This window comes from Argentina silus (genome assembly GCF_951799395.1).
Source record: "Argentina silus genome assembly, chromosome: X".
Lineage (NCBI taxonomy): Eukaryota > Metazoa > Chordata > Actinopteri > Argentiniformes > Argentinidae > Argentina > Argentina silus.
The window spans coordinates 12,027,169-12,171,347 of record NC_139653.1 but is presented as its reverse complement, the minus strand read 5'-3'; the positions used below and the strand labels follow the sequence as shown (position 1 = coordinate 12,171,347).

The 144,179-nt window shown below is 42.5% G+C and overlaps 6 protein-coding genes across 10 annotated transcripts; 4 read left to right on the top strand and 2 right to left on the bottom strand.

Moving 5' to 3' along the window:
- Positions 1-356: 356 nt before the first annotated feature.
- col9a1b (collagen, type IX, alpha 1b) lies at positions 357-18,479 on the bottom strand (the record flags this gene model as incomplete). The annotated part of the gene is made up of 36 exons (XM_083694573.1): positions 357-562; positions 721-798; positions 976-1,164; positions 2,082-2,136; positions 2,276-2,422; positions 2,587-2,619; positions 2,761-2,805; positions 2,935-2,970; positions 3,632-3,703; positions 4,962-5,015; positions 5,108-5,161; positions 5,251-5,304; positions 5,430-5,474; positions 5,817-5,870; positions 6,115-6,168; positions 6,295-6,348; positions 6,541-6,594; positions 6,685-6,738; positions 6,902-6,955; positions 7,091-7,144; positions 8,180-8,233; positions 8,340-8,396; positions 8,503-8,538; positions 8,751-8,804; positions 9,405-9,458; positions 9,571-9,594; positions 10,228-10,263; positions 10,845-10,898; positions 12,933-12,995; positions 13,097-13,132; positions 13,305-13,367; positions 13,908-13,973; positions 14,431-14,514; positions 15,632-16,028; positions 16,456-16,588; positions 18,467-18,479. The coding sequence occupies 36 exons, from the start codon at positions 18,477-18,479 to the stop codon at positions 357-359; spliced, it is 2,670 nt and encodes an 889-aa protein (XP_083550699.1).
- A 1,273-nt stretch (positions 18,480-19,752) lies between these two features.
- fam135a (family with sequence similarity 135 member A) lies at positions 19,753-42,886 on the top strand. Its single transcript, XM_083695371.1, has 21 exons — positions 19,753-19,911; positions 23,253-23,374; positions 30,223-30,302; positions 32,210-32,349; positions 32,486-32,556; positions 32,745-32,918; positions 33,115-33,241; positions 34,360-34,513; positions 35,321-35,398; positions 35,828-35,877; positions 37,011-37,166; positions 37,356-37,429; positions 37,531-37,685; positions 37,811-39,818; positions 39,975-40,135; positions 40,291-40,382; positions 40,534-40,631; positions 40,727-40,878; positions 40,991-41,101; positions 41,188-41,301; positions 41,565-42,886. Exons 2-21 carry the CDS (start codon positions 23,298-23,300, stop codon positions 41,768-41,770), a joined length of 4,278 nt encoding a protein of 1,425 aa, XP_083551497.1. The 5' UTR covers positions 19,753-19,911; positions 23,253-23,297; the 3' UTR covers positions 41,771-42,886.
- Positions 42,887-45,002: 2,116 nt separating this feature from the next.
- Positions 45,003-56,317, top strand: LOC310822843 (FERM domain-containing protein 6). 5 transcript variants are annotated; one of them, XM_083695374.1, is made up of 15 exons: positions 47,198-47,309; positions 48,052-48,103; positions 48,372-48,606; positions 48,842-48,932; positions 50,421-50,500; positions 50,730-50,806; positions 51,019-51,214; positions 51,418-51,573; positions 52,120-52,185; positions 52,809-52,877; positions 52,986-53,160; positions 53,376-53,660; positions 54,375-54,506; positions 54,793-54,863; positions 54,968-56,317. In XM_083695374.1, the coding sequence occupies exons 3-15, from the start codon at positions 48,529-48,531 to the stop codon at positions 55,256-55,258; spliced, it is 1,767 nt and encodes a 588-aa protein (XP_083551500.1). In that variant the 5' UTR covers positions 47,198-47,309; positions 48,052-48,103; positions 48,372-48,528; the 3' UTR covers positions 55,259-56,317. The 5 variants fall into 5 exon arrangements, with proteins under 5 accessions (XP_083551502.1, XP_083551499.1, XP_083551501.1 ...); XM_083695376.1 differs by lacking the exons at positions 47,198-47,309; positions 48,052-48,103 and adding an exon at positions 45,003-45,146; XM_083695373.1 differs by lacking the exons at positions 47,198-47,309; positions 48,052-48,103 and adding an exon at positions 45,003-45,150.
- Positions 56,318-57,034: 717 nt separating this feature from the next.
- On the top strand, positions 57,035-67,945 carry tarbp1 (TAR (HIV-1) RNA binding protein 1; the record flags this gene model as incomplete). The annotated part of the gene is made up of 29 exons (XM_083694572.1): positions 57,035-58,019; positions 58,234-58,334; positions 58,479-58,548; positions 58,669-58,817; positions 59,023-59,075; positions 59,235-59,326; positions 59,420-59,555; positions 59,664-59,760; positions 59,994-60,083; positions 60,164-60,335; positions 60,507-60,773; positions 60,878-60,975; positions 61,053-61,211; positions 61,325-61,569; positions 61,814-62,060; positions 62,191-62,379; positions 62,585-62,784; positions 62,870-62,941; positions 63,084-63,204; positions 63,342-63,452; positions 63,589-63,738; positions 63,881-63,967; positions 64,056-64,276; positions 64,365-64,446; positions 64,551-64,722; positions 64,845-65,030; positions 65,630-65,754; positions 65,973-66,109; positions 67,198-67,945. 29 exons carry the CDS (start codon positions 57,035-57,037, stop codon positions 67,388-67,390), a joined length of 5,007 nt encoding a protein of 1,668 aa, XP_083550698.1. The 3' UTR covers positions 67,391-67,945.
- A 684-nt stretch (positions 67,946-68,629) lies between these two features.
- On the top strand, positions 68,630-70,864 carry LOC310822222 (5-hydroxytryptamine receptor 1D; the record flags this gene model as incomplete). Its single annotated transcript, XM_083694571.1, has 3 exons — positions 68,630-68,720; positions 69,247-69,407; positions 69,521-70,864. The coding sequence occupies 3 exons, from the start codon at positions 68,630-68,632 to the stop codon at positions 70,862-70,864; spliced, it is 1,596 nt and encodes a 531-aa protein (XP_083550697.1).
- Positions 70,865-73,154: 2,290 nt separating this feature from the next.
- On the bottom strand, positions 73,155-137,582 carry slc35f3b (solute carrier family 35 member F3b; the record flags this gene model as incomplete). The annotated part of the gene is made up of 8 exons (XM_083695378.1): positions 73,155-73,396; positions 73,627-73,716; positions 73,999-74,191; positions 74,939-75,064; positions 82,118-82,337; positions 92,315-92,657; positions 136,013-136,227; positions 137,485-137,582. The coding sequence occupies 8 exons, from the start codon at positions 137,580-137,582 to the stop codon at positions 73,155-73,157; spliced, it is 1,527 nt and encodes a 508-aa protein (XP_083551504.1).
- Between the last annotated feature and the right edge of the window lie 6,597 nt (positions 137,583-144,179).

The window sequence follows — 144,179 nt, the reverse complement described above, 5'->3', positions numbered from 1 at the left end:
AGCATAGGTGGGAAAGGAGAATGGGAAATACAGCCAGGTTTACTAGGAAAATAGTGGAATAAACTAACATATCATGTCTTAAAAAAGAGCACCCATTTATGAAACAACAAAAACATATGTCGGGTAAAAAACTGTTACACATCAGAACAAGGTGGAATTTGCAACAAAATACAGTTATTTGTTTTGCAATTTGAAGTGGAAGACTCCTTCAGATTGAGATCTGGCTAGCACAGAACATTCTTACAAAGCTGCAGTTACAGCCTTGGTGTAGAGGCTGTGAGAATGTGTGTGCTCCTGGGGGAGGGAGCTGTCCATTAGTCTCTCTGTTTCTGTCTCTACCCCTCTCTGAGTGGGTCTCAGTTCCCAGAGGGCCCCTTCAGGCTGGAGTCCTTCAGGGACTGGTGGGCAGCCCCTGCCTGGAGGTTACAGGCTGAGGGGTCGCAGTAGCCGTTAGGGCCAGCATTACCAGGAGGCCCAGGAACGCCAGGCTGTCCAGAAACACCAGGAGGTCCTCTCTCGCCGTCCCGTCCCTCCTGACCATAACCAGGCTTCCCTGGCTCACCTATGAACAGAGATATCTTATCAGACACCTCAAAGAACATGACTAAAAGACCCCCAAAATATATGGGAATTGGCATACTGTAGCACTGTATGTTTTGTAAGAAACAGGTAACTAAAAATTGACTTCTCCTGGGAAAAGTCAAGGCCACTAACACTTACCTGGCAGACCAGGAGGTCCTGGGATGCCTTTAGGCCCTCGCACCATGGGACCTCTGTCTCCTTTGTCACCCAGTTCACCTGCGCCAAACACACACACCTTATAACATACCATCATTTACATATTCACCCTCTTCTGAAGAGAATCTGAATGTTTATTACAACAGGCATCACCAAATCCCCCAAATGTGTGAACTGAAATATACTTTTGAAATACATTTAAACAACTGTATGTCACTTTTCAACACAAATTCCTACCTTTGGGTCCTTTGAGTCCCAGAAGTCCTGGTGGCCCTTTGAGGCCTGGTAGTCCTCTTGCGCCAGCCTGTCCAGGGAAGCCACTGTCTCCGGGGGGGCCAGCGGGACCAGGAGGTCCAGGCCTACCAGGCAGACCAGCTACTCCTGACTCCGGCCTCCTTAGACTGGCAGCCAACTGGGCCAACTGCTCTGTTGAGGCAAAGAGAAAGGTGATAAATATGTATAATGCCACACCAAGGCCATGCTATCTCTGTGTGTATGTGAACTGGACAATAAAACACAAGGCAACAAATCATATCTACTGCCATCCAAAATTGATAACTTTAACAAGCATATCACATATTACAGTATATCACATAATTATTAGTCAAATAAATCGTATCTTATTCATCCAATTCAGAGTGTGTCAGAGAGTGGTGAATTGCGTCTGTTCCTGATTCCCTCTTTAGCTATTATGATTCATTCTCACATTTTCAATTCTGCCAGTAAATTGAGTAGAGAGCAAATAACACACTGCTTATTTCAGATTTTCAATTGCAGAAAAATATATTCATGGTTTAAAGAGTTCAATACCGAACTCTAAGGGCTTTTCAATGCACATGGCTATGGTATTTTGCATTTTGCACTTCAAATTCGAGTTCTGAGCCCCCTGGTGAAAATTAATGTATTGGTTGCTTGACTGATTTTTTTCTTTCCCAGGTACAGAATATTTTGCTCTTAGCAAAAAGTACAGGTCTGCTGGAGGTGAAATTAATTTTTCAGCACACTGGGTATAAAAAAGTAATGAGTATAGGAAAAGAGTGGTAGAGGAGTAAGACGTGAGTACAGAGGCAACATAGAGTTAGCAAAGCATTTCTACGGTTCAAGGAGGACAACAGGAGTCTTTCATCCATCAAATAAACAAAGGTTGAAGCATATTTCAAGTTATGGTTATGATCGCCTCTCTTTAAATGTACTGCTTATCTTCAAACCGGCAAGCGAGACGTGACAATGGAGGGGTATTAAAAGTGAGAGTGTGCTTAAAGGCATATTAGGATCCATCAAAGCTTCAAATTAAGGAAATAGGGCAGTTTAATGATGTGAAACCACCAATCGAATACCCTTACCTTGCATAACTCGCATGCAGACTTGTCTGATGTGTTGATCACTTGGTTCTTTACCCTGGGAACAAGGACAATAATGAGAGAGCTTTAATTTAATGGCTTCTCCTGATTATATAAGGTTGTGTTATAATCATGTTGTCAAGCTCAGGTGTCCTGATACATAATCTCCAAAGATGTGGGGAATTAGTGGCGCCTACCGCTGGTCCCTGTGACCCTCGAACTCCAGGTGCACCCCTGTTTCCTTGCATACCACGTGGTCCAGGAGTGCCAGATGGGCCCTCAATGCCAGGCTGACCTCGACTTCCCTCAGGGCCTCTGTTACCAGGCTCACCAGGGTTGCCAACCTACAACCAGAGAAGAAAAGATCACTGGATCAGAACAACATGACCGTATATGGTTGGTTGTGAGTGTCCTCAGTAAAGATTTTAGAGTTTCTGCAGAGCTTTATAATACAGCTAAGTCCGAGTGGCTACCTATACATGCTTATTGTAAAGCTGTCAGAACTCACCGCTCCTTTAGGTCCAGCCTGTCCTTGATCACCCTATGGTACAAATGACAAAAACAGAACAGAAATCAGAAAGTCAATACAGTTATCAGGGGAGGTGTTACAAAATGGTGACATGACTGCACACAGAAATGCACGCAGTACATTCAATGAATACTTGTTTGAATAATAACTTACACCATCTCCTTTGTCTCCAGGGGTTCCCTCAGCACCTTGTACACCCTATGCAAACAAATAAATACAAAACATTTGGGCAAAATAAGGAAGGGCAAATTCATGTTCTTTGCTGCTGGATTATCCAATTGGTCAACAGCCAAGTATTGCTGTGAGAGAATGGATATTTTAACATACCGGCTCGCCTTTAGGTCCAGCCTCACCAACTTCTCCCTGGAATAGTAAAAAACTATGGTCAGATTTCTCATGTATAACAAGATTGTCCTTCAAAGGTGAATGATGCAATTAAAGGTTTTAATTTCATGGCCTAATCTATTTTTTTCTATATAATAAAGTAGCCTTGTCAACAGATCTATAAATAATAAAGTTAATTACTCAAAATGGAAAATCACTAAGACATGGACAATACTCAATACTGCACACATTGTGTCATAGCACAGCACAAGCTGTACTTGTCAAGGCATTTTCTAATTTACAGCACTAGAGGGAGCCAAGTAGCTGTATTAGTGCAAAGTCTTTTTCCTTGTCAGGTGCATGTGAAATGTCTCCCCTCTATTAACGCAAACGTGCTGATCTCACGATATATATGATTATTGAGGCCCCTAAAAAGTAATATCATGGTTTTATGAAAAGTACCATAAGACATTTTTGGAACATGAAATTACGGTACACAAGCCACAATATTTTTCAGTCAAGCTTTCTCTTTACTTTTTCTTCAAATTTCAGGCTTGCAGTAGGTAAATCCATGGTTCAGGGAGCATAAGTCCAGTAAGCAGAAGTATATATTCTGTATAACAGCAGTACTTGATTTTCCATCAACGCAATGACAGGTCTCGACACAGGAAATGGGAGTGAGACTACATTGTCCTCTTACCCTCTCTCCCTTCACTCCGGGGAGGCCAGAGGGGCCTGGAAGACCAGGAAGACCAAGATCACCTTTAGGTCCCTACAAAAGGGGGATAGAGAACAGTGACATCAGAGCAGACACAACACAACAACCAATATTCTTTTCAACAAGAAAGCATGTCCTCTTGCTCCTCATAAACAAGTTATAGTACAATATACAATATGACAAACTGTTCATGAGACAGCATTTTCAAATGCATGATAATGGCGGAAAAAAAAGATGTGCAGAATGGCAGTTATAAAACTGGGCTCCAATTTATCTTTTGTGTGTTTGTGTGTGTCTGTTCCCCTATTCACACCTTTGATCCCTGACCGTCTGTCTGAGGAATGCCAGAGGAACAGAGGGCTCTTTCAGCCTGCTGGCCCTGCTCTAGAGTCTCCCCTTACTGTGAAAATAGCCTGTGTGTGAGATCCTAGTCAGGCCTATTCTCTAGGGAATTCCAGTGTAACCACAGCTAGGTACAGCCACCTTGGGTCCTACACACATTGCTTCCATCTTTATTATTTTTCTCATTCTTTCTCTCTCTCTTTGTTTCAGTCTCTCCATCTGAACCATCTTGCTCTTCATGCTAACATTGTTTTATCAACATTGGTGCCAGTATTATTTTTTGAGGGCCAAACTTTACAATTAAGTTAATGAAAAACCTATAACACATTTACCCATAGTGTGTAGTGTTTTCATTTGTAATAATCTATCATTATTCATGATTCATTTGTTATGGTATTCCATTTGGTAAGATCTTACATGGCCATGCCTACACTGCATTCCCCTTTTCAATTGAACTGTCAAAACTTGGGGCAGTATAATTTTAAATTTGGCCAATAGTGTGACAGATCCTAAGACATCGATAGACCATGGAACAAGGACACACATCTCTGGAACACGCATCTCTGGAACAAGGACACGAATATCATCCCATTGATGTCCCATTTATAACTTGGCAGTTGGGACTGGAGAAAAATATTCAATATGAATTGACCACTCATAGCTTTTAGATACACACAACAAAAAGGAGGTGTGTGTGTGTGTGTGTGTGTGTGTGTGTGTGTGTGTGTGTGTGTGTGTGTGTGTGTGTGTGTGTTATGACTTCATTTTGCTTACTTCTTACATCATAATGAATTACTAAAATATTTATTTTCTTTGCATTCTTAGTCAAGATTCTATCATGATGTTATTGTTACAAAGTTGTCATACCATATGTTTACATGTTTAATGTCATTATCCCCGATATCAGGCCATACATCTGTACATTTAATTTTGCTTCTGTCAATTACACTGTAAACAGCCAATAACTTACCCTGGCACCTGGTTTGCCTGATGGTCCATGTGGACCTTGTTCTCCTCTGTCTCCCTAGATTGTACCAGGAAAGAGAAAAAAAACAGTTTGGTTGCAATCAACAAAGGACATCAAAAGTTAAACAAACTGAATGAAAGAATACTCACAGGCCCACCAATTGGTCCAATAGATCCTAGTGGTCCCTGATCTCCACGCTCTCCCTGTGAGATGACAAGTACAATGAGATGACACAGCTGACCATTACATTTTAACTTTTGTGTGTTTACGTGTTAGTTTGTCATGGACTTACTGTTTTACCAGCAGACCCCATTGTCCCAAGCAAGCCAGCCTCACCAGTGCCTCCCTGGAATGAAACAACAGAAACTGAGTTTAGTTTGATGGACAGTCAGTAACCCATGGTGCAATCCAAGGACAGGAAATTACAGTGAAAATGACTGTACCCTTAACTATTAATATCAAGATACCTACCTTCTCTCCTCCAAGACCTTTTGGCCCAGGAGCACCAGTTAATCCCTACGGGAAAGATACAATGGCCAAAAAAAATTAAATAATAATCAACAAGAACTACAGTAGGATGATCCCAACTTGAATTAACATTCTGTTTAATTTGTGTATTGGAAAATGGAAGGGAATGTATTCTGTAGGAGATCCCACTTATGGCTCACAAATGTGAAATGTGAATGTGATGACACAATGTGATGAAAAAGCACAGGTGACAATCCAAAAAAACTCTACTCTACTCTACTCACAATTCTACTACTTTATTTCAAGATATAATACTAAATATTGGGTGAGGGGTTTTCACAGGTGCAACCAATCAGAGTGTTAGATGTTTTGAGTCGAGGTCATACTTACAGGAAGTCCCTGAAGCCCCACCTCCCCAGCGGTTCCTGCCTTCCCAGTGGAACCCTGCAGGGAGACAGAATTTAGTGAATTAAGATCATTAGCTAATCCTAACATTACTTGAAAACTACTGCTGATACCTTTGCTCAATCAATGTAAATCTCAAGCATTCTATAATGATGAAGGTTATATCCTTGTCAATGCAAAATTGCTACAAAACAATCACTGCGTGAGAACAACATTGAAATTATACATCTGTCAATACAACATTTATAAACAAACATGGATACAAATAAATGTGCTGTCGTACCTTTCCCCCTGGCATCCCAGGAATACCCTCACGGCCATCCACACCTGGCAAACCCTAGTCATGAAAAGGTAAGTAGGATACATGATTATTTCCCATAAAGTCAACAGAGAATACTGTATGTTCCCCATGTGCCCAACATTTAGTCAAATTTTTGTGATTTGATGAGACAGTGGTACTTACAGCCCCTCCTTTGGGCCCTGGAAGACCTGTGATTCCTCTTGGTCCTTGAGATCCCTTGATGATATGATAATTAAGCAATTAATATATCATTGTTATCATAACACCAAGACAGAGAGCAAAACCAAACATCAGTTTTACCACCTGAAACAGGTTTTGTATGTGTTTACTCTACTAATTTTACTGTTTACTGTTTACTTTACTAATGTGTGTTAACTGTATTTGATATGTGTTTGCACTAAAACTCACCAAATCACCTTTGGGACCAAATTCGCCCATCACACCCCTCTGGCCTTGATCACCCTGAAATTCAGTAACACATTATGAATTGGTTGACACATGTCACATATAGTATTGTGAGACAAAACCTTTTCAAGTATGGGACAAACTTACAGTAGCCCCTCCAATACCCTGAGGACCTGGGTCTCCATCATGGCCTCGCACCCCCTGTCAGAAGACAAAAGGTATAGAATCATCATACTGCTTGAAATGATGTAAACATGTTGCCAATACCAATTTCTACAAAGCATACAGTTCAAATATAATATATCATGAATGATAAAAAACAAAACAATGGATATCAAAACACAGGATATTGAGTGACTCTTACTATTTCTCCCTTGGGGCCCATCATTCCAGTGGATCCTCGAATTCCCTGAGGACCCTGGAATCACATAACAGAAGAAAGGCATGTTGTTTCAGGGGCTGCACAACATGACAAGCGTTCATAGTCCAAACTGTCACTAGCCAATCATTGATATTAACTGAAAATAAAGGGTAGTCAATGAGAATTTCAAACCGATGGGCCTTGGGATCCGACTTCCCCTAGGCTTCCCTGGTCTCCCTCTTCACCCTAGAGAGAGATAATAAGAGACATGACAACATTAGCGACTGAATAACATATTTTACAGCGACTTATTACAGAGCACTTACAAAATGCAATTCAGTAAATTGTTTAAATTCAGTACATTGATTAAAGAAGCTGCAAGCTGAATTCCATGTGTAGATAACCTGCTTCAATACAAGTTATCAATTAAACATACACTATTGACAATTTGTCTTACATACATAAATGCAACCATATTAAAAAATTAAATGATATTATATAAATACAACCAAAGGCATATTGATTTCCCTGTTACCTGTGCTAACTTGTTACTATGCTAACTCATTTCCAATGTTATGAGTGCAATTTCATGTGTCAAAGATCATACCCTTAGACCTTAGATTTGTGAATGAAAAACATGCATGTGTACAGCAGAACAAGATGGCCCTCCATGAGAAACAAATCATAGCTGAATTACACTGAGGAAGAACGTAATTTCCGGAATCTTTGGACAGGCGACAGACTGATAGTACTATATATCACAGAAGGGCAGGAGGTGATGACGGAGACCTAAACCATTTGCATTTATATGGTGCATGGGGCCATTACTGGGTGAGAGTAGTTGTGTTCACATGTCACTTCAAATAAATCATATTCATATTCCCTGCATCACTAACACTCAAAGGCATACAGTATATCACATCCTTTCTAAATGTAATGAGGGGAAAGACTGCAAAATAGACATTTTACGTATTGCCAAGAACCTAAAGTACGCATACCTCTTATATCCATATTTATTCAATCATTTTTAAGCTATACATTTTGTTTCTCTGACTATTACGTCTTATGAAGAGTTGTGAAGTAGTGTGACTATTTCATGTACTGATCTATCTGAATTCATAGGATGTATACGTAGATGATCTCGTTAACATCAATGTAATGTCTATTTCACATGAACGTGAAGATGCACTTCTACAACTGGAACTACTGTTCCAAATGCTTTCAAATAAAATAAAAGGAAGTATTTTTTTGTCTAAATATGGACAAAATCTAAAGTCATACCTTGTGCCCTTGCTTCCCAGGTTCCCCTGCTTCACCTTTTACACCTTTGTGGCCCTGGAGAACAGAGGGACATGACGTTTTAACATCCTCAAACAGAAAAATGAGACCACATAATCAGAGTTTTGTTGAAACTACGATTGTCCTTGGTCCTTCCACTCACTTTCATGCCAGGAAGGCCAGGGTGACCAGGTGTCCCGGGTGGGCAGGAATTGGGGCACTAAACAGCAAGACAAAACTCACAGTCAGCATTTCTCATGCTGAAAATACAACATGAATATAATACAAAGAACTAATTTTAAGGAACTTGAATTAACAAGTCTTACCAGCTCAGCACTCAAATCTTGCATCCCTGCTGCACCCTGAAAAACATTCCCAAAGCAGAAGCAGGTTGTTGAGGAAAGAACATCATGCACTGCTCACAGCTAACAGCATCACTGTGTGTCTCAATCAGTCACAACCATCTCTGGGAGATGGTCTACTTATCTTCAGTCTGGGAGACACAATGTACACTAGAGACAATGGTCCACAGCTCTCTGTCTAAGAATGTTGCAGGGGAAGCTTTGGTACTCACTCTAGGCCCTGTTGATCCACGAGGTCCCTGTGGTCCACTCACACCCATGGCGCCCTGTAGTAATGGACATATTAAGCATATCTTAGATAGTATATCGCAAAGTAGAGGGCATTTTATTCTCATCTTGATTGGTGTTGTTAAGATGTTGAATTTAGGATTAGCTCTCCATAATATCAATTAAATGAGGTTAATTGATAATTTGTTCTATTTCAGAATTAAATACAAATACACAGTTATTACATTGTAATTACATTATGTAATGTGAGTTAGGGTTGGGTGATATCCACAATTTCTTATTCACGATGACTGAACTGCAGCACATAGAGTGTATGGCTAGTATTGTAAATAGTCTGGTGAAATAAAAAGTCATGTTTTCAACGCTAGATGTGCTATATTGCAGAAAGAGGGACACTGCACTTGTGGTTATGCACATATCAGGAGTTTTAATCTTTCTATAAAATAACAATATCACAATATGCTCCAAATATCACAATATTCAATAATATCTAATATCTGCCTAACCCTAATGTGAGTGGGAGTCAGGGCCAAAAGAGTAAAGTGATGAGGTAGCCTAACAGCCATACTTAGGGTCCAAAGCCCTGCTCCAACACTATCAGGGTCAATGTCATTAGAGTCAGTCACACTGGTACTCACAGGGGGTCCAACTTTGCCCAATTCACCGGGAAGTCCTCCTGGCCCAGGTGGTCCCTGTTCAAAGAGATATTGATTATCGGCACAGATCTTCAACAATATTTCTGATTCCAGTGAATATTGACAAACATTGGACTACATTTTACATACTGTATATGTTGTTACTTACAGGGGGTCCATCTGATCCAACGCCCTATAGAGAAAACCAGAAATACCCAATGATACAGTAGCAGAAATAAAACATGAAACAAACTGTAGAAAACATTTCCATATTCTACATCCATACATGCATGATGTGTAAGAAGTAGGTTAAGCCTCAGTATCACATAATTGTGATATAGATGTGTGCTCTGCCTCTTCTTGCAAATTAAAGTATAGTATGTCCAATGCTACTGTGGGTGAGGTTACATACAGTATGGGGTCAATTTTCAGGTTAATTCAATCTATGCAGAGGGTGACATTTTAGTATTGTTTTCTATGATGATTTTTCCATCAATTAAATATCAATTAACTTCTTCCCCGAAGTAAATTCAAATTCAAAAGCCCCCAAAGATGGCTGGCAATGTATTTACAGTAATTCATTCATGCACCTCATAAAAGGTCTCATGTACTGGAAGACAATCATAGACAATCATAATCATCATCCCTTCCCTAACCATGTTGTATAATCACTTTTGCAGTCGGGAAATATTGGTGGAGTATATAAGTGAAAATATACTGTAATGTGACTGGGAGCTCCAAGCTTTACTTATGGGATGCTTTCACTGATGAGTCTAATTGACTATGCTGTATATTTCAAGGGTCTAGAGAGAATAATTAGACTCACAGCTAATCCACGAGGTCCAGATTTTCCAGGTTCACCCTGAAGAAAAGTACAAACAACAGTTTGACAATTACACTGTGTACTGTTAATAGGCTAATCTGTCTGCAGCCAAAACATTAGCAATATGACAACTACCACTATACATGTAGAAGACATCATCATCAAGCGTAAAAAGACAGTTTTATCCAACACACAAACACACACACACGCACACACACACACACACACACACACACACACACACACACACACACAACATATATACACAATTCCAGTATTTCTTTGATTCCGACATATTTGAGACAAAGTCCTTACACATTACAAATGAAGCTATCTGAGAATTCAGACAGACTGAGTTAACATTCCTCCAGCTTATCCCGTGACTGAGCCAGGGTGCACTTGACCCAGTAATGTTTGAAGACTTAATGAGGACTGATGCTTGGGCCTTGTTCCCCACGGAGATTACACAGAACACTGCCGGGATTAAGTCTCATTTGTCACGAGGAATTGCTTTACACATTGTAATTCCCGCTGTCATGCCAACATAGTGGACAGCAGCTTGGCTCAATCTCATGGAAAGTCTCTGAATCAGAGAAATGAAGGCCTCATTAGTCACTCACTTTCTGTCCGAAAGGACCGTCAGGCCCAGCGTCTCCAACAGGGCCAGTCAAACCCTGCAGAGGGAGAGAGATCAGACTTATTAACTGATACATAAAAACAAGTCAAAGGTCATTCAATGTCAGTGAGTGCTCAGCTGTGCTCTTTAAATACTTTGTTTTCTCCTTGTCTGTGATGGAAGACTTTTAAAATACAAATGAGATTCACTTGCTTTCTCTCCATCATACGCTAAAATACATTTTATATTCTATTGAATTTATATCACATTTCATAACTTCAAAGTGTTCTTTAAGATGTCTCATAATTATGTCAACTGTGTATCATTACAAAATGGTGTGTACATCACCCAGCCATACCAGGGTGGGAGGAGCTGCGCATGATGACGTGTGGGCAGGCTTAACTATCCTCTTCCAATATTGTGATTCAAATACTGTGCATCAGTAACAGGAATTAGGTTCAGGCAGTGGGAGGATGAAGTCCAGCTTAGCATTTAGTAACCTTTTCCCCAGGCTATTGCGCACAGCACAACAACTCAAACCTGGCCTTAGTGGGAGTGAATTCACTGAGTAAAGTATTTGTCATTATTTGATTTCAGCGACGAAACATGACATCACATGACTGCGTGGCATAGCTCCGAATCAGAAGCATGTGGTGCGCAAGCACTGGGTGGAGGTATTGTGGGAGATCATTAGCTGGTAGATTAAAGGGGCAATCTGGGATTCAAACAATAACAAAGCGGTCTCCCCACCACTTTTTTGGATGAACAGCTGATGGGGCTGGAAATTCATTGGCATGAGACCAAAATTACAGTTTTAACCATGTTTTGAAGCTATAAAGTGTTGGTTTACAATTGCATTGTTTACGAACAATGAAGTAAAACAAGTTTATATTTTGGGTATTTCTGAGGGAATAAGACAGTTGAACTAAGCTCATGAGGCTATGTTAGAATATATAAGTTATTATATAAACAATGTATGTACCAATCACAAATTGCCTCTTTAAACCAATGTATATGCCATTGGCAGATTCTCCCAATCCTTGTATTGTAAACTAAGGCCAAGTTTGATGCATTAGTCCACCAGACCTATGGATCAATTGGGCGGAAGTGTCTGGGAACGAGATTAATATTTAGCAATATACTTAATATAACCGATTTCAAGTTACAGCTCTTAACATTTGGCTTTTAAATCATGGTTCAAAACTTCATTTTGAATAGATGGCAGCATCCACATTGTATGTCAGCTCCACAGACACACACCAGGATCAAGGCACAAATCAAATGAAACATCTCAGACAGCAAACCCATGGGAAACCAACATTCCACTGGCCCTTCTCAAACAAGCCCCATTGACAGACATCATTCCACACCAGTCTGAGGATTCTCAACAAGAGATACCAACTAGACCAACACTGCTGTTTCTATTTCAGTGATGCTTTATGGAGACCTCCTCATTCATTATAGTCTACTGAAAAATCTAAATGGTTTTATATGATATTCAGGATGAATTGGTAAATAGAGTCAAATTAATTGAAATAAAATGATTAATGATATCCTGAGAGGAGCTGGGAATATGAAAAAGAACAAAAAGAGCTACGATATCCACATTGAGAAATGAGCTCAACATAATATCCTTAATTATCCTCATTATCCTTAATCCGTATTCATAGTCTATAGAGACCTATACTTGACATTATGGACCTCTGTATCTAGGCTATCATCATTCAGCATCATTGTGAAGGACTGTTTTCCTAACCCTCCTTCCAATTTTGATAGTAACTAAAGTTAATTAAATTCAGGCCTTGGGTCTACTGCTAGGACAAAAAGACTGTTGTCTTACAAGGTAAACTCTTAGGTAGATTCTTTGCCTTTTACCCAGCTTGAAAAATTCTTGACATATTTGAGCAATTGGCCCCTGTGCTCGGTAAACTAGACATTTTGTAAGTTGATAACCAAGAACACATTTTTAGGTGGGAGGTGTAAATACTAAGAAGCTCCACCCCCTTCTTCATCTACAGTATAGCCTGATTAAGACACCAGTTCCACAATTCCACAATAAAGCCCAAAAAAGTTGAAGCTAAAGGATACTCACATCTGCTCCAGGCTCTCCTGGCAATCCAGCTGAACCAGGTTTACCTGAATCTCCATCAGGACCCTAATACCAAACAAACAAAAAACTAAACCACAATCGGCAAAAACAGACAATACAAAACAAATAATAATTTCAAAGGCGATAACGTTTAGATGTATAATTACAGCAGGGCCACCCTCGCCATCTTCTCCCCTCTCGCCCTGAAATAAAACAGAGAGGCCTAAATGTAAAAAAGAGTTTATTTACAACTTCCTGGCAGGAAGCCCAGTGACTGTTAAAGGGGTTAGCCCATCATACAAATAGTATGTATATACTGTATATGATTATGTTTGATCATATGAAGTATCATACAAGAATGAGGAGAGAACTTACAGCAATGCCATCAATTCCTGGGACACCTGCAGGTCCAGGTGGGCCAGCAGGTCCTTGACCCCTCTGAGTAAAGAGGGACAAAACAATTGTGTCAGCTGGTTCTATTGGTGTTAGGGGATACACCTAAACATGTGAAATCTAAAATATCTAAAAATCACAGAAATTTCAAAATAATATTTATTATTTATGGAAAGCGGACGCACAATTTTAGCCAAAAGTTGATAGCAACAGGAAAAACACAAAATGTGGTGACATGTGCATAGCTTCCATAGCACACATAGAACGTCACTAACAATATAGACATTTGGTGTGATAGATTTCGTAGAATCCATGTTACCACCACTTGTCTCTCAACATGCCGTAGACAAGCAGTCATTAGCACTTATGTAAGACAATAAAATGTAGCCTACTCTGGATTTAATAGTGTTTATTGTAATCATCATGGTGTTTAGCCTCATACTGTGAAGGGCAACATCATTTGGGGCGAAAAGACCAATTATTATCGTAACATATATTTTCCAGTTCATTACGATAAGGGTGTTTCACTCACCTGCAGTCGCGCCTCATCAATCTGCAAGGAAAGGTACACAGAGAAGGACTTACTTGTGCGGAGCAAATGAGGACTATCTGCAGCAAAAGTACCAAAAACAGCCCGCGAGAACCCGTGGCCTGAGCCATGGTCATCCCGAATGCAGAAAAGCAAAAATTACTCCTTTACTGGGATTAGTTGGGTTGATGGACCCCCAGACAAAGCAACCCAACTCAATACGTTTCAACTAACTGAACAGCCAGAAGTACCATAGCCATCAAAGACTCATGCATATTCATGTCATGTTTGGTTTTAGGATGTGATTGGAGGGATTCAGGACGGTGCAGACGGGGAGGGGTTATTGAGAAGACGAGGCAAATGAAAAGGAATAGCGGGCTATTTAAATTGAGTGGAATTTAACCCACCTGATCATCAGATATGCTGTTTATTTATTATGACATTGCCGGATAGCAATATTGATACATATATTAATAAACACACATTACAATGTAACAGTAGCTTAAACATCAACTATAAATTGATTTTCCCTGGGCATTTTGTCGGTGACAATTTGACCATTATTTTCTCAGCTCTTACCGACATCCTGGCTGGCTGGTCATTGCAGCCGTCTCCCAGAGGTAGGCTCACATCACAATGGATCTGCATCGATTGTAGCTCAAACTGAAACAGAAAAAATAATGATACCGACACTGACACATCCCGTACGTATTAGGCTTGATTTTGGCATAAATCTTTGTTCCAAAGCCATTATCATGGCCTCAATCTAACCATAATGGCACACGTGGGCTCATCACAAAACAAAAATACATTTCACAGTGTCTTTTTTGTGCCGTGTTCCTAATTACCACGCTTGCATCTCAATTCATGGGGCTACTCAAAACAGTTATAATTTCTGTGTTGGCTATAATTGTGTTTGTATCCACTCGTCTATTATTACGGATGCTCGTAACGAACTCGTAACGAACCATAACTTAACATTAAAGTTAGTTTTTATTAGGCTATCATTATTACAACCCTGACTCATGCGATATTGTGCGAAAACTGAGTGGCACGCGCAAATCTCGAAGATGCGCCTAGATTGCAGTGTCATCCTGGAAACGGTTCGTGGCAATGATATATACAGTATACGTGGTGTCTATGGTTGTTTACATTACATTTACATTTATGGCATTTAGCAGACGCCTTTATCCAAAGCGACTTACAACAAATACATTTGTCTAAGTGAGTGAATCATCTATCCATCAGTCATCATAAGAAAAAGTAATCTATGCTAGGACCAGGGGCTATTGGTTGCTGGCCTTGCCGGAGCGCAGGTCATATTCTGGGCTAGAACCCATGTGTTAAAATTCCCACATATTTGCAGGACTTGGCGGGGCGGAGGGGGAGGGATTCCTACTGCGGTCTGCTGTATATACCTCACTCATTTTCAGTGGGCCTATACCCACCACCTTTGCTAGGGTTGTATATAGATTATAGGATAATTTCGTATATGAATATTACATAGGCCTAGGCCTACATCAGGCCTCATTAACTTTGTGAGGTATTTTTTTCTAGGGCCTTCTAATATGTAATCGAAAGTAGCTTTATGAAAGATTCCTAGGCCTACAGTATCAACAGAGAATATGTAGAGTATTATCACACATTAAAGCCAGATTCCAGTCATGTGGCCTCCTGCCTCCTATGACAAGGGCCGAGGTCTCTTGTCAGAGATCGCATAGCCTAGACATTGCCTTAAGCTAACATTAAATGAAATGTGTTCTTAAAGTGATCAACTTACCGGAACTGCCATAAGGGGTTTATCCTTTAGTTTCCCTATCAATGTAAAGCCATCCAGATTGACCTTCCCTCTAGGTGGTGTCTTTTGAGAGTCAACCACAATGCAATCCACGAAAAGGGTGACGGAACGCTTCTTGACGTTCAATACGATCTTGTGCCATTGAGAATTGAATAGGAACGGCAGGAAATAGAAAACGGCCTTCTGCCTTCCTTGATTAAGTGTTGTGAATGAGAATTCAAGAGAATGAGTTTCCCCGTTCAGCATAACTGCAAGCTGTTCGTCGCCGTTAAAATCTTGCATTTGCCAAATATTCCATTTCTTATTTATGGTACTGCCATTCATGCGTAAAATTGTCAAAAATGAAAATTCCTCCGGTAGTCCAAGGGGGTATGCTGATCTGAAACATGGAGAGATATTTTCATTTTTTTTCTTGTTTATGATTCCATAACAAAGACGCTTAATCAAAGCAAGCTATATGGTAGGCCTGCTATCTTTAGTACACGTTTGGCTCTCGACAATTGCCAGGTCTGCATTAGACAGCTCCCCTGGGCTCAACATGTCAAATGTACAATTGTTTCTGAAAGACACAAGTGGTGCTGTAGCCTTATAGTCTGCAGCTATAACATTAGTCTATAACATCACTTTAATAAGTTACGATCAGTGCATGTCTATCAAACAACCATGACTTTTCCTGGTTCAGCACCATGGACAGAGACACTACCACACAGTGACCAGTAGAGGTCAGTGCTCAATAACGAAGTGGGCCATTTTGCCATGTACATACCACGTTACTGGAACATGTAGGCTACTGGATCGATGCTTACCTTGTGTTCATTCTAAAGTTGAATGCTGGGCCTATTTTGTAGGCAACATGCTGAGGAGTAGATCCTACGACTTTTTTAACAGTCCCTCTTCTTGCCAACTCAGCAATGTGAAATTGGGACATAATGTAAAATCCTGTAGGTAGAATAGAAGGAACGTGTCAATACCATTGGCATTGTTTGATATTGAGCAATTTAATTAGCTTTGACCTCAGTGAAAACATTTACCTGGGAAACGATCTTCCCCAACGCTTATTTGAGGACACACGGCTTGTTCGGTTTGAACGCCAGCTCCAGAAGAAAAAGACACCCCTGGGAGACAGAAATAAAAAAAATGTGTGTGTGTGTGTGTGTGTGTGTGTGTGTGTGTGTGTGTGTGTGTGTGTGTGTGTGTGTGTGTGTGTGTGTGTGTGTGCGTGCGTGCGTGTGCGTGCGTGCGTGCGCGCGCGCGCGCGCGCGTGTGGTTGCCGTGTTACCTTGGCACTTAAAAAAGGCTAACAGTGTATGGATAGTAGCCTAAACTCGGTGTTTGAAAAGCTGCGGCACTGCACCCCGGGGAGCGCTGAATAAATATTCCCTCTGATTGTTAGTCGTTTCCTGTTAATCCTAACACCCTGTCTCTAGACCTACCCAGCTGTACCACATCAATCCGTTTATATTTTTCATGTCAGAATTAAAGCCCCACTCAGTGATTTCAGCATACCGTCATCAACAAAACGTAAACAATGGAGCATACATTTTCACATGCAAATACCGCTTTATTTCTATGGCATCTTATGACATTCCAGGTATACTTTTTCCCAAAAATTATTTAAAGCTACGCCATTTGTTTACAAAGTCTCCAATGACAAAATGATAAACATGCGTATAAGGTCATTGTTGTTCTGGTTATGATAAGGTAGTACGGTTTATTATACTTTCATTGAGGTATAGAATTCATATCCTAATCAATGGGTATACAATATTATACGAATTTTCGTAAAATATTACTGACAGTGTCTTTAAACTGTCATCATTTTATAACAAGTCCCTCATTTCAGATATGTCTTCAACTTCTCAGAGTAGTCCCAACCCGCACTGTTGCTTAAACATTTAAGTATGACATCAGATATAGTGAATGTAAAAATGCAGCATCACCCTATTATCTAATTTGCAGACTGCAGGGTTTTCTGTTCAGTACTTACTCTGGGAGTGAAGTCCTGTGCAGAGACATTGTGGAATCACATAGCATAATGAGTAGAGGAGGACCTCCCTGGAATGCAAGTAATATAGGCTACAGGTAATCATACACACATCAGGAAACAGTACAAACAAAATCATTCTGGGCAATAATAAGCCATACTGCACTATATTTGTTCACTGTATAATTTACACCTTCACCTTCAGTTTTGAATCAATAATTGATTTTACTATGTAAATGTGTAAGAATGCATGCATATGGCCATAGAAATGCATACATTAATTTACCTCTTGAATCCGGCCATTTAGTAGCTTGGCGTTGGACAAATCTGTTCACCGGTATCTTTCCAGCTAAGAACAAGACCCTACCAAAGAACTACTCCAGGAAGACGGCCAAACTGATGAGGTTTACTTTGAGGGGTGAGTAATAGCCTACTGTTCACTGTTGTCATTCATTGGTGGAGGGTGGGTCAGTAGTCAAGTACTGCATTGGAGTTAACCTCAAATTCCAGGAATTTAGTTATTGCATACCCTAATCTGTGATATAGATCTCTATAACACATCCTTATTCTGTGTCTTTATTAATGAATGTTTTGCAATACTTTCATGTTATAACAAGCATTTGGTCACCTTTAGGCACTAATTGGAATCTTATTACATAATAAAATGCCTATCATAGACATGTAACTGGCGCAGGAGCATTGAGATCTTCAAACTGATATTGAGCATGAAATCAAAGAAGAAAACTGATTTACAGAAGCCATATGAAGATCGGTGTTGTGAACCTCCCCTCTCTGGTAGGCTATTTGGACAGTGTTCCCAACATTTCTGGAACCTGTGATTTCCATGGCTCCCATACAATCTCCACTGAAATGTCTGCACAGTTCACACCGAGGGCACCAACAAACCTTTTGTTTGGTGGAGATAATGTCAAGAGAGAGACTGTCCAACAAGAAACTCTTGTTTGTTTAGCTAATTTACTGTCCATAATACAAGGTGTAGTCCTATATACAATGGCAAATTCATGACATGGATTAATATGGATTAATGGATTAATGGATATTAAGAATAAAAAAATTGTTCTGAACAGTTCGAGATAATTGACTGAAGCGATAAAAGAATGGTGAAGGATGAGCGTAGGCGTAAATATATCACATATAGCATAGGCTACTGTATAGATGCACATTGCAACCCTTTTTAAAGGGATTGTTCACTAATTACAAATCACATATTGGGTTCCATACCCTGAAATGAGTCCATGGACAAGAACAAACTTCAATCAACTCTTTGGTTCTGTTTATCTGGGCACTAACTAACAGCTAATTGTTAGCATTTTTAAGCAAAACCCAATGCAAGTCAATGGACCTTAAGTTAGCATGTATGAAACTTCATGGCCAAATCATCTCAATTCTCATTCTCAAATCTCATTACTTGATTTAAATGACTTAATGATTTGAGCATGACATTTCAAACATGCTAACTTGGGTCCAATTACTTGCATTGGGTTTTGGTGAAAAAATGACATTATTTGACCAGATAAACAGAACCAAAGTGTGGATTGAAGTTTGTCCTAAGGAACACATATGTGATTTTGTAATTTGGGTCAACTAATGAACTTAAACGATATATTTTTTACATCAATTAGGCTAGTTAAAAGTGTGTGTGTGTGTGTGTGTGTGTGTGTGTGTGTGTGTGTGTGTGTGTGTGTGTGTGTGTGTGTGTGTGTGTGTGTGTGTGTGTGTGTGTGTGTGTGTGTGTGTGTGTGTGTGTGTGTGTGTGTGTGTGTGTGTGTGTGTGTGTGTGTGTGTGTCTCTAGTGAGGAGCGGTTTCAGTGGACCAGATCGAGACGCTCATTCAGAACAGGTCACAGATCAAATAATTTCATTAGGGCTTTCAGTTTAGCCACATATAAAGTGCTGATGGTCCATACGTCAAGATCACCGAACGTAAACTGGAGACACTCGTCATTTATGGAGTTGTAAACTGTAACTCCATGGAGGTTTTCAGTTGTTAGTACGCTTCAATATTTGCGCAGCATCTGCGCAGTGTATTGAGAATGTGCACAACACAACACTGAGCGTCAGTCAAATCCTGCTGTCAGCCAGGCTGCACAGTAAAAAGCCAAGCTGCAAGGAAAACCAAGGGACCGTATGGTATTCATGGACTGGACTCACATACTGCAATAACAACCGGATTATATAGCATGATGCTGTTCGATTTCGTTTTGGAGTCATTTTGAAGTTATTTTCATCCGGCTAAGCCTAACCAAACCAAGACGAGGTGATTTTCTATCTGTTTCTTCGAAACTGGAAAGGGGTCCAATGCAATGTTAGCGGCTAACGCGTAACTGTACTATTGGAACGTTAGCTGGTGGTGTGGAAAAAATGAAAGGGGTGAAAATGTTAGCCCATCATTTAAAACGGACGCATATAGCTAAGTAATGCAAGGGGGGGGCTACGTTTTGTTCACCAAATGCTATTATTTGCGACGTGCTGCTATTATATGTCGTGAGACCGACAGATAGCTACTAAGCTAGCCAACAACGTCAACTGCAATTTAAGCTAGCAGCTACAGCTAGCTAGCTACATGCTACTAGCACAGGTTATATCAGATCAGTGGGCTAGCAATTAGTGAAGTCTAAAGGCAGTCGATCTAATTTACGGTGCAAGTCAGTAAATGCTAACTTGTCAGCTATAGAAGCTAGCTAGTCAGCTGGTTAGTTAGCTAGCTAACAATACGTATATTGTTTGTCAAGCAGTTTCAGCTTGCTAGCTTAGCTAACTAGTTGTCTCGCTAACAGTCCAACATTTAATGAGTAATCTTTAGTAGTAGTTACTTAGGTAGAGCTTGAACAAGAAAGCAACCCGTTCAGGAGGAGCCAAATCAAGCCAGCTAGCTGCTAAAATGCGAGAGTGAGTAACGTCGTTACTGTCAGTCTGGAAAATAGAATAAGAAATCCAGGAGCTTTAGGAGGAGAATAAGTTTGTACAGATTTTCTATGTTAATATACAGAAAAAGCGGGCAGTTGGCTAACTCGAAACGGGGAATTGCGATATGATTGACTCAGCTATTCAGACAACATTTATGTACATATATCTGGTAAAACCTGTTTCGGACACACTTTCTACAGAGACAACATAAAGGAAAGAGTAGGCGGCTTAAAGAATGGGCGTGGTGTCTGAATTCCCTTCCTTTATCATTAGTCCAGGTCAAGGTTTTCAATGAATATCTTGAATATTTTCATGCCTGTCCTCATGGCTTCAATATCAGTTGTATTGTGTTAGCATCACTCTCAGTCCAACTGTTGAGATGGGAATGGCAGTTGAGAATGAATTGTAAAGGTTGACCTATGGTTGGGCGATATCCTGATTTTCATACTTCTTATTTTCTGGCAAAATACCTGGGTATACGGTATTACTCCGCTATCAGTCATTTTTAAATCCAGCTTTCGTTTAGTTTAGTTTTCACAGGTCTGACAGTGTTTTTACTCCCTTCATTGAGTGTTCAGGTCAAATGATTTATTGTCATTGTTGGCATTGCCTATTATTACTTTACTCGCAATTCCTTAATTTCTACACCTCTGTGGCCACCGTAGCTAGTGATGCGAAACAAACTTGCCTCAACATTGATAACTGATTGAATAACAACCCTAGCCTACATACAGCATCAGTCGCCATGCAAATCAACCAAACAGTAGCCAAAATCAGCCTAAAGCCAGTATTCAGTAATGACTCTTTACCCTCTTTGAAATTGAATTCTAAGTGATTGGCTTGATTTAATCTGATCTATGATACAGTAGTATATGGTGCAATGAACAGATCTTCTCTATAAACTTTTTTTCACAACAAAGTTACAGTATCAACCAATTGAGGGACTGGGTACAGATCTGACTGTGTTACCAGAAGTGCACATCTGAGATCAAAAACGACTTAGTTTGCTTTTTTCACTACCGTCTGTAGGTCTGGGTTTCTGTGCAGTGTGAAGCATGCAGTCATACTGTAGGTGTTGTCCCAAGATGGATTGTGACATGTTTTAACATGAACCCTGCACCTCAACCTTATGATTATACTGTAGCTATGTAAACCAAGAGTAAGATAATTGGTCTTGTCTGATATAATATACAACACCTAGGCATGTGTTGCTTTTACTCTTTTAAAACATTTAACCTCTTTTTTTTTTCCCCAGGTTGTCCATGTAGTGTCAGGTTGCTCAACTTTTATTTCTGTGGTATGCCTTTTCTATGCTTGTCAATTTGACACAGGCCTCAGGCAGCCTATTTGTGATCTTCCACATCCTAATGTTCGTTATTAGGGCTTAGCCTATATTACAACAAAAGAGCAAGGCTGGGGTTGATATGGTGCACAATATGATAATTTGTCTTTTGTCTGCATTTTACTAAATAATGTATTCCTTACTCCTCATCATATGTTTATAAGATGTAGACTAGGCCTAGAACTTGTTGCGGTATTTCATGCTTGGTGGCTTGCCTTAATTTAATATTAATGCATTAGACTCTGCTGCCTGATAACTGAGCTCGACTGATTCATTTAGGCTCATGTGTGCATACACAAGCAACATGCATAAAGTAAGCCTATATCCTCATCATTACGAGAGACATTGCAACTTAATTGAGAAGGTATAGGAAAATTCCGTCACAAATGAAAGGAAATCCAAAACTCATGTTGACACTCAGGTTACAGAAATAGCCTACTCAAACACAATGACACACAGTACACAAAGGCTAGGCCTAGCTCTCTGAGCGAGGTAGGTAGAGAGGGGGGAATTTAAAGGCTTCAGTGGACTTTGTGATCATAATAGCCCTGTACCCTGTTAGCCTGCTTCCTGTATTTTGTTAACAACCCCAGTCACTTGCAGTCCCCCAGTTGAATCTTGCCTTCCCCTTCAAATATGCAGTCCTATGAAAGAGCGCAAAGTCATGTTAACAATATTGTGTCCCAAGTCTGCTTTCATTGGCAGTGACATGGCACCATCAGCTCTGAGAGAGCGGATCATTTATTCATTTCTCACATGAGTAATTTAGAGGGCTTCTGGGTGATTTGCAATGCCAATTTCTTTTCAGCTCCATTGCTCAGAATCTGCTGTGGGCCCCAACTGTGTGTTCAGAAACCAAATTCTCTGTCCTAAAGCTTTGGATAAGTCAAGAGCTAAAAATATTTAATTGAGTTAAAAGACATGTACGCATGTATATTTCTAACATTGTGCAGTAGTGGATATTGTATTTCAGGCCTATTTGTGTGTAATGATTCATTGCCTTTCCCCCTTACTCTCTCGCTCTCTCTCTATGTTTGGCTGACCTGCCAGCCAATAAGGAAAGACGTGTTATTTACGGCACAGGATTCTACTCAAGCAAAGCACCAGCTCAGCCCTCATGGGTCTCAGTTGGAGGTTCAGTGCTGGTTATTGAAACACCCAAGAAGAATGATTACGTTGTTTGCAATTGGCTGGGCGTGTTGTGTGTTGTATGTTCGCAAGCATGCTCAACTGAAGTTCATTTGAATTGTGAAATGTTAGTGCCTCAAGGTTGTTTCCTTAATTATTCCCAGTGTGAGATGAGTCCTCTGGGGTGAGATGACTAACATGAATGCTGTTTGCCTTTACAGACATGTCCCAGATGATGTAAGCCAATTCTGCCTCTGAAGCCCAAGATGAGTGAGGTCCAGGCCACAGTGGAGTTCTCTGTGGAGCTCCACAAGTTCTACAATGTGGACCTGTTCCAAAGAGGGTGAGTATCTGCCTCTTTTAGTACTCCCCAGACTGTCAGCCCTGTGACTCTTTTATCAAGCACAACAATCTGTTCATTAATATTTTACAGGCTTTAATAACTTCAGGTTTCTCCATAAGTTTACATTTCTGAATTGTTAAATTCCATTTATGTCAGGCGGACACTATATGTTTTCATCCCCCCCTCCCCTAAATTAGGCATCCCAGAGAAGTTTTCAAGATTGGGGTGAAAGTGGCCCCTCCCAAGCCTAGATTGGCCCATCGTAGCTCACATTTACATTTTACATTTATGGCATTTAGCAGACGCCTTTATCCAAAGCGACTTACAACAATACATTTGTTTAAGTAAGTGAATCATCTATCCAACAGTCATCATAAGACAAAGTAATCAATGCTCACACCAGGGGCCATTGGCAGTCGTAATGCCAGTAGGCTAATTCTTAAAAAAAAAAAATCTATTAGCAGGAGAGAAGAGGTCTCGGGGTTAGGGTTAGTATAGGGGGGGTAGTGAGGGTGAAGCGGTCTTTAGGAGGGACTGTTAAGATGTAGCTTGAAGAGATGGGTTTTCAATCTACGGTGGAAGATCGGAAGTCACTCTGCAGTCCTGACCGTAGTGGGAAGCTCATTCCACCAGCGGGGCGCCAGGACAGTGAAAAGCTGTGACAGTGTAGCGCGGCCACTGCATCCACGTAGAGGATACAGTGAGGATACAGCTACAGTAGAGGATACAATGAGGATACAGCACACATAATGCGAGAGACTCAAGAACGCTTGTTCCATGCTCCCAATCCTGTCTTTTTCATCCCGATCCGCCAACTGATGTGCTCTTGAAAATTCCATTGAAATCGATAAGGAGATGCCATTCTAGCTTTGTCCACTAATGAACACGTCTATGGGAATTGTGTAGTGTGAGACAGGCTACGAGCCGTTTGTTTTTGAATGGGATACAGCACTAGCCCATTGAAACGCAAGGCTAGTGAATGAACTGGTGAAAATGCGAAACATATCTGAGAGAGTATCAGCTGCTAAACACCATTAACGCAGTGGGGAGAAACCAGAGCAATATTTCATTTTACCTGCGCTCAAAGAATGCCTGCGCTCAATTCACTTCATTCTTGACACTAGAATGCCATGACCGTCACATTGTACATTTTTGACATTTAGCAGACGCTTTTATCCAAAGCAACTTAAAACAAGTACATTTGTCTAAAGTAAGTGAATCATCTTACATTGCCATTGGCAGTCACAATGCTAGAAAAAGGAAGGATATATACATTCACTGAGCACTTTATTAGGAACACTATACTAATACTGTGTAGGGCCTCCCTTTGCTCTCAAAACAGCCTCAATTCTTTGTTGCATTGATTCCATGAGATGTTGGAAACATTCCTTTGAGATTCTGATCCATGATGACATGATTGCATTACGCAATTCCTGCAACAAAAAAAAAAAGCTAGGAATCTCCACTTCTACCACATCCCAAAGGTGTTCTATTGGATTCAAATCCAGTCCACTGAAGAACACTGAACTTATTGCCATGTTCACGAAACCAGTTTGAGATGACTTTTGCTTTGTGACATGGTGCATTATCATGCTGAAAGTAGCCATTAGAAGATGGGTAAATTGTGGCCATGAAGGGATGCACATGGTCAGCAACAATACTCAAATAGGCTGTGGCATTCAAGCGATGATTGATTGGTATTAACGGGACCAAAGTGTGCCAAGAAAACATTCCCCACACCATTACACCACCTCCACCCTGAGAAGGTGTACAGGTGTTCCTGATAAAGTGCTCAGTGAGTGTATATATCTTTTTTTTATCATTAACAGTAGAGGAACTGTACAGAGGGGTAGTGGGGGTAAAGAGGTCTTAGGAGGGACAGTCAAGGGCCCAATCCCAATACACTCCTTGCCCCTACCACTTAGCCCTACCCCTCCGATTTACACGTTCACGCGTAGGGGTAGGGTGTCCCAATTCTTGTTGGGATAGAGGGGTAGGGTGAAGTGGTAGCGCTACATGGCCCTCCAAACAGAGGTTTTTCAGAGGCACACTGAAAACCGAGTCTTATGAGAAATCTCCCAGAATGCCTTGCAAATCATTGGCCAGATGGTGGCGAACGCTGCACAAGCAACAAAAGAAAACCACAAATGTAAGTATTTTCTTCGTTTAATAAAGATTTTAAAATTATGATAACCATCATATTATCTTAGTTTAATGTCGTTTCAATGTATTATAGACTTTTCTTTATAACAAGCATAAAAAAATCGCTAGTATGCTGATGTCTATAGCTAGCTAGCTAGCTAGCTAACATTATAACATTGTTTTAAGGCTGATTTGTGTATGACAGTCACGCATTTTGACATATTTCCATGTTACATTTGCATACTGATGACGTGTCGGGGTCTTGATGGGTTGTCCCATTTCATAGGGGAAGATTTCAACCACTACCCCTTGTAACTCTGTTCCGAGGGGCAAGTCGAAAAGCGAGGGACACTTGAAAAAGAGGGGTAGGGGTAAAAATAAGAAATGGGAATGGGCCAAGATGTAGCCTGAAGAGATGGGTCTTCAGTCTACAGCGGAAGATAGGTAGTGACTCTGCAGTCCTGACAGCAGTGGGAAGCTCATTCCACCACCGGGGCACCAAGACAATGAAAAGCTGTGACTGAACAGCGTGAATGCTGCATCCTCGTAGAGGCGGCGATGCCAGGCGGCCAGCCGAGGTGGAAGAACGGAGTGATCTGGCTGGGGTTTGGGGGCTGACAATTGCTTGCAAGTAGGGAGGGGCTGTTCCCTTTACCAGGGTCTTGAATCTGATGCGAGCTGCTATCAGGAGCCAGTGAAGGGTGCGGAGGTGGGGAGGTGACAGGAGAATTTGCGGAGATTGAACACCAGACAGGCAGCAGCATTCTGGATGAGCAGCATCACCATATTGAATGGGATGGAATGGAATGTTGACGATGGTTTGATGTCAAGATGATATGATATTGGTGGTAATGTCATGCAGCTAAAGAATTTGGTCTTTAACTAATCTGCAGGCCAACAGCCAAAATAGATCTAAAAGGCCTAATGATTCTGAAATTAAATGTTCCAGTCCTACTTTGAAATTAAGTCATCAGTTGGGTTGCCACTGGTATTGTATAACTCTTTGAACTGCTTTCTTGAGGCAGTTAGTGTGTGTGTGCGCGTGTCTGCGAATGTGTGTGATTGAGAGAGTGAGAGTGATTTGATTATGTCATCCCTACGAGTTTGCTTACACTGAAGGTGGGCCAATTTCCAGGGGGATCATTTGAAACAGTTCATACAGGCAGATGTGGAATTTAGGCTAACAGCTTTGGTTATAGTAACAAGTCCATGCCTTGAAGAGCAGAGTGTTGTTGATGTGCCCTCTATCAAGGCCATAACATTAACAGTGCAGAGATTCCTCTTTTTCTGGACATTATCATTTAATCAAATGCTCTTAATGATTTGTGCGTGGGAAGGCCTCCATTTGCACAGTCTTCACAGTCTCAGAAACCACAGGGGTCCTTGTCACTGACTACAATGTTAGTTTACACAGATCTATATCTCAAAGGCTTGACTCTATTTGAAGGAACTCTATTTGTAGACATTTTAAGCAGAGAGGGTTTGCTATGTTGAGTTGGGTTACCATGTGCACAGGGCCAGCAAAATAACTTGTGTGTGTTTTTGAGGCTTTGCTTAGCTTAGCCTATTGATAATTCTCACAAATGACCTACGCTGTTGGTGAGTGTAGGGAGGGCATATACTGGGATTGCTATGTTAATAAAAGGGGTCTTTGCCAAGTTAGAGTGCTGACTGTATTATGTACATTGAACCTTTTATCAATCAAAACTGTGCCATGTGTAGTAAGGCAAGGTATTGTTTCCTGAGTACTGGGTGTGAAAAACAAACACCTGACCAGGTATGTTGTAATGTGCTCAGCCCTGGAAGACCATGGATACTTGACACTTAGCTGGAACTTGAGATCTGTCTTGAACTTGTTCATTCAAACAGCTACTGTAAACAAACAGCTGATGCTGTTCTTGTGAACACTGTGAACATAAAGGGCCCTAACACCGTGATTGTTTTAGTCCAGTTTGTTGACAAACAATGGGTCTTAGCAGATCAATTTATTTGTGAGGTTTTTTGTCCATGACTGTCAAAGGAGTCAGTATGGATCTCTTAAGAAATTAAATTCAACCTAGTGTAAGAAAACTATACTGTAAGTCAACACATTTAAGTGAATATGTCCATCCATGACCTTTGTATACGACACAGAGAGGCCTGATGATGAAGCATGTACTGTAGCAATGACCTTGGAACTCCATCCCGCCTCAGCATCAGAGATGTGATGCAACAGTACAAAGCATTCCATATGGGGGTTCACAGAGTTTGGAGCCGAGGCTATATTATTAAGAGAACATGACAACCATTGTCTGACTGATTTCACAATTGATTTGGCAATATGGTTGTACCATAAAACTTTTGGATGGTATTATTACAGTTATTCCCCTCTTTTCCCTTGTACACATTTTTTTTTTATGTTCCCTCATCTGAGTTCCCAGGACAGCTTGTTGCTTCCTGCTCCACGGTAGTATTCCTGCCAGCGTATTGTATCCTAGCGGTATGAGCACCCCTGTGCAGTGCTTTACAGGTCTGACTGTCTGATTAAATAATATCCTCCTAAAAAGCTGTCATGCTAGTCTATTTTGGTCTGTCTCCTTTCCTTCCATGGAAACATATGGCACGTGAGGAAACAAACATGGGACATGGTTGGGACACACTGGCAGAACAACCTCTTAGAGATGTGCCTCAATGTATCTGGCAGTAGGGGAAGGAAGGAGCTGGAGGAACTATGACATCTCAAAGTGTCAGTATCAGTTCTGTCAGGTTTACCACAAGAGTGAGTGTGAAAGGGAGTGTTTATTATTAATTCATGAAAGGTCAAGGTTTGTTTTACAAACCTTTAGTGACCTGTGCACTGTTTGTTCTCTTCCTGGCCTGGATAGTGCAAAGCCAGTTACTCTTATAATGCAGTGCCATGCGTAAGTAATGGGACAGTGAAGTATTGTTTTTTTTATTGGCTCTAAAATGTAGTCCTCTGTGGCTCAGTTGGTAGAGCATGGTGCTAACAACGCTTAGGTTGTGCGTTCAATTCCTGCTGGGACCATATATACTGAAAAATGTATGCACTCACTGCAATGTAAGTCGGTTTGGATAAAAGCATCAGCTAAACGGCGTATATTACTCCACAAGTTTGGATTTGAAATCAAATAATTACGAGGAGGTTGTCAGCTTTTATTGAAGGGTATTTTTGTACATGTTGGTTTCAACATTCAGAAATTACAACACTTTTTATGCATAGTCCCCCTGTTCCAAGGTACCAAAAAGTGATGGGACAGATTTATCAAATGTCCAAATTAAGTACTCAGGATTAGTATTTGGTCAACAATCCTTTGCATGCAATAACTGCCTGAAATCTGCGACCCATTGACCCCACCAGACACTGGGTGTCTTCTCTGGTGATGCTCTGCCAGGCTTGTACAGCAGCCAGTTGTGTTAGTTCTGAGGTATTTTTGCCTAAAATCTTATCAGGAAATGAAATGCATGTTTAATTGGATTTAAATCTGAAGATTGACTATCCAATACATTTGGAGACATTTGCTTGTACTCGAGCAGACAATATCTTTTTGTACACTTCAGAATACATTCTGCTGCTACTGTCAGCAGTTGCATCATCAAATAAGACAAGTTAGCAAGGTCTAGTGGCAGCTATACATGAACAAACTATAATATTACTATATTTTACAAACTATAAAAACTATGATATTCACAGATCAGTTGGTATGCTGTAAGTCTTGGGCAGATCATTTTTTTCTCCAAACTTTCCACTGGCAATCACTTTGGTACTGTACATAATAATATTCATCGTATCTGTCCACAAGACCTTATTCCAGACCATACCTTTTGAGCATAACTAGTGCTGGTGACGTATTCTGCAGATGGTAGTCTCTGATATATTCACACGTGCCTCCTGGAGAGTATGCCTGATCTGTGTTGTTTTGTGTTTTTTCTTAATTATGGTGAGCATTCTTCGTCATCCACTGTAGAAGTCTGCTTTCGCCTACCAGCCTGTTTGCGATTGCTGAGCTCACCAGTGCTTTATTTTCTTTTTAATGATGTTCCAAACTTGGTTTTGGCTATGTTTCTGACAGTAATTTTTTTCAAATATATATCTATATATTTTTTTAGACTAATAATGGCTTCTTTGACTTTCATCACACTGCTTTGGTCCTCATGTTGACAGACACCAATAGCAGACTCCAAAAGCAAACACAAAGCCTAGAATCAATACTAGACATTGATAGCTGTCTTATGCCTGCACAAATTATGTGACGGAACACACCTGACTTAACAGAAACACTTGTCAAGCCAATTGTCCCATTACTTTTCGGTACCCTGAAATAAGGGGACTATGCATAAAAAGTGTTAGAATTTCTGAATGGTGAAACCAATATGTACCAATTACTTTAACATCACAGTAAGTTTATTTCAAATCCAAACTTTTGGAGCATACAGCCAAAAGAAGAGAAAATGCTTTGTCCCATTACTTATGCAGGGCACTGTATATGCCATTTAGCTGATGCTTTTATCCAAAGCGACTTACATTGCAGTGAGCACATACATTTTTCAATGTATATTGTCCCAGCGGGGCCATATACTTTAGACCATAGATTTTTGTGCTGTGTTTAACAGTTTATAATCCATGTTCATATTTTTACCAGCAAATACGTCCTTGTGATCCTGGACCCTGTTGTTCTCATAGTTAACTATTTTTTGTGTTTTCACAGATTCTATCAGATCCGCACCAGTATGCGAGTGCCAACACGGGTCCCACACAAAGTGGAAGCCAGTTTACTTCACCCAGCAGGTTAGTCAACTCCATTATGGTCGGCTGACATTGACACTGTCTGGTCACTACTGCGCAAGCCTATGCAGCCCAAAGTCAAGTTAGCACAGGCACTTTGTATGGCTCTGTTATATTTTACTTGGAAGGAATGATTAGACATTATGGAGGGCAGGGCTTTCAAGTTGTACCTGACCTCCATAAAAGCTAATGTGGTTCACATAGTGGCATTTGTTTGTTTATTGTTTTTGCGTGCCAAAATGGTGTGACTTGGGTGAATGGTGGGTCTTGCCATACAGATGGGACATTTATGAAATTACACTTATTGGGCCAATTTTTAAGAAACTACGGTGAAAGATGCGTCTTGCCATGGAGATCGTTTCAAGGTGACGTCATTAGCGTGCAAAGTGGAGAGCTAGGAGTGTAGCCTGTGTGCACCTGATTCGTTTTTTAATCCACGCCTCCTGCATTGGGGCCGGTTCCGGCGGATCTGTTTCTCAACCGGCCAGCGCCTTTTTCCAATTGTTTTGAATGGGAAGGAAGTGTTTTGCGCACTCCTCCACCAAAGCGCCACCCAAGTTCGTGTTAGCATAATCACCAATAGTTGCTAGCTACCTTGCCAGCTAAAGCACTGTATCAGGTAGCCTAGAAACAACCGTCCCGTCTTTTTCCACTCGGCTTTGAAGGCCGCAATTTCCTGTACATAAGCAGTGCGCCTCACTTTTTTGTAGGCAAAAGCGTGTTTGGTTGACAAGACCCCTAGTACGCATATAGCGTGAGGAATTTGGCAATAATGTTTTCCGAAATCAACTCAAAGCTGTAAGAAACAAGTCAGATAATTCATCAAATAAGCACTACAGGTTCCGGTAATCTTCCGGTCCGGCCACGAATGCAGCTGTAGGCCTATAGCCTAAATATTTTGTGAGTGAAGTCTGTTATGCAGCATAATTTAATACCGAAACTTGGCCTATATCAATGCGGAAACCAGAGTTGTGTAACCTTGGTTTATAGCAGGCGCATTTGTAACCAAATAATTAGCCTGTGCAAATATTTTGTCTTTGAGAATTTGAGAATAATATTTTGAGACATCAACACAAAGCTGTAAGAAGCAAAACTGATAGAAATATTGGCAGTGCAAATATTTTGTCTTAGCCTGTTGGTGAAATTTGAAGTAAAGGTGTCTTATATCAATACAGAGTTAGTACTATAGTAGCCTAAAAGCCCTCCCTGTGCGCAAAGCACTGTAAAACAGTAAGTTTATGAATAAAAGTCTTGCTTCATTCACAGGTTGCTCCATCTCTCTATCTTTATAGAGGGGCTCTACATCATTCTTGGGGGACAACATGTTTACTGTACACTTGTTTATGTATGTGAAAGATGCGACTCATCCTTGTGAAGAAGTCCTTTCAATGTTCAGACTCAGAGCTCCTGTGTTACAGATCGATACCCATTTTGACTGACACACACTTGCATAAAAGGAGGGGAAATGTTTCAGATTAATGTGGATTTGGTCTACTCATTGGTTTTGTTGGCCTGGAGCTGGCAGGGCCTGGTTGATCTCACAAACCCCCCCCTTGTTCTCCAGCGCTCCTCTGAGGCCTGGCACATACAACTCATCCCTGCACGGCTCCAGACCACACAAAGCACTCCATTCTGGACAACACACACAACAAAGTCTAGTCACAATGAGGATCAAGAGGAACAAATGTGGATGCGATTGTTAGATGCACCAATTTGTTCTGTTATGTGTCTGATATGACAGTGAGAGGTCAGCTCCATAATAATAAAGGGAATGTTTCTTCACATCAACCCAGGGGTCCTCAAATATACAGTTGATGGTGGAACAGTCCCCAGTTACCCCGATTGGATTTCCATGATCATGTCTAACAAAACACCCCCACCACCATGTCTCCATATCTTCTTTTCTTTAGGCTCAGATCTGGCCTTCCCAGCCTCTGTACAAGATGATGTCATCTGCAGCAAAACTTTTCAGATCCTTTATAAAAACGAGGAGGTTGTGGTCAATGACGTCCTTGTATTCAAAGTGATGATGCTGTTAGACGAGAAGAGGGTAAGTAAGGGGACCTTGTACTGGTGGTTGTTGTAGACCTTGTTGTACTGGTTTATTAGAATCAGATCTGCTGTATTTCTCTGGTTCTAGCTTTTTCATCCCATGTCATTGTTTCTCCTGATTTTGACCATTCCAGGTGGAAGAATCTCTTAATGACATGGATTTCCAGCTCTCTTTGGATTTGTACTTCACAGATGGCGACTACTCGTAGGTGTCATGGTGGAATGCTGTGCTCATTCTATTATTAGATATGATATTGCTGGTGTCCTAATAAATGTTGCCTGCCTGTCAATTCAGGATTGTTTGATAATAGATTTTTATCGCCAGTGTTTTGAGTATTGTGATTGTGACTATCAGTAATAATTACTTTGCCATGCCCATGTTTTCCTCCTCAGTCCTGAGGACCCGAGCACTCTCCAGAATATCAGCAGCCGCACCCTCCGATTGCACTTTAGCCTTCACAGAGGCATCCACCAGCAGATCAATGTCATGTTTGACTACTTCCACCTGTCTGTCATGTCCATGGCCATCCACGCCTCCCTCGCGGCTCTACATCAGCCCCTCATCAGGTCAGCTCACTGATACCACACAGCCTCGCAATGAGCACGTGTGTGGCCAACTACTCTCATGTCTGTAATAAATAAAACAGATTTAGATATCATTCTTTTTTGATAACAGTAAAGACCAGGCTGCAGTTTAATGTAACTCACAGGAATGTGATGGTCACCAGTAAAGCATGGTTTTCTATTGCTGTTTGGTCTTTAGTTTCCCACGACCAGTGAAGAACACCTGGCTGAACCGCAACGCCCCAGCGCAAAGCAAAGACTCAGTCATCCCACCCCTGGAGAATGTGGTGTTCGGCAGCAGCTATGTCAAGCAGGTGTCCCCAGATGTAAGCCTAGTCCACCTCATCCTGCGAGTCAAGATTGCTCTGGGAATCACTTTTCTGCAGACATTCCTAGCCAGGCACGAGGCACGAGGCACATCCAAAGGATGGGAGATGCAAACAGCAGATCATGTGACACGTTAGGTTATATCAGGACAGATTGTTTAAATAGAGCAGGGTATAAAAAGCAAATTACCTGTCTAATGATACTTTTCCGTACAGAAGACAAGCAATGGGGGAGAGTTATACTTGGAGAGATTAGGAAGAGATACATTTGAAAATGTAATGAGAACCTGACATGTTCCGGTCAAACGTTTTTTGCTTGTTTGATATCGAATTAATGCGGCTAGGGGACAGCTTAGACGCATGCGCCTACTAGATTCAGGAAGGACAGCATGTCACATTACTTTCATGTGATGGTGTGGGAGGTGGTTGGCCGATGGGGAAGGAGAAGAGAAACCAAGCCATTAGAGAGACTGTTTTGTTGATTTGGCCAGAAGTAATTGGCCCAGGCCAACATGAAGAAGGCTAGCTTGAGCTGCCACTGAGATGGATAGGCCTGAATGCTACAGGCCCACTGAAGCAGAACAGTAACAACACTCCTCATCACTCTGCGATGCAGCACTAATGGGCAGCTCAGACAAGACAATTCATCGACCGCTCCTCATTTCATAATAACTGCAATCCTCCTCAGTAATGGCAACACACAGTGCTTTGCAGGGATTAGCATGGAACGAGTAGCAGGGAATAAATGACAGGATAAGATAATGTGATTGTGATACATTTCAAACTATAGAGTTTACGCAATTTATATGCCCAGCTTTGCAGAAGACAGTCCAGATAAGATTATGATATGAATGATGTGTTGAATTTCCCCAGATATTAATATTAACCTTCATTAGTAAAGTAGCCCAACCTGCTCAGCTTTCGATTATGACACTGAGGCAATTCAAAGATAGCAATTATCAAATTCTTAGATAAGAACAAAACAAGTTTTGCCCAGTAAACTCTGGAGGAATGCAGCCTATCCTGTCATGGCAGAAATAAGGGCCTAATCCATTCTCTTCACTATGACCTTTGCTAACATCCTGTGTCTCCCACTGACCTCTGTGGCTGTCCTTTAGGGCAGGACGTTCCTAGTGTCGGACCACTGCCTGCAGCACGCCTTCAGTCTCCACCAGAGCCTCTGTGCCAGTCTGCTGCTGGCCTACCAGGGCCTTTTTGACTATTTTACCTCTGTCAGCAAGGACCTGCCCTCCTCCCACCGCATGGAGCTAGGTACGCTTCTCTACAGCAACACAGTGGCCTTGCAAGGCTCTCTGACACACCATGCATTCTTCATTTACCTCAAAATCTGGATCTGTCTGCTTAATTTGACTGCAGGGTTTGACTTAGATTGAACCATGTAATTGTATTTTATTTACTGCAGACCTCTAGATCATCCATGAGTACACTCACATAAGGTACTATAGTAGAGAGTTTGAAGAAATGGTACATTTTATTTTTAAGTACTTTTGTCTTTATTCTTGAAATTTTATTTCACAAAGGTAGATTGATTGTACTGTAACTGATATGTGACACTGTATTTCTAATCGTCTGTAGTTCATAATCATTATACTAATGTTTGCTGTTGAAGTCGTGAAATATGATTTAAGACTATGGTTTAAGTGTTTGTGTTCATGAACTAGCAATGGTGCCATAGAATATGCATGTCAGAGCATTTGCCCCTACTCATTTCAACTCAGACCCTTCAGCTTTACTATAATGGAATTGATAGCTCACTTACTGTCCACCTTACATTCAATAACCTAGTATACTTACTACTTACTTAGTGACCTGGCAGAGGTTTACCAATTACCACTAACAATAGCTAACACTGAACTTGGTAGAAAGTGGTAAAATCGATAGTTAACACACTTGAACTAAAGCCAAACTCTAACAACAAACCCGCACAAAATCTCACCCTATTGGCTATGGTTTGGTTCCATACAAACACTAATCCGCATGGACAGACACATATGAATCCATCCTAGAGGACAAACTAAGAGGAAGGTTTAAACATGCCTATATGTGCAATCCTACTAGCCAAGCCCAGCATGCAAGTCCTATATGAGAGAGTTCTCAGAAGACCCTATCCCCGAGGCCAAAGGGACGTCTATATAGGTATGTCCCCCCGACCCTTCCCTCAAATCAACCTGCTTTTTACTGTCATACTTTTTTTGTTTCTACTCTTTTGTTTCTTTCTTTCTTTCTTCACACCTGGTCCCCTCTTCTATGGTCCACTTTTCAGTCACAATGAGTACTCAACTCTGCTGTCATAGTCATCTTTCGTCTCTTCACACACACAGCCTTTCCTCCCATCTCCAGATTTACTCTTGGCTTTAGTCTAATCTTTCTGTCACAGTTCTAGCACCGATGGCCAGGTCTGTCTATCTGCTCTCTTCAGCCTTGTCTCCTGTCATGTAAATCTGATCTGATGTCTAATGATGCGGTTATTTTTCCAGCCCGTCATGCGGTCTTCACTGAAACCCAGATCTTTATTCGTTTTTAGAGAGGACCTGTTTAATGATGTCCCATCTTTTTTTCCTCCAGAGAAACTAGATGTAGAGGCCCGTCTAGCTGAGCTTTGTGATCAAGTCAAGGTACGATCTGATGATAATAATGAATTCAAACTATTGGTATGGTTTGTGTGCAGGGCAGGGTTTTGACCCTGGGTCTCCCACGTAGAAGACACAAGCATCTACCATTAGGCCAAGAGGACATCCTCAAGGTCAAAGGGGAACATACTGTAGAAGTTGAGCTTCTACAGTATGTTTCAGGCAGGGCTACCTCAAAGAGTGTGATGCCAAATCACCTCCGCTACATTTGTAAAAAGGGGAATTGTCATTCCGCACTGCCTGCATGTTTTCATAGAAAATTGTTCTGAAATATTAATTGCATTATGAAATATGCTTCACTGATTCTCGTGTCAGAAATTAAGTTGCAGAGAAAATATCAAACTGTTGTTTTGCTCTGTTTACAAATCGTTTATAATTGCTTGTTTATACTTGGATAGCTATGACCAGTCCCTCATCAATTAGATTAAAACATGCTCTCTTTCTGTCATCAGAAGACTTAAAAAGATGATGACCTAGTTTTAGCTGCTAAACTTGGCTGTTTACACTTAAAGCCATCTGCATTTTCTATGGTCTTGTCTACACATTAAATCAGACTTCTGTTATGTGAATATGAAGACCATATCACAATCCCATCACAGTACATGTGTCCACATCTGGTTTTAAAAATGGACCTCTTAACAGTCTTGCAATGCCCACTTTGTGTCTGCATTTTTTTCTCCCTTCCCTGTATTTAACAGGCTGTATGCGTTTTCAGTGGCCGGATTGCATCTAGACTGGATACAAATCAGAATACAATGCGAGCTTGTCCACCTCGCGATGTGGTCAGTCAGATCACAATCAGGCCACATTGCAAACACGTTTCCGCATCTAGACCTATACAGTTGTATGCAATTATCTTATTCGGATGACAAAATCTAAGGGGCAAGTGTAGACAAGGCCGTAAGCAGAAGAGAAAAGCACGGAAGGAAGAGGCATTTCTATTACCCAACACCCTGATGACCCATTATGCTTAGTTTAAAAAATACTTACTTTTTGGCAGATTGTTAGTTCAGTATAATTTGCACCAACTTGTATCCCCCCCACTGTTGTGTGTGTGTCTGTGTTATTTATCACTGGGGCCCCCTAGTGGTTGTCTCATGTCGTGTCTTGTGTTGCAGAAAGCAGAGAGTCCAGACGAGCTGGCGGAGTTGGTGAACATGAACCTGGCCCAGCTCTGCTCTCTGCTCATGGCCCTCTGGGGCCAGTTCCTGGAGGTGGTATCCCTGCAGGAGAATGTCACCACACTGCTGGCCATGGAGCACCACACTCTCAGAGTGAGTATCACTCCTCCTTTCACTATACATTTTAATTTCTGGCCTGCCCTCTTATTTGAATGACAATATTCTTACTACTGATGGTTTGTTTGTTTTTGTCAGGAAGCTCTTTCAAAAATGAGAGACCTTCTAAGCATTTTGATCAGTTACAGTATTAGTTGAGCTTATTGGCATTTGTTGTCATTGCAGGTGAGAAGATTTGCTGAGGCTTTCTTTTGTCTTGAACACCCAAGACAAACTGCACTTGCATATCAAGAGCTACAGTAAGTTGCTGCTAAGCATGTTTATGCTCTGGATGACTGAGTAGTGGTATGGCTTCAATTACCCATGTAGAAAGCTAATTTCCTTTTCCTCATCTCATCAGTGCTCACAGCCACCAGCTGATGACCACAGCTATCAAAAGCTCCAGCTACTTCCTGTCTCTGCCACCTCTTCCTGTGGAATGTGCAGATCTGGATGGGGACGTCAGCTCCCTGCCAATCATATTTGAGGACAGATACCTGGAGTCAATCACTGAAGGTCAGTTACATGAAAAGCTAATAGAGACAGTTATGTTGCATCTGCAAATATGACACATGCGTACAATCACAACACAGTTTTTGTGTATTGTAATTTTTTTCCCCTTGCTCACTTTGACGCTGCAGACCGTGATGGGCCATGGCTGGGCATGCACAACACTAGGAGAGGCTCAATGTCCAGTAAGACAGACAAACCCAGCTCTAAGGACTGCAGTGCTGCAGCTGGCTTCCCCAGCCCCAACCTTGAGCCCAGGCATGGAGCCATGGATACCACCTGGCCTGACGACTGCGACCCACCGCCCAAGTCCAAAGGCAAGTCGGTCAAACTGAAGAAAAATGCCAAAAGTGAGAATTCCAAGAAGCTGATCAGACAAGGCTCCAAAGATTCAGTGGTCCTGGTGGGCTATAAGAACCTCAAGGCTCCCCACGGGGAAGCCAGCACTAAATACAAAGAGGGGGAGGCTCCACTGAATCAGAGAGAGGAGAGAGACGCCTTGCTGGGAGACTCCAGCAGTGACTTAAGGACTAGCTCCAAATCTTTTAATGAGCCCGCTACAACAACCACACATGCTGGACAAAATGCTGTAGTAGACTGTCTTGCAGATGACAACCTAACTAGCGTTGCTAGCCAAAAAGGTTACTTCACTAATCTTATGAGCTTGGACGCACAGAATAAGCCCCAGGCAGGTACTGGAGCTGTAGCCACAGATAGCCAAGCGAAGCACAAACATGAACAGGTTGACCACTGCAGCCAAAAGCTGCCACAACCGCCTGCTGGGCTCCGGCACATTGAGGTCAAACCCAGTAACAAGGACCCATACCAAGGGGACAAGGTCACTGTCCTTCTTCCCTGTCGGACCGACAGTAATCCGAAGAGAGACATTCCTGAGATCACCCAGACAGACCTCTCTGACTCTAAACACCCTACGGGAGACTCAGTGTTTGAGAGGTCTGGTAAGGAGGTGACAGAGCTGAGTCGACCTAGTCTGTTCCCACTGCAGGTAAGGGGTGATTGTATCAGGCTCCCAGATGGGGGAGTCCCTTGTGCGTCCTCCCGGCTCTCAGATTCAGGCATCGAGAGCGAGCCTAGCTCCTTTGCTACCCAGCTGGCCCCAGGAACTCAGTGTGGGATAGGCTCAGCACGAGCTGAAACAGAGGGATGCCCCCAGCAAGCAGAGCATTCCCTCCTGAGCCCCACGCTGCGGCCAGTCCAGCCCAGCCTTGCCCGTAAGGGCGGTGGGGCAGGAGAGGGGCTCTACCCAGAGAGCACTAGTGGAGTCAGTGGTGTCCAGTCTTCACTCACCTCCATCAACTCTCTGCCCTCGGATGACGAGGGAGAGGGCACATCCAGGGGCTCCAGTGGAGCAGAGACTGAGGGTCCAAGCAGGACTTCCAGTGTCCTGGTGCAGGAGCAGAGCTTGGTGTTCTCTGGGGTTTCATACAGCCAACCTGCAGTACCTGCCACAGCACGCTGTCCCATGCCTAGTCAAACACACAACCCTGTGGTCCCTCTCAATGCCATTGCTCCCAGGACTGCCTCAGAACTGGACAGTGACCTCAGCTTGGCAGGTGTGTCTGAGCCTGTTCTTGAGGGAGCAGTGGGCCCTGGTACTGCCAGAGAGCCCCGTAGTGAACCCCAGACTGCCTGCCCCTCCAGTAACTCTGCCACCAGCAGCACAGACCTGGTGAAGCGTGGCCTGGTGGAGAACTACTTTGGATCACACTCCAGTACAGACGTGTCTGAGATCAGCCCTGTTGAGACTTCTGCAATCACACTGGGCATCCAGACTGGGCCGCCCGGTGAGGAAGAAGAGGATGAGGAGGAGGGTGAGATGATTGAGAATGGATATTATGAGGAAGGGGATGGTGCAGCGTTTGTGAATGGTGTTACTGAGGAGGAGATGGGTGGGGAGGGGGATGAAGGAGCACAAGGGAGGAGTTTGCTATTTGAACAGCTTGAACAGCTTGCCCTGGACCACCTCCACGAACCAAGGGGTCTACCAGGTGCCCCCATCCTATCTCCCCTGGCCTCCAGCAGCATGGGCTGTTCCCAGCCAAGGCCTCACTGCCCCACTGCCTCCACCTCATCTGGCCTGCGCTGGTATGAGAGTGCCCCTACACTGCAAATGAAAACGTGAGTCATTTCATGTCTCTTTTCAAACCTGGTTCAATAGTCCTTCATTTGTGGCCTACACACTAGCCTGATTAATTTTTTTTCATGTTGCACACTCTGTAATGTACTCTTGTCTTTCTATTAATACTTTGCTTTCTCTGTATTGTCATCATACAGGTTTGTCCAGGCCAAAGAGGAGTTGAAACAGCTGAGGTTGCCAGGTTTCCTGTACAGTGAGATGGCAGACCTGGCATCCTCAGTGCCCTACTTCAGCATGGAGGAGGACGAGAGCTGTGACGAGGGCATCCACCTTATAGTGTGTGTGCACGGCCTAGACGGTAATCAGAATAAATTGTGTCTTGTTATCTGTTTCAGTTATCCTCGTACAGTGCACCTTAGAGTTCAACCTTGTTTGATGATTTATTGTCATTTATTGTTTTGGAAATATATTGGATCTCTTCATACTGCATCATCCACTCTGCATAAACTCCAGGTAACAGTGCAGACCTCAGGCTGGTGAAGACCTACTTGGAGTTAGGCCTGCCCGGAGCTCGTATAGACTTCCTCATGTCAGAGCGGAACCAGGTAACTGCCCTAAACCACAAGAACCCTATCTTCTTTTCACTTCACAGCTCGCACAATTGGGACATTTGTATTTGTATAGGTCTGCTGCAAGTGCAATTTCAAATGAAAATGCCTGTAGTGATTTATCTGACTCTTCATGTTTTCCCGACAGAATGACACCTTTGCTGATTTTGAGTCAATGACAGACCGACTGCTAGATGAAATAGTGCAGTACATCCAGATCTACAATCTCACTGTGTCTAAGATCAGGTAATTGAATTGTTCCTACCTGATACTGTATGTATAATGCCTCCATACTCTGTAATTTCAGTGTAATTTCTGAGCCCTATAATGTCTGTTCTCAGCTTTGTGGGCCATTCCTTGGGGAACCTGATAGTTCGCTCAGTGCTGACCAGGCCCAGGTTTAAGTGCTACCTGAGTCGGCTGCACACCTTCCTCTCCCTGTCTGGACCTCACCTGGGCACCCTGTACAACAGCTCTGCTTTGGTCAACACAGGTGAGCCTCCATACCAGTATAGAAATAGAATGGGGGACGGATTTTCACCTCTTTTTGTCTGTTGATTAAGCCACTTACACTCTTGTAACTCCTGTGCTTCACTCTCTCACAGGCCTGTGGTTCATGCAGAAGTGGAAGAAGTCAGGATCACTACTGCAGCTGACCTGCAGAGATCACTCTGATCCTCGTCAAACGTTCCTATACAAGCTGAGCAAGAAATCTGGTGAGGTTTTTTAATGAAGATACTTGTTTATTTTCAATGCTATCTGTTGTCAAATGTTTAACCCCTCTATCAATCTGTATTCCAAGGTCTTCAGTTCTTCAAGAATGTGGTGCTGGTTGGCTCACTGCAAGACCGCTACGTGCCCTACCACTCTGCACGTATAGAGATGTGTAAAACAGCTGTAAAGGACAAACAGACAGGTGAGCCCAGTCAAGATTGAGGTTAAGGATTTATCAAATGTCATCACAAAGGAAACTTTTTGTCACATGTTTTGTCACATTCGGTTAGATTATAAAACAGACGTTAGTGTTCAAGTGATTTTGTTTATCATTGAATATGCAGCAGGTAAAGAGACCTGTCCTATCACATATCTTGTTCACAAAACACTTGACAAGCCTTGAACACTTGAAGCTGCTGTCCTGTTGAAACTCATCCTCCTGGTTTCACTCCCTCTCTCTCTCAGGCCCTGTGTATGCTGAGATGATTGAGAACCTGCTGCTGCCTGTGCTTCAGAACAAAGACTGTAACCTGGTGCGCTATGATGTCATCCATGCTCTGCCCAACACAGCCAACTCCCTCATTGGCCGGGCTGCCCATATTGCCGTCCTCGATTCTGAGATCTTCCTGGAGAAGTTCTTCCTGGTAGCAGGCCTCAAGTTCTTTCAGTAGGAGGACCTCCAGTTCAAATGTGGCTGGAAGGGGGAGAACATGGAGCTATTACCTCACTGCATCCAAACCCAATTCTTAATATTGTATCTGGTTACTCAAATGTTTTTTATGCATATGCTTCCATATGGAAGGTAAAAGAATATATCAGTGTTTTTTATGTTCCATGTTTTGTTTTGTTTTGTTTTTTTATCTTCTTTTTATCTTGTTGTTTTTGGTCTGTTAGTGGTTGTAGAGCTCCTTATTTTTATTTTTCTACTGACATTGTTAAACAATGATTTTAGTTGATTTTATTAATGTATTTGTTGTGGGAAATCGATTTCCCCATGATATGGTAGTATTTTCAGTGTTATATATGTATAGATTTTGTCATAATTTACTGGTTTGTTAGACCAGTCATTCATAAAAAAAACAATTGAAATGCCGAACTGGAAATGTAGCTGCTAAGAATGAAACCTTTCTTTTGTTGAGCTGACCCAGGTGACAAATTTGCTAATTTTGTCCTCACCTTTTTAGTAGATACATTTTCTGAGCTGGAAAATCTGAAAGTAAGATTTGCTCTGCATTAATTTGCACCACAACTGCATAAAAAGCTTTTGTACTGAGGATGGTCATTTTTACGATTGACATTTTTTTACTATCAGATCTTTTTTTCTTCCATTTATAAAGGCATCCAGTGAAACAACATGGAGAGTTGATTGTAGCTAGGACAATGCAGCCTTGCACTTGGCTTTGGTTTTATACTGTATGCTGTTATTTGCCATTGCAGCATTGTGCACAACACTAACCCAGCCTGGTGTTGGGAGAATAGAGCCTTGCTTAAAGCATGAGAACAACAATTTATTACAATGGTTTTAAATGTAAAGGTTAACTATTATAGCCAGATTAAAGGTGACTAAAGGCAGTGGTCAGTAAGAATAGCACATATCTTTGTTACTCAAATGTATGGCTCATGGAAAGTATTGATGTTTGGTGTTCATGAGGGGAAATTTATTTATGGTTTTGAACAGAAACATATTGTTTTAAATTAAAAAATCAACTTCTCATTTCTTTTGTCAAAATGGTTTGTATCATTACACTCTTTACCATTAAATATCCTATGTGTATTAAAAGTACATGTTTGTGTGTTTCTTTGTCCTTGCTGTTTCTGACTTTTGGTCCAACTTTATCGCTTAAGTTTGTGATTGTTACATTAATTGTAATTTTACACATCTGCAACATTCAGTGTGGAATGAAAAATAAAATGTGTTCTAGATCTCAAATGTGTAGCTAAACCTCCAGATGGCAGTGTTTCTAATTCTATGTGGATCACAGTTGGGCCTTATTATTCACCTTCGTATACACAGATACAAAGATTTTATTTTTTTAAATCATTGAAAATGAGTGCACTTTTTTCAGTTACCTATTTGGAATTAAATTCACTTCTGGAATTGAAAAGGAGTTTGGCCCAACCCTGATGCTGACACATGCAATGAAAGAAAGCTGGGAAAGATCACTTTATTTGGCCATTTAAACAGGGTAATGGAAGAAATGTGACTTTTGCTTATTCCCCCCTTATTCCCCCTACTCATAGTCTACCTACCCACATAAGTCCATACAGGGAGAGCACATGAAGAATAGGCAATAGTCAATGTATCATTGCTGATACATGCCATAGGACTGTGTATGTGAGAGAGAGAGAGCATCCTCTTTATCCAGTGTATCTGCCCCTGGAGTAAATTTGAAAAGCCCCTCATGCAACCAGCTGATCTTGGGAATGTTGTATCCCATGGAAACACAGTCCCAGTTGAAAGCAGCCAAGTGACCCCCCTTACCCCAGCCTCTTGTCTCTCAACACCCCCTTTCCAGAGCACAGTGGCATTATGGGATGACGTAATGTGTGCCCAAATTCAGCAAAGGACCTACATTACACAGGCTGACTCTGCAAGAAAGAGGGATGGGGGTGGTAAGGTCAAAGGGCAGGAGATAGGGAGGGGAAGGGGGCTATTTGGTTCATCTCTCCCTGAGAGAGTGGAAGAAGACAATGCACTGCCATACTCTAGCTATTAACAGGCAAGGAAACCACAGAGAACCAGGTGATTACAGAGGGGACAGCATTGTCCAGCTCACAATACAAGGGGCAATGTATCCCTCCACTGACTCACAGAGACCTATCCTGTCCACCAGCAGAGCCCAAGGTGGTCAGGCATCTCACAACCTCATTAGTGTTTGATAAAATGGAGGTGTTTTCTTCTTTATAAATAGGTGTCCGTTTCAATCAATCTGAATAAGCCTGGAGTGTAGTATGTGTCTTCATTTCCTTGTCTATTATCTACTGTGTAGTATAGACAGGGTTTACTGTACCCATTTAATGTGATATAGCCCCACAATTTAAGAAGGCATTATTATTATAAAACGTATTATCATAACATAGCATTTCATTATTATATCATTACAGTAGTGTCTGCAACACAAATTACATTGATTACTGAATTTGGAGATACAAAATCTGTTTGATGAGAAACAGGACCAATATGGTCTCTGAAGGCCTAATTAGATGTAATCTCAGATGAGCTAATGCTAATCTTGGTAATCTGGTTCTTATAGAGATAAAGCCTGCCAGACAACACAAAGACTTTTGCTCAAACATTCATTAGTGTTGAATTCATATCTCTGGATTATTTGTCTGAAACAAGAAGCTTGAAACAAGTGCATGAAAAAGTATCACTCAAACAGCCAATTTGGCCAAATGGATAGGATATGACTAGTGGATAGGACTATAAACATAATTATCATATCTCATTCAAAACATTCTGTTATTTGAACATCATAAAATAGGCCTGTAGAAATTATGGATTTTCAAATTAAATTTAGTTGACACAAAGTAACAGTGCGTTTGAGATCTGCAATATTGTATCACTCCGATCTGCAATTTGCACATTTAAATCACGAGACGTCTAAATAGATAATACGAGGGAGGTAGTCGTCCTTTAGAAACGTGTTACAGCCCACAACATATATTATATCATTTCTCTATGAGTAATCATAAGATCCGAACAGCTACTTAGTTCGTTAAAAACTACACAGTAACACATATCCGGTATGCTTTTCAGTAAAACATATTTCTAAACAAAACATAAGTAAATCCACCCCTCGATTGATTTCACTTGGTATAATCCACCCAGTAGCGCCTCGGCGTTTACCAACTAGGAGCTGTGAAAAAGTTTTAGAACCTCTCATGAGTCTGTGGTCAGTGTCCAACTTCTCCCTCAAGTGACCTACAGTTATCTTTAGACCGGAGATACATTTGTCATCTTTTCTACCTCAGAATACTTAAATAACAGCCTTACAGTTCTGATGTAGACAGGTCTATTCTGGTGTTTGCTGTTTCAATCTTTCAGTGGGTGAGTGTTTTTTTGTATTGGATTTACATTTACGCTAGAGGGATGTATTTGTGCTTGTTTTCAACCTCTTATTTAGCCGGGAGGAGACTATATATTGCGCCTAAACGTATAATTCTTATGATGTAGCCCGCGTGCATAGGCTTATTACATAAACTGCATTACGTCTACATTTGGAACTTGTCAGAGAGTAGCTATATGTCCAATGCCAGCACTAATCTCCACTACTAGAATCTTACGGCATTATTGCATTACTGTAGGCCTGCATCACTGGAGATATTTGCATGAGACGAGATTGGATTTAAGAATTTTGGGATATATACATATTTCTGTGTTTTTGAGATGTTGTGTTTTTATTTGCAGTCAGATTGAACTGTGTTGAGTGTTCTAATCCACAAGCAAACAGGGAACATTTCATATATATGTGTCATATACAACATTTATATATATATGTGCATACAGTAATAGGCGTTTTTTCTCTGCTTTCTGCGTTATTGCCCAAAAACAAAGATGCATGTGATCACAAGTGTCCAGAGAATTCACTTACACATTCTCATCCTTCCACACATATTATTTGGAAAAACAATGGCCCTACCAAGGGGGAAACCATGTAATGGATGCCTTGCTCATCTGAGACTGGAATGCTGGTTCTTCTGGGGGTGATTTGTTTCGGTCTGGTGGTGTGTTAGTTCCCTCAAGATTCTCCTGCAACACGGAGGTGTTCAAAGTGTTCAGCAGGCAGTTGGTATCTTTTGCACCTCAAAGGGCATGTGGACAGTGCAGCAGGAGTGTTGTTTTTACACCAAGCATGCTTTATCACAGTCTTGAGGGGGAATTAAGGCGTGCAGATGGCTACTCATATGATGCCAGGTCCAATTCTGGTCAGTAACCAGGGGGATGTCAGAGGATGAGTGATGTCACTTCACACACCAGCATATCTGCATACTGGTTTGTGAGATGTAGTACAAAGTGCAGTGCAGTACATAACCTGCCTGCAACTATTGTATGAAGTTGTGCTAGTTTAGGTTGTTGATATGGTACTCCCATGGTTTAAGTCATAATTTTGGATGAATTATTGGCTAGCCTATCAGAGCCATCGACTGTAAGTTTCCACTTAGTTTCCACTTAGCACATGTCAGTTTGAATGTTACCACTCCCCACTAGGTTCAATTGCATTAAAGTGAAGTGGGATCAGAAGGCCAACATTTATGATCAGTTCTGTGACAAAGGTCTGAGTGTGTTTTCATCAGGCATTACTTACATTCCTGAGTTTGTAACACTATTGTATCATCTACTTAGCTACAAAACAAACGTTTTTTTGTCTGCCTTTCTTCTCAGATCATTAATCCTTATAATACAGACAGGAGATGTGCTTCACTTGTCACTTCTTGTACACAAACTGATGTGTTTGCATTTTATTCCTTTTTTTTTTCTTCTAATACATCATTTAATTGTGTGTGTTTCAGAATAACCACCCACTGCTAATTACTTATACAGACAGTTAGCTGAATCCATGATTTATCTCTGAGCAGGTGCAATAAACCTGTATTCTTTATAACATTGATGGGAATGTCTGATACTGTAGTTAATAAATAAACCAGATGATGCCACATGCAGGAGGAAAATGAGTCACTCTACTGTTCATTAAAGTAACCTTGTTTAAAGGGGGGGGGGGGGGGGGCATGTTTATTCAAATAGGCTAGACCTTCTTTGTTTCTTTACCCCATCCGAAGAAAACTCAAAGCACTATGGGAGCTGGCTTAAAATATCAAAGTTATTCTATATTCTAGAAGTGAGCTTCTAATCAGATTTTGGCCATTGCCTGGAGCTTGTATGACTTCATTGTAAAATTGGCACTTCATGAGAAGGCAGGCGTTTTAGGCTGCAGGATTTTCAGGTTTTGTCTAACTGTTTGCTTTCCCGCTGCTGGGCAGGTGTGAGTGAGATACTGTTTGAACATGTTGTCAAGAGTCTTTCTCAGGAAGCCTCACACCCCTTGAGACCGACCTTAAGTTCCTAGAGGGTGTGAGTGAGTCAAGAGAGAATAATGTGATGGTTCACTTTTATTTCATGGTCCACTTCTGTCTTAGAAGCCTGTCAAAAGCTCATCCGACAATGGGCATGTCTTAGTAAGAATAAGAGTGTGGAGCCAATGTGAAGAGGTAAGGTAACATCCAATAGCAATTCTATATGCAGGGGTTAAACATGTTTCGTCGTGTTACTGGTAAACCTGTTTTTCTCAGATTGTGAGAGTTAGCCTACATTAGGGTTGTAGTGACAAGATCACAGGTTTTCTGTTTTATGACCTTGTCCAGGTATCCTTAGTAAGTTAGTTTCTTTTGTTGTTGTTTATTTTCAGGAAATTGTCTTACTGAAAAGAGAACTTTAAAATCTGTCTTGTCTCTCTGCCCTCCTTCAGTGTTATCATGGCAACAGAAGAATACTATAACCTATGTTCAGGCCATCCAGGCTTACTGTCATATGCTTTAGACATTATAGATCTGTATGCTTTTTTCACCCCTGGTATGACCCAGAGCGGGACTCAGCAGGGATCAGATCGGCACTGTTCGCTCATTAATCTGATTAATTGATTTGGAGAGATAAGCCTCTCTTAATCAGCCGAGGATTGGGCTTTGGGTTGGTAGCAGAAGGGCAGGGTAGATGTGGGCTATGCCTACAACCCAAAACACTGCCTCTGCAATGGTCAGTGTGGCCTCAGGTCATACAGTAGTACCACTGCTTTCTAGACCTGGAGACCCTAGTAGGGAGGGACGGACTCAAAGCCCCCTGTATTCTTGTATGGGCGATAAGAATGGGTCACTGTATTTATCCCTGCTCTTGAGATTGCCTTGCTTGATGATAGATGTTCCTCACATTAAATACCCCTCTTGATGATACTTCCAGTTCAGAGCCATTAGGCAGAGACCAGCCTAGTGGAGTAAGTTGGCCAAATAATGTGAGTAATGTCATCTCCCCATGGTGTTTATTCATGTCTGGATATGGGATTTGCCTTATTTTCTAGACTGATTGACAAAACCTTTTATGTAATTATCTTGAATAACTTTTAATAATTCTGTTGTCTTCAGCTTTGTTCTATTGCTTTCTGTGGGATTGGAATGTTTTTTTTCATTAGAAAAAAAGCCTGATATTCCTTTTATTTTTTTAAGGAATTTATTCATTTTGCACTTGTCTCACACATCGCTCTGATTTGTCTTTTTTTTTAGATAGAAAATGAAAGGCGTCGGGCCCCTGGCCAGGAAGAAAAACTGAAGAAGAGGCAGAGTGTGGGAGAGGAAAAGAGACAAATTGTAAAAGAGACAAAGAGGCAAATTGAAGGGGTCTGACTGAGAAGACACTAGTTGCAGACGGACCCCAGACACCATGTCTCTCTCTGCAAAGCAGGAGAGAACTGTCTGTGTTCTGCTCCCCAACAAAGAACAGCTGGACATCACTGTGGGGGTGGGTGTCTGACTATTATTTTCTTATTTTTGATTCTATGTTCTGGCTGTCTGCTTGTCTTTCGGTGGATCAGCCAGGGATTTCTGTTGAAGGATCAAGGTTTGAGGCATCATGTATCAAGGATTTCCTGCCCCCCCCCCCCCCCCCCCATACTATTACTATACTGCTATATATTCATGTTGTTGTACTCACTCTGTTCATTACATTGTCTAACTTCTCAATCTGCTCTGTGAAGATTAAGTCCACAGGACAGGATGTGTTCAATTGTGTGTCAGAGCTCCTTGGAATCAAAGAACTACACTTCTTTGGCCTCACAGTGGTGAAGGGTAAGTCATATCCAGCCCTCCCAATCAACCCCAGAGCCACACAACCTTCTGTTGTATTAGACAACTAAACATACAGTCAGAGGATCACAAGACAGGAACACGCTGTAACAAGCTGAGATCATGCTAATTGTTTAGCACACAACTTGTTTAGCGATGGTTGTGTTAGTCCATCACATGCAACACGTACACACGGTCACAAACAAACAGGCCCTGGCCTCACGGTCCTCTTCTCTTTGGCTCTGTTTACATAATACAGACGAAAACTGGGTTAACTGCCAAAAGGGGATCTCCACAATTTGATACGACTGAGGTGGGAAAATGCTGTTGTGTTTTAGTCTCAGCATTACTGAGAGGTCTGATCTTCTTCAGCCATTGAGCATTACTGAGAGGTCTGATCTTCTTCAGCCATTGAGCATTACTGAGAGGTCTGATCTTCTTCAGCCATTGAGCATTACTGAGAGGTCTGATCTTCTTCAGCCATTGAGCAAGCTCCTTCTAATTTTCCAGTTTAATTCAGTAGTCTTTCTTTCTCATTCTCTCGTTCCTGTTCTCTTTCTCTCTTTGTTCTAATATGTAGAAACGCCTTGGTAATCTTGTGTGGCTCACCTCTTGAACAAGAGCCCTTTTGTTTTTGTGATGTGGGGGCCAGCAACCACTCAGGCTTGGATTCCAGCAATATTAACTTCATTAAGCCTGGAATGTGCTCCTGCATTCCACCTCTTCAGTGGAGGGAAGGAGGGATGGATGGATGGAGGGAGGGTAAGGGAGGGTAGAAGCGGATGAAAAAGTGGTAGGGGGAGGTGAAATGACGTGGAGTCTCGTTCAGAGACCAAAGTGAAAGGGAGGAGGAGAGAGGGGAAAGTGAGTAAGAAGGAGAAGGGATGTAATGAAAGGAGAGATGGATGGTTGGAGAGTGAGTTGTGAATGAGTAATGCAGTCTGGTTAAAGTAGTTAGGTAATGAAAGAGGTTTACAGCACAGCAGAAGTTGCGAAATGAAAAACATGGATTCCTCCATCTCCTGAGGAGGGGAGTACCAGAGAGCACCTCTCACTGCCCTTACACGTGCAACCTGCTTATCAGCCCCTCCTTTGAAAGAAAACAAAATTGGATTGTGATAAGATAAAATGTGTTATTTTGTTTCATTTGTAATCCCTGAGAGTGAAGCTAATAGAATGAGGAGTGACCACATAAAATGATACACAAATTGTGAAACGATTCACCACCTTTTTGTGGTCAAGTTTACACTGAGCTCTGCCAACAGTCAATGGTGTTTGTGTCTGAGCTGTCGTGCTCACAGAGGGATATTAGCATTAGCATAGCTGTTGTTCTCCTCCTGGCCGCCTTGCTTACAAATGGAAGAACATGGTTTTTTTCTTTCTTTCCTCTAATTAATTTCATTGTTAGGCAGATTTTACGCATGAATTCATTATTCTTTTGTTTGGTTACTGAGTGTGTTCTTGTTTCCTGTTTCTCTTTCTTTAATCCAGACAATGAGCACATATTTCTGGACATGGAAGAGAAACTGACCAAGTACTTCCCTAAGGAATGGAAGCAAGAGCCAGGGAAGGTAAGAGTGCTTGTTGATGTATCACATCATGGAGAGTGGCTAATGGCATGTACTGAACAATAACCATCTTCACAAACACTCTACTCTCCCTCCTTGTTAAACAGACCACTGCAACAGCTCATTGCCCTACATAATAGCCCTGTATTGTCCTTAACATGACAAAAAAATGTCATGCTGTGTACCAGCAGGCTCATTCAACCATGGCTGTGGTTGTGTGTGCCTCCTACAGGGTTTACAGAAGAGAGCATTGCCCTTGCTGCTCTGCCTCAAGGCGCAGTACTATGTGGAGAACGGCAGGCTCATCTGGTGAGTTTTTATACATGTCCACTATCCTCCTCCTTATCCCTTCCTGTTCCTCTCCAACTCCACAGTTCATTAATGTTCTTGTCATTTTTACCTCCTGCAACTCTTTCTTCAGCCTATCTACCCTGCCTATTCCTATGTGTCCTCCAAGCTGTTGTCTATGCATTGCGCCCCCCCTCTTCAATCCCCCTCTCCCCCTCTGTGTGTGGTGTCAGTGAGAGGCATGCACGGCGGCTGTACTACTCTGATCTGCGGGAGCGTGTGCTGCGCTCTGAATGCCGTCAGCAAGAGGAGGTGTACTTCCAGCTGGCAGGTTATGCCCTGCAGGCGGACCTGGCTGACCACCCGCTGCCAGGGGAGACAGAGGGAGGAACCCCTTACTTCCAACCCAAAGAGTACTTCCCTCCCTGGGTATGTGTGAGAGTGTGGAAATATGTTTTCGATTTTTGTATATGTTTGTCTTATGCATGTAGTATATGAAAAAGGCTAAAGCTGAATTGAGAGTGCAAAAATGTAACTGTAAAAATGTTCTTCTCTCTTTTGCTTTCTCTCTCTCTTTCTCTCTCCCTTTCTCTCTCTCACACTCTTGTGTCCATCGCTCCCCCCTGTTTTAGATTGTCGCGAAGCGTGGAGTGGACTATCTCCTGTGTCATGGACCCAAGGTGCATCGGGAGCTGTGGGGCATGACTGCCCGGGACGCAATCCTGCACTTCATCAGGGAGTCCTGCCGCCTCGAGGATGTGCCTGTCACCTTCTACAGGCTGCAGAAGGTCAGCGGTTATGGGAGGGGTGACAACACAATATTTATCACAGTACCATATTGCTGAATTAACCTTTAAAATATAATGAATGTTGTTCACACAGAAAACAGGCCTATTGTTTTCTCTGAATTCAAGGAATCAGTTTTTCCTTTAATTTGATCTGTGCCCAGTTGAGGAGCTTATCTCTTAGGCTGTGAAGCACTGCTTTCCTCCCACCCTCTCCCCCTCAGAGATCAAGGCAGGTTAGGTTTAGTTGAGTTGGATGTAGTGCTATGGTACCATTATATAACTTCATAGAATATCATAACCCCAGTTTATTGCATTCCCCACTCCGAAATCACTCAGCTATTGAGTGATATTGTGAAGGCTTGTACCCCAATTACGTAATGCACTATCAATTTACATTTTCCACAGTGTTTTCATTCCCACTATAGTCCAGCCTCCACATTGTAGCCCAACGTTGTTCAGTAAAGGAGTAGAGGGGAGAAACCGTGGGACGGCTTGTTATCTTATTGCTCAAATGCTTGCCTGACATCTCATCCTTCATTTCTACAGGACAAGAAAGAAGAGAGAGGCACGGCATTGCTGGGTCTGACCCTGAGAGGAATGCAGGTTTATCAGGTGTGTGTGTGTGTGTGTGTGTGTGTGTGTGTGTGTGTGTGTGTGTGTGTGTGTGTGTGTGTGTGTGTGTGTGTGTGTGTGTGTGTGTGTGTGTGTGTGTGTGTGTGTGTGTGTGTGTGTGTGTGTGTGTGTGTGTGTGTGTGTGTGTGTGTGTGTGTGTGTGAGAACCTGCCTTCTTTCAAAGTGACTCATAGTGGTCATGAAATACCCCACAGCAGGAACCATGTAAGGAATGTGTGGGTTATCCACAAAGACACTAAAACAGAAGATATGGGCTGCCTGCCATCCACATCAGTCTTTGTTCTGTCCATCAAAGGCCATCTGTGTGGATTAAGGGTCTGGGCCAGGGCGATTACTGACCCAGCAGACCATGAGATACCTTCAGGTCCTTATGGCCTCTTAGCCAGTTCCAGATGGCCCCAAGTGGGGAAAACGTGACTATTGCAAGTAGACTGATACCAAGTTGAACTTAAAACGTTTTATTACATGGTGCTCTCTGGACGAGTGAGCAAAGTACATTTGCAAAAAAACAACAACAGATAAACAACAACAAATTACTCAATATGTATCATCACATGTCATCACACTCCCAAAAGTATCTCATGTGTGTTTTATTTTTGTAGGAGGTGGACAACATACGGCAACTGCTTTATGACTTTCCCTGGTCTAACGTAGGACGGCTCACCTTCCTGGTACATAGACTATTCTTTTCATTCTCTGTTAAATTAAGTGGTGTTCTAATGATTATTTAATGAGCATTACTTACAGAGCTCTGTATGATTTCATGTTGTGATGTCCAGGGTAAGAAATTTGAGATCCAGCCAGATGGTTTGCCATCAGCAAGGAAGCTTGTGTACTATACAGGGTCACCGTTCCGCTCGCGACATCTCCTCCTCCACCTGAGCAGCAGCCATCGCCTCTACCTGAGCCTCCAGCCAGCCCTGAAACACCTGCGCCAGCTGGAGGAGAGCGAGGGTAAGCATGGAGAAGGGAAAGAGGATGATCATTTGGGAGTGATTAGATGCTATGCAGAATGTTTAACTATACAACTTTGAAAACTGTTCAGTGTCGAAATGCTAAATAATGTGTTTGATTATATTTGCATCATATTGTATTACTGTATATGTTTATAACTTCTTTCATTATGATTTTGGTTAAAAGTCCTCTCCTTCTCTCTTCCACCTATCCAGAGAAGAAGCGATACAGGGAGTCCTACATCAGTGATGACCTGGACCTGGATCCCCCAGGTAGCGAGGGCAGCCCTGGCCTATCAAGACATTCTACTAGCAGCTCTGGCATCGAGGCTGACACTCGGCAACATAGTATCTCCATGGAGATGGGATCCATGGAGGAAGAGGGCCCACGCCGGGCAGAGAAGTGTTTCAGCTCAGCAGCCAGCCACGGGAGCTCCCACACCTCAGGCATTGACACAGGCAGCAAGGCACGGACTGACGAAGAGGAGTGGCAGGAGGAAGGTGAGAATGATATGTTATCATTTTTACCCTGATGCATTATGTTGACACAGACTCCCAAAATACTGAAATAATTTGCATTATTCTGGTAAAAGGAACTGTGATGCCTATCACTCAACAGACGGATAAGTATCACTGGTGATTGAGTGAAGCAGTGTCATAACTGAGGGTAAATGTTTGACTGGAATTCATGACTGGAATTCCAATCATGTTTTATCTCCCTGAAGTTAAAAGATAAAGACTACTCAAATAGTTTCCTCACCTCTGCCCTCACAGGTGTAGCATGTAGCTTTGCGTGTTGCTGCCCTCTTTACAATATGCTACCTTTTCTAATAGCGGCAAATGAGTGTATATCCATGTAAACAACCAAAACTTACAAATGGTACATAAAGGCCAGTGCTCACCAGATTTTAGAAAGCACTTTTTTTTTTTTTTTTTTTTTTACCAAAACAGCTCTTTACTGTAATTCCTTAATCATGCGATCTCATTCCTTGATTGATACCGATTCATCATGGCCATTTAGCACTATTTTAAATCTACATGCTGGACCTTTAAAGAATTACCTGTTTTTGTCGGCTGTCTGTTACACAAGAACAATCCATCTGAGGTACAGAATAAATGCTCTCTGTTTAGTCAACAAACTGTATGGTCATTAATTTATGTACAATATTAATTCCTCCATTATTTGATAAGTTCATCAATTTATGTGTTCTCCAGAGACCCAAGTCAGTGTAGGCAGTCCAGGGGAGGTTTCCGTGGATGACCCAGAGGAGATGCTCCAATTGACTGAACTTATTGAGGGTGTGTCAGTTGATTGTCCTGTGCTCACCTCAGAGACTCACTGGGGAGGTGAGACTTTGTTTGAATTACAGAAAGGCTCTTATCACATAATACACACAGTATGTACACTCTGTGAATGCCTGGAGTTGTATACTTGTGAGTCTGTCTGAATGTAGTGAACCTACAAAAAATATTTGCTATCATTCATAAAGAACAAATGTTATTAGTCACAAATATGCCCCCTAGTGTTTTCTTTTTCTAATTTTCTTGTTCACTTTCATCAAACAACTTTGTAACTAATGTAGTTATTAAAATACCTTGTTTTCACTGAATTGAATGATTTCATTTTTAACAGGATTCAAGGGGGTTTCCATAGACACAAATGATGATCTAGTGAAGCTGCGCAGCAAAGATTCCCTAGGACAGGTTAGCCCCCTCCTCCTCCTCCTCCTCCTCAGATACCCCATGGTTTCTTCTGCTTTCTATTTGTATCACTCATGTGTTTCTTTCTATGTATTTCTGTATTGCAGTTGTTAAAGTCGAGGGCTCACGGCTGTGTGGACAGACACAGTCAGAGTCTGGATGACGTTCGTCTGTTCCCTCCCCCCGCCCCCCTGGGAACCACACTACTGCCTGATTCCTCCCACAGCTATACCTTTGGGCTACCAGACTCCCAGATCAAAACCAAGAGCCCGGTGGGCAACAGTTATTACCTCCCCCTCCACTGCCCTGCTAAGCCTTCCTTCTATGGCCGCAGGTCTATGAACTGCCTCTCACTGGACCTCCTTGGTGATGAACAGCTGCTAGAGTTCATACTGTGAGCACCCAGTATGGGTATGGGAGCACCGATCAATACCCTTCTTCAAGCCTGTGCTCTACCTCCCCTTCCAATTAAACTGTGTGATACAGGGAGAGGCTCCACATAGACTATGGGGCTCTTTATGGGAGCATTTTGAATCTGTATTTGTGCATGTATGGTTTACAGTGTTTTGGGTGTGATTATGTGTGTGTACTTACAAATGTTAATTAGGAGGGTAGATTAACTTTGTGTGAATGACAGATTCCCTCTATAGAGAAAGAAAGCTGTTCCTCCTTTGCTCTCCTCTCTATCTTCTGGATAACGTGACACCCAGGACCTCATAACCTAGACATTTAAATCATCCCCATGCAGACTACACTCGGTATATTTATTGATCATGTTTGACATTACTTATGGTTTTGTATATACTTGTACATATTGTTGTTATCTCATACTCCCATCATGTTATGCTCTTTTCTACTCTTTGGTACTAACATTTATTCATAAGAGACAGTATGCAAGTCTCTTACATGGTTTACGTCAATGTTATTGGAGATATAAAGTTAATTTACACCGTGTAGAAACAAGAACTGTGGAAAATTCTGTGGAAAATTCTAAATATCAGAGGCATATTAACCTTCAATTGTGCATCTTGCCATATGCAAATATGGGCCAACACTGTGTCATCTCCAGTTAATTCCTTAATTGGTGTGTGAATTGTGGTATAGATTGTAAATAAAGTATTTGAACTTGGAGTGCCTCCAGAATGCAAGTACACTGTGATCTGATCTGAAGAACAAAGGTCATTACTCCATGTTGGAATCCTACTGTACTGTATTAAATGTAACTCATCTTTACATAAAAAATATTCAACACTGCTGTCCTCATCTTTGCTTTTTATTTCCCTTTTTGTCCTTTTGTATGATGTACATGTTTAACAAATGTAATGCTGTGGAATAGACATTGAATGTGTAGATACAGGACAGCTTTTTCTCTAGTCTCTAGTTTTGTTCTGTCGTCACTTTCAGGCCTACAGTGGAACTATTATTGTATACCCACAGACGATGTGTCTTTCTTTGCTTGTTCAACTGTGGGGGTCAATTACTGATTAAAAGTTGAATTACAATTCTTGAATTGGTGTGCTTTGGATTAAATCTGTTAAATCTAAATACTGATCTGATGAAGATATGATCTACATTTTGAACCAATCCAATATTTCAAATTTGCTGCCTACTATGTTTCTAGGATAACGGGTAGTAGTAGTAAACGGTGATAAGGCAAATTAAACAGCAAACATCTTTGATTGTTTGCACTACATTCTGAAAGGCACATAGTGATTGTGATAATACAAATAAATACATTATTGGGGTGTTTTTCCATTGATGTTTAAAAGCAATTTCTCTTTTGCTAATCTTAGCTGATACATATAGCATGACTGTCACTTGTCCCACAAACACATCAGGCAGGAGCAGTTCAGGATAGGCAAAGTAGTCATTTCTCAAAACTCAGGTGGCTCCACTCCACTGTAATATGGCAGATTTGTAAACATTTCATATGCAACAAGTTCTGGTAATTCTACTGTCCCGTCGTTTGAGGATTGGGCTCATTTGGAACTATGTGTTTCGTATTACTGTTGAGTTGACATAAATAGTTTTTTTGTCGACTCCTTTGCTTTCAACATTTATCTCGCGATATTTGTATTGAATGACGTATCAGGAAGTTTACATTCCACATGGAAACGCGTGGCTAGTCTGCTGTAAAGAAAGTGTGTGCACACGTTGTACAGTAGCCTTTTGCAATGTCCTCTATTTTAATCAATACCCTTTTGTCGAGTTGCCCTGATCATGACACTTTGTTTAGCGCATTGTGCTGGCCAAATGACTCGTGTCCGGAGAGAGAGGGGATAGAAGCTCTGACAACTTTCATAGATGGGGTCGGTAAGCTACTCCAGTCTGATACGTCTGATGGACATAAAGTTGCCTTTACAACTTCAAAAAGAGAGACCTTTCTAAGAAAGGTTGAGTCGATTATTTGGGCTCAATGTTTACCTCTTCTTATAAAAATCTCTAAAGAAAACGTGGCATGTAAAGGTAACAGTGTTCTGGAGGTACGGAGTAAAGAAATGACCAGTGCTGTGTGTAGGCTCCTAGGAGTCTGCATCTCCATGTGTGAAACAGATGTTGCGTTGCGAGTCGCCCGCTCTGTCCTACCGGTGTTTCAGCTCTCTGATGGGGAGACTGAGGAAGAATTGCACAGCCAGGGACGACTGGATATAGACGTTGCCATTGAAGTTATGGCTCTTCTTCTACCGGCGCTCTCATCAGATGAACACTTGACCATGTTGACACTGTCATCCGCCTTGTCCTGCATCAAGATTTTACCGGATGCATTGGTCTCTAAAATTACTGTCAGGCTTCTATTTACTCTCCTCAACTGCTACAGTGAGAAGAGGAAAGTGAACACAGTACAGTTGGTATTGAATGATCTCTGTAGCTGGCACATGGGTGACAGCTCACCTGTGGTGACAGAGCGCACCTTACTGTGTTTGACAGCTCTCTCTGACAACCTGTTCCCTCTGATCAAACCGCACACACCTGCTCAAACATCTGCCTGTGCTCGACCTGACCCCAGGCTGTCTCTGCAGTTCTGGAAGATTCTTCAGCATGGACTGACACACAGAGACAATTTGTCAAGGAAGCGTGCATTGTACCTGTTGAAAAGGTGTGTCGCCCTGTCAGAGGACGAGAGGGTTGAGTGTGCAAGCAGTGCTGCATCAGGGGAAGGTAAGAGGCGTATGCATTGTGATTAAACCATGTTGCTTGCTGTAAATGCAATTTTTACACTGAAGAAATACAGTTAATACCTGCTGCTGACTTTCAACTGTATGAGAATGGGCTTGATAATTATTCATATCTAATATGCCAGTTGTGACGCTTCCTATAATATCCAAACTAACTCAAATAGGTTCACTATAACACCTTACAACAACCTTTGCAGGTGAGGAGGTGATGTTCAGATGGGCACCTGACAAGAGCAAGTTGCTGCGGGAGTTCTGGGAGGACTATGCATTGGTCATGGAAACCCTGGAGGAAAACCAGGTAGGAATATTTATTTTCTTTGTGTTGTCTTTAAATCAACATTAGATCATGTAGTGAAACTGTGCATGTTTATCGACGGTTGTCAGTTGCTAATATCAGGTTGCCAGTTGCTAATATTGCTTGTAATTTTATTCTCTTCTCCAGATTCATGTTGTCCGGCCTGTGCTGAACAGAATTGATGTATTAATCCAAACAGCAGCAAATGATAGTCAGGGTAAGAAGCTCACAGAGTAATTTATTGTGTGTATTCCTTGTGTGTCAACCCAAACCTTTATCGCCTCCTCTTTTTATCCCCTTTCTTTCTTTGCCAATCCTCAATCTGACTTGCTCTCAGGCAGCGGCCTGTTCCATCCGTCCTGGCTGCTGTGTGTGTACCAGCGCATGTTCCACAGTGAGAACAAGTCAGTGATGAAAGAGGGAGTGTATCACCTCCTGGAGCTCCAGGCACTCCAACAGCCAGACTTCGCCCTGGCCTTCTCACAGGTTAGAGGGAGAATGTCTCTGGTGTGGAATGTTGATCCATCCAAAGATGCTAAGCTAGGCTGACCTTTTCTTTTTTATAAAGTCATTGTGTAATTTAGACCATGATGTGCTGGTATAGGCCTATGTTATTGATTGTGGTAGTGGCGTATGTTCTGAATCAGTAGAGAGTTTATTGTGTATGATTATTTATTCACTTGTTCCCCAGTTTATTGTGGGTCCCTTCATGGATGTGCTGTCTGAAAGCTCCCTCTTCCACAGGTGAGTCATCACCACTCAATCATACCACATCATGACATGACATGAAACACACAGTCTTACAGTAGAAGGTGCAGATTGTGCTTCAGAATAGTAATAAAGAAAGAATTGCTTAGAGAAAATCCTGTTCAAAATTATAAGACATACTTAATCTCTGTCCAGGTCTGCAGGCATCGGGGAATGTCCTGAGTTGGGAGTCAAACTGCAGGCCTTCATGGTCACCTTCTTCAGTAGCCTGCCACAGGAGAGCAGAGGTACAGTACGGGATTGTCTTCTGAAGGTAACCATCCTCTGTAGGTTCCTGCTTTAGTAAAAGGGACACTGTGATATGTTGTTACTCTCCTCAGGCTCTGTGTTGCTGCAGCTGATCCAGAGGATGGGGTCTCAGCACTGGTGTGCAGTACCCATCCTTTTCCTCTCCCAGGCGTTGTCTCACCTCCCTCCCTGCCGTCTCCTGGGACCTGATGGGCTGCATGCTCTCAGGTAGTGTGAATCCTCTTACTTGACTTATGCCTTGATACTTTATTGATAGTTAATGTCATGGTGGTATGGCTGAATATGGCTTGAGAGACATGCTTTGGTATGTTCCAGGGAAGTGCTTCGCTGCACCATGATCACGCACCAGGTCTTGTTAAGAGGGGCTGCCCAGTGCTTCCTCCTGCACAGCGCCTTCTGCCTGACAGATGTGGTAGGACATTATAGCCAGTTTGTTTGAATAGAGGCATTGCAACATTTGGTACAATGAAATGTAACACCTAAATACAGCATGATGTATGAGAGTGAGTGAATTTATCTTTCCTGTGTGACTTCTTAAACCCCATTACTTATATTGAAAAAGAGGGATGCATTGTCTTTAATACATAGAGATGTGAGCAAAAAACTCTGCTTATGTATTACTTGTTATTTTTGCATCATTTGCAGACATCAGTGTCCCTGGATGATGTCTTCAGTTTTCTGGTGCACTTCAGTGCAGATGAGTCTCTATGCAGAGGGACAAGGCTCTGGAATCAGGTATGGGGATGGGATGGGAATGTGGGAAACCTTTAGTTTGTGCATATCTGATGTGCTGTGTATGTGTGTGTCCAATCCAGCTAATTCAATGGTTGGCAGACAATGAGGGCAACTTCAAGCCCTATCACAGAGATGGAGGCTCCCGCTCACAGCAAGGTGGTGATGGTAGCCATGCTGCCCAGGAGAGAGAGACTGTGAGAGGCTACGTTCAACACCAGATAGAGGCATTCTTCACAGTCCCACCCAGCACTGGTGAGGCAGGAGAGGGAGAGAAATAGTGGAAAATTATTGTAGAGTTGGAATTCCAGATTTGATGAAAACTACTGCACCATTAACAAAATACTCCCAATTAGCATTTTGCACATTGCTGGAAGCATGGTGATACACATATAATTTATAGATACTTGTTGTAATGTCGTACAGATCAGACGGACATTCTGCCTGACCCTGGGGAGGCTGATCTGCTGGCACAAGCCATCCTTGTGTGTGTAGATGTGGAGAAGCAGAGACCTGGGGCAAAGATAGGCGATGGGCTGAAGTCCCTACTGTGCCCCCTGCTTGACACCCTGAGCAGACTCCGCACCAATGTCTACCTGCCTCTGCACAAGACCGACAAGAGCCTGCAACTACTGCTACGACTGTTCAAACTGCAATGCAAACCCGGCTGTCTGGGTCTGGACCAAGAACAGGGTTTGTGATATGATGTCTCTGATTCACACTGTTCCATCATAGATAGTAGTGTAGATGAGAGATCTGTATTTCAATTAAAGGTTTCTGTGATCTTTTTTGTGCAGAGGACAATGTTGCAGTTGCCATGGATACACTGGTTTTTAGTGTGGTGGAACCTGTCCAGGAGTTTATCCTCCGAAGACTTAGTGGGGAACTGCAGGAGGTGAAAAGCTCTACCTCAAGCACACTCTTTATTATTTAGTTGTCCCTGTCTGCTGACTTGTTTGTACTTGTTTGTAGCTCTGTGATGTGGACCGGGCTGACCTGTACCTGTCTGTATTGAATCTGCTGGTGGTGAGGTACACTGGCATACAGCGGTACAGCTGTAACATGCATCAAACCTATTACCCCAAGTTCATCAGATATAACCTCAGGACACTTCAAGAGCCAACAGAACAGGTACAGGCTTACTTGTGAATTCATGGATGGTAGCACAGCCTACATACTCAATCAGCTATGCTAATATACACACACCTCTTTCTGTCTGTCTGGGTCTGTCTGTTTGCGTCTAGATCCGCTCTGTAGGTGACCAGGTGGCCAGGGCGATTGCTATGAAATCCTTAGCCATGCTGTGTGATCTTGCAGAAGAGAACATGATTGAGAGTCAGTCAGAAACCATGTCTTTACTGGTCTCTCAGACTGGTTACTTCTACACCCCTGGTCCTTGCCCTGGCAGTGGCTCTCCCTCAGCCACCCCTCTCTCACTGGGGCGCTTCAATCAGACACTGCTCAAGCCTCCAACAGACCACTCATCAGGGTCAGTAGAGGACCGTAGAGTTGTCATAGTTTGTGCAGTATGTATGAATGATATTGCTTGAATTGCTGAATGAGACACCATCCCTTGCTCCATTCCTCATTTTGTTCTCCCTCCCTCCCTTTTGCTTTCAACCTCTTTGGGCCAAAGCTAGAAATATTCATACAATAATAAAATAATGTGATAAGATAATGTTTTGACTATATAATTGAAGTCATGGTGGTGAGAGTTTTTAATCTGTTCATAGTGGTGGAGAGCAGAGTCCCCTGCTACAGGACTGGGGACGCATGGCCGCTCATTTTGTACGGGACCAGTGGAGATGCCTGAGCTTCCTGAAGTGGGCAGAGTCCATGAAGACCACAGAGGTCCCCTCAGGGTTGATGGAGATCTCTCTGGCCACTGGGGCCCTACAGGCTGCAGTGGAGGCTCTGGCCTTGCTGCCCAGTGACCTGGTGCTGCCTGTACTGGACTTCATGAAGGCAGTGCTGCCACAGGTGAGCCTTGACTGGAGCAGACACTGCCATGAGCTAAATGGCACATTCTCCCCCAGCTCTCCTCTCGCCTGCTGAACTTGGTTTCTGATAAGGCATACAGGTTTCTGTATTTGTCTGTCTGCCCCACTAGGTGGCACTGTCTAATGAGGCCCTGTGTGTGGAGGCTGTGACTCTGTCCTGGGAGCTCGTGCAGCAACTGAGCAGTAACCCACATGACTTCTGGCCCACCCTTAGTGCCTTTGTGTCTATGGCCTTCCAACATGGTCTACTGGGGCTGACAAAAGCACAGGCTCCAAGGCTCACCACCACCCTGCAACAGGTAAATAGGTTGCTCAACAAGACTAGATCTGGCCATTCATTGTTTAAAATTAATTAAGGTTAAATACTGAAAATGATGTGGTATATATTGTGGCATAACCCTAACTCTACCACAATATATGTGAAAGTGTGTGACATCATTTTAAAAACAGGAATTTATACAGGTTTTTTATATACAATCTCTGTGTTGTTTGATTCCTCGGCAGGTAACTGGTGAGCTGATAGATCTATCCCAGGCCAAGACGGGTGTGTTCAATGTACTGATTCAACACTGCTGCAAGACCTGGCTACCCTCCTGCCCACCTAATGAAAGCCATGCTGACGCTATGTTCTCCAGTGCACTCATGCATATGAACATCCTCACAGAAGCTTGTGTCTATGGACCAGTGTTCAGAAGAGACCAAAGGTACTTCTAAGAGGTAATTTTAGTGGTTATTCAAACACTGTGGAGGGTCACCCTGAGTTATTATGATATATTTTCTCCTCCATAGACTTATCCAGGAGGTCCAGACTTATGTGGAGCAGCTTGGAGAGGAGTGTACTGCTAACACTGTAATTACCAGGTAAGCTGTCACTGCATTTCACTATCTGAAACTGCATTTATGGCCTGTCACACACACTGTACTATACAGTGGCTCTAAGAACGGCCACTGGGGATCTCACTCACACTGCTGTAACAGCCTTGTCTCATTCTCTGTTTCTCAGTGATAACAGGGATGACCAGTTCCCCCGTTTGTGTGTACTGGCTTTCCTCAGCCACCTGGATCCCTCCAATCAGCAGCATGAAAGATTGATAGAGGAGCTGGTTCTGGACCTGCTGAGAAAGGTAACGGTAGTGCAGAGCGAGACACACTCCTCTGGAGATATGACTGTTCATAATGCCTGACTGCTACTTATGTTCTGTATCTGTACGTTTGGCCCTCTTTTGCTACCTAATTGCCCCCTCTTCTCTTTCTCTCTCAGGATGAGGAAATATCAAAGTCAAAAGTGCGTTATTATAGCAATTCTCTGCAGCATCGTGTGAAAAACAGGGTGTGGCAAACACTACTGTTGCTGCTGCCCAAACTGAGGGAGGTAAGAGACAACACACACACACACACACACACACACACACACACACGCACACCACACACTTACACACTACCTTACACACATGCATACTCATTAACATACAATAAGAGTATAACCCAAGGTTTGTGTGTGTGTGAAGGAGTTTCTGGGCACTGTGCTAAGCCGTGTGTATGAGGCTGGGTTCTGCAGTAATCAGGCCTCAGTCAAGTACCTGATAGAGTGGCTGATGGTGCTGATCCTGGTCAAGTACCCTGGCCATATGGACAGTCTGTGGGCCTGTTTCAGTGTGGTGAGTACCCGACCTGCAACACCCTAGCACACTTTGGCAGTTTAGCGCTGCGTGGACAATTGTGCAACAGCCCAAGAACTACTGATGCTCACAACTCCTCTATTGCCAGTGATGTTGTCCTATTGGTGTGGTTTGTGTACAGGATCAAGAAAAGACCAAGACTAGCATCTGTACTTTCCTGTCTGTGTTGGTCCACTTAAACGTCATCATGCCTCAACTCAAAGAGAAGGTACGATCTCATTAGAGTAGACCCAGACACCATTATCCTGTACCTCACAACTTCCTCTCCTGAACATCTGATCCCCTCTGTGTCCCAGGCTTTGCAGTGGCGGAAAGCCCTGGATGTGATCCTGCAGTGGTGTTTCAGCCACAACTTCAGTGTACGCCTGTATGCCCTGCTGGCCCTGAAGAGGGTGTGGGCTTTGGAGGGGGCCAGGGTTGAGGCAGAGGAGGGTGTGGGGGGTCCTGATGGCCTTGGGGGTCTGGCTACTGTGGTGAAGGCCTGTCTGCACCAGGCTGAGGCCATGCAGAGTACTGGGTAAGTGACATAGGCATCAGAAAATCATAAAAGTTAGTCAATTTTTAGTCAAGTTTGATTATGAAATAACTACTCTATCACCCTACAGAAATGCAAATAAGAACTGGACCAGGATTCAGGACCACTTCTTCTTTGGTGCCTTTAATCCTATAAGGGATTATAGTGTTGAGGTGGGCCTTTACATTGTATTTGTGAAATGTGTGAGTTTTGACAAACTGCATAACATCTTATATTTGATTATTTTGAAATCTTATTTTTTTCGTTCCTATTCTAGACCATATTCCACACTTTTCCCAGCTTGTCAGAGTTGGCAGATGATGAGTGGATTCTGCCCTGGAAGTTTGAGAATTTGGTGACTTTTTCTGAGAGTTCAGCTCTCACATTGAGAAACCCTGTCCCTGACCTCGGCCAGTTGCAGCCTGGGGACTGGGTCCAGCAGGACAAAGGTAGCACCACTAGGGGGCAGCTAAGACTGCACATGCAGCTACTGGTGCAAATCTAGATTTGATTTGTGTGGGGGGATTGGTGTTGTTAAAGAGGTTCATCTGTTTGGTGTTGTGTTTGGTAGGTGAGCAGGGCCGTGAGGAGCGATGGGCTGAGGTCCAGAAGAAGATGACCCCCTGGAGGCTTGGGATCCAGGAGCAGGAGCCTGAGCTACAGCTGGTGCCCCAGCAGAGAGCAGCCCGCCTAGGCAAACTCCACGGCGCCCTCCTGGTGGTCGCCTCACTCATCGACAAGCCCACCAACCTAGGAGGTCAGAGTTCTATGTACCCAAATCCATTTCTATTACTCTTTAAGTCAAGGCTAATAACCTGATTAAACTCCTCAAGATGGGACACATTATTATGTGTTGGTGTGTTTTGTTGTCAGGCCCTGTCAGTAGGACACTACCAGAATGTTGTTGGATGTTGTTGCTAGGCTGTCACAATGTTTATCTGGTTAAAGTGGGCAAACACAGACATGCTACAAAAACAAAATCACCTCACTCCAAAATAGAGTTTGTTCAAGGGACTGCAAGGATTTCATCATAAAAGCCTCCTATTTTATGTTCTCCACCGGCATATTGGTTGTCTGAAATGATATTAGACTGGCTCCGACTGAAATTAGTTTTTACAGAGGAAGACCTATTTTAAAAACAAATATTGACACAATGGGATTGTATAAAAGACGAGGGCGTGCTGTGTTGTAAATGTTTAATATGAATTCATCCAATGAGTGACCAAGATAACATGTTTGCTTATCTAGTCTGTCTAGCTCTAGACCTCGGCCCTGTTATCCCTCTTTTAATTACTTGTCTTGATGTCTGTGTACCTGTTGGTTATTGTGAATCTTTTTATGTTCCTCGTCTTGTAGGGCTATGTAGGACTTGTGAGATTTTTGGTGCCAGTGCTCTGGTGCTCGACAGCCTTCGCCACGTCAACGATAAGCACTTCCAAGCCCTGAGTGTTTCCTCTGAGCTGTGGCTCCCCCTGCTTGAGGTGAGAGACAACAGACAACGCTATGACACTTCACTCTACACCTCTGTACTCATCTGACTTTGTACCCCTGAAGAACTCTCACTTACAGTAGTGTTTCTCTTCTCTCACTCAATTGAACAGTCTTCAGTTGTTGCCTCCTCTCATAGAGTGGTGCATAGAATCAAACACAGAGTTTGCTATTTTATATTTTAAGCATTTTATATTTCTTCTCTTATCAGGTAAAGCCTGCAGAATTAGCTGACTTCCTGCAGATGAAGAAGAGTGAGGGCTACTGCATTGTGGGAGTGGAGCAGACAGCCAACAGTCAGAGTCTACAGGACTACTGTTTCCCTGAGAAGACCCTTCTACTGCTGGGGTAGGACCACAATCCCTCATCCAAGCACAAAGCACACTGCATGCATTTATATCACAGTCAAACAGAGGTTTATGTCCAGTTGCCCACTCACACACACACACACACACACACACACACACACACACACACACACACATACTGTATATACACACACACATACTGTATAGACACACAGTCCCCAGGCTGTGTGAAACTCTTGCGGGTCATGGTGGTTGCTGACAAACCTCTTTAATGTACTCCCACACTAATTGAATGTGTGTTCCCCTGGGTCTGTACCTTTCCCCTGCTCCCTGCTGTTGTTAGGATGCCTGCCTAGGCATGCTGGGCTCTAATCAGCCTACTCTGAGGAGCGAGGAACAGGAAATCATCACACACTATGTAGTGCCACACTGATACATATGGACCTAACACAATGAAAAGCACATGGACAGACAGACAACACTGTTCTTTGCTTAATATGAACTGGGTTGAAAATGGGACGAACATGGGGTGTTTGATTACCATAACAACAAGCTACAGAAGCACTCACTATGATGTTATATCACAAACACACTCAGTTCAATATGTTATTCTGTACTGTGTGTCCTGTAAATGGGCTCACAGAGAGGCAGAGATTTGATATTTATCATTCCTCTGTGGACCGATTAAGCTCAGTAAAACAAACACTGCAGTACATAAGAGGGTGTGTGAGAAGCGGTTGCTGGCGCAGAGGTGCTATTTGTAAAGAACACAAGCCGCTGTTGGAGTGTAGGCGTCAGTAAACACACCTGTGGTCTCCTCCAGCCCAGCAGCTTCCTAGTCTAATCTCCGATTAGATCTATTATCACTCAATTGAACACAGGATAAGTGTATCTCTATGAATCTCTACACCCAATCTCTCTTCTCCCATCCTCTCTAACTGAAGACCATATCAGTTTAATACCTGTTTGTGGTCAATTAGTTTGGCCCATATTTCACATGTTGTTCACACATACTTAATGTATTCCACATTTAGCTCTTGCTCTTGTGTGTGAAATATTTTGACTATGATGAATGGTTTAATTGATTATAATCTTTCACCATCTCTCTCTCTCTCTCTCTCTTGATAGTAATGAACGGGAGGGCATCCCAGCCAACCTGCTGCAGCTCCTGGATGTGTGTGTGGAGATCCCACAACAAGGTGTCATCCGCTCGCTGAATGTGCATGTGAGTGCCGCCCTACTGGTTTGGGAGTACACACGCCAGCACCTACCCCCTATTGCTCATGCCATGAACCCGGATCTTGAAGACAAAAAAGAATAATAAAAAACCCACACTTGTAACAGACTTGCCAGTGGGCTCATTATTGCTATCTTCGACATTGTCAAATTAAGACTTAACTTACCTCTGTCAACAGCTGTGTACATTTTAAACATTTGTTTTATTGGTCCTGTAAGCATGGCCTTTTCCCTCCCAGGATATGGGGTCATAGATGAGGATGAAAGGTAGAGATGGAGATTGTGTTTTTACCCATCTCCTGATTACATATGGATGTTATTTTCACTGGGGTTCTCTCATTTCAGTTTATAAAGTAGCCACTTCCCCTGGTCTGTCCCTGAGCTCCTTCATGGAGGAAAAGGAATGATGAAGTAAGAGTTCTGCAGGATGTGTGTGAATATTACATTAGAATATTACAATGTGTTTGCTGTTGTTTCGACAGGGGCTGTGTTTGTGCTATGTGGGCTGAAATCAGCAGATTTGTTATTTGGCTCAGTTTTGCCTTGTGTAAATTGTATTGAAGTGTATTAAATTGTGTTTCTTGTGTGATATTTGATATTAACTATGTATCTTATACAAATGACAAATAAAGCACTTTTGTATGGGATTGAATTTGTAGTTGTCTCATTTTGTATGTTTAGTTGTAGTGTGTAATCCTTTATTTTATAGCCCTTTATTTTTGATTAAGCAGGTATTTACTTAATAACTGCATATTAATTACACTCGTTTCTTTTACATTTACTGACACAAGCACCACTATGTGCCATTTAGTGCCAGGTAGTTACCAATTGTGCTGAATTTATTGAGGTAAGTACCATAAAATACCCCTTGTTGCCACATAGCTTCTTAGTAAATACTGGGTAAATACCAGATGTAACAGGGATGTAAAATGAAAAGGTTACCGTTTGATTTCTTTGTAAACCATGCTATTTCTCATGGCTCATAAGAATGAATAGACAGTGCTCTAACACATTGGAAAATTGGTGACCACCTTGTGCGCGCCACGCCCAACTTTGATCAGGAACAGCAAGTGCGCAGGTAAAGGAGCCAAACCGATGCCGACAGATAGAGGAGACGATGCATAATTGGACTCGTCTGTTGTATACCCTGCTTATCAGTTATAGGCCTATGGATAAATGGCATTCAACTCTAGTTCGGGTCAACAGTTTCTATAGCCTACCATCATCAGGTTAAAGGGAGATCATGGACCCCTTGGATGGCGCATGGATGGATGCCAATGTCCCTTACCCAGGAGAGATGCGGATCTCAGTAAAAAATGCGACAATGACGGCGGCGACACGGCAGAACTTATCACCCCGCACTAAACTTGTCCTGGAGGTCCTTATGGTATTCATGTGTTTGGGTGCTGTGACAGGTGGGTTTCATGAGTCAATACTGAACTTTCCTTTTCTGAGACGCACTAAAGGCAATGCATGATCTATTTGAATCGATATTTGTCCAATCTTTGTCCAAATGTTCCCAGTCAAATTATATACATATTATATATTCATACTTAATTTAATTCGCATCATGAACTATCTGACGTTTGCACCCGCAGAAATAACATGAGCCCCGACATAACGTACCTGTCTATCTAGTTGTCTTATATTAATCCAACATGCTGAATAATAATTCTATTTGGATATAAATAAATTACTTGCTTTACGTCTTCATGATTTTTGTCTGAGAAATGACATGCCGTGTAATACCTTGAAATGTATAAAGCAAGGACTTTCATTGGATTTACCAGTTTCATTATCATTTATGTCAATGTCCACCCCCTCCCCTCCTATCTCTCTCTCTCTCTCACACCTCATATATCATAATGTACTGTAAGTAAAGTGCTCTGAGACCTATGACAGAAAATAAGCTATAAATGCTGTTTATTGCTGTGTCTTAAGGTAATATTCTGGTCATTGTTATTGTGGCTGCTACAAAGACATTCCACTCGGTGACGTCGGTGCTGCTCATTAACCTGGCCATTAGTGACCTCCTGGTAGGCATTGGAGTCATGCCATTTGTAGCTGTCTCAATTATGAACAACGGCTGGGTGGACTGCACTGTAAGTCTTACTTGGCTTCACTTTTCATGGTAATGTGTATATCATTAATTACTGCTATACTGTGTCTCTCTGCAGTTTTTTAATTTATTATCTCCTGTTAATCTGTCTGATAGGATCTGTGCCTGTATGTGGGCTACACCTCCTCAGTGTACTGTACTGCCTCAGTCCTGACCGTGGCTGCCATCGCGCTGGACCGCTACCACTCCATCATGGATTGCCTGCGCTACAGCTCTCGCTGCACGCTGTGGAGGACCTGTGCGGTGGTCTTATGGATCTGGCTTCAGGCCCTGGTCACCAGCTGCCCTCCACTGCTTGGCTGGAGCACTGTGGACTTTGTGGGCCCCATGTACAGCTGTGCAGTCAACTGGGCCAGCAGCCCCAGCTACACAGCCTTCATGGCTGCCTTATCCTTCCTCATGCCTTCCACAGTAATCCTCTTCTGTTATGTGAATATTGTCCGCGTGGCACGCAGCCACGCCAGGAGGATCCACAACTTAGAGGACCACATTCATCGCAACAGGGGGAATCCTACTTCCTCCTCCTCCACTGATTCAAGCCCTCAGCAGGCTCCGCAGCGGTGTGTGGATGACCACGTCCCCTCCAGGCTTGTGTACCACTTGAGTGGGCAGTTTGTGTCAGAGGCCCATGGGGATGGTGACCCTGCAGCCCCACAGTCCTGCAGCGCCGCCTCCACCAACCCTGCATCCCGACGCCTCTTCTCCTTCCTGGCCCACAGTGCCCCCCACCCGGCCCACCAGCACTCCCAGCACCATCATCACCAAGGAGTGGTGCGTCTCTTCCTGGTCATCTGTACCTTCTTCCTTTGCTGGACGCCCTACATGGGAGTGGCACTGGTGCAGGCCACAGAGACTGCCCTATCATGCAAGTCCAGCCTAGTCCCACCCTCTGCTGTCACCTTCTCCTATTGGCTAGTGTTGCTGAACTCAGACATCAACCCTCTTTTGTACGCACTGCTAAGCAAGCGCTTCCAGGGGGCGCTGCAGAGCCTGAGGCAGAAGATAAGAGCCCGTCTGGGAAATGTGGTAGGGAGGGGAGGAGATGCCAGAGCAGAGGGAGAGGAGAGAAGGAGCAGTGACCCCTGCACTCTGACTGCCCCCCATCCCACCACCCTATGTTCTGGCCCTGATAACCCACCCCAAGAGGAGCCACCATACTCTCTATTTACTGTCAACTCCAACTTCCCTGGTCGCTCTGGGGAGCGTCTCTGTGGCGTCTTTCTCCCTGGTAGTGCCTCCTCCTCCACCTCCACCTCCACCTGCTCTCTATGCCAGGACTCTAATGGGGAGAATAGTACACACAGAAGGTTGGAATGCCTGCAGGTTCCCTCTGGTACACAAGAGGGCAGCAGACTACCCTTCTCTGCAGCAAGCAGAGACAGGCAGGCAACCTTCTTTTATGGTCAGATTACAGTGAGAGTGGAACATGACATTTGCTAGTGGATTTGGACTGATTTCTCTCAGGCAGGCATTTCACACACATTTCATTCATAACACAACTATTTTAGCTGTATGGACAGTGTGTGCTGTAAAAGCAAATGATGGAAAGTATTGCTGAAGGTTTGAATGTGAGGATAATTTACATTTACTCTCTTTCTGCTCTAAATACTGTAGTTCTTAAATGTTGTTAACATTTTGGATGATTTTTAGAGGACTTGTAATTGTACAGTAACACTGCAAGTCTTTTCTTTTTTTTCTTTTATAGTGGGTACACTGTCTATTCATGCACATTGACATGTGTAGGAAACAAATATCAGAGTGAAATGTATTCAAAATTAATATTTTTATATGGTACATGTGATTACACTTGAAGACAACAAACAGCAGATCTAATAAACCCTGTCATTTATTCACTCTATAAGTCTTTTTTCCTCAAATGTGATAATCACATGTTGCATTTCAGTGTAAAAATCATCATTCCTTACAAAGGTTTACAGTTATGTCTAGCAATAATTCCAGAGGAATACAATATCATAATTTATTGTCATAAGAATGACAATGGGAAACAGTGCTGATGTACTCTATTGCAAAATAAAATAAAAGGCAGTGAAGCGGACTGCTCAGTTATATCTGGTCATCTCTGCATGCTTGTTCTGTAGGTGTCACTCACTGTCCCTTCAAATCAATCCATCAACCAAATGCAAATAGAAAAAAAAGTCCATTTAGATGATTCAAGAGTTTGTTCAGAAAAAAAGTAAGTTGGTCAGATGAGTGCAAGAAGAAACATAGTTGGTTCATGTTTGGAGGCTGTGGCAGTGTATATAGCCTCCGTAGAAAAGATAGCGCATGGTGAGAGTGCGTGCTTGAGCAACGGTCATACATTCACAACAAGGCCGCCTTCTTCGCCCCTCATGCTGCATTACCTCACAGCACTGCATCAGTTACTGTACCTTGAAGTGTCACAGTGGGCAACTTGCCTCAGAAATGTGATACATGAAAACATGTAATGAAAAAGACAGTTTTTTTTTTGTTTTGTTTTTTACTTCAGAGAGTAGGACTTAACAGCTAGAATAATAGCTATTCACAGTTGTTAAACAGGCCTCAATTAATGCCACAGAGTGACAGTTTGTATTCATCTCACTGTGCATTCTGGGATTTCCCCAGTAAGGTTTGCACAGGTAACAACAACCTTACAGATAATTGCTTCATATCTGTGTCTTCCTTTGAGTCTCAAAAAAGTGCAAGATCTCAAGTGATAGGTATCCAAGCAGAGGCTCAGTGTTAGCTACGGATGTTTTTGAAGCAATGATGTTGAAATAAAGTACATGTAGCTGCTTGGTTAAGTTTGACAGATCTCTCGTGACTAAGCCATCGGACGGAGCAGTGAGTGTTAGCAATGGACCAGCGGGAGCTCTGCTCCAGGGAAATGTGTCACAGCGGGTGGCCAATCAGTGTGGTCGTAGACGTCTCAAGCTCCTCGCACTGGCCGCTTAGAGAGAGAGAGGCACTGTGAAACCTTCCTCAGCTCAGATTGATACTCAAACATCCAGGCAGATCCCTTCACACTCCACATCCAGTCTCAGAGCCAGAGGACATCAAAGGCGTGAACTAGATCTATGTACAGTACACAAAGGCAGGTATTTGCCATCAAGTTTTACATCTGAGGGGAACCACTGTAAGTCATTCTTCTTTGGATCCTGAAGGTGATGGGAACATGATGTTGAAGTCAGCAAGTCTGTCATAGCCACAAAATAAAATGATATATCTATCAGTTTCTCTGTTTTTGAAAACAAAAAAACATAGGCAGGTTTGCAAGTCTTCCAAGTATGCAAGTATGTAGCAGTCCAAAGGAATGATTAAGAGGTATTGCAAAATGAAACTCGCTGACCCGGTGATGTCCTAACACTAGTCATACCTGATCAGCTCAGGAAAAAGGAAGCATTATCAATGTGAGCCAGTGGACCACCTGACCACTTCTAAACAGTGGACATTAAGTAGGAAATGATGATTGTGCATGACTATGAAATAAAAGGAACATGTGATATGTTGATAATAAACACAGTATTCTGTGTTTTTTGCATTGGTTCAGGGAATACAACTGTCCATAAACAACTGTAACCTTTGTGAATGGATTGACAGATCAAAAAGAAAGGTTTCCAGGGGGAAGTGAGTGAGAGAGGGCAGGGCACAAGGCAGACATTGACCATGCAGGTCACCATGGCAATGAAGTGTCCCAGAGGTGGACAGCATGATGAATACTGTATGTCTCTGTGGAAGTATTTAATGGGGATCAGTGTGCAAATGTTGACATGGAGGTCCTGGCTCTACGGCTCCAGTTGAGCCCCGTGCTGGCCCCTGCCTCTCCAGCGACCTCTGCTGGCTCGTCGCGCTTCCGCAGCTTGGTGTGGAGCTGGATGAAACACTGGTCCCAGTCCTCTGGCAGCAGCAGCATGATGAAGCCCAAGCAAATGATGAAGACAGCGATGAGACGGACCGTGTTGAAATGGATCTCACATGTGTACAGATCCACCACTGCAACACAACAAGCCAGGGATTAAGACTATACAGCACCACACAAGACAAAATGTCACTGTACATGTACTGGCAGCCCCCCCTCAGCTTGTGAACACAATCATTAATTATTAAATGTTCCATAAATAGATTTACTGGACAGAAGGTTTATATGATCTTCTCATTAACATTGTGTAGGGAAGGGGTTGTAAAACAGTGATACTTTCAAGGAAGTTGGCGTGAGGACTTACTGGCATTTACAGGGACACTTAGGACTATGCCCAGGGAAATTAATGTTGGGTACGTGATGGCAACACCAAAGTTCACCAGGATGTTGAAAGCTGTGGGAGAAGCACAGAAAAACAGGGGAACTACTCAGCAAGTGTAACTACTCAAAGGCAGCTGTTATTGTAACACAGCTCATCTTATTCTTAAAACCTTTACAACAAACAAGAATTAGAAACTGTACTAAATATAACCAGACAAAACTATTAGGACCTCTTTTACTGAACTCCATACATTAATGATACTGTAAAGATATTTGTGGTAAAATCAAATACTGTATCAACAAAGTTACAGCAGATATTTTGTTTCAGTCTCATCATGGTCAAAATTCTCCCTACCGAAAAGCAGGCCTGAAACCCCACAGAGGTAGGCCCAGGGGATGTCCTCAGGGGAGCCAAAGTACTCCACACGTGTGAAGTACAGAATAACTGGCACAAAGCTGACAAAAACAAAGTTGGCGCTCCCGACGATGGTCAGAAAGAGTGCTGCCTCTCCTAATTTGGCACTGCCCAGGACCATCTTAAAGAGCACCTGTAGGAAAAGATTGAGAGGAGGGAGAATAGAAGAACGTCGATGAATCAGGCACCCCATGAATTCACCTTGTCCGCCCTCTAATTAAATAGAAGAGACGGGCAGACTAGAAACAGTACCTGCCAAATGTCTGCCAGCTCCCTGGCGGTGTGCCACGGCTGTCTGTTTATCACATCAGGCCATAATGACAGCATGGCAGGAGTCACCAGACCCTAGCCATAACATATACCTGTCTGTCCAGCCTCTCTATTGGTCTGCCCATCCCCTTAACCACAGGTACAAATCACAGGCCAAACAAACCATAATTATGGCTCTGTCAGTCAAAGTTTGACAAGTCTCCTGTCGTCTGCTGATATAAGTAGACACTGGAGGTAATATACACAAGGAGTCCATAAATCCTTATGTAAAACCACAAAGTGTTCATAAACCGTAGCTCAAAGGACAGAAATGTGGGTGAGTGTCTTCATTAAACTGAGGAGAGCAGAGCCACGTCATATACTCTAAGATCTGAAATACTTTTTTTCCATTTTTTTCTAACTGTTTTCTCCCACTGTTTATTATTTATTCTTCCTGTATAAATGAAATGTGTTACATTCATAAAGTTTGCTTTGATATGATTTGAGAAGATGGTGGCAGACACACCCTGTTCCTTTACTGTTATGAAAAGAGATAAGACTATTGTATATGTAAATAGTCTTATAGTTCAACTGTGTCCTCAGTGCTCGGAGCCTGTGTTGGTGTCCATACCTTGTAGAGTGCTGACATTGACGCAGAGGCTACAACCAGTGTGATGCCAATGACAGAGTGACTGTGGAACCCATCAGCATAAGTCATCATCACGATGCCAGCGATGGCAAAAATGGCTGCCACAATCTGTAGAGGTAGAGGAGGAGACATCAAGCAAAAATGGAAATACAAGTCTGGTCATAGTCAGCCACTACACGCTATCCCTTTTTTAAAGGGAATGAATATCTGCTCACAATGCATCATCATATAAAGACGAGTAATAGTGGTTATCTTGTGTGCATCTGTAGAATTGTAATTGTAGTGAGTTAGCACTAGATGTTGAATCAAATACTGTTGATAGAAAAGGGTGGAAAAGGAAAAGATTAAATGAAATAGATAAATCATGTTGACTACAATAAACTACAACTATACTATCATGTAAATCAAATGTGATAAGTCACTGTCAGTGACTTGATTGAAACTCAGAAATGTCGGTTAAATAAATAATTAGCATACGAGCAAGAGTGTGCAGCTCTCTTTCTTTTAAGTCACTGTCAGTGAGCATTACTGTATCAGTAAACAGGTTTACGCCCCAATGGCAACACTGGATTTTCCCTTTCCTCCAGACTCTCGGTCACACACACACACACACACACACACAGAAAGAGAGAGAGAGAGAGAGAGAGGGCAAGAGAGTAAAGACAGTTTCTTCCATATGGAGCAGGAATGATGGGCAGGAAGATCCTTCTATTTACTGCTCTCTGTCACCATGTTTGGCAAGCGCCATCCCTCACACACACACACACACACACACACACACACACACACACACACACACACACACACACACACACACACACACACACACACACACACGTGTAGGAGCTGCCTATTATTCTTTCCCACTACACTCCTACTCCTATCCATTACACCAAATTAATATTGTTGAATAGAGCCTGCACAAAACCTAGCCAAGGTAACCTCCAAAGGCCACTCAGTTGTGTGTGGTTATGTGTTAGTTAATGTTTGTGTATGTGTGTGTGTGTGTGTGTGTGTGCGCGTATATGTAAATATGGCTGTGTGTGCCTGTATTGGTGTTTGTGTGTGTGGTTGTGTGTGTGGCAAGGCACAGACCAGCTGAGTTGATTAGTGCTGCATTAAAGAGGTGTCAGGAAGACAAACGAGCCCTGTGTTTTCACCTGGCCAGAGCCCAGCGGCACCCTGGGTAAAATATTTCTCTCTGTAGTGCAGGCTGGCTGTCAGTCATGTACCCACCTCTCCTTCCTCTGAGAGGCCTGCTTGTTTTCTGGGTCATGGACCCCACAGCTTTTACCAAGATTTATTTTCCTTTCTCCCAGCTGTGTCAGCAGTTCCCATGTTGGAGGGGAAATTGAGCAAGACTGGCCTTTGAGATCGAGGCTCTCCCTCAGTCACCCCACTCAGTCACTACAACACAATGCTACTGGAGGCTTATGTCCCACCAACATATGCCATGTGTAACAGGAGAGGATCAACATGCTACTGTACCTGCTTTAACATCTTACAGAGCAGAGGAACAACATATCTGGATCACTGAACAACAATTATCTAAACACTAATCAAAATGTTATTCTCAACCAACCAGTGCATTACACACTGTACCCATACATTGTACCATCATACCCACACCCACTCACACTCTGCTGTCCACCCACCTCATCTTGATTTAGCCCTGGGGCCCTAACCCATCAGCAGGCCCTCTGTAGCTCAGCACCAGCAGCAGGGTTATACTTTGGAGGGATGATTTGACTTTCCCCTCTTGCCCCCCGCCCCCCGCCCCCCCACACACACACACTTCATTTTCATATGATGGGAAGCCATTCAAGATCGCCCGCATTGCTGCAGACATCAACACACTGCAATCTCCATCAACAGGCAGGGGAGGGAGGGAGAGCGGGGGGAGGGGAGAGAGGAGGAGAGAGAGAGAGAGAGAGACGAGGGGGGGGGCGGGGAGAGAGAGGGGGGGGTGGGGATTTGACTGGGGAGACATGGAGAATGAGGTGAGGGATAAAGACAGAGGAGAGGAGTGAAGGGGAGAGAGTGTTGTCAGTTGCAGTGTGGGGAGTAGCTGCAGATATGAAAGCAGCTCTGCAGAACAGAGAGAGATGGAGACACCAAAAGCAGGGAGATGACAATTCTCAATCCACAACAAAACCATTAATCTCCTCCACTTCCCCTTCTCAGCCAGGACTCTCCACCCTCCCTCCTTAGCCCTTGAAACCCCCTCTCCCTACTCCCTCGATCAATGTCTCTCATGTAGCTATGATATCACAGGAAACTGTTTCTATCTTAAAATGAAACTAAACTCTGCTTGTATAATATACTAGGGTTAGGCGACATCCATATTTTCTTATTTATGATATTACGACATCTGATAATATTGTTCATTGCTTTCGTATGGTGGAGACATGCCAGCGTGAGCAAAAATGACTGAACTGCGTGTATGACTCTCACAGATGACACCGGAAAATAGCTACTCCGGCAGCCCTCTCTGATGCCTACTCCTTTTCTCATTCCCCTAGACTCTCTGGTCGAAGGGGTGGCACAGGGCTCCTCGTCTCACCTAAGTGGTCACATAATGTCCTTCTCCTGTCACACCTGTCCATATCCACCCTCGAATTTCATGCTGTTTTTGTCACCTCCCCAGTCAAACTTCATATTGTTGTTATCTATCATCCACCAGGTCAGCTTGGCAACTTCTTAGAAGAGATGGATGTCCTTCTCAGCTTCTTCCCTGAGGACGGCACACCGCTCACACTACTGGGTGACTTCAACATCCAGTCAGAGAAGTTTCACTCGTCTGGAGTACTGGACCTTCTCTCCTCGTTCGACCTTACCCTGTCCCACTCTCCTCCAACTCATAAGGCCGGCAATCAGCTCGACCTTGTCTTCACAAGATCCTCCCATACCTCCAACCTTACTGTTACTCCACTTCCAGTTTCTGACCCCTCTTCCAGTTTCTTTTGTATCCTTCTCCCTTCCCCTCAAATCCAGACTCTACCCACATTGTATCCACTCTTCACAACCTGTGTACCCTCTCCCTCACCGCTCTCTCTTCCTCTGTCTTATCCTCCCCACCCTCTGTTGAATCTCCTTTCTATCCACTGATGCAGCCTCCTCCACCCTCCTGTCCACTCTTTCCTCCTCCTTCGACTCTCTCTGTCCACTGACCCCAAGCACGATCCTCTCCATGGCAGCTCCTTGGCTGTCTGAATCCCTGCAAGCTTGTAGAATAGGGCTCCGGGCAGCTGAGAGGAAATAGAGTAAAACCGACCTCCCTGATGACCTAAAACCTTATCTCTCTCTCCTCCTCTACTACACCTCCTCTGCATCAGCTGCTAAAGCTTCTTACTACCATTCCAAAATTCAATCTGCCTCTGACCCAAGGAAACTGTTCTCCACATTTTCCTCACTCCTCAACACACCTCCTCCCCCTCCTCCCTGTCTGGAGATGACTGTCACCTACTTTGAAAAGAAGGTTGATGACATTATCAGCTCTTTCCCCCCCTCTCCCCTGATGATATTTTAAAACTGGTCACATCCAAGCGGGCAACCACCTGCCCTCGCGATCCTATCCCCTAACCCTTTCTCCAATCCATTTCCAAAGACCTCCTACCATTCTTTACCACCACAATCAATTCCTCTCTATCCACAGGATCTGTCCCAGCTGCCTTTAAGAGAGCCAGAGTCAAGCCTCTTCTCAAGAAACCAACTCTTGATCCGTCTGCTGTCCATAACTACAGACCGGTATCTCTTCTCTCCTTCTTATCTAAAACCCTTGAATGTGCTGTCTCTAACCAACTGTCTCACTATCTCCTTCAGAACAACCTCCTTGACCCTCACCAATCCGGCTTTAAGGCTGGGCACTCTACTGAGACTGCTGTCCTTGCTGTCACAGAGGCTCTCCACTCTGCTCGAGCTTCCTCCCTCTGTTCTCATTCTTCTGGACCCGTCCTCTGCATTCGACACAGTAAACCACCAGATCCTTCTCTCCACCCTCTCAGAACTAGGGATCTCTGGCTCTGCACTCTCCTGGTTTGCATCCTAACTGGCTGATCACTCTTACCAGGTGATGTGGAGAGGGTCGCTGTCCTCTTCATGCACCCTCACTACTGGGGTCCCCCAGGGCTCTGTCCTCGGGCTCTTACTGTTCTCCCTTTATACCAAATCTTGGCTCTGTAATTTCCTCACATGGGTTCTCCTACCACTGCTACGCAGATGACACTCAACTCTGACTCACAGGTGGTGACACGTGTCTCTGTGTGTCTTGCAGACATTTCTGCTTGGATATCAGCCCACCACCTCAAGCTCAACCTTAACAAGACTGAGCTGCTCTTCCTCCCTGGGAAAACCTGCCCTCTCCAAGACTTCTCCATCACAGTAGAGAACTTCACTGTGACCTCCTCCTAGACAGCCAAGAATCTTGGGGTGATCCTTGACAACCACTTATCCTGTGCGGCGAACATCACAGCAACAGAACATTCCTGTAGATTCTTCCTCTACAACATCAGAAGACACATCCATTCCTCACAAGAGAAGCAGCACAACTCTTGGTCCAGACACTTGTGATCTCCCGCCTTGAGTCTTGCAACGCACTCTTGGCTGGGCTCCCAGCCTCTGCCATCAGACCTCTGCAGCCCATCCAGAATGCTGCTGCCCGTCTGGTGTTCAATTTCCCCAAATTCACCTGTGTCACCCCCTCCTTTGCACCCATCACTGGATCCCAGTAGCAGCTCGCATCAGATTCAAGACCCTGATGCTCGCCTACCGGGCGGGAAAGGGAACAGCCCCTCCCTACTTGCAAGCGATAGTTAGCCCTTCAAACTCCAGCCCAATCACTCCGTTCTTGAACCTCGGCTGGCCGCCTGGCACTGCGCCTCTACGAGGATGCAGCGGTCACGCAATTCGGTCACAGCTTTTCAATGTCTTGGCGCCCCGGTGGTGGAATGAACTTCCCACTGCTGTCAGGACTGCAGAGTCACTACCTATCTTCCGCCGTAGACTGAAGACCCATCTCTTCAGGATACATCTTGACTGTCCTTCCTAAGACCTCTTCAACCCCCACTAACCCTCTGTTCTTCTACTGTTAAAAAGTCATCCTTTTTTCTTCTAGCATTGTGACTGCCAGTGGCCCCTGGTACTAGCATAGATTTGTTTTTCTTATGATGTCTGATGTATATTCACTTACTTTAGACAAATGTACTTGTAAATCGCTTTGGATAAAAGCGTCTGCTAAATGTCAAAAATGTAAATGTATGGCTGGTGTTGTAAATAGTCTGGTGAAACAGAGACATGTTTTCACCGCTAGATGTGCTTTTCCTTGCAAAAAACAGAATACTGCATTTGTAGTAATGCACATATGTGGAGTTTTAAGCACTTAAGAGTTTTTAAGTAAATAGTAGAGTGGAGTATTTTCTGCAGGAGAATAGTAGGTAACACTTAAGGTGCCCTTTGTAAAGAGTTTATAAATGGTTTATAAATAGTTCCTAAGTAGTTTATAACCAGTTTATTATTCAATTATAAATCATTCACAAACAGTTATAACTCATTAGTTCAATATTCACTGGGTGCTTGCCAAATAGGGAGCTTGCAATCAGGAGCCAGTTATTAATGCTTTAGAAATACACTTAGAAATGCTATGAGACCTTATCCATACGTCACCATGCAACATTATTGTTGGTGACATTTTATCAGCTACATATATTGATAACTCATTAATAAATGGTCAGAGGTTTTCTACAGAAGTACAGAGGATAGAACAGTACTCACATGACTTAATAAGCAATGTGGTCTACTCAAACCAGCTCAGAGCACTAAACACACATCGGTGAACACAGAGAAAGCATAAGTATGGATAGATATATCTACAAATAAAATCTGGGAACCTGCATGGTTGACATGTTAAAATGAGGAACGTGTTGACAAGGACAAGGATTTCAAGAATGGGCCATTGGGCAAAAAACATGGTGACAGGTCCACTGTACTTTGGGAGATTTTCCATTGTATGTAAAGGCGTGTTGAATGAGTTTGGTGCCAGCTGAATCTTCCCCACAAATAACCGTTTCCCAACTGTGCAACCACTGCAAATAATGTTTCATGACACATCAGGGTTAATTTACAAGCATTAATAAGTGCATTTATGAATCATTAATAACTGTATTAATATAAGCCTTAATAATATAATATGGCTCCTGATTGCATAGCACCAAGTAAATATTGAACAATCTAAACTAATTAGTTATAACTGTTTGTAAATGTTTTTTTTATTGAATAATAAACTGGTTATAAATGATTTATTAACTAATATTAAACCATTTATAAACCCTTTACAAAGTGTGCCTGTAAATAAAGTGCTACCGAAAAATATCACGATAAACTCCAAATATCACAATATTTGACAATGTCTAATATTGGCCCAACTCTTTGATATACCCTATGCAACCCTTTGAGGCACTTCCTGAAATAGAAAAAAACACATGCAGTACACAAAACAGTCCATATCCCAGTCACTGCCTGTAGATACACACCACCAGGAATGACTCAGTTTTGAATGGCACCACAGTCTGTGCAGCGAATTAAATCTCCATAAAGCCTTGAGCTGTCGTAAACAGTCTGCTGTCTGCTGCTGCACATAAAGGAGTTAGCAGACATCTTTTCTCCTGTGTTAATGGCACATAATAAACAAGAATCCCTCTCAAGGTCCATCACCCAACACTACAAATAGATATTTTACAAACTCTTGTTGAGAGTCCTTAATGTAAGTTCACACTCTTACTATTCTAACAGCATCTCTTTCCAAGAGCCAAACCATTCCATATAAAACATGCAATTAAAAGAAAACACTTTACATCCATATAGGCATGTAAATACAGCAGTGAACAGAGCTCTAAGAACATCCTGAGCATGTTCCTCTCCAGCACAGAGGTTTGATAGAAAGTAAACGGCAAAGCCTGAGGCTCATTAGCTTGTGGTTCCTCCAGGTTAAAGCCCACTCGGGCAGGGATGCACAATTACAGTTTGGTTTAACTTTATCAGGGACTCTGACTGAGACTGTGGTCTACAAGATAAAAGCACTTTATTTATGCACGCACGCACGCACGCACGCACGCACGCCACCTCCCCTAAGTGTAATGCAGTGATGGTGGATATGCTCTCACTCACCCTGACGCCCATGAAGCGGTCTCTGAGTACAATCCAGGAGAGCAGGAAGACAAAGGCCTTATTACAGCAGAATAGGGCGGACGCGTCGGTGGTGTTGATCTTACGCAGGGCCTGCAGGTACAGGTAGTTGGTAAGAATCCACAGCAGGCCAAACGGAGCCACCTTAGTGAAGAACACCTTCACCGTGAGCCCATCTTCCCCAAAGAACCGACAACACTCCCTACAGAGGAACACAAGCAGAACACACACATATGAACACACAAACATATAGCAGACATATATGTGGACACACAAACACATACAGAACAGCATGTAGTGTTAGTCCATAGGTATAAAGCACATTAAATAATGTTGTAAACATACTCTATATATACACAATACAAACACAGGGTACTGTGTTACAAAGTATGAAGTATTTGACTACACATGCCATGCAGTGTAGCAGTCCCACAACAATAATTATCTGGTAGTCTAAGAAGAAACAAAAAAGCAGGTTAACATTGTAGTCATGAATAGGAGATCAACTCCTTGCTATTGTTTTTGTTTGTTGTCCAACCTGAGTAATTCACTCAAACACAACAGCATCAGGCAGTGCAGGAAGACCAGACTCTGAATTTATATAATAAGCATATACCACTGACTTAGATCTTGATATTCTTATCTTTTACTCAATGATACTAAATTGATTTGAATTGCATCTGACATACTCATGCCAGTCCAACTATCTGTTTCTCTTTCCATTTTTATCCAACTCTTTTTGCCGGTCTTGAAGTTGATCATCACAGACAGAGATTTTATATACTGTAGCATTGTCCCTGACACACAGACACAGACACAGACACGGTATAGAATAAGGTATAGAACAGCATCATGTAAGAAAATGTTCAAGTCTTTAGTCAGCCAAGTCTTTGTATTTAACAAATGTATTGTTACCATTGTCAGTTATCTTATGATAAGTGAGCAGAGGGACCCCCATCTCCCTCCATCCTCTCTTACAGGGCGGTGCATTCCAAATTAACTGCATTTCAGTCAGGCAAATGCTCTCAAGCTCCTGCATTATTTACATTGGGACTTTGAGAGAGAAGCATACAATCTTTTAGAAACATCTCAAGCATTGCAACCATCAATCTCTTCCATGACAGCGGGGTTATCCAAACAATGTATTTATAGTCATTGATGTCTTAGAGGTGGTGAGAAAAGGACAGGAGAGCTAATACAAATGACATGTCATTGATTCCAATTTTAGCTTCGCCTGAGAGGCAACCCACCAGCTGTAATTTACAAAAGGAGGTGCTGTGCAGTATGCAGGACACGCAGACGGAGGCAGGGGAGCGAGAGGCCCGATTCCTGCATAAGCACTCAGAACAGTACAGTCAGACACACACACACACACACACACACACACACACACACACACACACACACACACACACACACACACACACACACACACACACACACACACACACACACACACACACACACACACACACACACACACACACACACACACACACACACACACACACACGGTATAGAATAACATCATGTAAGAAAATGTTTGTCTTTTGTCAGTTTTTGTATTTGACAAATGTATTGTTACCATTTTCAGTCATCTTATGATAAGTGATGGATTACCCTGAGAGCCCCCTACACAATAAATCCAATAAGATGCCAGACTATATCGGTCTTAAACATGCTGACACATCACAACAACTGACTAACCCCAGGTAACCCCAGGTCCATTTGCCAGAGTGGCGGGCCCGAAGCTGACGATAAGTATTGTTTTGATCCAGTTCCAAAAAGCTGAGAGTGCAGTAAAAACACACTGGCCAACAAACAAACCAACACATGACTAAATCAGTGAATATAAGGTCATAGCCTTTCTTCATTTCATTATAGAACATAACAATAATGGTAAGGAACGCTGTGTGTGTGTGTGCATGCGTGCGTGCGTGCGTGCGTGCCTGCAAGGAGCATACTGTGATCTGGACTGGTGCCAGCGAACTTCCCGCTCTTACCCCTGCGTGGATTGATACATACTAGGGGAGGGGCGCGTGATCGGAATGTGAAAGCAGCTGGCAGCTCTATGAAGTGGGACGCAGTAGAGGGACCCCCCATCTCCCTCCATCCTCTCTTACAGGGCTGTGCATTCCAAATTACCTGCATTTCAGTCAGGCAAATGCTCTCAAGCTCCTGCATTATTTACATTGTATGCTTCTCTCTCAAAGTCCCAATCTTTTAGAGACATCTCAAGCATTGCAACCATCAATCTCTTCCATGACAGGGGGGTTATCCAAACAATGTGTTTATAGTCATTGATGTCTTAGAGGTGGTGAGAAAAGGACAGGAGAGCTAATACAAATGACATGTCATTGATTCCAATTTTAGCTTCGCCTGAGAGGCAACCCACCAGCTGTAATTTACAAAGGAGGCGCTGAGGTGTGAGGAGCATGTGACACAGTTCAGATACAGTTCTACACCACCCTGAATCCCCCTCTCCTTCTCCATACTGAAGCAACACAGTACACTGTTAGAAGAATGTTACTCAAAACATGCGTACTTCATTTTGAAACCATAACAAGTGGTGTACCTAAGCTAAGATCTGGTGTATGAATGGTATTTGAATTTAAACCCAATACAAGTGTTATGATACACTGAATGGGATTGAATACACCATTACAGTGCAACAAAACACCCAAGGTGTTTCTTAAATCTGGTGTAGAGAGAGTGCGACAAGAGAGTGCTTTGAAAATACATTTTGTTTTTTCAGTGCACTTAAAAGCAACAACCAAACATGGTATGATACGTTTTGCCAGGCTGTGTCATCCATGTAATCAAATAACGAAGGTGAACAGTCAATGATAAAATTAGCTATGAGAGAGAAAACAAGTGCAGTGTCATGATAATCATATTTGCAGCATAAAGAATTATAGATTAAATAATAGTATCACAATCTGCAATGATGGGGCTTGACCAGTGATCATTTGTTCTTCAGGCAACCACTCTACCCACTACTCCAGACACAGATGTATCACTTGACGTGCAAGCTTGTTAGGCTTACATAGGCCAGTATCACTACAGTTTATCTAATGTTTTACACATAATGTTCTAGAGGCTCAATTTATGGGCATAGATAATGATACAGTGCCTATAGAAAGTCATCATACCCTGTGAAATCTTTACCTTTTGTCACATTACACCCTGGAAATTAAAATAAATCAAATCTAACTTTTTTGAGCTGTATGTGCACATTATAACCCTCATCATCAAAGTGATTTTTTTTATTTTTTATTAATTAGTGAAATACCTGGTTTAGTTAAGTGATCAGCCCCTTAGAGTATACCATTATAAACTTGCTCAGGTGCAACCAATCAACTTCCAGAACACCAGGCTAATTGCCCCCCACCTGACATCAATTGTAGTGGTTTTGATTACTTCAGAATAAAACCAGCTGTTTCTTGAGGATTCCACTACTAGAAGTGCATGGTTCTGCAAAGAATTCACCATGGTTGGAAAAGTACTTTCAAAAGGCCTCCGGGATAAAGTTGTAGGAAGGCACATGTTAGGTGAAGGCTACAAAAAGATTTCGAAGGCTTTAGCTATCCCTCTGAGTACCGTTCAGAGCATCATTAAGAAGTGGACGGCGTATGGCACCACCAACACCTTGCCATGATCAGGCCGTCCGTCCAAACTGGATGACCGAGCCAGGAGGACATTGATCAGAGAAGCTACCAAGAGACCAAAGGCAACTTTGAAGGACTTACAAGTCTTTATGGTTAGGACTGGTCTGTCTGCGCATGTGACAACAATCTCACAAGCTTTACACAAAGCTGGCCTGTATGGCAGGGTGCCACAGTCAGTCTCGTTTTGCTATGCAAAAACACACCTGGAAGATTCTGTTGCCATGTGGAAAAAGGTTTTATGGTCAGACGAGACTAAGATTGAACTTTTTGGACTGAACTCCAAGCGCTATGTTTGGCGAAAACCAAACACAGCACACCACCCAAAACACACCATACCTACTGTGAAGCATGGTGGTGGCAACATTATGTTGTGGGGATGTTTCTCTTCAGCGGGGACTGGGCAATTGGTCAGGATTGAAGGGAAAATGGATGCTGCCAAGTACACCAAAATTCTTGAGGACAACCTGCATCACTCTGCTAGACAGCTGAAGATGGGCAGGTCATTCACCTTCCAACACGACAACGATCCTAAACATACCGCCAAAAGAACAACGCAGTGACTTAAGGATAGAAAGGTGAATGTCCTTGAGTGGCCAAGTCAGAGCCCTGACTTAAATCCGATAGAAAATCTGTGGATGGACTTGAAGAGAGCAGTCCATCGCCGCTCACCATGGAATTTGACTGAACTCGAACAATTCTGGAAGGAAGAATGGGCAAATATTCTCCAATCTAGGTGTGCAAAGCTAGTAGAGACATATCCAAACAGATTGATGGCTGTAATTGCAGCAAAAGGTGGCTCTACAAAGTATTAAATCAGGGGACTGATGACTTTTCCAACCCTGTTATTATTGTTTTTCATTTCTTATACATTTTCAGAACTGTTGCCTTTTTTTTCATTAGTTTGATGTTGTATGGCTAAATGTGTACATAAAGCTGGAAAAAGGGGTTTTGATTTCAGGCTGTACAACAAATATAGTAACTATTTCAAAGGGGTATGATGACTTTCTATAGGCACTGTATATTCTTAATGTGGAGGACTGTAAGTAAGAGGTAAAACTTGGAGGTCAGTCACCTGAGCAAGTAAGTGAGTAGCAGCCCATTGAGCTAAAGCCTTTGTAAGAGCAGACACATATTTACATTATAGGAAAGATTACTATAGAGGGCTGTGTGAACTACTGTATGAACTATATTGTGCTGGGAACAATTCATAAAGATTTGTTTTCCTAGATTCAAGGGGGACAAAAGATAATACACAGTAGCTCGGCCTTAGAAATATAAACTCAATTGGGAGACATCAGTCAACTACTAGACTAAAATCTTTGTAGCCCTGCTTAAAATTGACATACAAAAATCCATTGGGGCTGATCTGCTTGATCTAGGCCCATTGCAGCCCATGTGCTCCCTCTCCATGAAGGTGGAGACCTCATTAAAGTCCAGTAGATTGCATCATTACTTACTTTTTCCAGGGATGGTTAACTCTTGAGGGCTTGGGGCTCTACTGAGTTGTGTAAATGCATCAAAAGTACATTACAGATGGTTGTTCTGCTGCTCTGGCAATTCGTTTTTCTTGATTGTGTTTCATAATATTGTAATTGTGTATGATGTATACTTGTAATGATGTGTATTACAGGGGAGTAAACCTGACTCCCCTGTAAGAGAACTTGGTCTCAATGTGACTCTCTGCCTAAATAAAGGTTAAATAAAATACTCCAATAAGCAGCTAGGTAGTTTTTCGGGGCCAAGTCAATCTTCAGATTTAAATCCAATTGAACCATCTGAGTGCAACAATAATAGTTAATGTGATTTTAGAATAAATATCTTTGTTTTCATCGGGTCATTGATTTCAATTTTGCATAGGAATCAATGACACACTGTGTGTATTAGGCTGTCACTACCAACCATTTTGTAGAGTGACTGGGATGATGTCCCATCGACTGTGCTTTTTCCTCTCAGCCATTTAACTTTTTAGACTTTTGTAAGTCTCCCCAGGCCTCAGGGTAGCATTTCTGAGCAGTTGTTCCTCAGTTTGTAATGACAGCCCAGAGACCATATAAAACAAAAATATTCATTCCAAAATCACATGAACTATGGCGATACAGTCATGAGAAAAAATTAGGACACCCTATGAAAACCTTTGTCTTCTTTAACATATTCAAACATATGGACATTTGATATTCATTTGAACAATATTGAAACATTGAGGTAATATAACTAAACAAATACAACTGAAACAAATCATTTAAAAAATGATTGGGAAAATGTAATTAATAGAAATGCAATCTTCTTGTGAGGAAAAAGTTAGGACACCCCCACATTTAGTTCCACTTAAAATGCCTAGAATTATAATCAAGAGCACCACATCAGGTGCAAATGATTAGAACATCGTTACAGAGGATATTGGAGGAGCCTGTCCTATTTAAACCTCAGACATTTAGTTTGGTTTGCTCTTGATTGTTGAAGTGAGTTGCATCATCATGGCGAGATCAAAAGAGCTCTCTGAGGCCTTCAGAAGATAAATTGTAGATGCATATGAGTCTGGGAAGGGATATAAAAAGATCTCCAAACAATTCGAAATTAGCCATTCCACTGTCCGGAAAATAATTGACAAGTGGAGAACATTTAAAACCACCACCAACATGGCCAGGTCAGGCCGCCCAAGCAAGTTCAGCCCAAGAGCTGACCGAAAGATGCTTAAAGAAGTCTCCAACAATCCCAGAATGTCATCACGGGACCTACAGGTATCTCTTGCCACAATTGATGTCAAAGTACATGCATCCACCATAAGAAAGAGACTGAACAAGTTTGCATTACATGGGAGGTGTGCAAGGAGGAAACCCCTGCTGTCAAAAAAAAACATCAGGGCAAGACTAAAGTTTGCCAGAGAACACCTAGAGAGGGACCAGAACTTCTGGAACAATGTGCTTTGGACAGATGAATCCAAAGTTGAACTATTTGGGCACAGTAAGAGTAGACATGTTTGGCGCAAAACCAAGACAGCATTTGAGAACAAAAACCTCATACAAACTGTGAAGCATGGGGGTGGAAATGTCATGGTTTGGGGCTGCTTTTCTGCAGTAGGGCCTGGTCAGCTCATGAATTCTGTATGGTATCAGAGGGTGCTTGAGGAAAATGTGAGACCATCTGTTCGAAAGTTGAAGCTGAAGCGGATGTGGACCATGCAACATGACAATGACCCAAAACATTCCAGTAAATCTACCAAGGAATGGCTCAAGAAAAAGAAATTGAGAGTTCTGGAATGGCCAAGTCAAAGCCCGGATCTTAATCCTATTGAGATGCTGTGGATTGATTTGGTTTGGCTGTGCATGCAAGACACCCCTCGAACATCACACAGCTGAAAGAATTCTGCAAGGAGGAGTGGGAAAAACTTTCTCCCAATCGATGTCAGAGACCTGTAGACAGTTATAAGAAACGTCTAATTGAGGTTATTTCAGCCAAGGGGGGCAATACTAGCTATTAGGGCATAGGGTGTCCTAACTTTTTCCTCAGTAGGAATTGGCATTATTGTTAATTTTTCGTTAAATAAATGATTACAAAGTTACATTTTCATTGTTTTTTGTTAAATTACATCCCCTTTATCTATAGATATTGTTAGAAAGAAGATAAAATATTGATAATGTCCATATTTTTAAGAGAATAACTTAATATTTTGGGGGGTGTCCTAACTTTTTCTCATGACTGTACATTACTGCCAATATTATCGTAAATAAATAGAGTACAATTCACAAATGTGTACAATGATCTGTGAACAACAACACAAAGCACAAATAGAATTCACTTCAATCTCAAATTATCTCAGATTATTTTAAAGTTGTATATGACAGTGTCAAGCTATCATTACATATTATTGCTACATGATTGATGATGCATTTGTTGCATGGACTGGACACCACTATGGTGCCATCCTGCAAGACAGAGATAGACAGCAAATAACGTAGCAATTACAAAATAAAGGTCTGCATATAATTTCAATACAGACTTGTGTTCTTGTCTTAAATATTACATACCTGATAACTTTGTGGTTGGTGTTGATATGTATCAGATACTTGGGACAGGGTACAGAGGGGACGGCTACAACAGTCAAATGCATAGAACCATCATCAAACTTTAGCGTTACCTAGTTTCAGCATCAGTCCCTAGATAATCTTTAACATACAGTATATAATAGTCAACTTATCTTGAATAATTATGTGTAGCACATGCCATGCAAACTAGCTATGCATTTAATTTAAATAAGAGTAGCTACATAACTTTACCTGTAGTTGCTTTCCAGCTGGAAGGCTTCAGCAAAACGTCCATTCGCAATGAAAGAATAAATCCTCAGAACTAAATAAAGTTGAAACTCATCTACTGTTGGGAAATTGTATCCCTTATAGACTCAGTGAAACCAATGATCTTAATAAACTGACAAATACCTTACATAGTTTGTTTATGGAACACAACACCACAAGGCTAACAACAAAACAAGGCATGATGTCATCAAACAGCATTACGTAATTGCCTGGAAAAAAAGTCTGCAAAGATCTTCGATTGAAGTGGAGATAGCTAACTCATCAAGCCCGCGCTTAAGCCCTGCATTTGTGGATCGTTTTCTGTGTTTAAGCGGGAAGTTAGTGCCAACATTCTGTAAACAAATGTAAACAGATCCATAGACATAATGTGATCTGCAAATGCAAATTTGACAGTTCTAACTCAATGCAATCCCTTTTTTTAAAAATAACATTGAAAAGTTTTCGTTTTTTATTCACACATCATGATGTTTGTTTACACATTTTAGAGCATTTATTCACAAGTCATTTAGCATTTATTCAAATACTTTTTACTAGTACAAATCAAGAGGTATTTGTTTGTGGATAGTGAATTCTATTTGTGCTTTGTGTTTTTTGTTCACGGATCATGGTACACATTTGTGAATTGTACTCTATTTATTTAGAATAATATTGGCAGTAATCGATCTCCATAATGAACTATTATCCTTGCACTCAGATGGACTCAATACATTTTTGCATTTGAGCGAATTTGAGTGTCATAGCAAAGGGGCCGAATACTTATTGACTCAAGAATTTCAGCTTTTCCTTTTTAATTAATTTGTAAGAAATTATAAAAAAATAAAAAATAAAAGTTTACATTTACCTTTATGGCATTTAGCAAATACCTTTATCCAAAGCGACTTACAACAAATAGATTTGTTTAAGTAATTGAATCATCTATCCATCAGTCATCATAAGATAAAGTAATCTATAGTAGGACCAGGGGCTATTGGCAGTCAAAATATTTCCACATTGACATTATGGGGTATTTTGTGTCGATCAGACAAAAATATCAATTAAATCTATTTTAATGTCAGCTTATAACACAACATCAACAACTTACTGAAGGCACTGTATGCATCTGTCCCATAACTTTTATTGCCCTGAAATAGGGGGACTATGTATAAAAAGTGTTCCTGAGTTTTTGAATGGTGAAACCAACATGTACAAAAATACCCTTAAATAAAAGCTGACAATCTACACTTTAAAGAGACAATCTGAGATTGATAAGTACATTTTTTCTTTATAAATACATTATATATAGCTACTGATTCTTGAAGAATATGACTTATAGATGCCTCATGAGCTTAGTTGAACTGTTACTCCATCAAAATCTTGATGGAGTATGAAAGAATGAAAGCTTGTTCTACTCCATTGCTTGTAAACAAACACTGTACAGCTCCAAAACATAGTTAAAACTGTAATTTTTATCTCATGGATGGTCAGTCATGGCATCTATAGAGCCAAAAGAAGAAACAATGCTTCACTTTCCAATTATTTACGGAGGGCATTGTATTGAAGTCCCTGCACTGGCTCCCAGTCAGCTACAGAAAAGATTTTACTCCAGAAAATCTTGCTGCTGACCTTCAAGTGTGTCTGTGGAACTGCTCCCCCGTACCTGAAGGATCTTATATAACACCCTAACCTCATCCCGCAGTCTGAGTTCCAGCAACAGCCTCCAACTCCATGTGCCCAGGACTAAGCCGTGCTTAATGCCACCCCTCGCCTCTGTAATGAGCTTCCAGAGGACCTCAAGACAGCTGAGATGCTCTCCTCCTTCAAAACAGGACTATAAACTCACCTCTTCAGACAGGCTCTTCTGTAGTCTTCTTAGTTGTTTATAGTGTGTTGTTTGTTTTTTGTTTGTTTGTTTGTTGTTTATTTATTTATTTTTTAAATGCACTCAGTTCTATGCACTTTGATATTGTTTGCTTTACAAATAAAATGTATAACAATACTAATAATTACTATTATTATTTGATAAATATGTGTGTTGTTTGAATTACACAATTACAATTCAGTCTACCAATAAATTCGACTACGACTACTACTGCTACTGGCCTTCATATTATGTTTGCCATCTATACACATGAAACAATGACATCATCATTTTAATGCTACATTTTGCAATTCCATCCATGATACACTTGTATTTCTCTTTGGTGTTCTAACTGTCCTCTTACCTGAATCTCTGTCTGGGCGTCTGTCTCTCTGGGCTCTTGCACAGGTAGCCAATGTAGTAGAGGGGGAAGAACAGGCAGTTCCACGTGGTGGCGAACCAGGTGAGGGTGAAGGGGGCATCAAACTGCTTAAAGGTCAGCTTAGCCAGCTGGGTGGAGCCTGCCCAAGAAAAGCAAACGCACATCACCATGGCAATGCCCCACAGCACCTTCTGCACCTGGACGGCGGTCACTCTGATGCAGCAGTGCAACCTCCGCTTCACAACCCCTGACTCCACCGCTGCCCCGCCTGTCGTTGGCTGTCCATCTAAAGTGCCCACCACATTCTCCCTGGGCCGGTCTTCTCCTGAACACAAGCACAAACAACACAGATGTTACACACGTTACACTTACGGGCAGCAAAATCATAATTTACACAGAGCAAACACACATCCACACACATTCCCTTGAGCACACACTCCTAAATACTGGACCAATTCACATTTGGACTTTTGGGACTTCATCTTCATGGGACATGAGTCCAAACTTTATGGGGGAATTGCAGAAAACCTGATGTGGCAGTTTATGTTAGATCTGCAAAACGTAAGAGAATTCTTTAATGCAATATCCAATTATGACATCTAAATGCATACACTCTATCATTTATTTCATGTCTCTTTGCACCCTTAAAAGAATCTTATATTCTTTTAAGTTCTCCTTGTTCACATTTTTCCTCCTTTGCTGGGTCTAAAAATATGTACTTTCAAAGTTCAATTGAGCTGGAACATAATCAATCAGACCTTTGAGTAATAAATCTGTTAATCATGTGTGGCAGTCCCCAGCCAAACAGAGGACGAAAGAGGGCAAAGCTGATACCCAATCTGAGGCGACCTCTACTCGGCCTCATGACTTACAATGACACGCGCGCGCATGCACACACACGCACAAACACACACAAACACACACACACACACACTCTCTCTCTCTCTCTCTCTCTCTCAAACATGACTTTTCAATCATTCTGATTACCTGGCGCATGACTTTGCTGTAAGAAGTTCAAGTGAGGATGTGGGGATCATTTTCAAAAGATCGAACACAGCTGAATTGGATTGTTGAATGAAATTTAAATGCTGCTTTGCTTGTTTTTATACGCTTGCTTTCTGTAAAACCACTAACTATTAACTCTAATCATGAATAGTAAACCCATTGGTAATTTTTGTTCCACAGATTATAGACTACAACACAATAAAATCGAATCATTATTGCACACACTCCAGGTGATCATTAATTAATCTCTGAGAGTTTGTCACTGGGAGTTTGTTTATAGTCCCTCACCCTCGACTGTCTCTGCTCATAGGAATTAGCTAACCTGTCTCTCCTGTGTACAATCCAATCTGTCTTTGCGAGGGGCCACAGCCAGTTTGGGTTTGGAAATGATTCTGAATCATAGGAAATGATCTGTCTTCATATTGTACAGTAGAGACATCCATCTACTCACTCTGTTCATTCCTCTCTAAACACAAATACAGTACAAACCAAGACTCCCGTTAACAAACTTTATTGACATTGTGCAATAGTATACAGGGCCCAATGTAAAATCTATTGGTAAGACAAATTCAATGTGAAAGACACCCACCACTGAGCTCTATTAACAAATACCAGGGCCACAGCAAACACCCAGCATAATAACAACCCAATGATAACACAACACTGAACAAGATTCCATAATGGATATGTTTCATACAGTAACTATTCCATAAATGATGCTATTGTGTGCCTTTTTCTGCATTGGTGCTCTCAATCACATTAAAGAGAGGGATCTCCCTGATGGTATGTTATCCATAGATAACGAGATGCTGCCACAGGGGACATAATACCTCCTCATTTCCATACGACTCATTGCTGAGTGGAATACAGAAAATGGTTTAAAAAGAGCTCTGGCATACAAGGCACACATTAGGCCCACAACTTCGACCATGCGTTAACTGACACTCATTCATGACATGAGATGACATTCTAACATCACATACGTGTCATCAGGTAAATGTCTGATTAGTGGGCATGTGTGAGACGATCAATTCCTCAGAGCCTCATACTGTATATAGTTTGTCTCAATGCACCTCGTATTGGTAGCAGGATATCAGGATCTGACATGTGCAATAAAGCCTGGGACACGCTTGTACTTAATCTATACTGAATCTTACTGGTATCACGTTTTAATCTTCTACCACAAATCTATATAAAGTTGGCATTTCCCCTCCCAGCTGCTCCACTCTGCACCAGTGACATTTATTTTGGAGGGACCCAGAACCTCCCATTATTGTGATTATGCCGCCTCTGACCTTGCCTTGCTGTCTTATTACAACACAGATTACATTCCCTGATTGCTATCGACCCCAACGCCTGGAGAAGGCCAGTGTTCCATTCTGTGTTGAGAGCCTCTAGGTAAGCTTTCAATACATTGGGGAGGCATGATAGGCAAACTGCATTGTATGCTAATAGGCATGTTATCATGCTCTGATTTACACTAAAGACTGACTCATATAAAGCAACTGAGATGAAATGCTGTTAGTAGATAAATGATGGATGATATTACAGGGATATGTGCTTGGCATCCCAAACAAACAATATTCTTTCAATACAAAAGCATTTGACTTCACACAGAGTTGGCATTGGAATGAAAGATGATTCAAGATCATTGTTTGCTGTCAGAATGAAATGATGAATCAGCAACGGGAATGGAAACACGTACACACACACACACACACACACACACACACACAGATGTTTATCAAAGTCATACACACAAGGATGAGAGTCGAGTTTCTCCAGCCTATTCTGAACTCAGAGCCTCTTTGTCTTGTGCTGAAGGTCATCTCTGGTCTACACTGCCCAGTTTGTCCTTCCTGGGCCTCTGTCCATCTTGTGGCCCTGGCCACAGCTCCACACTGCAGCACAGTTTAATCTCCCAAACGCAGTGATGGGCCAAGCCAATCAGCACCCTGGGAGGCACAGGGAACGAGCTAAGCACTTTTAAGTCTGGCATATTTGGGCAGCTTTGGTGACATACAAATGTATAGACATTTTTCAACTACTGAGGCATTTAGCAGATGATCTAGAAATGTCTGTTTTCCACAGCTAGTGTGAAAATGAGTAATGGCACAGTATCAACCATGACCACTAGTGCTTACTAACAACAAGTGCAAAATGATCCACTGACTAGACTGGTGTGTGTGAAATGGAAAGGTAAAGTGGCAGAGTAAGATGGAGAGGCTCCTCCACTTGCTAATGAATAACAGTGGCTGTTATTACCATGACTACGGCAGCCAGGAGGATAACTCTCACGCTAATGGCTAATATACTGTACTTACCTCACTACTTCACTTGACAGATTGATTATCAAGGTCAATGGAATTGCTCTGAAGAAAGGCAACAGTAAATGGTCTCTCCTACTGTATGTGTTTTAGTAGTATCACAATGACATATTTATATATAACTCTGTGATGCCACTACGGAGAGCACAGGCCATTCTTGACAGCATTAATTCTCCTAGTCCGAGTAGTAGTAGTGCACAGATGCACTGTGACAAAATTACATTTTGAGTGTATAGCTATATCCTGATCACTGAGTGCCACATACAGTAGCACGCCTACGCACAATAGGATATGTAAAGACTATCGGTCTCCGTCTCTGCTCCCTGCTCTCTGCGTTCTCCTCGCTCTGTGCTCCTCCTCCCTCCCCTGGTAATCTCTGCAGTGCAGATCTCTCCTGCTGATAGCTGCAAATCCCAAACCTGCCAGCAAAACCCCCGTCCACCCGACTACACTTCACAAAGCCTGGCGGTGACAGGCAGAGAAAGCATGCTAGTTCCCCTCTCTCACCCCCCTCCCTCACCCAGCCACCGCCCACGCCACCACCCCCTCCCTGCCTCCCTCGACACAAACACACAGATCATAACAGACAGCAGTGTGGAAAGTGCTCGGGTCGCCTTTCGCTGCTGGGGTATGCATCATGTGTTGCTTTGTGAGGGAGGCCATATGACTGTCAGGAGTATTTTGCTGGGACCTCACCCATATGGAAAAGATTCAGAAAAACTCTATAAGATTCTTATCTGGCTAACATTGTAAATGTGTACATAACCAAATGGAACATTACTATAGAAACTATAAGATTATTATGGCTAATATTGTAAATGTGTAAATGTTCCGCTTTATATGTGAATACTCTATTTGTGTCACTTATATGACTTATACTTCATACATTCTGAATGAATAATGTATGACACAGGGGCGACTTATAAGTTGTATATGCATACTTCCTGTATAGGCTTTTGGGATAACTTTGGGAAAGTTAAATTGTGATTTAGCCATTATTTTTGTTCAAGGGGACCAAAATCTTACTGGCCAGACAAGCATCCTAACTACATTTCCATCCCTGATTACAAGTTCTATACACAACATATAGGAATCTTATTGCATTTTCACAAATCTTTTCTATGTGGGAGACCTTAGATATATTGCATGTTTTTTGTACAATAGGTTATACATTCTCTATGTCTACAAATTGCTCAACACATACAGTATACTGTATGTCAGGAATGACTAGAATCTACCATGAATTTTGTATGCAATATGCATTACTTGTAAGTTCCATGTACAACATATAAGTTTCCTATATACTTTTTATAAATCTTTCCAGGTGTGAGGGAGTGTGATTGGTGATAGACTCCTCTGCACTGTAATGCCTCAGTGATTCAGAAGGGTAAACAGATCAATCACCAACACACAGTCTAGAAGAACTCTAACCCTGCCTGTCTGGCCTCTCTGATTGTGTGTGATGAATATGCATTGACTGGTAAGCTACACATCAATCACAGACTCTGTAATGAGCACAGAAAACAAATACAGCAGTATTTCTAGCAATACAGAAGACGGTGAATAAGAGCTAATGAAATGATCTGATACTACAGAAAGTGGTAGGATAAATTGATACAGAATGTGGTGAATAAACAGCTCATGAGAAATTATCAACCTGAAATGTATGCCCAATAAAAGGGATATCTTGCAGTGTTGAATAGAATGTGGGGTTTGTTTATGGTGCAGTGCTCCCACAGCCAGGACAGACAGAACAGCCTACAGTTTGTTTACTATCCTGCTGGCTGTCAGATAGTCAGAGTGTGTGGGACTCAGCTGTGACAGCAGGCTGTCAGAGCACCCTGCTGAGGACGAGGCTCATCTGCCTGTGCTGTCGGACATGATAAAAAATACAGACAGGGAGGGAAAGATAGACCCCAAATAACCTGCAGGTTAGACTGTAAGCCAGTGGGGAGAGAGGCTCAGAGAGAAGAGAGCAGACAGAGAGAAGACGTCTGATACTGAACCACCCTCCCTCTTCCTCTTTTATCCTTCACCCTCCAGGAGCCCTGGGTAGGGGGCGTCTGTGTCGTGTGCCATTGAGCTCTGATCTGGCCAGCTGGTGGAACAGATGCTGGGGACACAGGCTAGTGCTGTGGCCATGCACAGGCAAGTGACATTGGTCAGTGACACGGCAATATGCCGCGTGTCGCCGATCAACGGAGTGTGTGTATGTGTTTGTGTGAATGAGTGCGCGTGTGTGTGTGTGTGTATGTGTGTGTGTGTGTATGTGTGTGTGTGTGTGTGTGTGTATGTGCGTGTGTGTGTGTGTGTGTGTATGTGTGTGTGTGTGTCTGTGTGTGAGTGTGTGTGTGTGTGTATGTGTGTGTGTATGTGTGTGTGTGTGTCTGTGTGTGAGTGTGTGTGTGTGTATGTGTGTGTGTGTGTGTATGTGCGTGTGTGTGTGTGTGTGTGTGTGTATGTGTGTGTGTATGTGTGTGTGTGTGTGTGTGTGTGTGTATGTCTGTGTGTGAGTGTGTGTGTGTGTGTCTTACACTCCTGCAGTCCCCTGACTAGTGCTGGGGATGGACCTGCATGTTAACAGACTGGCGGGAGTCCCAGCACATTTCCCTACAGATCTATATTTAAAAGATTGGCCGCAGTTCCCTAGTTGGATTAATGGATAGGCAACCACCGCAAGTGTTTTTTCCGAGTGTCTTCCCAAACAGCGGTTTCCCTCACTCTGCCCTGGGCAACACTAAGGGAAGGGATTACATAACCTTGATTTAAGATTTTTTTTACAGCATTGCCCCTGTGGGTTCTGGGAAATAGAAGCCTCAAAGTAACAAGTTAAATGCAAGTAAAATAAAAAAGGGGATTTAATCAAAACAAGAAGCAGTGGGACTGAACTGCCAGCTTAATTGTATTTGCCAATAAACTAAAGCAACAGCTAATGAAAAATGATATCTTCCACAAATCTTTTGGCTTCAGTATCCTGTGACATTGCTTAAGACTTTGTCAATGTCTTTGCTTATTTAAGCTGTCTTAATGAAACAGACGTCAAGTTGTTGCATACAGTAGCCTCGCAATTCAAGTTGCTCCAACCACGTCTCGAACTTGCGACCTCTGACTTGCCAACACACGTGACCGTCTCCTCAAATACACAACGTAAACCAGTTACACTATGGAAAAGCTAGCTATTCAACAGCGCGGGTGGGGGCATTTGAGGATTGAGTTTTACCATCTCAACTCAGTTACATTAATTATGATTAAATCTTTTACCCAGACTAATACAAATCCGCCACACATCATCAGCACAAGGCTCCCACAGTGCAATATCTATGATCGACTGTTTACATGAGTGAGTCTGACTGGACATAAAGTATGTTTGCAAACAGACAGGATCTGTTATCAATGGGTGGATTGAAGCTGTTGTGATCAACTGACCCCTGGGGAATCGTCCTGAGTGCAGTCCAGAGATGGCAGCCAATGAAATGTGATCCCCCCCCTCCCCTGGGAAGCAGAGGTGTTTTAAAGCGCTTTAAAGACTAAGGTCTGTCATGTTACAAAGCCTGTAATGAGATTAAAGAGATAGAGGGCCTTTTATCAACTTCTAACTCATGCCTCTGACAATAGATGAATAATTAGTTTTTCTTATGATGACTGATGTATAGATGATTCACTTACTTAGACAAATGTACTTGTTGTCAGTTGCTTTGGATATCGATTTAGCGTCTGCTAAATGTCTAAAATGTAAATGTAACCAGAGAAAATGAGTACAGTGAATCAAACAGGTTTGGCTGCCCTGTTAGACGTACTGTATGGCTGTGCTCCTACAGAATCAATACCATTCTGATGAGGTAATAGGGGGGCAGGGGTTCATGGGAATTACCCTTTAAGGTTTGTCCTGCCATGTCAACTGGATGGGACAAATACTAATACATGTAGCAACACAAGGTGAAGACATGCACAGACTGTTGAGGACAGAGGGGGTTGTCTCTTTCTTATAGCTGTGAGCCTGCAGTATGAGCAGTGCCCCCCTACGATTCATTCCGCCTGCAATGCTTGGGACATGGGGGCGCAGCCTACTCACATGAAAAACTCCAGTGTACTCTTCTACCTTCCCCTCTCCTCTCTTTTCCTCTCCTTCACTCTCTCACTACACACCTTCCCGCTTCTCCACCATAGACACTGACTTCTGATCTCTGCCCTACAACTGATGATCCATCAGATATCTCCTCCTATATTTCTAGGGCAACACATTACATCAGTTACGCCACTCCAATGGGCAACATCATACTTTTGTAGAGGGTTGGAGCTGCTTTGGATGTGCCAAGGGAATGTGTTGCAGAGTCAAAGTGTCTTTTTAAGACGGGAGACATTTGTCATCATCATTTATCTACAGTAGCCTATGATTATGATGATGCACTGCTACAACACTTGGTCCATAATGTAATGTAACTACTTGGAGGATCCATTTCTGTCATGTATCAAGTTGTGTTTAATTGTATGTGACTGTTGGTTTAAAATTCTCTCTCTCTCTATCTCTCTCATAATCATGCTCCCTGGGCCACACCATTAAGCAACCAGCTGTGAATGGGAGGTCATAATTAGTTTGTCCCCTGCTAATGATCTCAACAAGAAATGTTAGTTTATTGTTCACTCATATAATCAAGCTTTATTCCCACTGCAGGCCTTAATGCTCAAATCTGTTTTGTTTTTCAAATCTGTTTTGGAATACTGACTCTTCAAACATATTTTACAAGTGACCAAATCAGATTTGTGTGCATTCAGTGTCAGTCTTAAGCTGACATGGCTATGCCAGTTGTCATAGTAATGACAGTACCCTGTGCAGTGTAGGTGGTGGTGGTCTTGCTTCCTCTAACTAGTTGTTGTGGGTGACAACAGTGCCTGCCATGGAAGTTTTGCAGTTGCTTGCTCTGTTTCTCTTTATGAGAATCATGGTAAGTGAAAGAAAGCAACACAGCTCTTCAGTACTCCACAAACTCTTGTCCTCCACGCTTGTTTGTTATTTGTGTCACAAAGTGATGATGTCAGACAACACTGTGGAGTGACGAAAAAAATCACTTCAGATATAAAAGTGGTTTGAAATGTGGTTTGAAATATCTGATGCCTGTTTAGACTGGAGGAAAATTGAATATTTGGATATGGAAAAAATAGGACTTGAGTCACTTCAAACTGTCAGTGAACAAGACACTAGTGTGCCGAGAGTCACACTAGAATCTTCTGTGCGCCACTCTCTGGTAACCTAGCCCGACCGACAGTTAGAGGTCACTGTTGATACTGACTTTTGTGTCTCCTCTGATGTGAGACAATGGGGGTCAGAGCATTCTCTCACGTCAGATTGCACGACTCGTCTGCACTGATGGTCAAGGCTCAAGAGTGTCACGTAGGAATAACACCACCTGTCATAAGACAATGGGGCCAGTGTTAACTACACTGGAATACTATCATCCAATCACACAGCTGGACCGTTACCATGATGGCATTTTTTCTGGAGCTAATTTGCTGACATGGTTAGCTGCTCGCAAACAGTTTAGTGTTACACGATACAAGGTAAAACTCAAATATACAATACATTTTATGCCTCCTTGTCACTCTTTTTGCCCAATATATGTTTCCTTTTCTCTATAATTTATTGGTTTCCATTGGTTTCCGTCGCTAGCTACGGAGAATAGCTAGAATAGCTGCATGTTGCTATGATTATTTCAGTTAACCCAGGGTTTTGTGCACAAGTATAAATCGTTCGCCTAGGTTAACAACCCAGAGTTAATAAATGTATTTGTGAATCCAGGGTAAGTTAACTCTGGGCCAGTCTGGGCCCTGGGCTTGGGATATCACAGCCCTAAGAAACTGTTGTGTGAAAAGTCCCATTGATTTATAACTTTTATACTTTTATTATGGGCAACCTGATTGGCTGAATGCTGTGTAACACTTATGGAATTAAGGCAGAAGAAATATGACCCACTTAAAACATTTTGGTTTTATGAAGACAGTGGGCATATTTCCCACACAAAAAATTAAACTTAACACTTTGATTGGTAGTAAGGAGGAACCAGACGACTTTATAGTCTGAATGGTACATTTTTAAAGGGCCTGTTAACTCAAAGTGACAATGTAGAGCAGGGGTCAGCAACCTTTTTGACATGAAGTGCCAGTGTGAAATGTTCTTGTTAATTAGTGTGCCATATCAACATTAAGTTTAACATTAAGTTTAATTATGACACCGCATCAAACAAAACATTTCCAACAGACCTGGAGTTGTATTCCATTCATATAGGCTACATGCATAGCAACAACATTTTAAAGAAACATTTTTCTCTCATAATCACGACATTGTAATTACCATTTTAGGTCATTAACCCCACCAACCTCCCATTTGTCTTGCTCATCAGCAATAAACTAAACTAATTCTTGTAACCCCCCCCCCCCCCCCCCCCCCACGGACCCCATTTCAAAACACTGCTTTCAGTAACTCATTTACAGCAAATGTCAAAAAGGGAAACTAAAGTGTATCAAACAGAAACACCAGTACTATACAAGAATGCTGCCATCCTCATGAAAACATCCACATCTGAGTTGGAAAAAAGAGATGGACAAACAGCTACATATGCAAACCCATGTGTACTACAAATAAACAGATGCCTACCAGTCAGTGTGATCCCTGGCCCTGCTTTCGACTCGACGTTCGGCAAACAACATTTTCAAAACATAAAGTACACACAGCACGGTCCTTCTGAAAAACAAAACCGCACTCTTCTGTCCATGAGGACTGGAATGCCCGAACCTTTACTTTAGCTTTCTTAGCTAACGGGGTTGCCATCATCCACCGAACCTGAACCTATGCACTGCGATTCCTGTGGGAAATGTGAGTGGGAGGCCGTACCATCAATCAAAAAAAATAAGACAGGCCGCGCAACAGCCAATGGCTGTTCAAGAGGTGATTTGGCATGTAGCTGAGAGGCCAGTTGAACATTTCTTTAAAAAAAAAAAAGAATAAATTAAAAATCCCTCGCGCGCTTATCGCTAGTATGCCAATGATTACGCTACCGCGTGCCAATGGTGGCATGCTTGCCTAAGGTTGTCGACCTCTGAAGTGTAGGCTTAACATTATCTGCGGTCGGACGTTAGAGGAGACACAACAGTCAGTATAGGCCTATCAACAGTGACCTCTAACGGCCGGTCAGGCCACTGGTAACCAGAGGAGCAAGGAGGCAGAGTGAGTGAGAGAGTCTGTAAGCACCGACCTGTCATAAAAGTTATACGGCGGGCTTTTCACAGAGTGAGTAATTGAACTACATGCCTCTGCTCTGGTTGAGTGGCAGAGGTTTACAGGTTCTAACTTGTTTACTGGTAGGGTTCATGGTCTGATGGGTTTTGAGATGCTCGCACAGTCGATCACAAACATGATGCTTTATGTTTGTTTAGACGAAGACAGAAGACTATTGTGTAGGCTATGAAGGTTACGGGCAAGGGGTGTCCCTGCTGCAATAACAAATTCATGCTCCCCCACTCAGTGATAGTCAAGCAAATTGCGCGATACAGTTCATGCGCCTCTCGCAATTGCGCAAGACTAAAATACATTTGGTAATACATCTCTGATTGATTTACAGACTTAATTGAGTTAAGGTTGTGTGATATTACATATTTAACTTATGTGGTGCAGATCAGGTGTGTGTGTGTGTGTGTGGGGGGGGGGGGGCTTACCGTTTATGAGAGTGCAATGAATATAATAGCATTTCAGCACTAAAGCAGATTAAAGGACACATTGATAACACAATTGTACCTCCAGATTCTTTCAGGATAGAAAATATATAATTGACTGCATCTGTGGTCTATAATTAGCCTAAACATAATTCTCCTCGCGCATCCTTCATATTACCATCAAGGGTAGGCTACAGTAAGATGAGCGTCTCATTCCTCCTCAGTAATCCAATCGTTCATGCTACAGCATGTCAAATATAAAAGTTAATCGGTGACTCAAAGCGAGCAGTCGTTCAAAAACACCATCTATCCACCATCCACAATTTCTACCATACACAATTCTGCCTCCTCAAACCATCACTATCATTATTGAGTTTATTTAAAATAATTTCTGATTACATATTAGGTTTAACAAATGTGAAAAGGCAATTATTTCCCAATCAGCCTTTACGCACGACTCAAGTCAAGGCGCTCTCCCTACCTTCTACTTTCGTTAAGGTGAGCACCGGACTGTTGCAAGCGGACAACGGGGCAACCCTGGCTGAATGTTTCTTCATAATGACGAGCTCGGATGGGCAGAGCTCTACCCGCTTCGGCTACATCCCTGAAGCTGATGTAGTACCAATCTCTATGATTGTGGGGACTTCTTGTTGTTTCTTCCCTCTACTCCTCTAACCCCGTAGTGCGCTCTCTCACCCTCGTGCGTCCACCTCCTTTTCGATATGTTTTTCTTATTCGATTCCCCTCCCTCCCTCCCCGATTCTGCAGTATCCCGTGAGTGCGCCGGTCCGTCACTCTCCACACATACAGTAGGCAATTGCTGCAATTTGCCACGTCACGCATGCCTCTGGCAACCACCAGTCCCCCCCCCCCCCCCCTTCCCCGTCCCAAGCCAGTCCGCTGCCCTGTGGCGCGTTCCCTGGGGGTTGACAGAGCCGAATGGAGAGGTAGATCGATCTCGACGCGGAGAAGCCTAATGTATGTACATTGGGAACTGATGGGACTGATGCTTAGAACGAAGATGTATCTAGCTATTCAGAAGAGATGGGGAGACACCAGCCTTGCATGCATGGGGATCCCTAGTGTAAATTGAATGTCTTGAAAACATGCATCATTCTCCACTTCAGCCCCATAACAGGTAGCTGCTGAATGACAGGTCAGACTCACTGACCTGAGAATGACCCTTCCTTTCCCTTTAATGTTAGTTTTCCTTTGGCTTCTGTCTCAGTACCTGGAATAGGTGGGCAATGAGATGACAATGCTAAATTCCAACAAAGATCAGCCACCTCCCCCCACAGAGTCATATTGAGGACCTTTTTGTGTGCGCGTAGAGGTTGTGGGTGTGTAAAAGCTGTGCATGGGTGTATGCATGCCTAAGAGAAACCACACTGAATAATTCACTGGCTAGACTCTTCCTCACATACCAGGATAGAATCCCCTGCCCTGCCTAACTAGGACAGGGAGCAAAAAAGAAGAAGACAAAAAAAAACCCCACCAGAACCCATTCTCCCTTTCCCAGTTCCTACAGTACCAATCAAATCTATCAGATCCTTCTTTCCATTGCTCTCTCTGCCTGAGAGCTTGTGTTTAGGTTTGGGAAGAGGAAGTGTCCGGAGCAGCGGATGGGAGGTGATGGACGAAGTGAGAGATCTCAGCACAGGGTGTTTGATGGAGTATAAATGTGTCATCAGGAGCCTCGAACAGTCATGTCATGAATCCTATGCAGAATGGTTCGCCTGTTAGGGTGTTATTCACTCAGCTGCTCCTGTAACGGAAATATGAAAATCCCTCTTAAAACATTATGATGGAATATCATCTTCCATACTTCACTTTAGGCATATTTTGAGATACAAGTATGAAGTGAGATACATTTATCTGGAGTGTCACTAACGCAGGGTGAGGGTTGAAAATGATTTTATATAGGACAGGATTTACCCTTATATTTGACAGCAAAAAAAACATTGCGTAACATGTTGCATTAGCACATTTTCCTCAGTCCCAATAAGTCCAAGGGCATATGACTTTTCAGAAAAGTCCTACATTCCATTTGAATTCCATGAGGTCTCAGACAGACTGTGCATGACTACCATTATTAGAGGAATAGATGACCTTACATGTCACGACAGCTCATCAGTTATTTACTATTAAGAGATGAATGAATGGAAGGGAACAACACTGATCTCAGATATGGTGTGTGTGTGTGTGTGTGTGTGTGTGTGTGTGTGTATGTGTGTGTGTGTGTGTGTGTGTGTGTGTCCCAATACAGTCCTGCACCCCACTCTGGGGAATCTGGATGACATTACAAGTGGACTTGTATGGTCATTACAAAAATGCTGAGGATTTGGGTCCTTAGTGTGAGTGCATCTGCATGTGACTGATGGGAAGAGAGAGAGGTGGAGGAAAGTGGAGAGGGAGAGACACATAAAAGGGAAAAAGGGAGATCCCAGAGAGTGACTCAGACTTACATCACTGAACAGGGAACACACACACACACACACACACACACACACACACACACACACACACACACACACACACAATGAGTGTGTGTAGACACAACAGTGTGTCTGTTCAGTTTCCTCATCCCTGCATCAGTACCCTTTTGAAGCACTATTTTCAACCTACAACAGTGATAGGATCCAAGATAAAAGCTCTTTTTCATGCATGGTGGAATATTCTATTACACTCAAAAGTGTGTTTTTTAAAGGATTGTTCAAGCTGAAGAATAAGGGAAATGAACCGTTTTCCAGGTCAAAGCTTTAAACTCCACCAAGCAATATTGCTGCAATGTTTCTTTTCTGTTGAAGGCTGTGCAACATTTGTCCAAGAGCCATCCCAGTACCCATCCCACTGGTGTTTACTCTGCAGTATCATGCCATGATAGTTTCATGCCTATCAGATATAACTAAAACCAAAAAGGGTTCTTCAACAGGGACAAGCCAAAGAACCTTTTTTGGTTCTAGGTAGAATCTTTTTTCTAGAGTTTTATATCCCCCTGAGGGTCTGGTTCTTGGATGGCAGGTAAAAGAGGAGCAAGGTAAAATATTTTTGCCTGGGAGAGGTTTTTCAGAGCTCATTACAGACTCTCACAGTGCACGTGCCTCACAGGCACTGCACTTAAAAACACGACAGGACGTTTTTTTCTCTTATCCAGCCTTATACTACCCTGTAGCAAAGATAACTAATAGAAATTGTTTGCATGAAGACTACAGACTATTAAAGAGCTGGTGCTGTATTTGATCAGATTAATGACCTCATGGGCACCACTGGGAGTAGGCTGGGAAAACAGTTACTGCTATCAGCTCTCCATTTAATTCAGTTAAGAAGCTACACATGGTGGCCCACACTTATATTGATCTCTACACTGAGTGACTGCATGTGAATGCACTGTATTAGAAATCAATAAAACTAATGTAATTGGGTTACATTGAAATAGAACTATGATACTTAATTCTTAATCAATACTCTCTGTTACTTTATTAATTTCTTTCCTGTAACAGAAGAAGGAGAATCTCAACAGTTCCTTGTGCACTTCAAACAGATTCTTAATTAGTCTTTTGCAAATTAATCCCTTGTTATTTAGGGGGAAATCTATCTTTGTGTGCATTCATTCTGTAGGTTTTCTCTCTGGGACATGCAATTAGGTAAGATGTGACGGTCTGCAGGTTCGCTGTAATGGGCTCTTCTCCACAGCAGGAGTCTCCAATCAATGATACACAACCCATTCACTCTGCTGTTGTTATGCTGTCTGGGAGTAAACATAGCCTTCAACACACACACACACACACCCAAAAAGTTGCACAACCAAAGCATCTGATTTGGCAGCCTGTTTTAGAGTCACTGGTCATGTGTTGTGTGTTGAAGAAGCTACTAGTACCAGCCCAGAGCAAGGTCCAATACCAAGCTGGGAGTGGGACTTACGGGTCAGAGGACTCATAACATTCTCCTCCTCATTGGCAACTCCAAATTGCCTCTGACTGAGAGATGGTGATGACTGACTCTGAACTGCTACACAGCGGAGGAGGCCAAGGCCCTCTACTTAAAGGAGCAGGGTGTAAGTTTGTTGGAAATCTGCCACCTCTGACCACCGTGGCGAAGTTCAGTTTGAATTTCCAAACAACAACATCCTCCCTAATAATAATATGAACTTGCAGTGTTGGACAGCAGCTGTTTCTGCATGCACACACAATTTGGACCACACCCCTAGAACACCCCTGACAGTAACAACATGTTTATATGCAAACATGTTTATATGCAAACACCTCAATTTCGAAAATGCTTTCCCGACCAATAAATTAAAATTCATTTCCTTGGTCCAGGAACTGAAATACAGTGGACTGTGTAAGTAATGGAACAGTGAAGCATGTTGTCTTCTTTTGGCTCTACACTCCATGAGTTTGGATTTGAAATCACTTTACCATGAGGTTAAAGTAGAGATTCTCAGCTAGTATTTAGTATTTTCTCTATCGGTAGTATTTCCTCTATTGATACTATCATTTCCTAACACAAAAACAAGAAGGTAGCCTCTCTGTCCAGACCTGCTGCACCTGGTATGAATAATTTAGTTGTTTTACCTTATATGCCTTTACAGCCTATCACTACTTCAACTAAAGCTGTCAATTTTGGTCTTCTGAATGTAAGGTCCCTTTATCTGCCACAATCAGCAAATAAATCAATCGGATTTAAATCTGAAGATTGAGTTGGTCAGTCAAGAGCTTTCCACTTTTTGGCCCAACTTCCTAGTTGCTATGGCAGTATGTTTTGGGTCATTGTCTTACTGTACGATGAAGCACCATCTAATGAATTTCGAGGCATTTGCTTGCACTCGAGCAGACAAGATGTCTGTACACTTCAAAAAACATTCTGCTGCTGCCATCAATTAAGCAATCATCAATTAAGTTAGCAAGTTTTAGTGGCATCTATACATGCCCAAACCTAACACCCCCTGCACCATGTTTCACAGATGAGGTAGTAGGTAGTATGCTGTAAATCTTGGGCAGATCCTTTTTTCTCCAAACTTTTTTCTTGCAATCATTATAATACATTATAATATGAACCTTATCTGTCCACAAAACCTTTTTCCAGACCTCTGCAGGTTTTTTAGGGTACTTTTTAGCAAACTGTAACCTGACCATCTTTTTTGAGGATAACAGGTGTTTGCAACTTGTAGTGAAGCCTCTATAGTTTGGCTGGTAACATATTCAGAGGATGGTAGTCTGACACTGATCTGTGGGACAGTTGTTTTGGGAGTTTTCATAATTATGGTGAGCATTCTTCGGTCATCCACTGTAGAAGTCTTCCCTGGCCTACCAGCCCGTTTGCGATTGCTGAGCTCAGCAGTTATTTTCTTTCTTTTTAATGATGTTACAAACTGTTGATTTTGGCAAGCCTAAGGTTTTGGCTATGTTTCTGATATTGTTTTCTGATTTTTCAACCTAATAATGGCTTCCTTGACTTTCATTGACACCTCTTTGGTCCTCATATTGACAGACACCAATTGCAAACTCCAAAGGCAAATGCAAAGCCTAGAATCAATACTAGACATTGACAGCTTTCTTATGCCTGCACAAATAAAAGCTGAGAATCTCTACTTTAACCGCTTCACTGTCCCATTACTGTCCCAGGGCACTGCTGAAGGTGAACACTAGGAAAGCTGCTGGCCCGGATGGCATTCCGGGGAGAGTACTTAAGACCTGTGCTAACCAGCTAGCTCCTGTGTTCACTACCATATTCAATTTATCATTGGCAAATTCAGTAGTTCCCACCTGTTTTAAAAGATCCTCCATCGTCCTTGTGCCCAAGATCACCTCCCCAGCCTGCTTAAATGACTATAGACCCGTGGCTCTAACCTCAGTGGTCATGAAGTGCTTTGAGAGGCTGATTAAGGACTACATCTGCTCCTCCCTCCCTCCGACCCTGGACCCACTGCAGTTCGCATATAGACCAAACAGATCTACGGACGATGCAGTTTCCCAGGTCCTCCACACCACTCTCTCTCACCTTGACAGTCAGAATGGGGGCTATGTGAGAATGCTGTTTATAGACTACAGCTCAGCGTTCAATACCATAGTCCCCACCAGACTGGCTGATAAGATGATTGGTTTAGGACTGAACATTCCCCTGTGTGCCTGGATCCTAGACTTTCTGACGGCCAGGCCACAGGTGGTCAGGGTGGGTAGACACACCTCCAGCTCACTCATACTGAGCGCAGGGTCCCCCCAGGGCTGCGTCCTTAGTCCCCTCCTCTACTCCCTGTACACCCACGACTGTGTGGCTAAGTCCATGGAAAACTCCATCATTAAGTTTGCGGACGACACAGTCGTGGTGGGGCTGATCTCAGACAACAATGAGAAAGGCTACCTGGACGAGGTGGCAGACCTGTCACTCTGGTGTCAGGAGAATAGCCTCACCCTGAATGTCTCCAAGACAAAAGAGCTGATTGTGGACTTCGGGAGAGCACAATTAAGGGCCTACACACTGGACATTGGGGGGACTGCTGTGGACAGGGTGAGCAGTTTTAAATACTTGGGAGTCCACATCTCAGAAGACCTGACCTGGACTACCCACATCAGTTCTCTGGTGGGAAAGGCAAGGCAGCGCCTGTTCCATCTCAGGCAGCTGAGGAAATTCAAAGTCTCCCGGAGGATCCTTCAGTCCTTCTACTCTGGAGCTGTGGAGAGCATCCTGGCTGGCAACATCACCGTCTGGTACGGTAACAGTACGGCCCAGGACAGGCGAGCTCTGCAAAGGGTGGTACGCCTGGCAGAAAAGACCATGGGAGCTCCAACCCCCCCTCTCCATGTCCTGTACACCAGGAGGTGTAGGACCAGAGCCTACAGGATTATGAAGGACCCTCACCACCCGAAAAACTGACTGTTCCAGCCGCTGCGGTCAGGCAAACACCTCCGCTGTCATGCAGCAAGAACAGAGAGGCTAAGGCTGAGTTTCTTCCCCCACGCCATCAGAATCATCAACGATGATCCCACCAGTGCCCCCCTCAAGTCACTCACACACTCACTGACATCATAACACACATGCACACACATAATCATCCATCTGCTGTTTATATTGCTTACTGCTTATACTGTTCATATTGTTTATACTGTTTATACTGTCCATACTGTATATTTTTTTGTATATTTTTTTGTATATTTTTTTAAAACTTATTGTATTGTTGCACTACTCTGTGGCACTGTCACTTTTGCATTTCACTGTATACTTGTATGCACATGACAAATAAAGAATCTTGAATCTTGAATGTCTTTAAAGGGATCTCTGATCTCTACTGATTAAACATAGTCATTACAACCATTAGGAAACATCAATTTAATGCTATCATGTTCTGAGATAAGGATAATCACACCAATGAGAGAGAGAGAGCCTCCATTAAGTTCAGATCCACATGGACAACACATTTCCCCTGTCCAATTAAGCCTGCTGAACATACAACAAGGCTTATATACTGTAGATGTCCAAGAGAATCTCAATTGCCATTTCAAGCAAACATCCAAAGTGAGCCAAAGACATTGTTAGGAAATGTATCATGACTTTTCATTCTTATTCAAATCATATAAGAAGAATGTGCTAACCTTTCATTGGCATAAACATTTGTACAGTTTGTGGACATAGCATACTGTACTGTATGTGGGCAGGGCTATACTGTACTGTATGTGGGCAGGGCTATAGTGTACTGTATGTGGGCAGGGCTATAGTGTACTGTATGTGGGCAGGGCTATAGTGTACTGTATGTGGGCAGGGCTATACTGTACTGTATGTGGGCAGGGCTATAGTGTACTGTATGTGGGCAGGGCTATACTGTACTGTATGTGGGCAGGGCTATAGTGTACTGTATGTGGGCAGGGCTATACTGTACTGTATGTGGGCAGGGCTATAGTGTACTGTATGTGGGCAGGGCTATACTGTACTGTATGTGGGCAGGGCTATAGTGTACTGTATGTGGGCAGGGCTATAGTGTACTGTATGTGGGCAGGGCTATAGTGTACTGTATGTGGGCAGGGCTATACTGTACTGTATGTGGGCAGGGCTATAGTGTACTGTATGTGGGCAGGGCTATAGTGTACTGTATGTGGGCAGGGCTATAGTGTACTGTATGTGGGCAGGGCTATAGTGTACTGTATGTGGGCAGGGCTATAGTGTACTGTATGTGGGCAGGGCTATACTGTACTGTATGTGGGCAGGGCTATAGTGTACTGTATGTGGGCAGGGCTATAGTGTACTGTATGTGGGCAGGGCTATAGTGTACTGTATGTGGGCAGGGCTATAGTGTACTGTATGTGGGCAGGGCTATAGTGTACTGTATGTGGGCAGGGCTATAGTGTACTGTATGTGGGCAGGGCTATAGTGTACTGTATGTGGGCAGGGCTATAGTGTACTGTATGTGGGCAGGGCTATAGTGTACTGTATGTGGGCAGGGCTATACTGTACTGTATGTGGGCAGGGCTATAGTGTACTGTATGTGGGCAGGGCTATACTGTACTGTATGTGGGCAGGGCTATAGTGTACTGTATGTGGGCAGGGCTATAGTGTACTGTATGTGGGCAGGGCTATAGTGTACTGTATGTGGGCAGGGCTATAGTGTACTGTATGTGGGCAGGGCTATAGTGTACTGTATGTGGGCAGGGCTATAGTGTACTGTATGTGGGCAGGGCTATAGTGTACTGTATGTGGGCAGGGCTATAGTGTACTGTATGTGGGCAGGGCTATACTGTACTGTATGTGGGCAGGGCTATAGTGTACTGTATGTGGGCAGGGCTATAGTGTACTGTATGTGGGCAGGGCTATAGTGTACTGTATGTGGGCAGGGCTATAGTGTACTGTATGTGGGCAGGGCTATACTGTACTGTATGTGGGCAGGGCTATAGTGTACTGTATGTGGGCAGGGCTATAGTGTACTGTATGTGGGCAGGGCTATACTGTACTGTATGTGGGCAGGGCTATAGTGTACTGTATGTGGGCAGGGCTATAGTGTACTGTATGTGGGCAGGGCTATACTGTACTGTATGTGGGCAGGGCTATAGTGTACTGTATGTGGGCAGGGCTATAGTGTACTGTATGTGGGCAGGGCTATAGTGTACTGTATGTGGGCAGGGCTATAGTGTACTGTATGTGGGCAGGGCTATAGTGTACTGTATGTGGGCAGGGCTATAGTGTACTGTATGTGGGCAGGGCTATAGTGTACTGTATGTGGGCAGGGCTATACTGTACTGTATGTGGGCAGGGCTATAGTGTACTGTATGTGGGCAGGGCTATAGTGTACTGTATGTGGGCAGGGCTATACTGTACTGTATGTGGGCAGGGCTATAGTGTACTGTATGTGGGCAGGGCTATACTGTACTGTATGTGGGCAGGGCTATAGTGTACTGTATGTGGGCAGGGCTATAGTGTACTGTATGTGGGCAGGGCTATAGTGTACTGTATGTGGGCAGGGCTATACTGTACTGTATGTGGGCAGGGCTATACTGTACTGTATGTGGGCAGGGCTATACTGTACTGTATGTGGGCAGGGCTATACTGTACTGTATGTGGGCAGGGCTATAGTGTACTGTATGTGGGCAGGGCTATACTGTACTGTATGTGGGCAGGGCTATACTGTACTGTATGTGGGCAGGGCTATAGTGTACTGTATGTGGGCAGGGCTATACTGTACTGTATGTGGGCAGGGCTATACTGTACTGTATGTGGGCAGGGCTATACTGTACTGTATGTGGGCAGGGCTATACTGTACTGTATGTGGGCAGGGCTATACTGTACTGTATGTGGGCAGGGCTATACTGTACTGTATGTGGGCAGGGCTATAGTGTACTGTATGTGGGCAGGGCTATACTGTACTGTATGTGGGCAGGGCTATACTGTACTGTATGTGGGCAGGGCTATACTGTACTGTATGTGGGCAGGGCTATACTGTACTGTATGTGGGCAGGGCTATAGTGTACTGTATGTGGGCAGGGCTATACTGTACTGTATGTGGGCAGGGCTATACTGTACTGTATGTGGGCAGGGCTATAGTGTACTGTATGTGGGCAGGGCTATACTGTACTGTATGTGGGCAGGGCTATAGTGTACTGTATGTGGGCAGGGCTATACTGTACTGTATGTGGGCAGGGCTATAGTGTACTGTATGTGGGCAGGGCTATAGTGTACTGTATGTGGGCAGGGCTATAGTGTACTGTATGTGGGCAGGGCTATAGTGTACTGTATGTGGGCAGGGCTATACTGTACTGTATGTGGGCAGGGCTATAGTGTACTGTATGTGGGCAGGGCTATAGTGTACTGTATGTGGGCAGGGCTATAGTGTACTGTATGTGGGCAGGGCTATAGTGTACTGTATGTGGGCAGGGCTATAGTGTACTGTATGTGGGCAGGGCTATAGTGTACTGTATGTGGGCAGGGCTATAGTGTACTGTATGTGGGCAGGGCTATACTGTACTGTATGTGGGCAGGGCTATAGTGTACTGTATGTGGGCAGGGCTATAGTGTACTGTATGTGGGCAGGGCTATAGTGTACTGTATGTGGGCAGGGCTATAGTGTACTGTATGTGGGCAGGGCTATAGTGTACTGTATGTGGGCAGGGCTATAGTGTACTGTATGTGGGCAGGGCTATAGTGTACTGTATGTGGGCAGGGCTATAGTGTACTGTATGTGGGCAGGGCTATAGTGTACTGTATGTGGGCAGGGCTATAGTGTACTGTATGTGGGCAGGGCTATAGTGTACTGTATGTGGGCAGGGCTATAGTGTACTGTATGTGGGCAGGGCTATACTGTACTGTATGTGGGCAGGGCTATAGTGTACTGTATGTGGGCAGGGCTATAGTGTACTGTATGTGGGCAGGGCTATAGTGTACTGTATGTGGGCAGGGCTATAGTGTACTGTATGTGGGCAGGGCTATAGTGTACTGTATGTGGGCAGGGCTATAGTGTACTGTATGTGGGCAGGGCTATAGTGTACTGTATGTGGGCAGGGCTATAGTGTACTGTATGTGGGCAGGGCTATAGTGTACTGTATGTGGGCAGGGCTATAGTGAAGGAAACCAAAGGGGTTCAGACAGAGACACAAAGCGACACTGAGGTGCCTGGTGTGAGAACCCTCTGCCTGTCAGGCAGGAAATCGATTTGGCACCCGGACAGCCATGTTGGAGACAGGTAAGGACACTTCCCTGCAGGCAATGTCACAGACACCATCGCTCAGAGACTTGTGGGAAAAGGTTAGTCTCTTATGCTTCCTAAATTTATTTGCTGTTCTGTATCTGTAACAAGTCCTTTTCAGCAGTTCGATCTCTTTTCAATAGAATACACTGTCAATGACTTGACATAAACTTGGGCAACATGTTTAAATGGTGTTTGTGCAAAGATGTTATGTTTTATTATATTAGATGATGGTGTTTACCATTTCTGGATGTTCTTCCTTCTGGTTTGTTACAATGTGACCATTAAGTTTCAGTTCATTACACAGCAGCACCCTCTGTTGTCAGATTATGGAATACTCATCTCTTAAGACTCAGTCAAGTCTTGAGGACATCATCTTCATCTTGCCATAACTAGCACAAATGTAGGGATAACTTTTCAGGTTAGCACTGAATGAAGTAGCATTTTACTACATAATAATATTGGAGAGCTTGCCATGCATTTGCCCCTACTGCTGTTCGCAGCACTGTAACCTATTTTGGTATTTGAGGTTTGTTATTAAAGATAAGCACACAATTCAGGACATCTTTTTATGCTTTCAGAACACTCAGTAGGATAGAATTTCACACACATTCTGTTGTTTTGTAAATCATTGGAGCTGTCTGTGGTGCTGAAACATACTTGATGATATCATTGTGCACTACATTGCACAAGACAGTCACCATGAAATATTCATGCTGCTAGGCTAGAGTTTTATTATGAGTGAGCTAATCACCAATTTATGACCAAGACTCTAATTAAGATTATTGTAGGTTAAGTGTGTGACACATCAGATCTAGATGGTTGGTCCTCTTCATTAGCTGAAGATGAAGATCCATGTCATGGGAAGTAGAAGGAAAAATATCATGACATTTTGTAATGTTAAAAAATCACTCCAAAAACTCACAATGTACATTGTCACTGAGACATGTGCTAACAGTGTAAGCACAAATATCTGTCCTTTCTTATGGAACCTCTTCATGGGTTTGCTGTGTGCAAATTGTAGAGACTGAAACCTCTCACTTGTGTTGATCAGAGTTGCTGCGGAGCATCTTATTCTGAGATGATGCAAGGATGACATCTTCTGGTTGTACTCAAAAAACAGAAACGTGTCATTCTTCATAATTTTTTTGATATTTGAACATAACTAACCACTGTGCATTAATCGTACAAAAACATACAGTAGGCTAACTGCAAAAGGAAGTACACACTTGCGCAATAAGGATATAGGACATACATAGAGTGCCCTCCATAAGTATTGGCTCTATACGTTTAACTCTATACTTCAACAGTTTGGATTTGAAATCAAACAATTACTATGGTGGTCAAAGTAGAGATTCTCAGCTTTAATTCAATGTTTTTGTTTTCAGATTGGTTTCACCGTTTAGAAATTACAACCTTTTTTATACATACTGTGGTCCCCCTATTTCAGGGCACCAAAACTATTGGAAAATTGGCTTGACAGGTGTTTCTGGTTAGTCAGGTGTGTTCAGTCACATCGTTTGTGCAGGCATAGGAGAGCGGTCAATGTCTACTATTGATTTGCATTTGCCTTTGAAGTCTGCTATTGGTGTCAGAGTCTAGTCTGGACAAAGAGATGTCAATGAAAGTCAAGGAAGCCATTATGAGGCTGAAATATCAGAACAATCTATCAGAAACATAGCCAAAACCTTAGACTTACCAAAATCATCATTGTAACATAATTAAAAAAGAAAGAATGCACTGGTGAGCTCAGCAATTGCAAACAGGCTAGTAGGCTAGTAGTACTTCTACAGTGGTTCACCATAATTAAGAAAAAACCCAAAACAACTGATCAGGAACACTCTCCAGGAGGTAAGCGTGAATGTGTCAGAGACTACCATCCGCAGAATACGTCACCAGCCGAACTACAGAGGTTTCACTGCAAGGTGCAAACCACTAGTTAGTTATCCTCAAAAAGGATGGTCAGGTTACAGTTTGCTAAAATCTGGAAAACGGTCTTGTGGACAGATAAGATGAATATTATCATGTACCAGGGTGACTGCAAGAGGAAAGTTTGGAGAAAAAAGGATCTGCTACAAGCAAATGCCTCCAAATTCATTGGATGGCGCTTCAACATACAGTAAGACAATGACCCCAAGCGTACTGCCATAACAACTAGGGTGTTTTTCTGGGTCAAAAAGCGGAAAGTTGGCCAAGTCAATCTTCAGATTTAAATCTAATTTAACATGCATTTCATTTCCCGATAATACGATTTTAGGCAAAAAGACCTCAAAACAAACAACAACTGAAAATGGCTGCATCTGACAGAGCATCACCAGAGAAGATACCCAGCGTCTGATGGGATCAATGGGTCGCAGACTTCAGGCAGTTATTGCATGCAAAGGATTGTTGATCAAATACTAAACATGAGTACTTTATTTGGACATTATATCTTTTTTCCAATACTTTTGGAGCCCTGAAATAGGGGGAGTATGTTTAAAAAATGGTGAACCCAATCAGAACCCCCCCCCCTATTGAATTCAAGTTGAGAATCTCTACTTTGACCCCATAGTAATTGTTTGATTACAAATCCAAACTGTTGAAGTATAGAGCTAAAAGAAAACAAAGTAGAGTAGAGCTGGAGACTAACAGCACCAGTTACAGTCCCGACAGCCCGATTGCACTACCACAGACCAGTCTATGGGGTGCACTGTGGCTTTATCTGATAACACATGTGCTTTGCTGCAGTGACTGGAACACCTCCTCTCGATTTGTGTTGGGGTAAACAGCTTAAGAGAGGAAACTAAGATATTGTTGTCAGGGAGTTAGTGTTGATGTAACGATCCACTGCCCAAGCTATAGAGCTGAGGCAGAAGGAATATACTAGTATATGGTGACTAATTTTGACTGAGACTATATGTGTATAAGACTGTGTATAAGCCTATAGAACTGATGTCAAATGAGGAAGAATGAAACACACAGAGAGAGAAAGAGAGAGAGAGAGAGAGAGAGAGAGAGAGAGAGAGAGAGAGAGAGAGAGAGAGAGAGAGAGAGAGAGAGAAAGATGGATAATGATTCTAGGCTTTGCATTTGCCTTTGTAGTCTGCTATTGGTGTCTGTCAACATGAGGACCAAAGAGGTGTCAATGAAATTCAAGGAAGCCATTGTTAGGCTGAAAAAATCAGAAACACAGCCAAAATAAAAAAATCTACAAAAATCAAACAGTTTGGAATCATTAAAAAGAAAAAAAAAGCACTGGAGTGCTCAGCAATCGCAAACCAACTGGCAGGCCAAGGAAGACTTCTCCGATGGATGACCGGAGAATGCTCACCATAATTAAGAAAAACCCCAAAACAACTGTCCTTAAAAACTAAAATAAGACACAATCCTTCCTCTTTCCGATACTTACGGAGGGCACCGTATAGTTAGAAAGGATCTGTCACACAGTAAGGCATTCTCACGTTTCCTTCTCTCTATGTTTATTTTTCAGTGACACCCTCCCTTTCGCTGATGAGATGAAACTGTGTCTGAGCTAGATGGAGATGGCTCTGGTGAGGGAGAGAACAGCTATAACACTGGGTCACATAAGGAGTGCCAGCAGGCCTGCATGGAGCCTGGCACTTCCATTAGCAACCATGTGTGCTACTCATGGGGGAACATCTGCCTGCATCATACTGTATAGACTAGAAGGCTTTCACCGGGTGTTTATTAGGCTGCTCACACTGTTTATTAGGCTGATCACATCACTGTGGCTGTCAAATCAATTGATACACAGCCACATGTTGTCCAATCAATTAGGCTACTCTGTGTCCGGTCAATCTTTGCTGTTCAATCACACTACACTACTAGGCTACTACTACACCACTGAATCCAAGTCGAAGACAACAATACATCACCATAGATGACACTAGTAGTGAGAGAGAAACAAATGAGCCACCATGGTCAGAGAGCTGTGTGGCCACTGCTGGGTGGCTGGGCCAGTTGGACAATGAAGGGGCCTGTTGGACAGTGCAGCTGTCTGGTCTAGAAATTTCATAAGAGCTGAGTCACCCTCAAACTCCATTTTGGCTTTGTTGTTGGCGACTGCATGCAGCAGAGCCATGGTGCCGCAGGAGTTGACCACTGTCTGTTTCAGGAAGTAGATCTTTGAGTCACTCTGACCAGGTGGACAGTAAAGGGGCCAGTTGGACAGTGAAGGGCCAGTTGGACAGTGAAGGGGCAGTTGGACAGTGAAGGGCCAGTTGGACAGTGAAGGGGCCGGTTGGACAGTGAAGGGGCCAGTTGGACAGTGAAGGGCAGTTGGACAGTGAAGGGCACTCCTCCATAGTGAGGCTAATTTTCTCTCTGCCACTGCTAGGCACAGGCAGCCTGGGAGAGGGACTATATTTTCTCTCAGCCCACTGTTTGAGACCTGACTGCAAAAAACTATTAGTGTGACAAAGGAAGCCCTAATAATACCTAACAGGCTTCAAAAGTTCAATTATGCAGAGCTGTAGTGAGGCCTAAGTGAGGCTGGCAGCCTGACAGAGACTGGTTAAATAGTTCTCTCTGTTTATTGTGGTAAATAATTCAAAGTAAGGGAACAAGCTAAAACAAAACACACCGGCATTAACTTCACACTACAGTATGCACAATTAGCGGACTAGTATGGTATTACATTACCACTGCCAAAATGAAGTAGGAGCGGAGGAGTTAATCCCAGCATAATCGGAGTTGCATCATGCAGCAGATCTCCCATGTGTTTTTCTCTCAGACTAGACTCTACGTCCAGCCATAATGCTCTCAGCATTGATCAAGCTGGGAATCTGATCACCACCGATTAACTTGTCTTCCGTCCACCACAGTGGCAGGTGTTTGGAGGCCCTTCAAAAGGCCAGGAGCAGGTGCGAAGCTGTCAAGAATGGAAAAACACACAATCAAAGCTCCCCCACCAGCTACCATACTCCTCCTCAGACCACATCCACCCAGAGCTAAGAATGGAGAGAGGAAAAGAAAATGCCTATAATAGTATTGGAGGAAAATAACAAATTATATGTAGGCCTAGTATAATTAGTTAGTTAGTAAGTTAGTTAGTTAGTTAGTTATTATGCATAGTTATCATAAGTTATATAGTTAGAATAGCTTGTAAATGCTCTAGTTCTTAGCAGCTAACAGTTACAGTTAAACAGTAAACATAGTCTTTAAAAGCCCTCCATTGCATTTGTTTACCTAGTTCTAAGCAGGCAAACCTGTAGAAATCAATCAAGCCCAACAAATCTGTGGACTATTATTTCAGGAGAGCTCATCTCATAACAAACACAGCAATGTGAGAGAGGAGAAAATGTGACCTATAATAACAGTCCATCCTCAATAACCACACACCATTCAATAGAAATGAAAAGCAGAGTGGTGCTCTATACTGTGAGATTAGTCTATTTGACATTAATGTAGTATTTGAAATATAAAGCGGAGAGGGACTCAAATAAATATCTCCTGTTATGCTTTATCAAGCCAAACATTTCTAAGTGCCAGGCCTTTTCATGTTTGCTTACACATTGAATCTTTTCATATGTCTTTGCCACACTTTCTTATTCATATCCCTTTCTTTACCACCATTTCCCACTCAATTTCCCACTTCCAACACACTTACAGTATCAACACAGTCACAGGGTGGGCTGACTGACCATTTAAACAGTTGGGTAATGGGGGTCTGTGCCTGGGCTTGATAATAAGCAGTGTGATTAAATGGTGCATCCCTGCAGTGGGCTAAGAGATGTGGACCAGGCAGGCAGCCCCCTGAGGGGGAGAGGAGGTTCTGGCCACCCAGGCTCCTTCTGCACTCCCCATTGGCTGTCTGCTCTCATCCATCTCCATGGCTTCCCTAATTGCCTGGTTTCCTGACCCACGTAGAGCTGTGCTGAGCAGTGCATTGCTGTGTTGTACAGTGCATTGTGTGTTGGAAGGGTGCAGGTTATAATAATGACTTATAGTGACATGACATGGGAGGGTCTCCCTCCCTTGGCTGCTACAGCTCACACCGACTAAATGCCTCCCTATCATGGACCTCTTGCCTGCAAGCAGCCCACATGTACTGCACCAGATGGCCCTGTCTCACTTTTGAAATATCAAAGATAGATCGGGTCAGTTAGTACCACTTAAAACACTTAACTGTGGTTAAAGGTTTGTTGTTTATATTTCAGAATAATTTGTTGCCATATGGGTCCTAGTTAAAGACCATCTGTGAAAGTCTAAAACACAAAAGGGTAACTTTTACCATGGCTGTAAAAAGAGCATTGGGATGTTTTTGGTCCCAGAGAGAGTGCAGAATATTTATGCAGTGTTTAGTTTCACTTTCACCTTGCTTGTCAATGACTCATCAAGACAACGTCTTGTTCGAACAACCTCACAGCAGAATATTGGTAGGGCTGACTGTTTCACTGCCCCAAATCAGCCAGGAAAGTTCTAGGCTTCCTGAAATCATTCTCTCCAAAGTAGTGAGAGGAGATTGATAGCACTCTAGATTGGAAGAGCAAGGTTGGCAGGCTATCTACAATTGAACCTTTTTAGCTTCCTGCTCCTTGATAATTGGTTTTGATCTAGGAGCCCATTGAAGTTAATGTCTCTCAACCTTTCTAACCAGAAGTACTACTATACTACTGGAGACAAGAGATAGTACCTGGTAGTTTCTATCACTCTTTAATGTGGAGACATAAATGTGAACTAATGTAGACCATAGAAATCAATTGTCAAGCATATATATTAAAGAAATGTTTCCTTTTTGAAAGGCTACGATTGCCTGTCCCTCTGAAGGCCAGACAGATTACAGAGAGTGATGGTGCCTCTCTGAAGTCTAGAAATAGATTCACTCCTTTCTTTTCCCTCCTCTCTTCTCCTGGGCCTCATCCTCTCTTGTCTGACAGATCTGCTCTGACTCTATAGGGTTTTTCTCAAGCAACTCTCTCTCCCCAACCATCAACTCTCTCTACACCAGCCTGCAGGAGAGCTACAACACCATCAACACCAGTGTGTGTGTGTGTGTGTGTGTGTGTGTGTGTGCACGTGTGTGTGTGTGTGTGTGCACGTGTGTGTGTGTGTGTGTGTGTGTGTGTGTGTGTGTGCGCGTGTGTGTGTGTGTGTGTGTGTGTGTGTGTGTGTGTGTGTGTGCGTGTGTGTGTGTGTGTGTGTGTGTGTGTGTGTGTGTGTGTGTGTGTGTGTGTGCGTGTGTGCATGCATGAGACAGATAGAGGGAACCAGAGATAGATGGTGTGAAAGCTGGTGATGTTCTATTGTTCATACTTATTAATGGACTTGATTCAGCAAGTCCAAGTATTGTTCTTCGACTTATTATAATTATAATTATTATTATAATAATAATTATTATTATTATTACAAATATTTCCAGGGCTACTCCTATTCTTGCCTATACTGCCTTGTGCACAGGCTAAACCGCTTAACCTATTCACTTAAAAAAAAAAATGTAAACGCCCGGACTTGTGTAACTTGACTCCTTGTATCTCGTCTAGATCTATCTATCTATCTATCTATCTATCTATCTATCTATCTATCCATTCCATGGTAGAATGTTGATTAAGGCCAACATTCTGGGAGCCTCATTGTTACAGCAATTGCCAAGGGACTTCTTAAATAAAAACAGCATGAAACCAGCAGAACTAATTCTTATAATGATTATACAACAATTCACGAGAGCCATCATTGTTACTGCAACTGCTATCTATCGATCCAGCCATCCATCCACCTATTTATATTTATCTAGCAGAGAGGTCTAACTTGAATTTGGTTTTGATAACCCTAACCCTAACTTTTGAAACTATACAAACTTAAAAATGCACTTTTTAACATGGAGGTCTATGGGAACCAAAATAAGTAAAATGTACCAACTCCAAATGATCAACTCTGATAAAAGCTGTTTGATACCTATTAAACTTTTTCTACTATTAAGCTTTTTGTAACTCCAAAACCTTTCATCTGGTTAACATCGTGGAATGTTGATTTAGGCCAACATTCTGAGAGCCCCATTGTTACAACTGCCACGGAACCTTCAGGACTCTTAAATAAAAACAACAGGAGACCTGTGTTCTACATTCTTAGAATGATTACACAACAATGCACTCTCTTTGCTACCAGTTCTACCCCACGGAAGCCACTCCCAACCACTTAACCAACCAACTATAACACTCTCAATCACTAAACCCTCTACCCACTCCACTGAACTACGCCAAGCATATCCTATCTCTATCTATCTATCTATCTATCTATCTATCTATCTATCTATCTATCTATCTATCTATCTATCTATCTATCTATCTATCTATCTATCTATCTATCTATCTATCTAACCTCTCATCTAGTAAATGCCTATATGGTACCTTCTGACCATCTTTTATCCATTGGTCCACCCTACTATATCACTTTCTTTCAGCAAATCTATCATCCAAACCATATTTATTAACTATTTCCACAATCAAAATAAAAAGCAAGCCCACAAAGTTTCTTCTGGAACTTCTTTTTCTCATAAATGTTATGCAAACATCCTACACAAGCAGAATCTCTTAGAGGCAGAACTGTGTTGCTCTCATACACCCCCTGCTGGTTTGCCTATGGCTGCACTGCCATACCCCTAGCCCCCATTCACTACCTCCTACTAACCTGCTTGGGGCTAAATGGCATCTCTTACCTGACACACATAGAAATATCCTGCATTGATGTGTGTACAATAGACACACTGCTAAACATGTCATCGATAATGTACAGACCAGAGGGGTTTGAAAACAGGCTTCTTCCAATAGCTCCAATTACCTGTTCTGACCCCGATTTCATGTGATCACAGAGAGCAAGCTCAAAACTAATAACCTCCTTAGGGAACTCATCTTGTCTCACTGCGTCTCACTGAAAGCCCACAGACCTGCCATTAACCTCCTAAAACGTGTGAGAGTGGCCACAGGGGTCTGTTTTATTATTTCTCTGCGTTCCTAACGCATGTGCTGTCGTTTTTTGCTTCTCCCTTTCCTTGGACAGCAGTTTCAGTTGCAAGTTAATCTCCAGCGACACACACTGAGCTCTCTTTGAAGTTGTTGCAGAGGCAGCAGAAACAGCAACACAGGCATGCACATGCATTTCTCTTCTCACTGAGCCTCTATACCACTGGAAGAGCAGAGCTGCTGAACATAGAAGAAGGGTATGGGGGAATAGAGGAAAAGAGAGGGGGGGGGGGTGAGGGAGGGAGGTTAGTGACTGACCTGGTTTCAGGCAGAGGGGAACATTACGTAGGGGTGGAATCGATCCAGCTGGCCAACTCTGGTATAGACACAAATACAGGCAGGCACAGAGTCACAGACCAACGCCTAAAAATCTGGGATTCAAACAGATTCATACAGACAGGCAGACTCAGATTAGAGTGGTGATAGGAGTGGCCAATGTAGAGAGGAAAAAAAGATAAGAAGAGAGATAAGATGTGAACCAACCCCCCCCCATACACACACACACACACACACACACACACACACACACACACACACACACACACAAACACACACAAACACACACAAACACACACAAACACCCCTCTCTCACTTTCTTTATTGCCATGGGAGATAGAGTGGAAATCGTAAAGCCTTTAAATCTTTGTAATGTAATGAATTCAAATGTTGTCCAACATTAGTATAGTAAGTACTAGTACTAGTACTGGTTGGATTGTACATATTTTGACTTCTTATGATATTCTGCTACCCAAGGCATCAGCTTAATGCAGTGCAGTATTGCTGTTGTAGGGCTACTGTGCAATGAAATGATTCTGAGCGTCTTTGCTCTCAGCAAATTCTTGTATCTGGACTGCATGTAATGCTAGTTTTTGACAGTGCGTTGGCATGGCAACATGATGCTGTGGAGTAGTCTACTCTCTAAATTTAAATCGAGAGATTTAAGGGTTCCAAGAATCACTCTTAGCTAGCTATCTCGCATACACCTTTCCTTCTGACAAGAGAGGAATACATATCACAGCAACATAAGGAAAAACACATAAAAGATCATAGGACCTGTCAATTTCTAAGGGATGCCAAGGACAAAAGAGATTGTTTCCACCCTCATTACTTTTCAGTTTGCTATGTCACTTAAACACACACCAAGTGAGGCTGGTGGAGGCAGAATCGGAGGATGGGCTCATTGTAATGCATAGAATGGAATGTGGAATGGTATTGAACACACACACACACACACACACACACACACACACACACACACACACACACACACACACACACACACACACACACACACACACACAAACTTTCTTCTGGAACTTCTTTTCCTAGTTATTATTAAAATTCTTCCCAGCGCTACTCCTCTTACACCTTTTAAGCTATTCACATCAAACCAACTGAAAAATGCTTTCTGATACATTCATCTGGTTAATATGGTGTAATGTTGATTCAGGCCAACATTCTGAGAGCCCCATTGTTACTGCAACTGCCATGAAACTTTCAGGACTCTTGAATAAAAATAGCATGAGACCTGCAGGACACATTCTTAGAATAATGATTTATATGCACTGTTAAGTTTGCACGGCTGCGGGTAAAGCACCCGTTGCATTTCATGTGAAATGGCTGGCTGGCTCACTGAACAATCTGTGCTAGTTTCCGTGTACCAAAATAAAAAATGGCTGCATGTATAGCCACCGTTCTTTGCTAGTTTTACGATCATGTAACTAAGAAATTCGCAAGACAAAAACAGAAAGTTTCTTCCGGAACTTATTTTTCGAGTTATTATTATTGTTATTATTCCAGTTCTTCTACAGTACATGCTACTCCTTCTCCTCTAACCAATTCACACCAATCCAACTTTAAACGCACAGAGACCTCTAGCTGGCATTTTTTGTATTTGACTTTTTGAAACCCATTGTACTTTTTAAATGATTAAAACTTGAAAGTGCACATTTTAACATGGAGGTCTATGGAAACCAAAAGATTACATTTCTGACACACTGCTGCTCTTACATATTTTTGCCTATTCACACCAATCCAACTGTACAATATGCCAAAACTCTAAATGATCAACCCTGATAAAAGTTTTCTGATACCTATTAAATTATTTCAACTATTATTTATTATTTATTATTATTTGTAACGCCATGAAACTTTCAGGACTCTTATATAAAAATAGCATGAGACCTGCAGAACTCATTCTTAGAATGATTACACATCAATTTCAGTCAGGTTTAAACATTTATTTAATGAGACTGGTAATACATTTAGTGTTTTTGGTTTGATTGTCCTGCCTAACGTACCGTAGGATTATCATGCACAGCACCATGGGTAATTCGGCACTACGGAATGTGTGGAGTATGTGAAAAGTAAAGCACCTGTTACCAAGTGAAGCTACACAGAAGAGACTACTAACCAAGAGTAATCTAACTTTGAAGATAGCCATTGAAGTGAGTGCTTCTATGGAACTGGCAGCTATGGAAGAAAGCCATTGAAGTGAGTGCTTCTACGGAACTGGCAGCTATGGAAGCTCAACAGTTTAGTGCAACGGGAAATGTGCACAGAGTAGGAACTGAGAAACAGTCAAACAGCCAAGGCTGTGTTTTCGTTGTGGAAAAACTGGACATTTAGCCTCTGCATGCTGGTGTAAGGATGTAGAGCTGTGGTAAGAAGGGCCACATAGAGCGGGCATGCGGAAACAAGACGTCAAAGATGGATGACAGGAAAGAGACATTCAAATATAAGAAAAAGAAACATGTCCACTCTGACAAAAACAGAGGCAAGTGACACTTCAGAGGAGGAATCATTGCATGTGCTTATGGTACTTGGGGGTTCACAGGGCTACTGGGTCTTACCTTTGCTGGAAGGGCAGCCTGTGCGTATGGAGATAGACACTGGGGCTGCAGTATCTCTTGCGTCAGACACAGTCTACAGTCTCACTTCAGCCAGCTAACATAGTCTTAAAGACAGACACAGGTGAAAGGATAGCCATGAGAGCCACTGAGGTCACAGTTCAGTTGAATGGACAAACTAAACAGCTGCCACTTTATGTAGTTAAAGGAGACTACCCCTCCCTGCTGAGACGTTCGTGGCTAGAGAAGATAAAACTGGACTGGCCATCAGTTCATATGATGACAAACAATGACAAAGGCCAACTCACCATCTTAAAGAAACATGCAGTATTTAATGGAAAGCTGGATAGTATGAACAGTCAAGAAAAATGCTGACTGTTGTGACACACAAGGGTCTGTTCAGGTATTGTCGACTTCCTTTCAGAATCACATCCACTCCAGCGATTTTTCAGCCAGCGATGGACCAGATCCTAAGTGGATTGCCTGGAGTTCAGTGCTATTTGGACAACATTTTAGTTACTGGATCAAATAATGAGGAGCATCTGCATAACTTGGATGCAACCCTACAGAGGCTGAGGGATTACAGACTCAGAGTTCGCAAAGACAAATGCAACATTTTTAAGTCATCTTTCAGTCATCTGATCGATGCCACAGGCCTTCATAAGGCTCCATCTAAGATCAAGGTGATAGTAGACACCCCAGTACCTCAGAACGTTGGTCAGTTGTGTTCTTTCCTGGGGTTACTGAACTACTACAGATGATTTGTACCGAACTTAGCATTAAGTTGCTATGTCAAGACAAGAAATGGGAATGGACAAGCAAGTATCAGGAGGCATTCCAAAAGGCAAAAGACACCCTCCTGAAGTCAGAGGCTTTGATGCACTTTAACCCTGCACTGCCAGTACAGCTAGCATGTGATGCATCATCATATGGTGTGGGAGCTGTCATGTCTCATATCATGCCAGACAGACATGAGAAGCCGATAGCATTTGCATCAAGGATGTTGAACAAGGCTGAAACTAATTACACCCAGATAGACCAAGAAGTTTTAAGCATCGTCTTCTGCGTTCGTAAGTTTCATCAGTATCTGCTTGGAAGGAAGTTCACCCTCCTGACAGATTACCATCTTGTTACAACCATTTTTGGGCCATATACTGGTATTCATTCACTTGCAGTGAGCAGGATGCAACAGTGGACACTGTTGTTGTCTGCACACTCCTACGAGATAAAGTATCGCAAGTCCGACCTGCACTGCAATGCAGATGGCCTTTCCAGGTTGCCGCTGCCTGTAACAAAGCCTGAATCACGCTGTGTGGCCATTTTCTACTTCAAACAGGTAGAAAGGGTACCTATTACCTCTACACAGGTCTGACGAGGCACGGGGAACGACCATGTATTGTCCACGGTGCTGGACATCATAGTCAAAGGCAAGCTGGACAGCGTTGACCCCAACCTGAAGCCATATCTGTATCGGCGTAACAAGCTATCAGTGCAGTCTGGTAGTTTGCTGTGGGGGAGGAGAGTGGTGATTCCACCCTCGCTACAGAAACCAGTGTTGCAGCAACTCTACTCAGGACACTGTGGAATTGTTTGAATGAAGGAAATAGTGAGGAGCTACTTCTGGTGGCCTACTGTTGATGGACAGATTGAGGATAAATCCAGAGCCTGTTCCTCTTGTCGCAATGTGCCACAGCTTGCCCCATTTCACCCCTGGGACTTTCCTCATATTGACTTTGCAGGTCCAATCGAGGAAAGAATGTTCTTGTGGCTATTGACGCACATATTAAGTGGCCGGAGGTGGCAATAATGCAATATACCACCGCCGAGAAGACCATAGACAAGGAGAGATTTTCAGTTGATTTGGATCTCCTATGCTAGTAACAGCTTGCAATTTGTGTCACAGGAAATGGCTGTATTCCTGCAGGTGAATGGCATACAACATATGAGAGCTGCACCTCACCACCCTTCCACAAACGGACTCACAGAATGGTTTGTGCAGACAATTAAACATGCTCTGAAAGCATCTCAGGGCCAAGGGACACTCCATCAGCACCTGCACAGATTCTTGTTATCCTACAGGAACACGCCACATCTGACAACTATGACTTCACCTGCCACATTACTGCTGAAGAGAGACCTGTGCACCAACTTCGACCTACTGAAACCACCTAAGTTGAAAGATGTGGTACAGCATCAGCAGAACAAGCAGATCAAGCAACAGGAGCAGCACTCCAAAGACAGAGTCTTCAGTCCAGGAGATCATGTGCTGGCATGGAACTACAGCAGAGGGCCTAAATGGGTTCCTGCTACAGTCATTGCACAGACTGGTCCAGTATCCTATACTGTTCTGACCACTGAGGACATCGTCTGGAAGAGACACAGATTAGGTACTTCTGGGAGCTGCTTCTACACCCACTGAACCGGCAACAGCAGCCTATCCAGATGTGCTGCTCAGTGACAACTCAAGTCATCAACCTGCTACACTCACAGCAGGGGCTCATCATCTGAGGAAGCAGTCACTTCAGCCCCTACCTCACCAGTGAAAGAGACTTTGAAAGAGACTTTGACACAGTCATCACAACCACCTATACTTGTATTGACGTCACCTGTAAGAGACAATGTCGAGAGCCAGGTTGACGGCCAGTACCCTCCCAGAGAGCGACGGCCTCGGCCTCCTGAATGCATGAGGTGACAATTCAGAGGCTTACCCATCAAGCGGGGCAGAATAATCCCCATGGGTATAATCAGGGTTTGAGGTAGCCCTCCTTCTCTCTCAGGTTATTGTATGGTGTTAAAAGTAAGATTAAAAAAAAAGGCTACAATGATTGATAGTTGATTTAAAAGTAATTGCAAAAGTTCATTATAATGCATAGTTCATCTGCATGTGGAAATACTTTTTAAAAGAGAATGTATTTTGTATTGGGACATCCATATTAAGTGGGAGGAGATGTTGTGTATTTGCTTTGATTGTCCTGCCTAACGTACCATAGCATTATCATGCACAGCACCATGGGTAATTCGGAACTACGGAATGTGTGGAGTACATGAAAATTAAAGCACCTGTTACCAAACCGAGCTTGGTGTTCTGATTTGTTATATGGAGATTGTAAAGTCCAAGATATACCATTTAGCTTGGCATAATTGGATGGCTCTGATCTGTAGAGCTGCCTGCCTGGAGTTTAAAGGACCATAACATACAAACAACAATATCGCAGGGAGCCCAACACTTATCAAACCCTTTGTAGGTAGGCTAAATATAGAGCAGCCGAACGGGTGGAGGCTGGGGGTGGTGGGTGGGACGACCACACACAACTTACTCTCATAGCCAGTACGATAATGTCACACTGTTTAACAAGGCTTTTAAGCGTTGTCCCTTGAGCATGTGATGGATGTTTTTGCATAAGTCGGCAGGTAGCCTGGAGGTTAAAGAGGCCGGCCAGCAATCGGAAGGTTGCTGGTTCGATCCCCGCTCCAGGAGGGATCTGGATGTGAGTTGGTGACTGGAGGGTTGCTGGCAGCATATCCAGGTCCCTACCACTGCCGTTGTGCCCTTGAGCAAGGCACTTAACCCCGAATTGCTCCAGGGGCGCTGACTTGGCTGACCCTGTGCCCAGAGCCCAGCGCTCTGTTCTCCCTGGGGGGGTGTGCACGTGTGTTGTCTCGGAGGGGGGGTGTGCAGTGCGTGTGTGTTGTCTCGGGGGGGGTGTGTGCAAAAAGACCCATTCCAACAATTGATGTGAATTGATTGCATGGCAAATAAACAGACTTTCTGACTTCTTTCTGATAAGTGTGAACCAGCTGTCCTGTCGCCTGACGGACAGTTGCGCTGTTCGACTTAAAGTGCTGTGTCTGAACTAACACTAGCTTCATACACTCTCTTGGCTACCAGTTCTACCCCAATAAAACAACCTTACTCTCTCTCTCTATCTTACCTTTCTCTCATCTCTCTGGCTATCCTACTGTACCATCTGACCATCCTACTCTTGCTTCCTTTGAACTACCCAGTCATCAGCCTTTCTTCTATCTATCTGTCTATCCATCTATCCACCTATCTATAGTCCAAACCATCATTTAACTTATCAACTACCAAAATAAGACTTTGCAAGCCCACATAGTTTCCTTTTCTTTTTCATGCCATTTATACTTTTTGAGTAATTTGCCTGAAATCCTTTTATTCCTGTGGCCATTTGCTCTGAATGGGGACATTTCAACATGTATCCACTTCTTCATATTTTAAGATTGACACCTAATTTAACATTACAATGCTTAGACTAACTCTGCTTAAAGAATTTCCATTCAGAGTTTTGATACTATTTAAATTTAAGGCATTTTTAAATTGCATGAATTAACATAAGTTTCTATGAGGACCACTGGGTTCTTATGATACATTTTAAAATGCATCGCCCCTTTCATCTTTTAAGCTTGACAACTTAATCCAATTTAAAACGTGTACTGACTGACCCTATTTAAAGAAGTTTTATATAGATGATTGATACTATTAAGACTTTTTAAACATTAAGCTCTCCCTATCTATCTATTAATCTATCCATCTATTGGACTATATAATCTATCTATAGTCCAAACCATTTTTTCACTTCATCAACTACCAAAATAAACCCACAAAGTTTCTTCAGGAACTTTCTTTTCTAGCTATTATTTTCGCCTGGTATGAGCCACACATTCTTATTGCTTCAGCGTGAGCCGTTGGTGCTACTGGCAGCACAACAGCTGAAACGTGAAAGCCAACAGCGGAGCAAGGGAGAGAATAGTTTAGATTATAGTTAGTCCAGGTTTTAATATAAGGCAAGACCTGATTAACAAAATGATATCATATTTTGTAGCTCAACTAGCTTACAGTTGAGTTTAGTGCTGTTAAACGCAAGATAGACGCTGGCTGAGGTCTGAGGGGTCTTAAAGGGGCAGTGTTGTATTGTAGGAAAGGCAGAAATGCAAGTTATTTCAAGTGAATATTATTTATAGGTTTCAGGTCAAACATAGACAATGTTTAAATAAGAGCATTTTCATTAAAGTCATACTCTGTCTTTTCACATAATTTCAAATAATGTATACTCTATAGGCCTACCCCTGGATTTTGATAAATATGACTTATAAATAGCATAGTGAGGTAATTTCAACTGTCATCTTTCCATAACCAAAACACCAATGACTTAAGTTAAGACCTTGCTTATGGATCGGAAATGTATTAATGTTAGTGTATTTAATAATCAGACTGAAATGAGGCATAATATTTCTCATGCTTTTCAATTTTATCCATCTAAGGTGGGTATTCATACACTTCATACACTTTGATACTGTTTTTTAGTTTTTTTTGCTAGCCTCGCTTTTCTGAAAATGAAATCCGTTAAACAATGAATTAAGTTTGCATGGCCGAAGGGCAAAATAATATGTTTCTAACTGCATCATCAGCTAGTTAGGCAGCAGCTGTTGGTGATCATGTCCTGTGTGTATGAACCAAACTGTCACCAGGATCTAATAATACAGTATTCAAACACTGCTAACAAAACCAAACACCAGTTCCACATAAACAGATCTGTAGACACTGAAGCTACTGAAGCTCTGTTACAGTCATGCCCTTACAAGGCTTCTAATTATCTGTCCTCCTCCATCTATCTTGTCTTCCATCCCTCATTCACTGTGGCCCACAAGCACCCTAATGGAGGTTGAAGTGGCCACAGCAGACCACAGATTATTACACTGAGGTGGGATTTATTGCTCCACAACCTATAATTTACTTGAGGGATGGAGACAATGAGAGGATGGAAAGAAAGGAGGATTTAGGATTAAATTGACAGTATTTCCATTACAAGGAAGAGTGATCCCGCAGAGCCAGCCTCCAGACAGCTAGAATTCTTAGATAAACATTAGTGAGTGTGTGTCTGTGTGTGTGTGTGTGTGTGCGTGTGCGTGTGCGTGTGCGTGTGCGTGTGTGTGTGTGGAAGACATATGTATAGTATGGATGCTTTTTCAAGACGGTCAAATGCTGCACACCTTCACAACACAGTGAGTTACCCAAACCTTAAGCCTCTCCCTTAGCACACACCTTAAAGCTTTAGACCCAAGCTGTTCTGCTTTATCATATTACTGTTTTTTCAGAGGGAGAAAAGCACTGCAATATAATATCTAAGTTCATCTTTTGTGCAATCATTGCACTGCTGGGAATCATCACTCCTATAACAACTACTGTTAGAAGAAAGGACTGACTGAATGAGGAGGAACTGGAGGAGTGGAGGAGAGATAGAGACATGGTTCAGTGAGTTGTCGAGACTCCACTGGGTGCATCCTGGGTCCAGGAGCAGGTGTGTGATGATCTATGTGTCTTCCTCAATAATTGGTTTCATCTTGTTACCTAACAGACCCTGCTCCTAGGCAGTGGCAGTCTTCACACTGAAATACATTTATTTTAAAATGCCCCCCTGCTTGTCCTCCTGAACCCAAACACGCAAGTTACTACAACAACTACATCATGGCCTGTACTGTAGGTGGCCTGCTTTGGCAAATTATATTCTTGAATGATTTATCAAAGAGGAAGCAAATGAAAAGGCCTACTGTGCACAACTGTGCTCAACTGTGCTCCTGTTCTCGAATGTGCACGAGGAGCTGTCAAAAGGGCAAGTATGAGAGAGAGAACTGTTGCAAGGTGGTCCAATGTTTGAGAAGAGTGGCAGTTATGGGTGGAATGGAGTCCCACAGTTTAAAGTGAGTAATAGTTGCCATGCCAAAACACTGTATAGTCAGAAAAGATTCTCAAATGCACAGATGATTAATGAATTATAAGTATCAGATTCAATCAAAGTCAGTCTGGGTAGTTGGTGTACACCATATAGAGAACACTGTCCATAACCAGGCCTCCTAAATGTTATTTAAACAGTCTAACTGATCAATAACATAAAACATGCATGATTGCATGATGCTAGTCTTCTGGGTATTTATGTAATTATTTCCTGAGTGAGTTGTATATTATGTACTGTATATCACTAATATATCATACACAGCATCAAATATGTATGAATTTGGCAAGCTCACGTCCTTAAAAAAAAAGCACATTGCTTAGGAACTTATGGTTTATTTACAGAAATCCAAACAGAGAGAACAGCCCTGGGAGTCGTGTCACTGCTAGGGCCTGTTCTATCTGCAGGAGGGGTTTACACACATCCATACTTCTATACTAACATACAGTACACTCTGCTTAACACCAAGTTCATAGAAGACAGAGTTTCTATTTAATGTTGTGTAACTATTCTTGACAACAAGCTATTGAAGTATGCCTAGAGTACTATCCATGTTACTAACAATCTGTTGCAGTGTAGCCTAATATAATATAATATAATAATATATGCCATTTAGCTGATGCTTACATTGCAGTGAGTGCATACATTTTTCAGTATATATGGTCCCAGCCTACAGTACTATCCATATTACTAACAATCTGCTGCAGTGTAGCCTACAGTACGATCAACATATTCCATCCATTCCAAGTTGTTTACAGTTTAGGCCTAGGTTTTCTTCTACTATACTACTGTATGACTGGGTTGTACAGAGTGTGTTTTGACTTTTTTTTATATATTTACATATCATTTTGCATTTATTGAAATATGTTTTACAAATTAAGTGATTTGTGTGAGTTGTGTTTGTGTATCATAAATTATATTTGTGCTTTGTGGATTTTGTTTACAGATCATGATACACATCATTTTATTTATAATAATATTGTCAGTAATCTATCTCCATAGTGTTAGGCCTGAGAACCATCTCAGAACCATCAGTGTGGGTGCAGTCCCCTGGTATGATTGAGGGCTGCAGGGTCTCGATGTGACAGAACTTGGTCAAGGGCAGAGCTGTTTCCCTCCCAGTATAATGCACACGGTCATAGGCCCTGGTCAGAGTCACACAGAGTCCAGGGGATAACACTTTGTTGAGCTTAATAGTCTTTCAATTAGAGCACTTATCCACTATAATCATCTGCCCCTGCCATCCATTTCCATTACATCACCATTACACAAACAAAGAGGGTGTATTTTGGGAAGGACAAGTGATTTAAATGCCTTACAAAGCATCCCCTCTCGTTGTCTATGAAGGCCTCCAGAGTGACAATGGTATTAAAACAAAGCACTGCACAGGATAGAGAGAGTCGGCAGGTTCAGTGTTCTATTGAAATCCTAACCTCTTTACACAATGGTAAATGGACTGGTCTGCTGAGGATGAGATGTGAAGCACAAGGCTAAATGCAGTCTTTGGATCATGCTAAGAGGAAGCAGACTGTCAACAACTTCAAAGGGCTTCAATGACTGCACAACAGCCCAGGAGAGTCAACTATGTGCACACACTCCAACACCAAGCTTACCACATAGTGCAAGGAGTTCCCCTCTCATTCTCTTCAAACTCACAAGCAAAAGACATTTGTGTTATACCCCTTACATCATCATCATCATCATCATCATCATCATCATCATCATCATCATCATCGTCATCATCCCCACTACTACTGTACTACTCCTTACAGACACTCCAGTTGGCTTCGCTCTGCACTGTCCCTCTCTGACATTCCAAAGTAGCTCAGCTGAGTGGCTTCCCCAAGCCTAACTGAGCTAAAATAGAGACCAGTCTCATTTCATGCCTGGTGGAGCTCTAAATTCAAACTACGGGACACTGCATTTGTGATAGCACATGTAAATTAGAAAAGAACACAGTGCAGGTTTGGCAAACAAAAGTATATCTAATAGACAACAAACACTCAAGGATCATGAATTTTGGACAGCTAGCTGAGCTTTTATAAAAACTGTTTCAAAAGACCACCGAAGGCAGAGAAATTGGTGTTTATTAGTGACAGCAAAGATAATGTTCTATGACGCTTAAGAAGAACACAATTCTGCTTTTACGTTTGGATAAGACTGAAATCAAATGTTTAGTCCACACCATAGAAAAGTTACTTAGTTTCCCCGCCTTCATATCACTGACTGATGTCAATCCCATTGTGGACTGCTGTAACCACAACATCATACAGAAAAAACCCACAAGGCATTATAGCATCTGTTTGGGTGTCATAATCTTCAATCTCTTCCTCTTCTGATGACTTGGAAATGTTGTACATTGGATGAGATGATGTTTACCTTCCTGTTTAAATCAGTTCTCTAAAACGTGGGCAGCACCACTATAACAGGTTCTGGCTGCTTTATCCCTGCTCTCCTTAAGTAACCCCATTTGCAACACCAATGATAATTAGGTGATTCGCTTATACAAGAGGTACTGTAATTCAATGCATAATTGCTGTTTTGTAAGATGATGCAGCTAATTATCTTGAAAGAGCCCAGTTCTTGGAAGCAGGGAAGGCGCTTTGTCTCAGATGTAGATCATATATACCATATGTTCTTAAAATGACCCACAGTTAGTCTATGACTGAGCCACCATGTGGTAAGAAGAACATCAACATTCTGTCAATATTTGTGTCTCTCCAGACCTGCAGGGTCTCTGGCTCCAGACCTGCAATGGTGAAAATTAGACCTATTATATTCACATTTCACTATCACACATTACTCTGAAAGTCACACGTGTTACAGTATAGGCTACTGAAAGTCACACACACACTCACTCTAAAGCTGTGTTATGACCCTAGTCGAGAAATTGGCTACAGTCAAAAGTAAAGGGGGTCCACTTACTGTTGTAGACCGCATTCCAAGGTTGATAGCCATAGTATCCGGTGATCCTCAGGATTCGCTCTTCTATGGACGCGCTGTTTATGTCCTCAACTGAACGGGACGACTTCAATTCCTCTTTGATGGATTCGTCGACCACCAGGTATTTTAGTTGTCTGAGTTGGGGACTGATGTCCGAAAGCCGTCTGGGGCTCACGTCGGGCGACTTTCGCATCCCGCTGGAAAGAGAGTACAAGGGATGCATGCGGGAGGGGTTACAAGAGCGGCGGGAACCGCAAGCACCAGGTGAGACCGTTTGGCACACCAAAGATACCCGTTCATACCAAGGATGTTGCATATAGGTTCGAGTGAGTGTGGAGGAACAGTGTTCCACGGTTCATGATAATAGAGTCACTACTGTAATTTCCAAAGCAGACGACCACCAACTCCAACGTTAAGGGTCGGTCTAGTTTCTCTCTAACACTAGTGTAACCCACACACGCGCGCCGCTGGGAGCGCATATAGTGGGAAATCTTCATCCTTCACTGGCCCTGCGCTCTGGAGGGGCAGAAAGGAAGAGAGACGTTAAGCGAAAGTGACGAGGCTACCACACTGCTGTATACTCTATACTGAGGAATAACCATTAAGATGAGTAAGGAAATGTATATGTAGCCTAGGATTTGTTAACTAATGAATAAATCGATTAAAAGCGATTTGGAAAGATGAGGACAAAGCATTTGTGACATTCGGGCGGAGCGCGCGCACTCGAGCGCAAAACTGCATACACCGACTATTCACCCTCTCTGGCGAAGTAGGCTACATTTGGTCACAATTGTTGAGAAAACATTTTAACTGGATACCATTTGTTTTTCTGCTGCTACCGGCCACCGTGATACGTTGTGAAATCTGACTTGAGGAGACCTGATCTTTATGTTCCAAAGACCGTTAATTCCCTCCACTGTGCCACCCATTGCTTCAACCTGGCATCATCATTGGCAACTCTGGGACTATAGCACTCGTGAAGTCGGCCACATGAAATGTAGTTGCCGAGATCATCACTTCTCCTTATCAACTGGACGCGGTCTAACTGTGGCTTAAAACTATTAGGCGTTTTCTATAGTTTTTATTTTATTTTACAAACGTAGGCTACTATAGGCATACCTAAACGTACACGTGTATCCCTCCTTCATATGTTTAATTTGCACATTCTATCTTATCAGTTTTCACCCTACAACCTGAAATCGATCAAGAATCAAACATTTTAAAATCACATTTAAAACGTCAAAATTGTAGATCTAAGCTATTGACATTTCCTGTAGGCCAATTATAAAATCAGATTTACATGGTAATTTACTAGGCTAATTTCATCCGCAAATGTTGTTTACGCATGGGTGGAAGTTTAGCTGTTATGTCCACTAAAATCCGTAATGTAGCATGGGGCTACATTATATCTATTGTTTTTAGCAGTCTATTGATAAGTTCGTCATAATTCTTACATGGGCATCAAAGTAGCCGGAGGTCCGAGGTAACACATGCAGTCCCGCCGGGGGCGTCCGACTCGGTCCCAAACAGTGCCCTCTCCATCGCCGTACATGATATAGCCTAGGCCACTCAAAGGGACAGCTTGAGCACGCTACGGTAAATCCAGTTCTCCCACTAGGTAGACCGAGATAAATAACATCGTAGTGCTCTCCCTCTCTCACCCAGACACATATGCCGTTGCATTTACATATTTCCACACAGATAGGCTATTCTACCGCACTCTCCAAACGCTGTCACACCTCGGGGCCATCGTGGACATTGCAACAGTGCCACCTACTGGGGTCAAAATATATTTAACTACCTGTGGGTTATTACCATTGATCTATATTGGTTATAACAGTTAGGTAATGCATAAAATGATGCCTGTGACACTGATTAATAAGACTTAGTTCCTCTGCTGTAAACATAATTTTGGGCTTCAATGTGTTTTAAATAATTAATTTTAGCGCTGTCATGAATATGCAGAATTTTCTGATTATTTCCAACTTTCGGAATGTGTCACATTCACTCTCTCAGTAAACAGATAAATATAATATTTTGCATTTTCCATGCATGAATTAGCCCAGTTAAATGAACAGACAGTTCTTATATGAATCATTACATACAATGTTGTCCCTGGATAATGAAAGGGTATATGAGTGAGAAAGGAAAAGAGCTTGAGCAGAGAATGTTTTCCGGTGGCTGTCTGTCACTGAAGCATCTCTGTCCTTCCCTACTGCCCACCCTGCCATTGTCAATGCCATGGTGCAGGTGAATAGGATGAGAGCGATGGGGGAGGCAGTGTGCCTGTTTGTGGGGGGTCTTCCACAGTGGGTGGTTACCTGCAGGAGCCCCTCTTTGTGTCTGTAGTTAATGTCACGTCCTTTCCCTCTAAACTGTCAAACGCAGACACACGCCACATTTGCTTGTTGGAGGTCTATTTGGAGCTAAACAATGGGAGAGGCAGAAAGAAGAGCCATCTATTTTTAGATCTATTTTATTTGTAATTGCAGTAGTCCAGTAGGCTTCCTCTTGTATGAACTTGGTGGTGGTGGAGGGGGGGGGGGGGGGTGGGTTCATTGGGTAGTACAATCAAGAGAGACAAGCAGGGGAGCACCTAGACACATAGGTAGTAGGTAGATGTAGATTAGGGTTGAGGTAAGCAGGGATAGAGGTTGATGACTCAGATATACTGTAGGCACAGAGATACATAAAAGTGATATTATAATTCTATGGTAATAGATATAAGAGGGCAAGCAGGGGTAATAGGTAGGGCACAGGGCCAATAAGGAATTTGTTGATGAAAGATGCATGGACAGCTGGATGTGGGTGAGGAGAGAGGGCAGAAATATGTATGAGGTCTTGAGCTGGATGAGGGCAGTAATGGAGAGTCTTCTTTCTCAATGCATTATTTAGTGTGTTCCTTATACTCTTTATTTTTAATCTATTTTTCTTCGAGCACACACCATGAACATCATGTAGATTACACTGTGCTCTAATTTATGAGGTTTAGTGTTCCTCAAAGGGAACACAAGGTCCCCGATAGTATTACACCAAATTATTTCATGTTTTAAACAGACTATCCACTCCAACATTAAATGAACAAGAAAAAAGGCTTATTTCATGGAGGAGTTTTCTGAAGGGAGGCAGGCCAGGAGGAGCAGTTAGGGGTGTTTCCTACTGAGATAGAACCCATAAACCGTTACTGTGGGACTGTGAGGGAGTGTGTTACAGGACATTAGTGACTAGCAGGCATAACAGACTTCTTTCATAAAAGTTCATTGCAGGCCAGTATACATCAGCATACAGTATGAGGCGGTCTGGTCTCCCCAACTTCACATAACACTGTACAATTGGCACACAGAGCCTTGTTGTCAGTGGTACTGGACAGTGTGTTCTCACTGGCTCCCAGGGCATCTCAGTAATTCATTGCACCCCAGGGCCTCTGCCCTCCATCATTTATCAGCTACCTTACCCAAACTGACTGGCATCGGTTCAAGTTGTTGACAGGCTCAGGAGGTCCTGATATTTCAAACTTTTGGAAAGACTGAATAGGTTTAGAGCTCAGAGCTGCTGAATCTGTCCAAATGTCCCGCTGTTGTGTCAGTAGTTAAACAATATGTGTACTGTGATTGGAGATTACAGAGCACACCAAATCTCCATCTTTATATCTTGCCTACAGTAGAAATGATAGATCATGACAGTGCAAATACAGGGTGATTTTTAGAATTCAAATACTCAACAAAATGAAAGTTGATAGCAGTGATTAAAGGCAGTCACAGTTATAAGTAAGGAAACAAATAAAGTTCTTGTTGCATGGAAAAGTTTCCCATCACTCAGAATGACCCCCAAACGCACACCATCTCAAAAATCTCAAAAGTACATAGAAACATTTAATGCACTAACACCCATGCATTCCAAACATGTCAATCAAAGTTTAGATAGAGAATAACACTATACCGGTTCCTAATAAATAAAAAAAAGTAGGTAACATCTACAGTAACTAACTGTCTTCACAAAATCAATAGAAACCGGTACCACTGTATTACATTATGAATTAATATTATTAGGTAGAGTGGCATGGTGGTAGGTACTGTACCTTGCATGGCCGGGGTATGGTCGCCCGTAGGTCCCTGCACTGTGGTCTACTCTCTGCATTGCGTCGGCATCCTGTGGGCTCCTGACTGCAGTGAGTGGCACAAGTACACTGGGTGTGTTTTTTTAAAGATAGGCTTTGCATCGATCGAAAGAACAGCTCCACCTCACACGTCCACACCAAGGGGGAACCTGTGCTTACTCTAGCAAAAAAGTTGAGTCCAGTCATCAATAGGCAGGTCAACACCTCATTGACAGTGTCCCTAGGAGGGGGGATCATGTTCATCTTGTGTAAGCCTCCCTGAGGTAAAACCTAATCAATTCTTATTGTAGTTACTTCAGCTTCAAATAATTGAAAGACTTCTGAAGAAATTTACCATCCCTGGCTGTCAGATAGAGTATCATATGATTTATGATTTTATTAGTAGGTTGGCTGAGATGATAGATCTACACCTGAGAGTATGGTAAAAGCATGTTTCAGGATGAAAAATATATTATATTCAGTCACAGCTTTTCACCGTCTTGGTGCCCCGGTGGTGGAATGAGCTTCCCACAGCTGTCAGGACTACAGAGTCACTACCTATCTTCCGCCGTAGATTGAAGACCCATCTCTTCAGGCTACATCTTGACTGTCCCTCCTAAGACCTCTTCACCCCCCACTAACCCTCTGTACAGTTCCTCTACTGTTAATAATAATAAATTTTCTAGCACTGTGACTGCCAATGGCACCTGGTCCTAGCAAAGATGTTTGCTTATGATGACTGATAGTATAGATGATTCACTTACTTTAGACAAAAACAACAAAAAAACATATTGAGTAATTTATTTTCAGCCATCAAACAATTAACTACAGTACCTTCTGCTTGACTCATCAGTATGTTCTCCTCTAACAGTGCTCTAAATGGTGCCCCAGTCTGCATAGACCAATGTGCTGCTCAGCTCTGTAGCTCTGTCTGCAAATGTGGATCAGAGACAAGCTCTCAGGCAGCCAAAGCTCAAGGCCAAGCTAAATGAGAAGAACACACTCAGGAGTCCTATTATCCTGCAAATCCCTACATGGAAACATATAGACTATTATGCAAACTCTGACATAGAGTGCCCTCCATAAGTATTGTAAAGAGGAAGCATTTTGTCTTCTTTTAGCTCTATACTCCAACAGTTTGGATTTGAAATCAAACAACTACTATGGGGTCAAAGTAGAGAACTTCCCATACTTCCCATACGTCCATGTCCAAATAAAGTATACAGTATAAACTTCAATATACATTCTGATGCTGCTGTCAGCAGTAACATCATCAATTAAGACAAGTTAGCCAGTTCTTGTGACAGCTATACATGCCCAAACCATAGCACGCCCTCTACCATGTTTCACAGATGAGGTGGTATACTGTGAATTTTGGACAGATCCTTTTTTCTCTCCACACTTTCCTCTTGGTACATGATAATATTCATGTCCGCAAGACTGCTTTCCAGACCTCTACACACTTTTTAGGTTAACTAGTGGTTGCACCTCTGTAGTTTGGCTGCTGATGTATTCTGTGGATGATAGTCTTTTCGTAATTATGGTGAGCATTCTGCTGTGGAAGTCGTCCTTGGCCTACAAGCCCATTTGCGATTGCTGAGCTCACCAGTGCATTCTTTCTTTTTTTAATGATGTTACACACTGTTGATTTTGGTAAGTCTAAGGTTTTGGCTATGTTTCTGATTGCTTTTTCTGATATTTCAGCCTCATAATGGCTTCCTTGACTTTCATTGACGTCTCTTTGGTCCTCATGTTGACAGACACCAATAGCAGATTCCAAAGGCAAATGCAAAGTCTAGAATCAATACTAGACATTGACAGCTCTCTTATGCTTTCACAAATGATGTGATGGAACATACCTGACTAACCAAAAACATATGTCAAGCCAATTTTCTAATACATTTGGTGCCCTGAAATAGGGGGACTATGTATAAAAAGGGTTGGAATTTCTAAATGGTGAAACCAATCTGAAAAAAGAAAACACTGAATTAGAGAATTGAGAATCTCTGCTTCAACCTCATAGTAATTACTTGATTTCAAATCCAAACTGTTGGAGTATATAGTTAAAAGAAGACAAAATTATTCCTCCTTCTAACACTTATGGAGGGCACTGTACATACAATAATAACACACACACGCACACAGGCACGCAGGCAGGCACACACACGCACACACACACACACACACACACACACACACACACACACACACACACACACACACACACACACACACACACACACACAGACACACACACACACACACACACACACGATTGATATGATTGCCTAACTCAGTGAATAGAAGCTCCAGAATGTGGCATCATCTTTGCGACATGTTTGTTTTCAGTGAGAAGCAATGGTGTAATTCCCTGGCGTCTGGCAATCAATTCAGCCTTATAGAACTGCCTATATAGCCTTATATTATCAGCGGACAATGCTTTTTCCTTCATATTTCTCAGAAAGTACAGACAGAAACAATTCATCAAACAAGGGTGGCTATAATGGCCCTCTAATTTGAACCTAATGTATTTTGCTTGGATCTTGATGGAGTACACCTTACTCATGGACAGAGTCCTGTAGCTTGGCTTTGATCAAAAAGTCTAATGGAATAAATGGAACAGTAGTGGGTGAGTTGATACCTTTAAAATACTGTTAGAAACATAGTTGTACAATGCAATTTAATGTTGCTCTGGAGATATAATCAGAATGTCATGTATAACTTCCCCATCACTTACTTCCTCAATATATTCATTGAAACCAAGACTCCAGGTAAGGCAATCATAATTATTCAGTTTTTTTCCAATATGCTCTATGTCACAAGAACCCAAGTTAGCAGTAGAGATGTTACAGTGTCTATTAGTGTCGTATTAGAGTGTACTCTTAGGCTTGCATGGCCAGCACACACACAGTAGTCCTCAAGCTGACATTGCCAGCAAACCAAATTTAATAATTAAACAGAATTTAAGTGAATTATCTTTCGTGATCTCTGATAATCTTATTGATAGATTAGCATCAACAAGTTATACACTATCTTTTTGTAAAATTGTACAATTTAATCTTGCTCAGCTGTAAACTGCCACATATTTAAAATGTATTGTTTTTCTCTCATACAGTACATCTCATAATTCTCTAGTGTCCAGCATCTCTTCCCATTTAAGAACATGATGTAAATGCTCTTGCTGCTCAGAATCAATATTTAATGTTGCTCGCAGCCTGGAAACAGTGTGACAAGCCTGTGCTAATTGGTTGATGCAGGAGGTGAGGTGAATCTCTGAGCCAGTAGGAAGATGGCATTCAGTTTATGGTGTTCAGGTGTTCAGTGTTTACATTTGATATTCAACATATTTTGTATTTTGTATTTGTGTGGTGGTCTAAACATATAGGGGGGCAGACTGTTACTGCATTCCATGCAGGCTGAAATACCCATCTTTTCCCATGTGACTCCACCCAGAGCAACATGACCTTTCAGAGAATGGCACCCCATGGTCACAGAGAACTGTGAGATTTATTTGTGGTCTGTTTGCTATTCAGCTGCCATTAGTGGTGCATTTAACATGCTGCTGGAAAATGCCTGGCAGAAGACCTTTTGAATGTCATTATGTGTCTGCATGGTAACAAGCAACTTACCTGTCTGAGTACCTTGTTTTTGTACAATATCTCTAAAATTGCAAGCCTATTACTATTCTTTCAATCCGAGATGAGTGATGATATATCATAGACGTCCAATAGTGGTTAGGGAACTAAGAATTATAGTTAATACTAATACTAATACCCAACAATGAGTGGTGTAGCAGACAGATGAAAAATAGTCAAAAATATATGATGAAAGTTCTGTTTGTCTCTATGGGTAGACTGGTCTATTACTGTCTACAACTCCATCAGCAGGAAAGTGGTACTTCAGTGGGTCTCTCTAGCAAGACTCTTCTCAACAGTTCACTCAGTAGCTATTTAAAGCCTCCCAATGTGGGTCACCATTACATAGATGACAAACTCTGCTCTGCATAAATCAATCAAACAAATCACATGGGAGAGAATCAGGAAAGCCATTAAC

Excerpts from the sequence above, each read along its gene's own strand:
- fam135a (XM_083695371.1), top strand. The coding sequence starts at position 23,298 with ATGAGTGAGGTCCAGGCCACAGTGGAGTTCTCTGTGGAGCTCCACAAG. Across the intron at positions 33,242-34,359 it reads TCAAGCAGGTGTCCCCAGAT|GGCAGGACGTTCCTAGTGTC; the intron begins GTAAGCCTAGTC and ends GCTGTCCTTTAG. Across the intron at positions 40,383-40,533 it reads TCATGTCAGAGCGGAACCAG|AATGACACCTTTGCTGATTT; the intron begins GTAACTGCCCTA and ends TTTTCCCGACAG.
- LOC310822843 (XM_083695372.1), top strand. The coding sequence starts at position 50,198 with ATGGTGTTTGTGTCTGAGCTGTCGTGCTCACAGAGGGATATTAGCATT. Across the intron at positions 50,807-51,018 it reads GAGAACGGCAGGCTCATCTG|TGAGAGGCATGCACGGCGGC; the intron begins GTGAGTTTTTAT and ends GTGTGGTGTCAG. Across the intron at positions 51,215-51,417 it reads AAGAGTACTTCCCTCCCTGG|ATTGTCGCGAAGCGTGGAGT; the intron begins GTATGTGTGAGA and ends CCCCTGTTTTAG.